The sequence below is a fragment of the Rhineura floridana genome, chromosome 8, assembly GCF_030035675.1.
Source record: "Rhineura floridana isolate rRhiFlo1 chromosome 8, rRhiFlo1.hap2, whole genome shotgun sequence".
NCBI classification, from domain to species: Eukaryota; Metazoa; Chordata; class Lepidosauria; order Squamata; family Rhineuridae; genus Rhineura; species Rhineura floridana.
The window spans coordinates 3796859-3916356 of NC_084487.1; the positions used below are offsets into that span (position 1 = coordinate 3796859).

At 46.1% G+C, this 119498-nt stretch overlaps 2 protein-coding genes and 1 non-coding gene across 5 annotated transcripts; all 3 read right to left on the reverse strand.

Moving 5' to 3' along the window:
* Positions 1-1046: 1046 nt before the first annotated feature.
* CCDC136 (coiled-coil domain containing 136) lies at positions 1047-47278 on the reverse strand. Of its 2 annotated transcripts, XM_061582647.1 has the most exons (9): positions 47226-47278; positions 39229-39462; positions 37825-37899; positions 18357-18731; positions 16743-16860; positions 15367-15622; positions 13686-13817; positions 8528-8671; positions 1047-2525 (listed from the first exon to the last, which is right to left on the reverse strand). In XM_061582647.1, exons 1-9 carry the CDS (start codon positions 47272-47274, stop codon positions 2418-2420), a joined length of 1491 nt encoding a protein of 496 aa, XP_061438631.1. In that variant the 5' UTR covers positions 47275-47278; the 3' UTR covers positions 1047-2417. The 2 variants fall into 2 exon arrangements, with proteins under 2 accessions (XP_061438631.1, XP_061438632.1); XM_061582648.1 differs by lacking the exon at positions 13686-13817.
* A 20496-nt stretch (positions 47279-67774) lies between these two features.
* TRNAP-AGG (transfer RNA proline (anticodon AGG)) lies at positions 67775-67846 on the reverse strand. The gene has a single exon. It is a non-coding gene; the product is annotated as a tRNA-Pro (tRNA).
* A 9975-nt stretch (positions 67847-77821) lies between these two features.
* CALU (calumenin) lies at positions 77822-103018 on the reverse strand. Of its 2 annotated transcripts, none has more exons than XM_061638010.1 (7): positions 102910-103018; positions 90499-90734; positions 86856-87049; positions 84575-84741; positions 83719-83779; positions 81909-82108; positions 77822-80816 (listed from the first exon to the last, which is right to left on the reverse strand). In XM_061638010.1, the coding sequence occupies exons 2-7, from the start codon at positions 90723-90725 to the stop codon at positions 80712-80714; spliced, it is 954 nt and encodes a 317-aa protein (XP_061493994.1). In that variant the 5' UTR covers positions 90726-90734; positions 102910-103018; the 3' UTR covers positions 77822-80711. The 2 variants fall into 2 exon arrangements, with proteins under 2 accessions (XP_061493994.1, XP_061493993.1); XM_061638009.1 differs by lacking the exon at positions 86856-87049 and adding an exon at positions 87120-87313.
* Positions 103019-119498: the final 16480 nt, after the last annotated feature.

A 119498-nucleotide genomic window follows, 5' to 3' on the forward strand; every position in this document is an offset into this window, starting at 1 on the left:
CACACTAAAATGCTGAAGAATTTTCATGAGGATTTCTTAAAAAAATGCAAATTGCTGCAGAAAGGTGGAGAACTGATTTAAGATTGGAAAAATTGGAAACGGAGAGAACTAGACCGATCATTCCATCCCTAATGTGCACAAAGCATTTTGGACACCCTACATAGAAATGATAAGAAACGGTTATTATTTGTTTGTAGCCAGCTAAGTTCTACTCATTTAAACGAATTAAATTTAGTGAAGTCCATTCATACTAATGGGTCTACACTGAGCATGACTCATCTTGGATACAATGTCATTGGTATTATTACTACTTGGTGCTTTCTTTGTGATGGTACTCGCTGGTATGGAGTACTGTCACCTTTTTTTCCTGCCATTGGCAGCCATTTTGTGCCAGCACCTACTTCATTTTTATCGAGGTATGAGTACCGGCACCACATTTTTTAACCCAAAAAGCACTGTTACTACTAGTAGTAGTCATACCCAAAGTGGAAGAAGGACCTTGTTAGGGGAGGCTCTGACAGTTCCTGAGGGAATGGAAATTGGTTTCTTACTTCACCTTTTGGGGGCAAATGTATGAGGCATACTTGTGAGGCCCTTAACAAGGACGGGCACTGTTGATACAAGTCCCACCACAACCCAACAGAGTTATGCACTCTTAAACCCATTGATTTGGATTACAGACAGTGAATGCTGCCAGTCAGAGTACAGCCAATCCTTAGCTAGATGAAGCAATTGACCTGGCTCAGTATACGGCAGCTTCCTGTGTTCAGTGATAGAGCATCTGCTTTGCATGTAGAATGCCCCCAACTGAATGCCAACTTCTCCAGGTACGGCTGGGAATGTCCTTTGTCTGGAACCCTGGAGGGCTGCTGTCAGTCAGTGTAGACAATATTGGGCCAGGTCTGTTTCAATGTAAGGCGGCTTCCTATGTCCCCATGATTGTGCAGCCTTCCACGCTGAGAGAGAATAATGCAACCAGGACAGAACAGAGCCAAGCCCCGTGTATTTATAAAGATCTTTTTTTTTTTTACTGAGTTACAACATAGAACAAACAGAAAGATCTGCAGAGACTCTCCAGTGGCTTTTTCAGGGATCATCCCCTTCTCAGACGGAAGTCGGGAGCAAAGCGCAATGAACGAGATGTGGACGAGGTGGGGGCAGCAGATTGCGAGATGATGGAGGCAGGCACATTCCTCAAGGCAGACGCGCACGCAAAACATGCAGGGCAAGGCTCTTGAGCCCCAAATCCCCGAGGGCTGCGCCACCACACGCAGCGGCTTCCCACCCTTTGCTACTTTGGTGGGCCCTCGGTTGCTGAAAGTGATGTTGGGCAAGGACAGTGACGCCTTTGCAGACCACCTCCCCTCCTTTCCGGCAGTCCACAAACGGCCATCTTGGTGTTGAAGGTGCAAAGACCATACACAAACAAGCCCTGTGAGTGTTGCAGGGCCAGGACAAAAGTGTATGCAGCTGAACAGGATGCGTAGACCACAAAGGAGAGAGACAGGAGAGACAGGGGGAGGGGCAGGGGGAAGAGGGGATGCATAGATGCAAACAGAAGTGCAGAATAGGCAAAGGTGCCATCCTGGGGATGGAGAAGATGGGAAGATATCTTGGGGGGGGGAAGGAAATAAAATTAAGTCACAGGTAGATGTGTTCTGCTGCGGCCCCTCTAGGGCTTGTAGGTTTGTTCCCATTCACAGTGTTGACTTTGAATATTGCCAAAAAAGAAATTGCCCTGTGTCCCCCCGACCCCCCCCTTTGGTTCCTGTGCTTCTTCTGAGCTTGCTGCAAAACATCCTGCTGGGAAAATGTGTTTGACCCCTTTGATTATTGCAAAGATTGGCATTCCAAAGGGCAGCGCCATGCACCATCGCCCTCTTCAGCTGGCCCCAAAAGAGACAGGTATGGCTCTAAAGAGGGACAGGCCAAGGGGTCCTGGGTCCCGTTCTTTCCTGGGGGGCACTGCTTTGCATCCTCTTGGGAGCTGGTCAAAAGCATCCCTCCCACGTCTCATCCCATCCACCACCCTGTTCCCCCAGTCTGTAAAGGATGCAGTTTTGCTGGGACCACTAAAGGGGTGGTAGAGCTCCCGGTACCCAGTTGTTCAGGGGGTTCAGGCTGGAAGCCCAACTGCAAGACTTAAAGGCAACCTCACTGCACCCTCCCCTGCGCCTAGTGCAAGCAGGAAGGGGTGCTGGTGATGGAAATGGCTTTCTACACAGAATAACAGATGACGGGTGACTATTGACTTGGCATGACCGATAACGAGATCAGCCTTCTCTGCGCTGGTTGGATTTATGGGGGTGGTGTGGGTGGGGGGAGGAAGGTGCTCAGTTCTCACAGAGTTGGACCGGGGAGGGGCGCGTGGCATGAGTGGTCCTCTCTGGGAGGTCGGGGGTGGGTAGGAAGGCTCCTCAGGTTGGCATCCAACTGTTGCTGTATCTCTTCAGGCAGGGGTAGAGGAGCAAGCCCCCTGCCAACACAGCGAAGACGGCAAAGGGCTTCATCCCTCCAGCTGGGACCTGCAGGAAAAGAGAAGAGGGGGACAGACCAGGATCTGAAAACTGAGCCCTGAAAACCCTCCCGGCTCCACACCCTCCATGAGTTAAAGTTCATTGAACCACACAGACAGGCATGAGCGTGCATTGCAATCCCCGAGTTCAGCAAGGGAGCAGCTGCACGAGGGAGGTCCAATCGGGAGCTCCTGAGCAGCACCAGTCCCAGCAGGGCTTGTTATTTGGTGCTAAAAGTACAAAGAGGCGTGGTCCCCTTGCCAAGGAACCACCAGAAGCACACTCGGACATCGTATATAATGTCAGGTGTGGGGCAGGTGGCCGTGGTTTGGGGAAAACAGCCTGGCAGGCCAAACGAGGAACCCCACCATCACCAGGCCCAAATGGGCCCCTGGGCCAGAGGTTCCCGACTGTTGTAACAGAGAATAGCCTGTTAATAAGTTTCTTCTGAACTTACAAAACAGCCAGGGTGTGAGTGGAGTTTCCAGCAGGAAGGAAGTAGGTCTTCTGCACCCATATGTAATCACTATTGCATTGATATCACACACACACCCTTTCCTCACAGGAGCTCCAGATGGAGCAGGCTCTCCCTTTCCCCATTTTATCCCTGCAACAACCCTGTGAGGGAGGTTAGGCTGAGAAGCGGTGACTGGCCCAAGGTTCACCCAGTGAGCCTCATGGCTGTGTGGGGATTCGAACCCTGGTCTTCTAGGTCTAACCCTCTCACCACTACACCACCACTGGCTCTTCTTTTCATAACCCCTAATCCTTGTTCTACTTACTTGTTCCACCTCAAACATCCTGCTATGATTCAAGCCACCTTTTCTATTCCCAAAATACCAAATCCAAAACCTGGACATTCCCTCTCTTCATCACCCACATTTTGCAACCTGAATAAAACATGCAAACAAATTCTGTGTGCAAATCCTGCTGCATTTACATAATTCTGGTTGTAATATGAGATTGATTCATTTATTTTAAATCTAGATCTTCCTAATAAGTGCCAGGAACTCCAAGAGTAGTAATTATTTGAGGGAGCCCCTCTACATTACGGAGACGCATAATGGAAAGCCCACTCCTTGCTATGACGCACCAAGGACCTTCAGGACCCATTCATATTTCTTCCAGAGCAATTCACCCATTACTGGGCAACCTCTGTGGCTTCATCCAAAGTGCATCATACTTAACTGAACCACACTAAAGGTCATTTAAGTGCATGGTGTGATTATTTCTGTAACAGTCAGGCAGTGGGACTTAGGAATTTCATTTCAGTGTAACATCCAAAGGTTCAGCTTAAAAAGAATAACATGTCCCACAGGCAGGCGTGGGGGAGGAATACTCCATAAAGGATGAAGATATGGCAGAGACATGCTTGTTAGTTAGCTGCTCAGGTGTGGTGCATGATCAATCAGGCTCTTGAAATGGGCCAAAGAAATGACCTGTCTACGAATACAGTGACCCCATCCAGTGCTAAAAATCCCCCTGATCACCAGATGTAAAAGGCAGTTACATTTGTTACCTTTAAATAAATATTATTTGTTTTGTTGTTTATTAAACAGATTGACTGTTTATTTTATATATTGGGTTGGATCCAGACTACGTTAGTTGAACGTACATTCCACTAAATCAATGGGGCAAGTTAATAATGACTTAAGTAGGTTTCCAGTGATTTCAATGGGAATTAAATGCCACTAACTTGCAGCACCATTCTGTACATCGGAACATTAGAAGAGCCCTCCAGTTGGATCAGGCCAAAGGGGGGCCCATCTAGTCCAGGATCGTGTCCTCACAGTGGCCAACCAGATGCCCCAGTGGGAAACCCAAAATCAGACATGAACGCAATAGCCTGTAACCAATATTCAGAGGTGTACTGTCTCCGTCAGTGGAGGGAGAACAGAGCTATCTTCTCTACAAGTGCCATTGACCTTCACAGAGCTTAACACCCATCTTTTAAGTGTGCATTGGATAACAGGCTTTGCCCGGATCCAGCCTCATCTAACAATGTTAGTTAGATCATCCAGCTAATGCAGCCTAGGGTTGAAAAGGAGAATATAAGTATTTTAAATAAAAGGAGCGGTTATTAGGTCCAAGGGCAGCCCTGGGTAGTGAATGGGGGTCTGTGGTGCACTGGAAAGCATCCAATGAGATGCTGATAAGAGGATGACTCCTGTTCGTTATTTGGCAGGTAGACTGGTAACTCCAGGATCTGGAGAAGGCAGCTACCTGCAAAGGGATGGAAATATCACCTAGCCCAACCTTCGCCGACTATATGTTTTGGACCACAACTCCCCAAAGTCCAAAAGCATATGGAGGGCACTACGTTGGCGAAGGCTGCCCTAAGCCAAATTTGTTTGCTTGTTTTGTAAAAAACATGAAATTGGCTTCTCCTTGCTCCGCCTCAGCCAGGGAGTAAATGCAACCATCTAGAAGTAATAATTGTCGGAAGGGGATAGGTGATGCAGGAAGAGGTGGGGTGGGGAGGTGGGGAAGAGAGGTGTGGGCAGCAGAGGGGTTTGGATGTGACTGCAAGAGGGGAGGGGGAGACAAAGAGCAACCAGTCGGGGAGGGGACCATTGCGGCATGCGGGTGGTCAAGGCAAAGCGCAGGGGCCGAGCGGAAGAAGCGGCAGATACTAATACCTGATCAGGGTTAGGAGGATGTCTCGGCACACCAGCACCAGAGCAGAGCCACTATGACAACCAGTCCTATGAGGGGGAGCGAGATCACGGGGGGGTCGGGGGCATGGGGGGCCTGTGGGGTGGGGTGCGGGGGTGGTGCAGGGAGGGAAAGCGTGGAATGGGGCGTGGAGGTGATGTCACAAACACCACAAAGGGAAGATGAGCCGAGGTGGGGAAGGAGAGAAAGAGGGAAGGAGAGAAAGACAGAGAGAGATTAGGCCAAAGGGTCTCTCGAGGGGGGTGTCTGAAATTTAGGGCACGGCCCCGTGACAAACGGAAGTGCGTTTCAGCGCTGTTTGTATGCTATGAGTCAAAGAATTTGGGAATTGCAGCTCTGGGAAGGAGCTGACAGAGAATGCCTACCACCCCCAGGAAATAAGGATGCTCAGGTTAGTCAGGATTCTTTCAAGCCATTGCCACTGCAGGGCTTGCAGCCAACGGGCAATATTTTTGAAAAAAGGCAACTACACAAGAGCCGCCATTTGAAAGTGGTATGTAACGACTGCAGTGTCTCCCAAATCCCACTGAAAGACGTTCGCGGGCACAGCACCTCAAAAATTGCACAATGTAGTATCTCCATACAGAGATGCCGGCATTATTGCTTTTAAAAGTGTGTATGCCTGGCGTCATCGTTCTGCCCTGGCTCCATTTCCCTTTCCTGCCAGAAGGGGGAGACAGCGGAAGCTGAGCAGATGATGGAGTTGTAGTTGCCTCGACCCTTGTGACTTTCTTGCTTAGGACCCCGTGAAAAAAAGTATTTATTTTTTTAAATTACAGCCAGCAAAAGCAGGCAAACCTCTACGGAGCAGTGACTGTGTCTGTTCCAGAGTTTGCTAAAACACAAGAGACGTGGGAAGAGTACTGAATCACAGTGGTGGCCGGTGCCCATTGGGACTGGCAGGGCCGGAGACACAGAGACCAACAGAAGCTGAAGCCAGAGCCAATGACAGGCAGAGGTTGTAAGTAAGAAGGCAGGTGGAAGGTGGTGGAGCACTGCCCCATTCGCCCCCAGTGCTGATCCCGTAAAGGAGGGTGGGCCAAGGGGCATCCCGGAAGCAAACCTCCCACCATTTTTATCTGGCTCTTCCAGATTTTAATCAAGGTATGGCAATAAAGTGTACTGAATTTTCACATGGAAGGGAGACAAAAACATTAAAAATGCTGTAAGAGAGAGCGATAGTCCACAATTCAGGGTCACCTCTCTCTCTTTTTTGAGTTTAGGAACATAGGAAGAGCCCTGTTGTTCCTATAAAGGTCTGTAAATGGTCCATCCAGCCAATCAACCTTCTTCCCCACAGCGGCCAGCCAGATCCTCCCAAGGAGAGCTTGAAGGGGGTAGACGTCCCCTGCAACTGGGGATTCAGAGGTACACTCTGATGCTGGAGGTCCTGTCTAGCCATCATTACTAATAGCTAGAGGTACACCTCGTCACGAATGTGCCACATCCCATTTTAAAGCCATACAGGAAAGAGGCCCTCAATCACCATATCTTGTGGCAGGTGATTTTTTTTAAAAAGAATTCTGCATTTTGTAAGCAATGTGTACTAAATACGAAGATGTAGAAGTATTTGTGTGCTACACTATGACTCAAGATGTTGGCTCCATAACTGGGAAAGCCGTGCTGTTGCTTCTACACAATGGCAATGTCACGAGCCTGGCCATTCAATGTGGGAGTGGAGGGGTGGAAATCAGTGTGTGTGGCAAAATTCAATTCTGGTCCCCGCCTGGCTACCTGGAGGATAGTGCGGGTCACACAGTCATCTTGGCCGTAATGGAAATATGTAGCTCATTTTCCCCTTTACGTCCTTTTCCCAATGGGTCAATGCAGAGTTCTGCACACAAACATCTTCCACCTATCTTATAGCATCCAACTTTTGGACAAGTGTTTCACACCTCTGCTAACTTACGTTCTGGGTAGCCTAACATGGGCACAGAGACAAAACGAGCTGGAACAATCCTCCCCAACTCTTGCATCCCGATCCTACACAGACTTACTTGGAGGTGGGGTGGGGGAGAAATTCGAATCTATTTGCATTTGAAGCCAAATCTATCAAATCCACACTTTCTGAAGCGATACGAGAACCGAAACCCAGCCACCCTTCAGAATTCACATTTATCCAAATTTTACAATGCAGTTCTCCAACCAAAGGATGCTTACAAAAAGGCATATATTAAAAGAAAGCGTGCATAAAATTTAGATATTAGTGAAAATTAAATACAAATATGCACTATAGCGGAAGAAATCACTTGCAAAAACGTGTACATTAGTCAAAATTAGTGTGCATACAAAAATGTGTTTATTGCACTATACTGCTGAAGAATTTTCATGAGGATTTAAAAAATTTATTTATTTATTTATAGAATTTATTAGTCGCCCATCTGGCTGGCTGTCCAGCCACTCTGGGCGACGTACAACATAGGCATACAATACCTAGACATTAAAAATCTAAAAACAATGAAGAGAAAATCTAGCCCACCCCAATAGCCTGCCTGAAGAGCCAGGTCTTCAAGGCCCGGCAGAAACTCATCATAGAAATTACCACAGAAAGGTGAAGAACCAAATTTAAGAGTAAAAAAATGTAACACTCAGAGCACCGAGATTAACAGATCCTTCCATTCTTACTTGGAGGTCCATCCTGTTTGATTCAACAAGGTTATGAGGAAACCTTATCATACACGTAATTGCAGCTTTGCTGTAGGGATGGACAAATCTGAGTTTCTCTCAATTTCTCGCTCTTCCAGTCTTCTTCCCATTTCTTTATCGGTTCACCAGTTGTTTTCATAAAAAGTCCTCATGAAAATTTGCCAGCATTGTTGTGAAAATTTCTCTAAATATACACATTTTTGTATGTGATTTCACCTGATATACCCACTTTTGCAAGAAATTTCCTGCAACAGAATGCATTTTACATGTTATTTTTAGTAATATATGAATTGTTAATGCACACTTTCCCCTAATATACAAAGTTTTGTATTCAGTGATGGCTGGTGGCTCCATGTCAGTAGGGCAAAGGAATCCACTCCAGGTTTTAGTCCAAAATTTCAAGGAGCTCCTTGAAAGTTCGGACTAAAACCCAGAACAGATTCCACTACCCCACTGACAGGGAGTCACCAGCCACCATTGTTTGTATTCATTGTTTGGTTGGAGAACTGCATGTTCAGAAAGTGTGAATTAGGTAGGTTGGCCTTAAAATTTGAAGTGAACCAAATCTCTCCCCTGCCCCCCCTCTGGTGAAGGGGCTGCTCAAGCCCCCAACTCCATGCTTAACCGAGCCTTCAATGACACACATGCACATACGTGCCCCACATGTCCAACCAACCCTGAGAGATTACCCGTCCGCCACTGGGGATGGTGCCGTTGAGCCTCTCAATCTCCTCCTTGCACAGCCGCAGCTCTTCATGCAGCTGCTCCCGCTCATGCTGGCTGAGCTGGCACTTGCCCTCCATTTCACGCAGATTGTACTGGGCTTGGTCACACTGCCGGGGCAAGGAGGAGAAGAAGAAAAGAGAGGGTAAAGATGCAAGCGGTGCCCATCGTCAATATTTCTTTTACCCTACCTTTCTGACATGCAGGAATTGAATGCCCATTGGGACTGGTAGGGCCAGAGGCCAACAGTAGGTGGAGCCAGAGGCAATGACTGGGTGGAGCCAGAGGCAATGACTGGGTGGAGCCAGCTAATTCTTGTTTTGTCCCCGTCCTCCTTGCTGAGCTTAACGTTGAGGCTACATGCACATTACCTGCTTAGCCCAAAGCACATTTGTTACCAACCCCCGTTCTGCTCAGGATATCTTCATATTTGATCACTAGTGTGTGCATGCAGGTATTTATTTTGAGTACTGCGTCCAGTTCTGGTCTCCGCACTTCAAGAAGGATGCAGACAAACTGGAACGGGTTCAGAGGAGGGCAACAAGGATGATCAGGGGACTGGAAACAAAGCCCTATGAGGAGAGACTGAAAGAACTGGGCATGTTTAGCCCGGAGAAGAGAAGACTGAGGGGAGATATGATAGCACTCTTCAAGTACATGAAAGGTTGTCACACAGAGGAGGGCCGGGATCTCTTCTCAATCGTCCCAGAGTGCAGGACACAGAATAATGGGCTCAAGTTGCAGGAAGCCAGATTTCCACTGGACATCAGGAAAAACTTCCTGTTAGAGCCATACGACAATGGAACCAATTCCCTAGAGAGGTAATGGGCTCTCTGACACTGGAGGCATTCAAGAGGCAGCTGGACAGCCATCTGTCGGGAATGCTTTGATTTGGATTCCTGTATTGCGCAGGGGGTTGGACTCGATGGCCTTGTAGGCCCCTTCCAACTCTACTATTCTATGATTCTATGATTCTACCCATGCAGCCCCAACCATGTCTACTCAGAAGTAAGTACCACTGAGTTCAGTGGAGCTCATTGCCAGGTAAATGGGTTTAGGATTACAACCCAAGTCCTGTGTGTCCAAATTTACCATATTCTGTGGCAAGCATAAACCTTACGTGTGCAATAAACAAATAAGGTATTCAAAAAAGTGCAGCAATTGGAGGGAGTGCCAAAGGTATTCAAGAGGCAGCTGGACAGCCATCTGTCGAGAATGCTTTGATTTGGATTCCTGCATTGAGCAGGGGGTTGGGCTTGATGGCCTTATTAGGCCCCTTCCAACTCTACTTCTATGATTCTACTCTTCTATGATTCTATGATTTACCTGTGCACATATACCTTTTTTTCCTTTTGTGTTTAGCGCACATGCAATATTCCAGAGGCTGCTCTCCCCTCGCCAGGAGAGGGACGTGGAAGCCTTTCAGCTTATCCTCCATCTGAGCTTCGCATTAGCCCCATTCTGGAGGGGCTGGGATGGGATGCAGCCTCTTTTCCCTTGGCTCCCACCAAGCAGTTTGGGGAAAGCCAGTTGTGAACGAACTGCTATTTCAAACATCTGCTATTATAGCATCCTCGAAATAACTGACATTGAAATAGCAGACATTGAAATAAGACTCTCTTTACCCTCCCCTTGCCCGAAATACTTCATGGAGCGTGAGTGGAGGTGGGTAGTAATAGAGTGCCAGAAATAAAATGACCTCCATTGATATCAGAGATTTTAGGACCACCCACAGCAAAGCCTTTCCATCAAACAGGCCTGGGAGTCGCAACTGGATGACTGGCCTGACAGTTTTCAAGGCAGAGTGGGGTTGGAAAAATGCATCAGAACTCCAAATTCCCAGGCACTGGAGGAAAAAGGGGCAGAGCATGGCTGACAATGGTCTCAAAAAACAGAACTGGAGACGCACTGGAGCCAGAAACAAATGCAAGCGTGCACGTAGCGAGGGCAAGGAGGAAGCAGCCTTTGGAACAAATTCACGAATGCAAAGCACACATCTCTGCCATCTAGTTGCCTTCATTTGGTTGTAGCTGTACTCGATTTTTAAAAAGTTTCATCAAGCTCCGTTATGAGTTTGCACGAGCCGCAAGGCTGAAAGGTGCCTGCCTTGTCCAGGAGCACAATCTATGCTCCCCGTTGTGTGCCAGCCAGAGCTGGAAAGGCCGGTTCAAGACCCAGAGTTCATCCTGGGATCTGTTTGCAAACCTGGAATCATTTAAGAAAAGTACGATAGCACATCTGTGGCACAAGCCGTCATGCAGATGTCAACGTGGTGTGCCCTCCAGATGTTGTTGGACTCCAGTGCCCAGCAGCCAGCATAGCCAATGGTCAGGGATGATGGCAGCTGCTGTCCAACAACATCTGGAGGGCACAGCGTTGGCTCCCTCTGCCGTAGTGGGTTTCAAGCAGGGTTAACCATCATGGTTCCACAAAGGATCTTTAGGAACTGGTGTTGGGCGTCCTGTTAAATCAATAACAATAACACTAAATGACAAGTAGCATTTATATCAGCAGTGGGTGACCTTTTATGGCTTGCGGGCCGCATTCCCTTCCGGGCAAACTTCTGAGGGCCAAGTGCCAGTGGTGGGTGGGGCCAGAGGCAAAAGTGGGTGGGGCCAGAAATGTAAATTGTGTACAGTAGGCTGGTTTCTCCACACACTCACAAACCCCTCTCTATTGTCTGTCCAGGCAAGTGAGAGTCCTTGGCCCCATCTGCACTATGCATGCACTCTTATACCACTTTAAACACTCATGGCTGCCCCTAAAGAATCTTGGGAACTGTAGTTTGCTAAGGGTGCTGAGAGTTATTAGGAGACCACTATTCCCCCTCACAGAGCTGCAATTCCCAGTGTTGAGGAATGGATTGTTAAACCACTCTGGAAACTGTAGCTGTGTGAGGGGAAGAGGGAGTCTCCTAGCAACTCTCAGCACCCTTCACACACTCCAGTTCCCAGGATTCTTTGGGAGAAGCCATGACCGTTGAAAGTGGTACAATGCTGCTTCAAACGTATAGTGCAGATGGGGCCATCATCAGAGCGGTCAGGGACAAATTCTAGCTAGGCCAAAACACTCAAAAGAGGATGTGAAGCAAGGCTGGTGAGGGAGTGTGCCCTATGGAAAGAGGGTGTGGCCTAGGGGAGAGGTTCAAGGGCCAGACAGCGAGCACTAACGGGCTGCATTTGACCCCTGCTTGGGAGTATACCTGTTCAGTTATGCTAGTATTTATTTACTCCCAGTATTTATAGACGGCTTTCCACCACAGATGGACACACCTTGTCTTATCAATGCTCGCCAAATGGAGCAGGCACAGGACTCATTAAAAACAAGGCGGGGGGGCAGAATGGAGGGTAGAGCTCAATTCCCTCTTCTAGTATTCTTTCGTAACTGATGGGATACCTGCTTCAGGTGAGCAATTTCAGTGGTAGGATTCCTTGGTAAGAGTGCTGGCATTCCGCCTTAGAAGCTAAGGGTTTAAGAACATAAAAAAGAGCCTGCCTGCCGGATCAGGCCAATGGCCCATCAAGTCTGGCATTTTGTGCTCACAGATGCCTCTGGGAAGCACACAAGCAGGACTAGGGTTGCCAGGTTCAGGGCCTGAGACTGATCCTGTATCTTTAGGAGAAGAGAAAGTCAGCCAAGTGCAGGTGTTCTTGCAACCCTGTAATGGGAAAAACCACAAGGTGGAATTCTCCATTCCCCCTGCACAACTTTTAAAGATACACAAGACCTTACCTTGTGGTTTTTCCCATTACAGGGTTGCAAGAACACCTGCACTTGGCTGACTTTCTCTTCTCCTAAAGACACAGGATCAGTCTCAGGGATTGAACCTGGCAACCCTAAGCAGGACCTTTCAGCCAGCTGAATATCTTTTACTAGAGCTCACTGTTTTGCAAGTTTAACCAACACGCACCACTGATTCCAATGGAGCTCACTCCCAAGAAACTATGCAGAGGGTTGCAATCACACCTGGAAAAAATGTTAGCCTTTATGGTACTACAGGACCCCTTAATGGGGGGAGGGGAAAAACCTGGTCATTCTTCCTTAAACTCTAATAATATTTCTTTGACAAAAAAATTAAATCTTATTAGGCCACAATTCACTTCTCTCCCTCCACCCATTCTGAGGTTTCCACCAGAAATCAAGTGTCAATGTTGTTTAAAGTTCAAGCTTATATTAAACACATAGTAAGGGGGCGGGGGGAGAGAATAGTCCTAAAAATTGGAAAGGGGGGGCTTGTTAAAAGCTGGGGAATTAATGACTGATTCAAAGCAGAGACATTTCATGTGTTCATCAACCTGTTATAAACCCCGACAGCGCAATCCTATACACGTCTACTCAGGAGCAAGCTCCTTGAGGTGATCAGGCCTGCAGTCCTATGCACACCTACCTAGGAGTATGTCCCATTTAACTCAAGGGGAGGGTTACTTATGAGTAGATGCGTAGAGGGGCACTACCAGACTGTTGTTATTTTCAGGTGGGATTCAATCACATACTGGTAAATTAAGATGGCACATTTACAGTTGATTGGGAGCTTTTTCGCAGCAAACCAACTTCCCCCAAAGATCTACTTTTTTAAAAAATAAGGAAAGTGACGGGAAAATGCTCAGGAAAGTGTGGAATGACACTTGCTTTGACACGATGTCATCTAACCTCTCCACAAACCAATCAGAAGGAGTGCTCGTCATCTGATCTCCCTGCAAACAAATCAGGTTGAACACTCAATAAACAGGTCATCTGGAAGTGCCTTGAGTGTCCTCTGTGAGGTATATAACCTTCATCAAACAATGTCTGTATTAATAAATGTACTGTATATAATATTGTTGCGCTATCATGGTTGGACAGGACTTCACAGCTGGCAGGTAAAAACGGGATGCTTGGCTACCAAGCCCAGCCATCCTTTGAAGACTCCTACACTTCACAAATATTTACAACAACATTGAAAGGTAGGACACTAGAATGTTCTCCATACTGCTAATGCAGAGCTGAAGCAGATGGGCAGGAGCTGGCCTGATGCCGCCCTCTGCCCTGCTCAATCCTATTTTATAATTTTTTTCACTCGCTCCCCCCGCTTTCTCTCTAGGCGCTTGTCCAATTCTTTACCAACAGCATTTCCTCCATTCCTACCTCATTTCCATCCTCCCTCCCTCCTCTTGCAGACTCTCCTGCTTTTAGCTCTGGGGCCCTCACTTCCCACTCGTTGGGGCCGAGCTGGTGCCTGTCTTCTGTTCCGCGCCGAGGGCGTTGGACTTGGTCACACTGCCAGGGCAAAAAGAAGGGCACAGAGGGGGAGCGAGCATCAAGCCGTGCCCGTCGTCAAACATTCCTTAGCCTATTCTTCTGACATACAGGAATGGTTGCCAGCTTTCCCCAACCTGGTGCCCTCCGGAGGTTGCTGGGAGGAAAGGCGGGATATAAATCTAATAAAGAAGTAATAAATAAAATAATACAATTCCCATCAGCCCCAGCCAATGCTCTGCTCTGCCTCTTCAAGGTCTGGTCTCCTTTCTGCTTTTGAGTCTGCCCTTCTCTCTCCCAACCCCTCCTAGGGCCCCTTCACCTTTCCAACTATTGCCTTATCCCTTTTCTTCCCCCTCTCTCTCAAAGTTCTTGACTCTGCTGTCCTTTCTCAAGACTTTAGACATTCATCTTTGACAATTCCCTCCTCGATTCGACCAAAACCGTGGTCACCCAGATTTCAAGAGATCTCTGAGCTATGTGTTGAACCTCACGATCTGTCTTCACTCTCTTATATCTTCCTTCTGCTTGTGACCATGTGGATGAGGGGTGGGGCATCTTTTTCAGCCCGAGGGCCGCAATCCCTTCAGGCAACCTTTTGGGACCACATGCCAGTGGTGGGAGGGGCCAGAAGCAAAAGGAGGTGGGGCAATGAAGGCAAATTGTACCTTTGTAGGGTAGGCTGGTTTCGTCACACACTCAAAACTCCCTTCTTAGTCCTGCATCCAAGGAAGGAAGAGTGCAGAGACACACCCCAGCCAGGGAAAATCACTCAAGGAGGGTGTGAAGCTGGGCTGAGGAGGGGTACAGCCTGGGGTGAGGGTGAGGGGCTGGGGAGGGGCGTGACCTGCGAAGAATCCCAAGAGCCAGACAGAGAAGCCACATTTGGCCCCCCTGGGCCTGAGGCCTCCCACCCCTGGGGTGAGCCATGCTCTCCTCTGCTTTTTTACTATGGGGGGGGTCTCTTACCCTTTGGTGCAACAAAAGCAGGACAAAGAAAAAAACAAAACAAAAACCTGGGACATCTGTGGAGTGAAAGGTTACAGGATTTCAGCAGGAAGGTCCAAGACATGTCCCAGCTGGAAACAGAGCGGATGATGGCCCCCCGTCCTTTGCAGGCAGACACAGTATTGAAAGAGGGATTGCACATAAGAGCCCCCATGCTGTCATGAGCAGAAATCACAATGAATGCTCAATAAAAAGGACAGGGGGTATTCAATGCTAGTCCTACTCAGAGATGACCCACTGACGTTAATAGAGGTGACTAACTTAACTTCATTAATTTCAGTGGGCCTACTCTGAGTAGGACTTAGTGGACGACAACCCAAAGTCTGGAGGAAGGGCCCTGAGCAGGCACTCCTTAAAGAACAACCCAGGACATCCCGATTCACAGCTCATGCTTTTAACTGCTATGCTACACGGCCTGTGAGAATCTGCCCCCTCCCTGATCCTTCACCAAATTATTCTTCCAGGGGTCATTGTTGGGGGCGGGGTAGGGTGCCATTTATAAGCAGCAGAGGGCTCTAGTGCACAGGAAGCCTGCTCTGATTCCCACCCCCGCTCTCCGTACTTGCGCGTGGACAAGTTCCGCTTTCTCCTCCTCCATCTTCAGCTGGTAGCGCAGCTCACACTCGCTTTCCTCCTCCGGCTTCGACATCTTCTCGTCCGCGTTGGCGTCACTCGCCATCCCCACAATCTCCATAGACTTGAAGGAGACGCTGCCGCTCGTGTGGATCTTCGTCTGCCGGGATGTGGAGTGGCGGTGGTCCACGCTCCCCTCGGAATCCGAATCGAGGGACGGTGAATCATCTGACTTGCTTCTGGATCTGTTAGAGGAAAATGGGCTGAACGGGAGAAGGACGCAAAACTCTCGGCGAAAAGGGGATGTCATCGGCATACTACCTTATACTGAGTCAGACCGTTCATCCATCCAGCTCAGTACTGGCAGCACTGGCTGGCAGCAGCTCTGCAGGGTTTCAGGCAGGGGTCTCTCACAGCCCTACCTGGAGATGCCATCGGGGGACCGAATCTAGGACTTCCTGCATGCCAGGCAGATGCTCTGCCATTGAGATGTGGCCCTTTGCCAAATGTCTTGGACTACAACTCCCATCAGGAAGGGGGGGCAGAGCTTTGGGGCAGGGCAGTGACCACTGTGCACAGTCTGGTGGGTTTTCCAGAAAATCTCCAGAAAGCTGCCTCCAATAGAGGAGACAGACCATAACCATTGTGGCTGATAGCTATAGAGAGTCCTCCATGAATTTGTCTAACCCTCTTTTAAAGCCACCCATCCTGATGGCCATCACAACATCAAAAACATTTGCTGGGGGTGGGCAGACGCTACTTGGAAGAGAATCAGGCTCGGGGAAGGAATTCCACTTTTTCCTGCTCTGCTCCTGAGGAAAATCCCTCCACTGAAGCGTTGGGAAGAGATCCCCACTGGGGTTGCCGGAGGATTTCCTCCCAAGGGAAAAAACAGCTTCAGAAGAAGGAATTCCCCTCCGGACCAGAGCAGGGAAAGAAACGGTGAAATTTGCTCCCCAGCCCTGAGATCATGACCAGCCCTTCTCTCTCACCAGAAGTTATTTGCCCCCCCCTTTTGAAATGTGCATGGCTTTAAGTCAGTGGTAGCGCATCTGCGTTGCATGCAGAAGGTCTCATGTTCAGTCCCCAACAGCATCTCCAGGTAGGGCTGGGAGAGACTCCCTGCCTCTGAAATCCTGGAGAGCAGCTGCCAGTCAGGGTAGGCAATACTGACCTTAATGGACCGATGCGTCTGACTCAGGATAAGGGCGCTTCATGTGCTTGCACGGCTTTCCCCCTCCTTATTTGGATAAGGCACATTTGTCTTCTGAAAGCATCCCTCACCTCCCTGAACAGCCTCCACCTCTTGCATTCCCGCCACAGGCCAGTCACCGCCAGGTGCACACCTGGAAGGGTGAGGCTCACCTGTACTTCATGGCCTCCAGTCTCTCCAGCTGATTGACCATGATCTTGTTGCTTTCCTGCAAGATGTGGTACTCGTCGCTCAGCTCCTGGTACCGGGCTCTCAGGGTTCTGAGCTCCTCTGCAAAGCAGACCCGTGCAAATGAAACACAGCACCGTTTGCCACAGCCCAGCAGGACCTCTTAAGACTATCCAGCTGATTCAAGCCTTCAAGTGGAAGGTGCTTTGCAGCCTTCCCCCAGCCTGGTGCCGGATGGTTTGGACCAAAGGTGCTTAATTTGCAAACAGGCTCTTGAGCTTTCTCAAACGGGTTGTGGCCAACAGGTTTCTTTGTTTGGTTTACTTATTGGATTTTCCCCAGAAAGGGCAAATCCAGTTTAAAGGGGAGGGGGGGATAAAGGCTAGAATGTTGGTGCCTACAATGTTGTAGAATCATAGAATCATAGAGTTGGAAGGGGCCTTGTAGGCCATCGAGTCCAACCCCCTGCTCACAGCAGGAAATCCACAGCTAGAGCAATCTCCATTGTGTGGATGCTCCAAAAATATGTATGCATGAGGAGCACTAATCCCACGATAAACACTCATCTAGAGTCACCCTTTAATTCCCATGAGCCCCAGCCGGCATAGCAATATGCTTAACGTCAAAGTCCGTTGTTGTACACTCACTTGGAAGTAAGCCCTATTGAAAATCCAGTCTGCCTCTGTGCTGGAATTGCTTTTTAATATGTTTTTAAACCTTTTTTTAAAAAAAACAATATGTTTTTAACCTTTTTTAAAGATGTCTTGAAAGCTTTTTAAAAATGTTTTGTTTTAATGTATTTTAAAGTCTGTTTTTATGATGTTTTCGTGTGTTTTTAGTGCTTTTGTTTGCCGCCCTGGGCTCCTGCTGGGAGGCGGGATATAAATCAAATAATAAACAAACAAACTAATAAAATGGAGGATTTATTTGTTGTTGCAATTGTTGGCTATTATACTATGATATATTTATTTTTGTTTTTAGCAATGTTGTAAGTCGCTTGGAGACCTTTGGGTGACAAGCAACTAACAAATTAGTATTTCGGAGTGCAAATGAAGAGGACAGGGCTGTAAAAGAGACTAGTTACACAACGATGTCATTAAAGCTTTTAAAGATATAAGGTTTTTAACAACAACTCTCATAGCAGTAGTTTGCATTTCCTACAGGCCTGCCAAACTGTAAAAACACATGGCAATACACCAAAGAGTCTCTCTACCCCCAATTAAAATACGCACACAAATATACTTCCCAGAGTTTGGGTCAATTACATGTCATGGTATTTCTCTAGGGAAGCCTTCCCCATTCTTCGGTTCACAGACATTATTGGACTACGACTCCCTTCAACCCTGACCATTGACCATGCTGGCTGGTGATGATGGGGGCTGTAGTCCAAGGTGGGGAAGGTGGCCTGTCCCAACCTGAGACCCTGCGGCTATTTTGGACTACAGCTCCCATCAACCCCAGCCAGTACCATTAATGGTAAAGGATGATAGGAGTTGTAGTTCAACATAATCTGGCCGACCACATGGACAAGCCGTAAATGAAGTGAGTTCAGGGGTGTTACATCAAGACCACTGATGCTGTAAATCAGCCCAAAGTACCTTGGAGCCTGGCCACCTCTTCTGAAGCACTGGAAAGCCGGTCGTCAAAGTGCGTGACAACAAGCATCTCCGGAGCAGGTTGGCTGTCTCCAGTGCCTGGTCCTTTCATGTTGATCTCGGCACGCAAGGCCGTGACCTCCATGTCATACTCGTTGTGGACACGCTGCACCCGGTCCAGCTCAGCTTTCAGCCGGCAAATCTCCTCCTGCAGCCCGGCGACCTCATTCTCATGCACGGCGGCAGCCTCCTCCGCATCCAGACGCAGGCTGTGGATCTCCTCGTTGGTCTCCCGCAGTTCCCTCTCGAGGCGTTCGAGCTCAACATCTTTCACTTCTTGCAGAGAGTCAAACTCGTCCTTCAGGGAACGCATCTGAGCTAGATGGGGGGAGGGAGAGAGAAGGGTGCAAGGGGGAAAAGAGAAGTCAGGGACTCTAGATTACTTACAGAACAGGAGCGGGGAAACGTTTTCAGCCAGAGGGCCACATCCTCTTCTGGCCAGACCTCTGGCAGCCATATGACAGTGGTGGGCAGAGACTAGGGATGGCTGAGAATTTCGATTCAGTTCGCATTTCAAGCAGAATTCGCACTTTCCAAAATGATATGAGAAGCGAAACAGCCATCCTTCAAAATTCGCATTTATTAGAATTTTGAAATGCAGTTCGCCAACTAAACAACATTGACAAAAATGCATATATTAGGGGAAAGTGTGCATAAAAATGAATACATGAGTGAAAATATGCAAAATGGCATGAAATGATTAGAATTCTTTGAGAGTGTCAACAAGCATATAGATAGAGGTGATCCAGTGGACATAGTGTACTTAGACTTTCAAAAAGCGTTTGACAAGGTACCTCACCAAAGGCTTCTGAGGAAGCTTAGCAGTCATGGAATAAGAGGAGAGGTCCTCTTGTGGATAAGAAATTGGTTAAGAAGCAGAAAGCAGAGAGTAGGAATAAACGGACAGTTCTCCCAATGGAGGGCTGTAGAAAGTGGAGTCCCTCGACTTCCGGGAAGGGTGACTTAGCCTGTGCCTGCTTTTGAGACGGGCTCCTGCCTCAAAAGAAGCTTATTCAGATATATCAGTCAGATTTTTTTTTTTTTGACTGATTAAACTTCTCCCGGGTAGGGAGAAACGAAGAGATTAACCTCAAAGCCTATTTTTGTTGGGACGACCAGATCTCATTGATTTATGGGACGAGGTCCAGCCGACGAAGGTGGGACGGATTTTTAACAACAAGCTCTATCTGATAAAGCGAACGTTCATCTTGTCTTCTAAGAGAGAACGCACTAACAGGCAAGCACCCTTCTTTCTATATTTTTCTTTTACTTGACTTAAATTGTTGCTGTTTAAAAGAGATTTGCCAGATTGATCGGTTTTTGACATCTCACTGGGGAGCCATAACTTCTCTCTGCTACTCACTAATTAATAGCTTATCTCTGTTTTTGTTGCAAAAAGCTGTCCTGGATTTGCATTCTAAAGATATACACAGAAGAGGGATTTCTATTCCAGATTTTTATTTTGAAGAATATTATATTGTCTGAGACTACTCTCTTTTTGGTCTATTTTATTTTGACGAATCTGTTTCCTGACGACCGCCATTAATTGTTTCGATCCTGGGAACTGCATTTTGTTTACTTAAGCATGGAGAGATAAGGCTGTCTGCTCTGTTTATACTGTGATGTCACCAAGTTTGGAGTATTAACCCAATTGTTGCTGAAATAAGAAGTGGTTTTCCTATATTTTTCTTTTAAAATGGCAATTAAGAAAGTGGCTGAGAATCTGGAAATAACTATGTTTCAGAAAATAATGGATGAGATTGAGATAACGAAACAAAACCTGCGACAGGATTGTAAGGAGCTGAAAATTGAATTGAGTAAAATGAAGCAGGAGATTAAAGATATAGGGGTCCCTGTGAGAGAGGTGACCCTGGAAGGGGTCCCTGTGAGAGAGGAGACCCCGGAGATTGGAACAAACGTGGAACAGGAAAAAGATTTGGAGTCTATGGACTTTAGAAACAAAATCTATTGTTTGGAGACACAGGAGATTAAAGACATAGGGGTCCTTGTGAGAGAGGAGACCCTGGAGACTGGAACAGGGGTCCCTGTGAGAGAGGAGACCCTGGAGACTGGAACAGGGGTCCCTGTGAGAGAGGAGATCCCGGAGATTGGAACAAACGTGGAACAGGAACAAGATTTGGAGTCTATGGACTTTAGAAATAAAATCTATTGTTTGGAACTCAATGTTATCTCTGAAGAAATTAATGAAGATTCTAGAGATAAAGTTATCAATGGCATGGATAATCTTCTGGACTGGAATGATGTGATGGAGCCCAATATAGAGAAAATCTATGGAATTAACTGCAGCCATGTGACAATGGAAAAACTTTCAAGAGATGACCCAGTGTATTTTGAAAAAAAGAACAGAGATATGATTTTACAGCAGTATTTCAGCAACCTATTTAGAATGGATGGCAAGAAAATATTTGGGATAGAGGTAATTCCCATCAGACTCTTACTATATGACTATGGCTTTGACAGCAAGATTATTATGGAATACTGATAATGGAAGATTGGATACTGAAATTACTGGACTTAACAAGACTACTGAAGATGGAAGATGGAAAATGGAACTAATAGGGATAATAGAACAATGGCTACTGAAATTACTGAACCTAACAGATTCTGATGTGATGGATTAATTGAAATGTTTATTTTGACTATGGTTATGACAATAAGATTATCATAATTAGTAATGAGATGGATTAATCGATATGCTTATCTGGAAAAAAAAATTGATAGATATATTTCTTAAAGAATTGAAACCTCTCTTTGACTTTTTGTGGAAAGAATAAAGTAATGTTTATGAGATTTGATGATTAAGTAAGATAACTACTGGAGGAAAGTGATTTTATAATATGACTTAAGAGACAGGATTGTTATATATTATAGACTTATAACTGATTTGATCTTTGACAAATGGGAAGTCAATATTTTACTCTTTATTTTTTATTTTTGTTTTTTTTTTTTTTTTTTTTTTTTTTTGTTTAACTATTTTTGATTTTGTTTTTTGTCTTTGAATGTTTTATGATTTCGTCTTGTATGTTTTATGAAAATCTGAATAAAAATTATTGAAAAAAAAAAAAGAAAGTGGAGTCCCTCAAGGATCGGTATTGGGACGTGTACTTTTCAACTTGTTCATTAATGACCTAGAATTAGGAGTGAGCAGTGAAGTGGCCAAGTTTGCTGACGACACTAAATTGTTCAGGGTTGTTAAAACAAAAAGGGATTGCGAAGAGCTCCAAAAAGACCTCTCCAAACTGAGTGAATGGGCGGAAAAATGGCAAATGCAATTCAATATAAACAAGTGTAAAATTATGCATATTGGAGCAAAAAATCTGAATTTCACATATACGCTCATGGGGTCTGAACTGGCGGTGACCGACCAGGAGAGAGACCTCGGGGTTGTAGTGGACAGCACGATGAAAATGTCGACCCAGTGTGCGGCAGCTGTGAAAAAGGCAAATTCCATGATAGCGATAATTAGGAAAGGTATTGAAAATAAAACAGCCGATATCATAATGCCGTTGTATAAATCTATGGTGCGGCCGCATTTGGAATACTGTGTACAGTTCTGGTCGCCTCATCTCAAAAAGGATATTATAGAGTTGGAAAAGGTTCAGAAGAGGGCAACCAGAATGATCAAGGGGATGGAGCGACTCCCTTACGAGGAAAGGTTGCAGCATTTGGGGCTTTTTAGTTTAGAGAAAAGGCGGGTCAGAGGAGACATGATAGAAGTGTATAAAATTATGCATGGCATGGAGAAAGTGGATAGAGAAAAGTTCTTCTCCCTCTCTCATAATACTAGAAGTCGTGGACATTCAAAGAAGCTGAATGTTGGAAGATTCAGGACAGACAAAAGGAAGTACTTCTTTACTCAGCGCATAGTTAAACTATGGAATTTGCTCCCACAAGATGCAGTAATGGCCACCAGCTTGGATGGCTTTAAAAGAAGATTAGACAAATTCATGGAGGACAGGGCTATCAATGGCTACTAGCCATGATGGCTGTGCTCTGCCACCCTAGTCAGAGGCAGCATGCTTCTGAAAACCAGTTGCCGGAAGCCTCAGGAGGGGAGAGTGTTCTTGCACTCGGGTCCTGCTTGCGGGCTTCCCCCAGGCACCTGGTTGGCCACTGTGAGAACAGGATGCTGGACTAGATGGGCCACTGGCCTGATCCAGCAGGCTCTTCTTATGTTCTTATGATAAGCAATGGCTTGCAAAAATTTGTACCTTTGTCAAAACTGCCTACAAAAATGTGTTTATTAGGAGAACTTTGCACTAAAATGGGGGGTTTTCATGAGGATTTTTTAAAAAATCGGAGATCGCTATAGAAATGTAGAGAATGGAATTTAACACTGGAAAAATGAGAAACGGAGAGAACCGAAATAGGCAGATCTTTCCATCCCCAGTGGATACAGCAATGAAAGTGGAGCAATGAATGTCGATTTTCCCTTTGTCCTGTAGGCTAGTTCCAACACACCCTTGCACAAACCCCTTGGTATCCTCCCTCCAGGCAAGCAAGAGGCCTGATCAGAGTTCAAGGGCATGTTCTAGCCAGGCAAAAACATGCAAGGAGGGTGTGAAGCAGGGCGAGTGGCCTTGGGAGAGTCTCAAGGGCCAGACAGAGAGGTTTAGGGGCCGCATGCAGGACTGAGGTTCCATAGCCCTGTCACAAATATACCTGTATTATAACCGTGTTCCAGATGAATTGGAAGGCCTAAAAGTTGGCCTACATTCAGTAAGGAGTCACCCAAGGCGATTTACTGACCTTCAGTTTAAGATTGACACAAGAATGCCTATTAACAATAAGAGCCAATTGAAACCTCCACGTCCAGGGAAACTATTCTTAGCGGCTAGGTGGCTAAGGGGAGCCACTTACCAGGAGCACATTGCGCCTCTCTTAAAAGAGCCACGCGGACTGCCAAATTTGCTACCGGGCCAGCTTTACAGTTTTGTTGATGGCATATAAAATCCTGAACAGCACAGGACCAGGCTACCTGAGGGAATGCCTCTTCCCGTATACACTCTACCCTATAGCTCGAAATCTGCAAGGGAGGCCCACCGGATCATAATAGAGCCTGCAGGAATCCACCTTGCAGTGGTTAAGGAGAGGGCATTTTCTGTGGTGGCACCTCCCCTCTGAAATCACCTCCCCTCTGGGATCAAGCAAGTGCCAACAGGGTTGTGCTTCAGGTACTCACTGAAAACTTACTTATTCACCCAACCTTCAAGGCCCATAAGTAATGATTGTTGCATTTTGGTCAGTTGTGACTGCTGCTGTATTTGTTTACTGCATTTGTTTATTGTACTGATTTTGATGAAGTTATATTTTAGATAGTTGTAAACTGCCTGGATATTTTTGAGTTATATCAAAATATTTTGAGCATTTATCAATCCTCACAACCAGTTGGCATCTGTCTTGGATTGGACTTGATTTTATGCAAGTGCTGTTGTTTTACATTGTTTTATCATTATAGTTGTGTGTTTTCAATTGTTTTTATACGTGCAATTGTTTTTAACTATTTTTATATACGTAGCTTTTTATATTATTACATTGTAAATCACTTCAGGATGCTTCATGGGAAACGATTCATAAATGATTCTAGATTACCAGATTCTGGGAGAACATGCAAGAGGAGATAATCATCATCTTCATGTTTTCTTTCTGAGTTTCCCATCAGCATCTGAAGGGAATGCTGGACTAAATGGAATTTGGCCTTATATTCTTATTTTAACTGTGTTGATGGAGCCACTGATAGAAAGGACAGGGCTCAGTCCAAACACAGTTAAAACAAGAAATAAGAATATTCAAATACAGAGTTTGAATGTATACCTTATAATTGTCAAACCTGTTCGGATACTTATTTGGACATACGGATTCCCTACATTAATTTATATGTTTACATCAAGATCGATGGAATATTTTTATTTATGTCAGCTAACCAGCTTTCTTTCTTTTCTGTGATATTTGCCAAAATAATGTTTTTAAGTGTACAAGATGCAAGCTAGTAGTACTAGTAGTAGCTGTAACTACTCAATGATGATGATAACAGTTGGGTTGGGCCAGCCCACGTGACTGAGGCATGGAGAGAAACAGCAGCCTGATGCACAAACAAAAAACAGCTTTTCATAGAGGGGTGGGAGGTGAAGCGGGTGAGAATGCTGCCCTGGGCTCCTGCTGGGAGGAAGGGCAGGATATAAATATATTAATAATAATATTATGTCTGCAGATCAAACAATTATTGAAAGCCCAGGAGCAAGGGGCAGCGAAAAGAGTTGGCAACCCTCACCAGGGCTGGGACTGGGAGACAGTTGGGTAGGGTGGGTCATTGATCTGGAGGGTGATGTTGGGTGCTGGAAGGGTGCTTCCGCTTGGCCCTTCAAGCTGGTGCGATTCAGGTGCCCCTGTGGCCAAGGGTGACACCAGGCAAGCCTGGCTGGATGTTTTGGGGAGGGCGTGGGGAGGAAGCAGGTCTGGCAGACGAGGCTGCAAGGCCGCTTATGGCCGTTGTGCTGTGCTGGGGCTGTTGACCCAGGCCTGGTTGCCATGGCAATGCCCCCATGCCGGCTCTCCCTCCCTCCTTCCCTTTTGGGCCCAGGGGAACTCACTGCCTATAGAGGAGGAGGCTCCCAGCTCCATGGCTGCGGTCAGCCTGGGGCTCCCGGCGGAACCGCCTGGCTCAGCCCCTGTGCCTGGCCCGGGGGGGCCCTGTGGCCCTTAAAGCGGCGGAATCTCAGAACCTCCAAAGGTAGGCCGAGGTCTTGGCGTGACTCCTGAGTGGAGGGCAAAGGCACACATCAGGCAGGGCTGGGCCTGCTATGTTTGTGTGTGTGTATGTTTGTGTGTACAGGCCCAAATTAAGTCTGCACAGGCAGCCTGCAAATGCACAGAGGATATATTTACCGTTCCTGTTGAGCAACTGTCTCCAGCAAGGAGATCTGTGAATCTAGGAAGAGGCTCGGGGAAGACAAAACAGAGGGATGCAGAAAGAGGCAGAGAAGGACTGACAGGGCCTTCAGGATGACTACCACCACCAGCACAAAAAAGAAAAAAAAAGCCTCCTGTGCTTTTAACTGCTCTGTGGTTCTGAAGAAATTCAACAGTTTAAGCTGTTGATGGAAAGCCACACCTGTTGGATTTCTGTCTGTCCCACAGCTCCTTAAGGGCACAGGAGTCCTTCCAGGAAGAAAAGGGCAGCAGCTCTGCAGAGGGCTGAGGGGGCCTTGTGAGGCTTGAGACCTTACTCTGGAGGGCCAGCCTCCCAAGACAGGTTTGTGCATGGTGTGGTCTGTAGGTGATACTTTTTCAATCACACTGGCCACTAGTTTATGTTATTTTAAAAATTATTACTCAGAAAGGTTTAGAAACAACTGTTAAAGAGCTCTCTATCCAGTATACACAATAAAATTGTGCATAAACCACCACTAAAACCCACAAAATGCAAATATACATAAAGTAATTATTATTCAAACGGCAAAATAAAACCAATAAGGCTTTTATAGGTAAAATAAATTATATGTCTGGACAGGCTTGCTGAATTAAAAACAGTTTCAGCAGGCATCTAAAACAGTATAAGGAGGGCACCTGCCTATTGTCAACAGGCAGGGAGTTCCAAAGTGCAGTTCCTGCCACACTAAAAGATAAACTCCTCCCAGACGTGGAATGAACATTATTATCTTTATGAAAATCACCTGTACATCTTTATGATAAGCATATCTGTTCTGGAGAACTCAAAAGTCTGCCGCTCCTTTGTGACATTTTGATCTGTCCCAAATAAAGGCATCGCCCAACTGTGGATTTTGATCTGGTTTAGGTGCTGGAGAAGACTTAATATGCTCTTGGTAAACAGGGGCAGTCCTTGTTTTTTGATACCTGTCTCTGGGAAGTCACTGTCCCAATTTTCTGTCTAGTTTTGCCCCTCAAAATTACTTTATTAACATGTTGTTCCTGTGACTTGCAGAAGTGGTAGTTCACCAGGGGTCACCTTGTTCCCCTCAGCGCCAAAGCAGATGCAATGTGAGAAGTGAGAGATTGATTACTAGATCACCCACCTCCACACTACACATTTAAAGCACATGTCTTTCCCTAAAGAACCCTGGGAACTATAGTTTACCCCTGACAGGGCTACAATTTCTAGCACCCTCAACAAACAATTCTCAGGATTCTTTAGGGGAAGCCATATGCTTTAATTGAGGATTCTTCAGGGAAGCCATGTGCTTTAGTAGCTGAACAGAGGGGAGTGAGGTTGATCGGGGAAACAACTTGAGGGGCAGAGTTAAAACTTCCTCCCTTGCACCAATGCACCAATCCAGTCCCCACCACCAAGGGGCCTACAGTAATACCTTAGTTAAGGAATCCAGGAAAGAAGCTCCTTTTAACTAAGACTTTTTTTAAAGGTGAAACTGACCAGCTTTGCTTTGCTATGGATAGACTTTCAAGCCTGTGCCTTTGCTTCAAGGTGAAACTGACTAGACTTTGTCTTTGCTATCAATAAACTGATAAGCCTGTGCCTTTGCTTTGCTAGGGTGAAACTGACAATCCTATGTATTTGCACTCAAGAGATCTCTTGCTTTCTCCTAGGGTTAGGGAGGGAAGGATCCAATATGATTCGGGGAGTAGGAGGGGAAAGGAGAGAGGGGACGGGGGGAGAGGAGGCTGCAGGGCAGACATACTTTAAAGCCCCTGTTGAAGCTGCCCCCACCATCTATGAGTGGGTGTAGGAACCTATCCCTATTCTTTCCATGTTATTCTTACTCTGGTACCAAAGTTTCTGTTAAAGAAGGAATGTCCAGGAATGCATCTACTTTGTTAACTGAAAAATACTTCAAGTCATCCAATGAGGCAAGGAGGGGAGGGAGATAATAATAATAATAATAATAATAATAATAATAATAATAATAACAACAACAATAACAATAATAATAATTTAATTTATGTGTCACCTATCTGGCCAATGGCCACTCTAGGCAACGTACAAATCAGTTGCAGTAAATGCAGCACAATAAAATACACATAAAATACAATATAACAAGGAAACAGTAAATAGGAATGATAACAGTTCAGAGTAATAGGCAATTAGTCCTGAAAATTAACCCTCCCCGGAAGTCCCAAAGGCCTGTCTGAACAGCCAGGTCTTCAAGGCTTTGCGGAATACATTCAGGGAAGGGGCATGCCGAAGATCGTATGGGAGGGAGTTCCAGAGAGTGGGGGCCGCCACTGAAAATGCCCTCTCCCTAGTCCCCACCAACCTAGCTGTTTTAGTTGGTGGGACTGAGAGAAGGCCCTGAGTGGCTGATCTTGTCAGGCGGCATAATTGGTGGCGCTGGAGGCGCTCCATCAGGTAAACTGGGCCGAAACTGTGCATTCTTGCTTCCAATGTACTTATATGTAAATGCATGTGCTTAAGTCTAAGACACCAATATCGTAGCTTGTCATTGCGTACTGCAACTGGTATGGTAGATTCTGAACAGTTGATAATATTATAGGACAATACACACATTGGATGGATGGATGGATGGATGGATGGATGGATGGATGGATGGATGGATGGATGGATGGATGGATGGATGGATGGATGGCAGAAGCAAATTCTGTAGTGGGTCAGGCACCACTGGTGGGATGATGCCACGGGGTGACTCCAAAGGGGAACTGCTTAGGGGAGTACTGAGAATGCAGGCCGAAGTCAATAAGAACATTAGAACCTGCTGGATTGGGCCAATGGCCCATCTAGTCCAACAACCTGTTCTCACAGTGGCCAAACAGATGCATATCTTCCCCTCAATCATTTATCCCACACTTGTTAGTGCATTTTCCCATCACTTTCCTAAATGCAAAACGTTAGGAAAGTCTATAATAAATAAGAAAAATAATAAATAATAAAAATCTCTCTCTCTTTAAAATGGATTTGTTGCACTAGGGTAACAGAGCACTTTAATCCACTTTTAATTGCACAACCCTAAATTTCTAGTATGCTATCAAATCCCTCTGGCAAAATAGTGACACTCTGGAGGCAACCTAGGAATGTTTACCAAACGTGTCTCCATTTTCTTCTGTGAAATGTAGGAAGGCGTGAATGACACACAACACTGATGTCACGTTTCACTCCATGCAAACTATGCATGCTTATCAACTGCATGAGAGAAAGGTTCAGTTATTTCTGCAGATTAGGGTATACATAATCTGTAACATGATCATTTAAAACTTTTGCACCTGTCTCATGTTTGTTGGAGGTGGCCAAGCCCACACATGTTCCACTTTCACTGGACCTGATGCCCTTCCCTGTGAGGAAATAGTACACTGAACTAGAACTGATGTTTTAATGGCTTCACTAACAACCCAGTCCAATTTAACTGTCGAAAAACCTATGCCACTCATGTTTTGTGCTGGGCAAGGGGCATCCAAATATAATTATGACATCAAGATGCACATAATCCATTGCAAGATTAGCTCCATTATGCTTTGGAACGTGCTGGCTGAATTATAAAATCCAAAAGGCATTTTAATGAATTCAAAGAAACCCTTGTATGCAATAAATGTAGCTTATTTTATGTCTCCTGAGTACATTTGCCAACAACCTCTAGCTAAGTCTAATGTAGAAAACCACAATGAACTTTCACAATAAATCCAGATTATAAAAAATAGACAGGAATCCCTTATCCATTTATGAAGTGGTCTATAGTCTGCAGAAAATCACACCACCAGCATCTTTGTTCAATAAGTACTCCTACACAGCCTAAAGGCTGACAAATTTTCTTAAACTTCGCTCAACTGCTGACTGAGCAGACTCACAAATATCACGCTAACTCTTCTTAGAACCATTTAATGGTGTGATCATGACTGGTTCAGACGCAGCTCTAGGCTCATTTGGTGCAACCCCTATGATTACTTCCCTGACCAAACACATTGGTCCCCCTTCTTTTGCAGTCCCTGGATAACGAATTTTGCTCATGTGCAAAGGGGTCCTTAGCTCCTCAATATTCTCCTCTGCACTTGTTCCAGTTTGTCTGCATCCTTCTTGAAGTGCGGAGACCAGAACACAGTACCCAAGATGAGGCCTAACCAGTGCTAAATAGAAGGGAACTAATACTTCATGTGATTTGGAAACTACACTTCTGTTAATGAAGCCTAATATAGCATTTGCCTTTTTTGCAGTCACATCGCACTGCTGGCTCATATTGAGCTTGTGATCAACGACAATTCCAAGATCCTTCTCACATGTCGTATTGCTGAGCCAAGTATCCCCCTTCTTATAACTGTGCATTTGGTTTCTTTTTCCTAAGTGAAGAACTTTGCATTTATCCCATTTGAATTTCATTCTGTTGTTTTCAGCCCAACGCTCCAGCCTATCAAGGTCCCTTTGAAGTTTGTTTCTGTCTTCCACGGTATTAGCTGTGCCCCCCCAATTTTGTGTCATCTGCAAATTTGATAAGCATGCTCTGTATCTCCTCATCCAAGTCGTTAATAAAAATGTTGAAGAGCACTGGGCCCAGGACCGAGCCCTGTGGTACCCCACTCGTTACTTCCACCCAGTTTGAGAAGGAACCATTAATAAGCACTCTTTGAGTACGATTCTGGAGCCAACTGTGAATCCACCTGATAGTTGTTCCATCCAGCCCACATTTAACTAGCTTGCTAATCAGAATATCATGGGGCATTTTGTCAAAAGCTTTGCTGAATTTGAGATATATTATCTCCACAGCATTCCCACAGTCTACAAGGGAAATTACCCAATCAAAAAATGAGATAAGATTAGTTTGGCAGGATTTGTTCTTCATAAATCCATGTTGGCTCCTAGTAATCACTGCATTGCTTTCACGGTGCTTACAGATTGACTGCTTTATAATCTGCTCCAGAGTTTTTCCAGGGATTGATGTTAGGCTGACTGGTCTGTAGCTCCCCAGTTCCTCCTTTTTGCCCTTTTCAAAGATAGGGACAACATTAGCCCTCCTCCAGTCATCCGGCACTTCACCCCTCCTCCATGATTTCACAAAGATAATACACAGCAGTTCTGAGAGTTCTTCAGTCAGTTCCTTCAATACTCTAGGATGCAGTTTATCGGGCCCTGCCTATTTGAACTCGTTCAAAGTGATTAGGTATTCCTTGACCATTTGTCTATCAATCTCAAGCTCCAATCCTGCCCCTTCTGCTTCATGTTTCCCAGGAGTGTCATAAAATCTCTTTTGGGGAGAAGACTCAGTCAAAGTAGGAGCACTTCTTTTTTTTGGCATCTGTTATCATTTTGCCATTCTCATTGAATAGCTGAACCACCATTTATTTTCTGTCTTTTACTATGGATATACCTGAAGAAAGCTTTTTTGTTGCTTTTAGCATCCCTCGCTAGCCTCAGCTCATTCTCAGCTTTAGCCTTCCTGACGCCATCCCTGCAATTCCGTGATACCTACCTGTACTCTCCCTTTGTCATCTAAATGTCATCCAAAACATCACATTCTTTCTCAAGGCATTTGACAGAGCCTACAGAGGTGCCTATTTTCTTGCTCTCTGCCGTACCACGAAGATAGGAACATAAGAGCATCAGAAGTTGCTTTCTGCCAAGTTAGACCCTTTGTCTGGCTAGCTCAGGATTGTCTACAGTTCGCTAGGATTTCACGCAGAGGTCATTCCCAGTCCTATTTAAGAGTTGTCAGGAGTTTGTTCACTTAGCATAAAACAGTTGAGCATAAAACTTTCACCAGAGATTGGAGGGCAGGCAAAAACTCATAGCCACACAGAACATAAGGGACAATCTGCGGCTTTACTGTTGCTTGGAAACAGTTTGAAAGCTTTTGCTATTTTTATTTGCATTTTTAAACTGTCGTAAAACCACCTCACAAACGCCCTTCTGTGGAAAGTCGGTCTATAAATATCACTAAAAAAAAACTAATACATTTCAAACATCTACAGCTCCAAAAGTATTAGTTTTGACTTGCCAACTCTTAATTTGTAGAAAGATGATAAAACTGGCTTAGGAGTCTTTTTATACACGGCATCTTGCCAAGAAGAAAGTTGATCAGGGCTGATTTCAAGAGGTCTGACATCACCTTTCCTCATTTATTCAGATGGATACACTCCTGGGGAGTCATTCCGCGCTTTTCTAAAGCAACTGACTGCCAGAGAGCCATAGTACTTGTTTTGCAGACTGAGGTGAGAATCTGCACTATTCCCAGAGCTGGTTTCAGAGGGTGGAGAGGTTGGGCATTTGCCAGGGTCACAAGACCAGCAGAGGGCCAAATGCTCTAAAAGTGTGATCATTTCCACTTTGCACAGATGGGTTTTGTTCACATATAATACTAAACCATGGTTTATTAAATTACGGTTTATTAAACCATGGCTTAGCATTATGTGTGAACCCAGCCAGCAGCTTAACTATGGTTTATCAACTATGGTAAGAGGTTGCTCATTAACCAAAGCTTGTAGCTGGTTTATAAACATTAATTAAGGTTAATCATAGCTTAGCATTACGTGTGAATCTGGACCTCCTTCTTTACTATAGTTATGGAGCCATCACCACTCAATAGCTACGGAGCTGCCCGTGAAGAGTGGCAAAAATTCAATTCGCTCTCAAGGCTTGGCTGCTCTGGCTGTCACTGTCAACTATTCTGTGATGTAATACACCAAAGTTTAAGTCAGGGAAGGGGAATCTGTGGCCACCCCAGATGTTGCTCGGCTACAACTCCCCCACCTTCCCTGACCACTGACCATGCTGGCTGAGACTGATGGGAGTTGAAGTCTTAACAACATCAGGAGGGCCACAGGTTCCCCATCCCTGGTTTAAGTGCCAGACACCTCGGCTTTATTTATGGTTTGTTAACTATGGTTAACATTAAACATGGTCAACATTAACCACGGTTTAGCATTATATTGCATTTTTAAATTGTTTTTATTTTTTTAAATTGTGTTTTTAAATAGTTTTTTGTGTTTTAAAATTTGCATATTTGTTTTTATTGTTTTAAACCGCCCAGAGAGCTTTGGCTATGGGGCGGTATATAAATGTAATAAATAAATAAATATGCAAACCAGGCCAATATCCGGAAAGAACAGATGTAGCCTCAGAGAATTCTCAGTTTATGTGTATTGTCTCTTCCAGGTTAGGGCCACCCCACTGACAGTGCCTTGCCTGAGGGCCCCTAAACTCCTGAAGCCAGCACTGACTATACCACTTCAGCCTGGACCTATGGATGTTCCCTGACTTAAACACATGCAAGAGTGAGGGGGACTCCCTGCTTGTGGTAAAGCAATCCATCATCAGGGAAACAGGGTTAGAGTAGTCTTGATGTAGAAATTTACTAAATGGGTAGAGGAGCTGAAAAGAAAAGAAAAGAAAAGAAAAGAAAAAGGCAACAAAAAGGCAGGTAGGGGATCATTTAAAAAATAGGAATCTGCAACTCTATTGCTTCATTTGGTGTAATGCTCTTAGGTCTGGTCTACACATATGGAAAAATGAGGCAGAAGGATGGTCTGTACAAACTCCATATGTGGTGGGGATGCCATTTTTAACCCCTATACCCCAAATACACTTGAAGTAAATAAAATAAATAAGGCATATCACAGAGAAAAGTTCCAAGGTGGCCTGCTTCCTGTTGAACTAGATTTCTGAGTGCAGGAAAGCATGGAAAATGACACCTCCTCTCATTTGCAGTCTGAAGTGCTAGTGTTAATTCTACATGAAGAAGAACGACTCTGGCAGAATAGCTGCTGTTCAGTCCAGTCTGGTTAGGAACATTTGAAAACATCAAGAATCCAGCTGGGAGAGAGCTGGGTATGAATTGAGAGAGGGGAGAGAGAGAGACAGAGACAGAGTCCCTTCCTATTGTAAGGATTCAGATTTGTACATTTATTTCTCTGCTGCCTTTGTGCATGACACAAGCGCCATCTGGTGCAGAGCTGCTCTGCTTGCATCAGTTTAAGGCTGTGCAGTGTTCTGCCTCCGGCTCAATTTCTAAAGGTTTGCTCACAGTCAGAGATTTCACAGGTCACAGTTTCTCTCTCCCTGCAAGTGACAACAGCAACCCTCTTCTTCTGCATTTAAAATTCAATTACAAATGCCCTGGAAGGAACCAATAAATAAATAAACCAATTAATCTCCTCTAAACTCCAAACTGTCCTATGCTTGAAATCACCCCAGCCTGTTCCTGATCTGTTCTAGCCCTGTGAGGTCGACTCCCCAACTCCTGGTCTCCTTGAACTGTTCAGGCCAACATTGCCACATATAGACTCGCCACCTGCTGCTCCCCAGACACATGGCTGTGTGTCATACAGTGCCCAGGCTATTTATAGCTGCATTATGCGCAGATTAACACTCACTTGATAAGTAACAAGTGAGTTACAGCCCTATAAATACATCAAAAGGCAACAGGGAAGGCTGGTCAGCTAATTGGGGGAAACTGACACTGAGAGGCCTGTAAGTGAGCAAGCCTTCCAGAAGGGGGTTGCATGAGGAACAAGGGGAGATCCTTCAGTTTTCTCTCTTTTTGTTTTGCTTTTGGAAACATACCAAAAATTAAACCAGCGGAGCTTTTTAAAATTGTACGAGGGCTTTTACATTCTGGCCCTCGGGACATTATAGATTCATCTGTAGCCCGCTGTGATGAATTTGCCAGGCATTTTCAAGATAAGATCACTTGCATTCGTCGGGACTTAGACTCCAATATTATAGCAGTTGGTCCTAATGAAGCATCCAGAGCACGGTCTTGTCCCCATTTATTGGATGAGTTCCAGTCGGTGCAGCTCGAGGATGTTGACAAGATCATTGGACTGGTGCGGGTGACCACGTCTGTTCTGGACCCTTGCCCCTCTTGGCTGGTGAAAGCTAGCAGGTCCGGAACCGCCGACTGGGCCAAGGAGGTAATAAATGCCTCTTTAAGGCCTCCCTGACTGCCTAAAAGAGGCGGTGGTGAGACCGCTCCTGAAGAAACCCTCCTTGGACCCAGATAACCTGAACAAATATAGACCTGTGGCGAATGTTCCGTTCCTGGGCAAGGTCCTGGAACGGGTGGTTGCCGGCCAGCTCCAGGGGCTCTTGGATGACACTGATTATCTTGATCCATTTCAATCCAGTTTTAGGCCCGGTTTTGGCACCAAAACAGCCTTGGTCGCCCTGTATGATGACCTCTGTCGGGAGAGGGACAGGGGGAGTGTGACTCTGTTGATTCTCCTTGATCTCTCAGCTGCTTTTGATACCATCGACCATGGTATCCTTCTGGGGAGACTCACGGAGTTGGGAGTCGGGGGTACTGCTTGGCAGTGGCTCTGCTCCTACTTGGTGGGTCGTCACCAGAAGGTAGTGCTTGGGGAACACTGCTCAACACCCTGGACTCTCCGTTGTGGAGTCCCACAGGGATCGGTACTGTCCCCCATGCTTTTCAACATCTACATGCAGCCGCTGGGTACGGTCATCAGGAGTTTTGGGGTGCGTTGTCATCAGTATGCTGATGACACGCAGCTCTATTTCTCCTTTTCATCCTCTTCAGGTGAGGCTGTTAACGTACTAAACCGTTGCCTGACCGCGATAATGGACTGGATGGGGGCTAATAAACTGAAGGTCAATCCAGACAAGACCGAGACGCTGTTGGTGAGTGCCTTCACTGCCCAGATGGAGGATGTTCATCCTGTTCTTGATGGGGTTACACTCCCCTTGAAGGAACAGGTTCGTAGCTTGGGAGTTCTTTTCGATCCTTCCTTGTCTCTCGAGGCCCAGGTGGCCTCGGTGGCACGGAACGCTTTCTACCATCTTTGATTGGTAGCCCAGCTACGTCCCTATCTGGACAGTGATGACCTCACCTCAGTTGTTCACGCTCTGGTAACTTCTAGGTTGGACTACTGCAATGCGTTCTACGTTGGGCTGCCCTTGAAGATAGTTCGGAAACTACAGTTAGTCCAGAATGCAGCGGCCAGACTATTGACGCGGACCAGACGGTCCGCTCATATAACACCTGTTCTGGCCTGTCTGCACTGGCTCCCTATTTGTTTCCAGGCTAAATTCAAAGTGCTGGTTTTGACCTATAAAGCCCTACACGGCATGGGACCGCAATACCTGGTGGAACGCCTCTCCCAATACGAAACTACCCGTACACTGCGCTCGACATCTAAGGCCCTCCTCCGAGTGTCATCCCATCGAGAAGCTCGGAGGGCGGTGACTAGATCCAGGGCCTTTTCGGTGGTGGCCCCCGAATTGTGGAATAGTCTCCCCGATGAGGTACGCCTGGCGCCGACGCTGCTATCTTTTCGGCGCCAGGTGAAAACCTTTTTATACTCCCAGGCATTTTAAAAATGTTAAAAATTTTAAATATTCTTTTTAAAGAAATTGTTTTGTAGTGTATTTTAAAACAGTGTTTCATTGCTGGTATGTTCTGATGTTGTTTGGTTTCTGTTCTTTGTTTGTTTTGCTTTTTGATTTTCTTATATTTGTTCTATTCATATATTTTCTTGCTTATCTTCTATGTACACCGCCCAGAGAGCCTTTTTGGCTTAGGGCGGTATATAAATTAAATTAAATAAATAAATAAATAAATAAATAATAAATAAACCGCAATCAGAGCCAAAGCAATCTATGGAAGAAAATCTGTGTATCAGTTCCTTGTAGAGGAAGGAGTTGGGGGGGTGTTTCTCCCCTCCAGTGGTCCCACTACTGGAGTCCCTGCTAGTCAGCCTGAGCTCCTACTGAAGGAGGAAATGGCTTCCTAGACACAAGTACCAAAGCAGGCCATTGGCCCGAATAAATCACTGAGTGGCACAGATGTCGCTTCTATGCTGGAGTTCTTTAGCAATTCTAAGGAGCTGCTGTGCTTTTCCACAATTAGCTGGAAGCGGAATTGAAATGGAGGCGATGCACAAGTGCTTAACATAGTACTACATTATCCAGTAATGCCCCTCCTACCTGCAAGATCCCCCTACAATATTTATTCACAAGTCAGTCCCATTCAGGAAAGGTTCCCCACAATGTTAATTAAAAACTTCCTCTTGTAAGTTTAACCGGTTTTATTACTTCCTACTGAGGTGAAAGCTTGAATTAGTTATTTCCTCCCATTTATTTTCTGTTTCTTTGATTACGAGGAGAGAAAGCTAAAACTTAAAAGCTTCTCCCCCTCCCCATACCACCCAAACGACCAAAAAAGAATAGGAACTGACATTGAGGTGATCAAGATACTCTTTTCAAGGAGTATTTAACAAGCTATTCATCACTGATCTTCCAGCCAAGTTCACCAGGAAATAATAAAACCAGCTGACCCAGCCAATGGGAAGTGTTTAATTAAAGGCACAGGAGTTCTCAGTAGCTTTCTGTTGCCCACACTAGATAAGGTGGAAAGGATGGAAGCAACCTAGTACTCAAGTTGGGACCTTTTTAAACTGGAATACCATAGTTAAACTATGGAATACACTCCCAGAAGGTGTAGTGATGGCCACAACTTGGATGGCTTTAAAACAGAAGTAGACAAATTCATGGAGAAGGCTGTCAATGGCTGCTAGCCCTGATACCAACATGAGCACAATTATCATTATTCAGCTTTTGCCATATGATAACAAAGCACTTCCTGAAACAATATGCAAACGGAAACACCCCTATCCTTTGAAATTCACCCCTCTCCAAATTCTGTGATGCAGTTCTCTAGCCAATTAACATATACAAAAACGTATATATTGTGGGAAAGTGTACATTAAAAAAGCATACATTAGTGAAAATAACATAAACATGCATTATAACAGGAAAATGGCTTGCAAAAGTGTGTCTATCAGGCAAAATTGCATAAGAAAATATGTTTGTTGTTAGGTGCCTTCAAGTCGATTACGACTTATGGCGACCCTATGAATCAGCGACCTCCAAGAGCATCTGTCATGGACCACCCTGTTCAGATCTTGTAAGTTCAGCTCTGTCGCTTCCTTTGTGGAATCAATCCATCTCTTGTTTGGCCTTCCTCTTTTTCTACTCCCTGCTGTTTTTCCCAGCATTATTGTCTTTTCTAGTGAATCATGTCTTCTCATGATGTGTCCAAAGTATGATAACCTCAGTTTCATCATTTTAGCTTCTAGTACTTTAGGAGAAATTTGCACTAAAATGCTGATAAATTTTCATGGGGGCTTTTTATTTTAAAAAAATCACACACTGATGCAGAAATGTGGAGAACTCAACTAACACTAGAAAAATGAGAAAACAAAGCTGACAGATTCATCCATCTCTGAAAACTGTAAATTAACCTGATAATTGTTGTGTATGGTTGGCTAGTTTTATTTTGCTTTAAAGGGTATTGTTTTTGTTGTTGTAACCTGCTCTGAAGCCTTGTGCTGAAGGGTGGGTAAGAAATAATAATAATAATAATAATAATAATAATAATAATAATAATAATAATAATAATAATAATAATAATAATAATAATAATACACCCGCACTCACATACACACACACGCCGTGACTGACCTTGGAGCCTCTGGATTTGCTTTGTGAAGATCTCCGCCTGCTGTGCACTTGCGAGTCGCTCGTCCTCCAGCAAACCTACGGCAGAGAGAACAGAATCAACGGCTGGTACTCTGAGGAGGCAGCAGAGAATCCCAGAGCGCAGCCTTCCCTCTCTGCCTTCTCAAAAGCGGCCTGCAGATTACCTTCTCTGCTATATCACTTCTCCAAGGGTACAACGTCCGTCTGGTGTCCCTGAAGTAGAGCGAAATCTCCCTGGGCAACTGGTCAGGCCAAGTGTGGGCCTTAGTGAGGAATGAATCATAGCATCGTAGAGTTGGAAGGGTCCTATAAGGTCATCAAGTCCAGCCCCCTGCTCAATGCAGGAATCCAGATGAAAGCATATGGAGGGCGGGACTGGCATTCCCTGCATGACGTTGCTGTTCAGGTACTGGCACCCATCACACGCCTGCCAGGGTGGCCCTACTAAGTCAAAATGAGATCTGCCTAGTCTAACATTATGTCTCCAACAGCACTCCACCAGACGTTTGTCTTCTGGAGAACTTGCACACAGGGCGCCGCGGGGCTTACTGGTGGAGGCTGTTCCATTAAGGCATATGGGGCACTGGCCTACCAACCACAGATGGGCCGCAGCTCAGGGGCAGAGCATATGCAGAAGGTCCCAGGTTCAGCCCCCGGCATCTGTAGACAGGGCTGGGAAAGACTCTGCCTGAAACCCTGGAGAGCTGCTGCCTGTCAGAATAGACAGTACCAAGCTAGGTAGCCCAGTGGTCTGACTCAATATAATCTATGAACCCTCAGCCAGCCCCCACCACTTACGCCTTATCCAGCGGGTGGCCCTGCTTATCCGCTCCCTCCACCTTAGTTGCACTGTTGCCCTTGCAGAACTCAGCAGCCAGGAGGATGGAGGCAAAGCCAGAACGAGCTGGGACTGCCTGCCTGGCACCACCTACTCTTTGGGCTCCCTGCCTCCCACCCCACCAGCCACCCCGGCACTTCCAGACAGATATAAAAAACTGCCCTGCATCAAGTCAAACGATTGGTACATCTGACTCTACTCTGTGACGACGATGGCTCTCTGGAATCTCAAGCCAAGATTTCTGTCAGCCCATTGCCGGAGACCTTGTTGGGCAGAGATGACAGGGATTGAACCTGGGTCCTTGTGCACGCAAAGTATGCGCAGTTTTGTCTCCAGCATCTGGTACACTGCCTCTGAACATGGAGGATCCTTTCCAAGCAATCATTCATGGTTTCGTCCTCATAAGATCCTAAGAAGAGCCCAGCTGGATCAGACCAAAGGCCTTTATCTAGTCCAGCACAAGTTCTTACAGCGGCCAACCTAGCACGCCTGGATATATTTGGGGGACAACAAAAAACATACCGCTTGCAGGAGAAGCACAGTCTCACCTTGCAACTCGAGGGAGTCCCCTTCGTGCTTGAGGGCCGCCTCTCGGGCCTCTTCCACCTCGTCCAGCAACTGCATCACTTGGGCTCGCAAATCTCGTTCCACCTCTTGGTCCAACAAGTCTGACCCTTTCTCATCATCTGAAGAGCCCAGGTCCCTGACCTCCTCCTCCTCTTCCTCATCTTCTTCCTCTTCTTCTTCCTCGTTCACTTCCACATTGGGAGCGTCCACCTCACCTAGCAGGAAACACATCTCTGTCAGTAAAAGACTGCTTGGGAGAGGAGAGAGACCCTTCGGCAGTTGCCACTGGGCCTGCCTGCAGGCCTGCGCCTCCTGGGTTCAGCTACCTACGGGGAAGCGCTCGCTTTGGATAGCGCACCAGTCGCACGTGTGGGAGCTGAGGGTTCAAGTCCCACCTCTGCTGTGAATTCACCGCCATGAACTCATTCTCTCTCCGCCTCATGTAGGCAGAAAGGGAACAACAGAGGTTGGGAAGGCAGATTGCTTCTTTGATCTAAATCAAAGACGTTTGCATTCTGGAGGGCTTTTGACTCTTTAAATATAATTTTAATCTGATTTATAACACATCCCCTGCATTTATTTATGTTTATTTTATTATCTGCTGTCTCCTGCTTTTTGTTTGCTTTTTTTTTTTAAGTTCTTTTTATTGGGTTGTAACAGTTTCAAGAAGGAGAGCCATTAGCAACATAGGAACTGAGTCAGACCTTTGGCCTTATGCAGCTCAGTATTGTCTACACTGACTGGCAGCAGCTCTCTAGTGTTTTAGACAGGGGAGAGTCCCAGCCCAGCCTGAAGCTGCCGGGGATTGAACCTGGGACCTTCTACAAGCCGAGCAACTGCTCTACAACTGAGCTATTAAAAAATGCAACAAAGGCTCACAACACCTTTAAAGACGAACCAATTTATTTTGGCATAAGCGTTTGTGGCGTTTTACAAACGTTTGTGCCACAATAAATTTATGAGTCGTTAAGGTGCCACAAGATTCTTCGATGTAATTTCTTATTTTTTCTTTTCTTTTTGTGGAAGCTGTCCTGAGTGCCTCTAAGTTGAAGCAGAAAAGCAGGGTGCAAATGTTTTGAATAAAGAAATCAATGAGGCACAGATGCAAAACCAATAACAAAGAGCAATAGGAATTTTAACAGCCTGCTGTGGAGATAACACAGATTGCAAACGAGGGTACGACATGTCTAGAGCGTGCTTCAGTGGCGACTGAGTGAAACCCCCCCCCGTTGCACCCAAGGAACAGGGCGGACTGGAGCCCTGGAAATGCCCTCGTACATTGTTCCCGTTAAGAAAGGCGTTCTGCACAAACATGCAGTCCAGCTACACCTTTCCCAATGTGAACCTCAAATACAGCACACGGTGGCCGCTTAGGGCGTTAAGTGGCATTCAGTTAGCTGCTCTGGGTTTAGAAAGGGAGTCCACAATATCCTAATGTGCAGGAAGTATTCAGCGAAAGGCAGCTTATCTCCTACCCTCACAACACTCTTGCAGTGAGCGTACGGTTGCCAACTCTTTTTCCTACAGGGCTCCTGTGCTTTTTAACATGCAAATTGATTAAATCTCTTGAAACAAGGCTATCTGAATAGGGTCCTGCTCAGGATGAAGACGGAAGGTTTTAATAATCATAATCATAATATTGCTGGATAATCTTTATGTGAGCACTTGGCACCATCTTCTGGCAGACAGGCATAACTTCTTCAAGAGGGAGATGAAACTAGGAACAGGGCTAGGATTAACCTCAGCCCTTATCACCGTACAGCAGAAAGCCACACTTGGATTGCAGGCCCTTGTATGGTCAGCTAAGAGATCCAGAAGGCGAAACGTGTGCCTTTCTTATTTCCTAGACTAGGCTCTGTTTTCCTTTTTCAAAATCCCAACTTCTACATAAAGAGAAAACAGGATGAGAGGAATCCTGCTCTCCCTCCGTCAGCAGGTGAAGACTTTTCTGTTCTGACAGGTTTTTGAGAACTGACTGCAAGGGCTATTAAACAGGGTGCTGTTCATACTGATTTGCATTGTGTGTGCATGTGTTTTAATCATTATGTTTTAAATGGTTTTATTTTTATAGTTAAACTACATTTTATTTATATGTTTTTAACTGTATTTGTTTTAATTTTTGTAAGCCACCTTGAGTCTCAGTTCTGGGGAAAAGGCAGGATCATCATCATCATCATCAATAACACAACAACCCAGCTCAATGACAAGAACTGCAATCACATCACAGTGCCACAGCTTGTGTATGAGCTTGGAAAAGTTACTTTTTTAAACTACAACTCTCATCAGCCCCAGCCAGCATGGCCACTGGATTGGGCTGATGGGAGTTGTAGTTCAAAAAAGTAACTTTTCCAAGCTCGCTGCAGCAAAGCTACACAACCCTAATCCAGTCATTACTTGTGGGTTCAACATCCTTCCACCTTCCCTGAAATGGAGGTGAAACCTTCCTTCATACCTGCAAAGGGGTCCCACCTTCACAAGACTCTGCTACAATTGGGTTTTAAGAAGCAACGTCTTTGCAGTCCTTTATGAGCGCTTCCAGACTATCGCTGTTTTCAGGTGGGATTCAGTCACATACCGGCAAATTCAGGTTGCACAATTCAAGTTGATTTGGAGCTCTTACACAACAAACTTGCTTACCCACCACCACCAAAAAAACCAGACTTTTTTCAATAGGGAAAGTACAGAAAAGTGTGGGATAACACTTGCTTGACACAACATCAGCCGCTTCTAGACCTGTTTATTATCATGACCATCTTCCATCTGGAAACCTATGTCCACACTGTGGGAGGCTGTGTGGATCCAGAATTGGCCTCCACAGTCAGTTACAGACCCACCGTTAAAGACTTTATCTTGGAAGACAATCTTACTCGGCTACGAGTGATCACCAATGAATGAATGAATGAATGAATGAATGAATGAATGAATGATTGAGCATTCATCTTGATTTTTTTGCGGAGAGGTTAGATAATGTTACATAAAAGCAAGCGTTATCCCAGACTTTCCAGCATATTTTGTCATAATTTTCCTTTTTGAAAAAAATACTATCTTTGGTGGAGCAGGTTTGTTGAGAAGACCTCTCAGTCCTTTTAAATGAAAGTGTCAAGGACTAAACCAGGAACCTTCCACACGGAGCAAAGCACATAGTCTGCCAATGAGCTACTGTCTCTTATGATTGGACTGCTCACTGGGGCATTGCTAGGCCCTTAAAAGACAGGAGGCACAGTCAGGGTTTTTTGCATAGAATTTGCATGTGCTAATTCATACAGATAGAAGCAAATTTCAACCAGCTTTCAGAGGGGAAGCCGCTCTGGCTGTAATGCAAACCAAACATTATTATTATTTAAGCTTTTTAAAAAGGGGAGAAGAGCACAAGATTTGGGGCCCAATGCAAAGGACCCAGGACTTGGGGGGTCCTGGGGCACCCCCCGACAATGCCCCTGCATTAATATATGTAACCCAATATTCTCTGCTCTGGCAGCCAATGTCTCTGGAAAGTTCCATGCAAAAGGAAGTCGTTCCCCACTCTGATTCTTGGGGTCCTTTTAACTGGAGATGTCAAGGGTTGATTCTGTGACCTTGCTTTCATACGCAGAGTCTTTTACCATCACGTTATGGCACCTTTCCTCTCTGACAGCACCCTACTTAAACCTGAGCTTTCTCTAGCATCGAAAACTCTGAGACATCCAACCAGTTTCCTGCTTAAACTGCTTGAGAGCTGCAGCTGCTCTAAGGCTACATTTTTGAACAGGGGGATAGCTTGATGCACACAAGTCAATCGGGGGGGGGGTGAGATCCTGAAGTGCACCCACAATAGCAAAAGGTCAGGTCTTTTTCTTGGGAACTTTCCATATGAGTTCCCATCTCCTAGCAAGAGCTCCTTCTGTTCTTTCTCTCTTTTTCTGTGTAGGTCTGTTTCTGGCCCTGAAAAACTTCTTTGCCAAAGATCTGTCACTATTTTTGGGTGCAATTAAGTCACACACCGGCAAATTCAGGTTGTGCAGTTATCGTTCACTAGGAGGTATTACAGGATAAATCTGCTTCCTCAAAAGATCAGACTTCTGACGATAAGAAAAGTGATGGGGAAATGTACTGTTAAGTGTGGGGATAACACTTGTTTTGGCCCAACACCTAACTTCCCCACAAACAAGATTTTTCATATATGTTGTATGTTGGCAGCTGATGAAGGCGGAAGCTGAAACGTTTTGTTAATATAATAAAAACCTCTGTTTGGTTAATCACAATTACATTCATATATATATAGATATAGATGATATAGATATAGATATAATAGATAAAGATATATTAAAAGCTTGTATACTGCCTGAAGGATCTCTGGTCCAGGCTTTGCTGAACCTCCATGGGGAGAGAGTTCCATAAGCATAGGAAGCCTCCAAGATCAACTCTCTCTTGCTTGGACCATTTAAACCCGGCACACAGATGACAGTCAAACAGACTATACTCCCTGCTGAAATACAGGAGGCCCCACAGCAACCTGGGGAGCTGCTTTATGCTGTGTCATATATTATAGGTCACAGAATCGTAGAGTTGGAAGGGTCCTGTAAGGCCATCCAGTCTGACCCCCTGCTTAATGCATGAATCCAACTTAAAGCATCCCCGACAGGTGGCTGTCCAGCTGCCTCTTGTTGGAGCGTCCACCACCTCCCTAGGTCATTCATCCCTCTAGCTCAGTCTTGTCTACACTCTATACTGACTGGCAGCGGCTCTCTGGGATATCAGGCAGGGTTTCTCCCAGCCCTACCTGGAGATGCCAGGGATTGAACCTGGGCAGATGCTCTGCCAGTGAGCTACAGCTCTTCCCAAATAGGATCATCAGAAGTCAGACCTTTGGTTCACCTAGCTCAGTATCGCCTACACAGTCTGGCAGAGGCTCCCCAAGGTTTCATAGAATCATGGAATAGTAGGGTTGGAAGGGGCCTATAAGGCCACCCAGTCCAACCCCCTGCTCAATGCAGGAATCCAAATCAAAGCATTCCCGACAGATGGCTGTCCAGCTGCCTCTTGAAGGCCTCCAGTGTCGGAGAGCCCACTACCTCTCTAGGTCATTGGTTCCATTGTCGTTAGGAAGTTTTTCCTGGTGTCCAGTCGAAATCCGGCTTCCTGCAGCTTGAGCCCTTTATTCCGTGTCCTGCACTCTGGGACCATCGAGAAGAGATCCCGGCCCTCCTCTGAGTGACAACCTTTCATGTACTTGAAGAGGGCTATCACAGCATTTCAAGCATGGGGCATTCCTAGTCCTACCTTGAGATGCCGGGGACTGAGCCTGGGACCTTCTGCATGCAAGGCAGATGCTCTACCAGACAGCGATGCCCCTTCCCAAATCGGGCATCTGCCTGGTTTCGAACCTGCCCAGGTTCACGCAGGGAGGTGCAATGCAGGGTGGAGCCAGCTGGCTCCTCTCTTCCCCCTCTGTCCGCAGCAAGGAGGGCAGCACAACGGATCCTCTCTGAGCCAAAGGGGCCGGCGTGGGGCAGGCGCATCTCAGGCCAAGGCCCTCCTTCCCTTAGCCTGTCACACCTGCAGAGCTGCTGCCGGGCGGAGGAGAGGAGGGGAGAGCAGCAGCCTGCAGGAGCGAGCATCCGCGCACGTAGCTGGCCTTGCTGGGGAGAGCCCCAGAGGACAGCCAGGAGCGCCAGCTCTGGTCCAGCTGCGGCCAGCCCCGCCTGCCCCCCCCCAGAACTCGCCGGTGCAGAAGGAGTGGGAGAGAACCACGCAGTCCCTGAGCTCCGGGAGAGCCGGGATCTCGGAGCGTAGCCTCAGAAGCGGCGTTTGGAAGGCAAACACTGGGAGCTGCCTTATCCCGAGTAAGGCCCCTGGCCCACCTAGCTCCATACTGTCCACACTGACTGGCAGCAGCTCTCTCGGATTTCAGGCTAGGAGCTCCTCCAGCCCTACCTGGTGATTCCGGGGACTGGAAAGGGCACCTTCCGCAAGCAGTGCAGATGCTGTACCAGCAAGCTACAGCCTTTCCAAAACAGGGACACGAGAAGTTGCTTTGTACCGAATCAGGCCCTCGATCGTTCTAGCTCAGCATTGCCTGCACTAACTGGCAGCAGCACTGCAGGTCTCTCCCAGCCCTACCTGGAGATGCCTTTGGGGACTGACCCTGCGACACTCTGTGGGCACAGCAGACGCTCTGCCACTCTCTGGTCCTTCCCAAATAGGAACCTGCCTGAAACGAGTCAGGCCATCAGGCCATCTCACGGTGTATTGCCTGCACTGACTGGCAGCGGCATTCATTGAGGAAAGGAAACACGCTTATTATGGAAAGGACCTGGGAAGGCATTGCCTGAGCGCAGATGCCACACAGCCAGGCCTGACAGAGAGGCGCCATCACAAAATCCCCCACAATTCAGTTTGCCCCCTGCTGTCTCCACAACGGACACCCACCACCACCCCAAGGTCTTTCTTGTTCTGTACAGCAACGAAAGGGGTGCAGCTCTCCCTCCTACCTTTTCTTCTCTATAAAGCTTGCAAGTGCAGAGAAAGACTCAGAACACAAGAACGCAAGAACGCCCTTGTTGGATCAGGCCAAAGGTCAGTGCGCCCCCAGTGGAGCATAAGGCTTTAGCCGTCCCCAGTGGGTTGCTTCCAAAAATATGGGATTCAGAGGTATACTGCTACTGTATGTGGAGGCTCTCTTTGGTGATTGCAACCCTTGTGACTCTACACTGATCCCAGCTCTGAACCTTCCGCCCCAGAGGAGGAAGGAGTCGAGGAAAGGCAGGGGGAACAGACATCCGGCTTCCTGAATTTGCTCTGGTGTGGGGGAGCACAGCAGGGACCCAGGGAGCCAGGACGACTGGGTTCCCATGGGGAACAGAAGAACCCAGCAGGGTGTTTTTCTGCTGGGGGTGTGGGTGGAGCTGGGACTTGGGACTCCTCTCTACTACCGAGTTTGCACAGTGGGCCGGGCTGGAGAGCCCCAGAACTTATCCCCGCCAAAGACACACTGAAGGTCTGCAATAGGATGCAGGCATCGGCCTTCCCCATTTATTCCTAGTAGGACCCCTTCTTCCTAAGTGTTCCCTCCCAAATCTCACAAGCCTCTGAAGATTTCATCCTGACTCTGTCCTGGAGCCCGGCAAACAAGGGTTATGTAACTGGGTCATTTGTCCCTTGGGGGCAGGGAGGGGGGGCGGCCCAGGAAGGTCGTGGTTCCCCTTGGTCCAAAAGGAGAAGCCTCTTCCCTGCTGCAGCTTTTATGGGCGCAGTTGCAAGGGGAGCGGGGTCCCTCTCCAACACTGGGGGGGGGGGAGGATGTGGGGAGGGGCATCCCAGTTCTTCTGCCCCCTGGATCACTCGGGATGGAGCATTCCGTGAGCAGTGTGTCTACTCTGGCCACAACCAGCAGGACGGGGGGGGGGGTGAGAGAGAGGGAGACACAAGTTGGCTGGATTTCCTGAATGACCCCCTTGCCCCCACTCACCCCCTCAAAAGAAAGCCTCAGGGAGTCTTTGTTCCCCATGAGCTAGCCAGTTCGGTTTCCCAAACAGCCCCAAACTACTGAGAGGTATTTGGAGTGGGGAGAGGAGGGGGGCACACACGCGCGCGCACACACACACACCCTTCTCACCATATACACGCCATACCTGCCCGATGATATCACCACTGGCTATGAGGTCATCCGTGCAAGGCGTGACTTTTTTTTTTTTTTTAACAAAGAGCTGGTTGGGGGAGATTGCCCCATCCCCTTGATGAGACAAGAAGAGAGATGCAGTTTGGATATTGGGGCAGCCACAGGTGGAAGTTGGGGGGGGGGAGAGGGGAAGAAAAAAATATGGCCAAGGGTGAAAGGGGAGAGATCCTCGGAGGTGAAGGAGAGTGGATGGGAGGATGCACGGAAAGGCCGTGATGGGGGATGTGAGGGAGGCCGGGCGGGACTTGGGGGCCCTTGCAGGAGCCATTGATGCTATGGCTGCATCCCCCTCCCCTCCTCCTTCCCCCCCTCCCCACTGACCTGCTCTCTCTTTTCTCCTCCCCAGCAGTTGCAGCCCAGTTGTCTCCATGGCTGCTCCTGAAGCAGACAGAGAGGAGGAGGAGGAGGAGGCTGGGGGGAGGGGGGAGAGGGGAGGGGAGGGGGAGGCGGAGGAGGAGCAGGCAGGGCCCACCTCCAGCTAGCAGAACACGCAGACACACGCGCACACATACAGAGGGCGGGCGAATCCGGAGCCGAGTCCATCATCCTGACAACCTCAACTAGTGCAAGCTGTGCATATTATGCTGTGCTCCTCTTGGCGCATCCATGCACAGCCTGGCCTGCACAGATGCTTTGCCTGCCCGGCATGCAGGAGCACACGCACACATCCCCGAGCCCGATGGCATTCGGATACCCGCAGCAGAGCAGGGGGTCCATCTCCAGCCTGGCGCTCAAGCAGCCAGCATCACAGCACGCAAACACACACCCTAAGCATGTACAGGGCTGCTAGCGCTTGATCCAGAGCTTACAATGTACGCGTTCAGATCCCCCACATACGCGCACATTTCAAGGGCACACTGCTGTGCCGGCACATCTCCTGCTCATGCCCACAGGAACTCAGGGAGTCCAGCACCCCACAGATGTCCCAAGGCAAGGAATGTGGATGCCCGGGAATCTCCCAGCCTGATATTCAGACACTCCTCCCGACATGCACGCAATGTGTGAAATGCACATTCAGTGCTCCATATGGCGGAGCACTTCTGTTCCAACACACACACAAGCCTTCATACACAAACGAACAGAGGGGCTCTCCCAGTACTTTAGTGGCAGATTCAGAAGTGCAGGGTCCCTTCATAACGGTCACACCATGCTCTCTCACAGCCACGCCCCATTTCCCACTTTGCCCCATCACTCTCCCTGTCATCTCTGAGTCCACACTCCACTACAACAGGCATCCCCAGGAGCCAATCAGCATGAAAGGGGAGGCTGTGTGTTAGCTACTGAGAAGAGTCTTCTAAAGGGCTGACTCACCTCCGTTCACTCTGATTGACTTCAATCAGCACGAAAGGTGGAGGACTCTTCTTGGTGGCTGACAAGCTCCCCTTTCATGCTAACTGGCTCATACATAGGGACCTGGCTGGGACCCTGCTCCAAAAAAAGTAAAGGGCCTATGACACACACACCCCGACCCTGGACAACTACACCCCTGGACTCTCTGCTTGGCACACACTTATATGCGCATGCTGTGCGCACACACACTCCCAGTAGCAGAAGAGCATACTCTGGACACACACCAGGCCCACCACAGTCTGGCAGTCTGTTTGTCTTCAGCTTGGCACACACGCACGCACACAGCTTGTTGAAGCACAGTGCCCCCCAGTCCCTCCCTTCTTGACCCGCTCCAGACGGCTACCGTGGACGTGGTCCTTGGTGGTATCAAAACCTGCCGAGAGGTCAAAGAGCACGACACAGGCTCCCCCCATCTCTCTCCTGACAAATATCATCCACCAGGGCAACCAAGACCAGCGCTGAAGGCCACCCCAAATGCCTCCAACCAACAGCCGGCATGCTGGCAGAATGAATGCACAGGTGTCAGACTGTTCAGCAGCACCTGGATTGTGAGAGTGGACCCAGAGAAGTTGCAGCGCATAGACTGCAGCAGAAGGATCTGACACATTTTCAGGGTAAGTTCCCTTTAGAGGTGAGAATCGACAGGACTTATGGGGTTCTTGGAAGAATCTCATTAATGGCAAACATCTTTTTCAATGGGCATTACAGGAGTTCTAGAAGAAAGCACACGGAAGGTCATGCCATTGTCAGCGCAGTATGAGTCCAGCAACTCTCCACTTTCAGAGGCAGTATGCTGGGGAGAGTTGCTGCTGTTGCGCTCAGGTCTGTGGGGGGGCTTCCCATAATGGGCATCTGCTTAGCCACTGGAAAACAGGGTGCTGGACTAGATGGACTCCCTTTGACCTGATCCAGCATAATGTCTACTTATGTTCTTACAGGCCACATCCGCACTTTACCTTTAAAGCACTATTATACCATTTTCACAACCATGGCTTCCCACAAAGATCCTGGGAACTGTAGTTTGTGAAGGGTGCTAAGAGTTGTTAGGAAACCCCTACCCCATTCACAATTCCTACAGCAGTTTAACAATCAAACCCTCCTCTCAAGAAACTCTGGGAACTGAAGCCCTGTGGGGGGAATGAGGGTCTCCTCACGATCTTCAGCACCCTTCACAAACCACAGCTCCCAGGATTCTTTGGAGGAAGAAGCCACAACTGTTTAAAATAGCATCATAGTGCTTTAAATGTATAGTACATATGTAGTGACAAATTTTGTGGAGGATAAGGTTATCAGTGGCTACTAGCCACAATGGCTACATTCTACCTCCACTGTTGGAGCTGTCTGGTTGGCCACAGTGAGAACAGGACGCTGGACTAGATGAGCCTTTGGACTAAAACCCAGAGCGGATTCCAGTGCCCCACTGACATGGAGCCAGTTGCCGCCACTGCCTTTGGCCTGATTCAGCAGGGTTCATCTTAGTTTGTTTATTTATTTATTCGGCTTTTATACCGCCCGACTAGCAATAGCTCTCTGGGCGGTGAACACAAAGAATGCAATAAAATCACACAATATGATACAGCAAAACATATAAAAACAGTCAAAAATCAATTACAACAAAATTTTACAAATTAAATTAACTTAAATTAAAATGCTTCAGAGAAGAGGAAGGTTTTAACTTGGCGCCGAAAAGAAAACAACGTCGGCGCCAAGCGCACCTCCTCAAGGAGACTGTTCCACAGTTCGGGGGCCACCACTGAGAAGGCCCTAGATCTTGTCACCACCCTCCGGGCCTCTCTATGAGTCGGAACCCGGAGTTCTTAGCCCCAAAGGCTAAACTGGGGGTGGGAGAGGGCAGGACTTCACATAATATGACATCATTACTTGTAACCCTGTTTCCAAAACCTCTCTCCTTTTCCAGCCTTTTCAAAAGAATGTAGCAAATCTTCAGTCAAAGGAAGTTCCATAACTTTCAAGTGCCAATTCCTCCTCCTCCTCCTCCTCCTCCTCCTCCCCTCTGTGTCCATACATGAAAAATGAAACGGGACTGCCTTCAAGACGATCTCGACTTATGGTGCCCCTATGAATAGGGTTTTCTTGGTAAGTGGCATCCAGAGGTGGTTTACCATTGCCTTTCTCTGAGGCTGAGAGGCAGTGACTGGCCCAAGGTCACCCAGTGAGGTTCATGGCTGTGTGGGGATTCGAACCCTGGTCTCCCAGGTCATAGTCCAGCACCTTAACCACTACACCACACTGGCTCTTGTGTCCATACATAGATGGCCTAATTAATAATAAATTTTCAGATATGTGTAGACGGCAAGCTCTAAGGGTCCATCAATGCAGGGTTTCAAGATATTTGACGGGACAGCCTGCCTGTGTCCTTGCCATTAAGGCCCTGATAATTGCTGCTGGCAGCATCAAGGTACGGATGGTTCAACATGTTTGTCTTCTCCAAGTCCAGCAGGACCAATGGTCTGACTTGGTATAGGAACAGAAGAAGACCCTGCTGGATCAGGCCAGTGGCCCATCTTGTCCAGCATCCTGATCTCACAGTGGCCAACCAGATGCCCATGGGAAGCCCGCAAGCAGGACCTGCGCGCAAGAGCTCTCTTCCGCAAGCTATTGGGGTTCAGAAGTGTGCTGCTGATGTATACCACTTCCAACTGTGGGAGAAGAGCATAGCCGTCCTGGCTAGTAGCTCTGGATATTGTTATCCTCCATTAAGTTGTCTAATCCTCTCCTAAAGCATCCAAGTTGGTGGCCACTGCTGCTTCTTGTGGGAGCAAATTCCATCCTTCAGCTATGCGCTGTGTGAAGAAGCATCTTCTTTCGTCTGTCCTGAATCTTCTGACGTTCAGCTTCAACGGATGTCCACGAGTTCTGGTGTTATGAGAGAGGGAGAAAAACGTTCCTCTATCCACTTTCTCAATGCCATGCATAATTTTATACACTTCTATCGTATCATCTCTTTCTCACCTTTTCTCTAAATCAAAAAGCTTCAGATGTTGCAACCTTTCTTCATAGGGGAGTCGTTCCATCCTCTTGATCATTCTGGTTGCCCTTTTCTGAACTTTTCCAGCTCCACAATATCCTTTTTGAGGTGAGGCGACCAGAAGTGTACACAATATTCCAAATGCAGCTGCACCATAGATTTATATAACGGCATTATGATATCAGGAGTTTTATTTTCAGTACCTTTCCTAATGATCCCTAGCATGGAATTTGCCTTTTTCACAGCTGTCACATACTGGGTTACATCGTCATCAAGCTCTCCACTACGACACCAAGGTCTCGTTCCTGGTCAGTCACTGCCAGTTCAGACTCCATAAGCGTATATGTGAAATTAAGATTTTTGGCCCTGACATGCATCACCTCATGCTTGCTCACATTAAATTTCATTTGCCATTTCACTACCCATTCACTCTGTTTGGAGAGGTCCTTCTGGAGCTCTTCACAATCTCTTTTTAACTACTGAACAATTTAGAATCGTGGGCGAACTTGGGCCACCTCCCTGCTCACCCCCTAACTTGAGATCGCCTACAGATCTGCGTCTGTGTTAGAATTGCTTTTAATATGTTTTCTTTAATACTATGTTTCCAACCCTTTTTTAAAATATGTTTTTAAAGCTTTTTTTAAAATGTTTTTAATGTTTTGTTTTAATGTATTTTAAGGTCTTTTTAGGATGTTTTAAAGTGTTTTTAGCGTTTCTGTTTGCCGCCCTGGGCTCCTGCTGGGAGGAAGGGTGGGATATAAATCAAAGAATAAATAAGAAATAAAAAGTTCAGAAGCACAGGTCCTAATACTGATCCTTGGGGGCACTTTTTGTGTTCCCGTTTGCAGAGGGACGTTGCTCAGTGGAAGATCATCTGCAGGTGGTGCCAGCAACTCCACGTAGAGCTGGGAATGTCCCTTGTCCTAAAACCCTGGGAAGCAGCTGCCAATCAGTGTAGACTGTACTGAGGTAGACAAACCAGCGGTTTGACCCCAGACAAGGCTGCTTCCTCTGTTCGTACGTGTCACCCAAGTCATAAGAACATAAGAACATAAGAAGAGCCTGCTGGATCAGGCCAGTGGCCCATCTAGTCCAGCATCCTGTTCTCACAGTGGCCTACCAGGTGCCTGGGGGAAGCCCGCAAGTAGGACCCGAGTGCAAGAACACTCTCCCCTCCTGAGGCTTCCGGCAACTGGTTTTCAGAAGCATGCTGCCTCTGACTAGGGTGGCACAGCACAGCCATCATGGCTAGTAGCCATTGATAGCCCTGTCCTCCATGAATTTGTCTAATTTTCTTTTAAAGCCATCCAAGTCATGATCCTTTGCAGTGTCCAGGGGGAGCACCCTCAATCTAGGGACATCTACGACACTGCAAGGTACATGGAGAATCGGAGGGGGGGGGAGTGTGCCTCTTGCATCACATCCAGCGTCCTAGACAGCTGGTGAACTATTGCATTTGGTCTGCCTCTGCATTTGACACTGTGATCAGCAGGGGGCAGTGGAGATCACACTATAGCTAATGAGACCCACAGCAGAGCACACAGCTATTCAAAGTACAGAAGTCTTGTCTTCCCTCACTTTGGATTGGGACATAGCTCTGTGCTACAGCACTTGCATTGCGTTCAGAAGATTCCTGTTTCAAGCCTTGGCATCTCCATTTGAAAGAATCTCGGGTTGCAGAGTGGGAAGAGTCCCTCGCTGCCTAAGACCCTGGAAAGCCACACTCAGGCTGTGCAAACACCCTCTGTTTACTCTGCATCCAATACTCTCCCACCACTGGTTTGGGAAGCAGAGTACACACACGACGCTAGCCACCATCCATATCCATCCTGCATCCATCCTGTTGTTCTTGTGCAATACTGCATTTTGTGTTTTTTCTCCAAATCAGATTCAACAAACTGAAAAAAAGAATAAACCTCACTGCTTTTTAAGCTAGTCAGAATAGAACAGGGTTGAGCAGGATCGATCTCTGGGTGATCTGCAGTACATTGGCAAGGAATCCTGGCTCCCAACTGTTTAAAAATGGCAAGAACAAAAGGAACCTCTTCCAACCTGATGCCCTCCTGATGTTTTGGACAACAACGCCCATCTGTGCCAGCTGGGGCTGATGGGAGTTGTAGTCCAACAAATCTGGAGGGCACCAAGTTGCTGAAATGAAGGAATCTTGGGATAACCAGGTGTGGATTTTTTGTGTGGAAGCTCCATTCAGTTCTGGTACTCATAACAAATTCCTGGGCTCTGAATTCTTTCAGACTGTTGCACCAGGGTCTGTTTGGTGGATCTTGGGGTTCTCGTGCAAAGCAGATCTTGGGAGATCTTGCAAACCTGAAGTCTGTCCTTTCCTGGATTATTATTATTATTATTATTATTATTATCATCATCCCACCCTTCCTCCCAAAGCAGCACAGGATGACCAACAGACAAACAGCAAAACATCTGGAAACATCCAAAACCAATTCCAATACAGATGCAGACTGGGAAAGATCTCTATTTAAAAGACTTGCTGGAGTAAACAATCTTTCCGGGCTGTGACATTCCACATAAAGCAGTTTTGGTCACACTCAACCACCCTTGTCCACACATGCATCAATGTGCATCGCACCTCTTTTCAAACACAGTCCCCTCTCTCCCCTCTCCCCTGCCTTCTAAGTACACTCTCTTCCTTACTGTCAGGCAGCAGCTCCATCGGCTGATTTACAGATCCTGGGCCAAACCTTCGAGGCAATCCAGAAGCGCTGGCATCCCAGCCCTGCCGTGGTCACATGCTAAACAATTGCCCCTTCCAACCCCAGCATAGCCAGCCTCACAGGCAAGTTTAAAACACACTTGCAGAGGACATCCTCTTCACCTGAGAGAGTTCTAGATTCCATGTCTCCCTGGCAACGGACCACACAGCATCTGACGGGCAAAGGGTTTTGCATGCTTCACTGCCTCTCCTCACTGGCTACAGAGGCCAGCAACACCATGCTACCATTCATTCATTCATTGGAGATCACTTGTGGCCGAGTAAGATCGTCTTCCAAGATTCTACTGCCCAGTTAACGTAAGAAGAGCCTGGCTGCTGGTTCAGGCCAAAAGGCCCTTGTCATTCCCAGCAAATGGTATTCAGAGGCATACTGCGAGGGGCGTCGTCTTAGACCCCTTATTTTTGGGGGAGCAGGTTCCCTACATTTCCAGCATCCTATGAGCCAATCATCATGAAAGGGGAGTATGTTTGTTAGCCACTGAGAAGACTCTTCTGAACAGCTAACACTTCCAATTCATGCTGATTGACTCCTAGGGACGTTTGTTGTTGTGGGAAAAGAATGATCAAGGATCTAATTCTCAACCCAGCAGCAAAAAGGGGGGGATGGGAGGTGGCATGGCTGTAATTATTATGAAGGGGCCCTGCACTTCTGAATTTGCCACTACACTACTGCATACTGCCTCTGACAGTGGAGGTAGTACATAGCCAGCTATGGTTTTGGTGACCTCCCCCCCCCCGCTAAAATCCAAATGAGAAGCAGGGTCTGTGGAAGTATATTAATGCTGTGAGTCTTTCCATCTTATGCTCAGCCTGTGTATGTGTATAAATAAACCTTATATCACAGAAAACACCACTGGTCTCCAGTGACCGTCATCCCAAGGGAACCAAACCCAGGGTTAGGAACGGGTGAGAAATTCAATTCAGTTTTCATACAAAGTGGAAATTATCAAATCCGCACTTTCTGAAACAACATGAGAACTGAAACAGGGACATCCTTCAAAATCCGTACTTACCAGAATTTTGTCATGTAGTTCTCCAACTATGTTAGTGAAAAATACAAAAATGCATTACAGTAGTTCAAACTGCATATAAGATTGTGTTTAATAGGAGCAATTATTTATCACTAAAATCCTGGAGAATTTTCATGGGGATTTAAAAAAAATTGCTTATTCCCGTGGAAATGTCGAGAACTGAATTTCAGATTGGGAAAATGAGAAAGAGACAAAACTGACAGATCCTTCCATCGCCACCCAGGGTATGGGCTGGGACCCCTGAAACCTCTCACCACTCAGCGACTAGGATGCACGTGACAATATATTGCTTATCTGGCAGCAGCAGCAGTGTGTGGGGGGGTGGCCACTGAGGTTTCCTACAACACCCTGATATGGCACATATATGACACACAATGTGGGGAAGGCAGACCCAGACACTGAGAGTAGCTGTCAGTGCTGGGGGGTCCTCTTATTCAAAAGAGAACTAAGCCTTTTGCACAGAAGTGCTTCATCCATTTATTTATTTATAAAAATATATGTATAGTGCTATTTGTTAAAAACATCAAAGTAGTTTACAACATGTTAAAAACAACAACCACAGAATCAAAAAACATCAAAAATACAATAAAAACAAAGGTCAACTGTTAAGAAAAGAAAAAAGCATCTTCTTAATAGCCTGCATAAGCCTGGTTTTCAGCAGGCACTTAAAAATTAAAATAGAAGGTCCCTGCTGGATCTCTGTTGGCAGAACATTCCAGAGGAATGCTCTTGGGAAAACATAATCTGAAATTCAAAGCACTTTATATTGTCATAGGAGTGGAGAGCTAGTCTAGATGTCCCCTCAGATCCCCTCCAATCCTGCGATCTTGTAGAAGTGAGACTGAATTCCGCAGAATAGGACACTGCTTAAAGAGGTCAACCCAGTTAAGTGAATTGCCCTCACCTTAAGTATCTCTTTGCAGAGCTAAAGAGTTGGCCCAGTACAAGTGACCGGTTGCCACAGAAACAACTAGCTGAAGATCAGAAGAAAGGGGCATGCCTTCCCCCACTCTCCTGGCTGGAGATGGTTTCATCAAAATCTATGTGTGAAGGAGAACAAGGATCTGGCAGTCTTGAACTGGGCCAGGAAGAATCACGGAGGCGTGTCTCACTCTCTGTGTTTGATCTGGATCTATGAGAACCCCTAGAAATCTAATTGGGGAGCAAGATCTATTGGAGTGTTAATGCTATGCTCAGCCTCTGTATATGTGCAAATAAAACCACGTATTACAAAGACAGCACAGACTCCAATGACTTTTCTTCCAAGGAAGCCCGACCCAAAATTTGCACTGAGGGCACTTCCAGCCAGTTACTATTTTCAAACACATACTGGTAAATTCATGTTGTGCAGTTCTAGTCACCTAGCTCAGGAATTCTAAGAAACCAAAAAAAATCAGTACCGTTTGGAAAAATTCAGTCAGCCATCTTGATTCAAAATGGCATCCAAGTGCATCCTGCTGCTAGCTGTCAGGAACCATCACGCAAAATATGGTTCCAATATCTCAAATGAATGGCAAACAGTCAACTTTCCCAAATATGCAGTGGATTGGGAGGTCTTGCACTACAAACCCACTTCCCCTAAAGATCGGACTTTTTGCAGTAAGGAAAGCGACGGGGAAATGGAACGGCAAGTGTGGGATGCTTCTTGCTTTGATGCAAGGCCATCTAACCTTCCCACACAAAAATCAGAACAAGCGCTCACTAAATAGCCACGGTTGTGTCATCCCCCTGCAAACGAATCAAGATGAATACTCAATAAACAGGTCATCCGGAAGTGCCCTGGGATCTCTTACCGCTCAGAGGTACGGGTGCACGTAACAATATATTCAATCAGCTGAGAAAGAAGTCAGAGAAGAACATCTCCTACAATCACAACTAGACCAGGCCCTGGTAGGGATGGGTCCATCCTCCCCCCGTTTCACTCTCTCCTGCATCCTTATTATCCAACCAGAAAGGGGTGGTGGAAGGGAATTTGGGATAATCACTTTGTCCTGAATCCCTTCTCTACCCCCCACCCCAGGTCAGGGGGTGGACCAATCTCCTCTCCTTAAGCTGATTTTCACCTGCTCATCCTTCCCGGGGTGGAGGCTGTCCTCCCTCCCACTTCACCAGAGAGGAGGATCTTGTGCTGGGCCCACGGTCGCCCTCAGGAACAGCCGGGGAGCTGTAAATTAATTATTATTTATTTATTAACAATATTTATTAGTCGCTTTCCCCCCCCAAAATGGAACTCAAAGCAACTTACAAAAAAATAATGTGCTGAACATGGCTTACAACAGAAGCAAACAACAATTACAAAAACAATTTCATAATAAAATAACACAACTGCAGTAATAAAACAATAAGAAATGTCACAGCAAACACAAAACCCTTTTCAATACAATAAGTACAACATTACATTCTTTAGCAGACCACATAACACCTCTTGGCGATACGGCAGAAATAAAAGGAAATTAAGACAGTTTCAGCTTTGCTCCTAGAAACAGGCTATTTGTCAGACCGTATCTCCCTGTATGAACCTGCCCGGGCCCTGAGATCTTCAGGAGAGACCCTTCTCACGATCCCAACACCTTCACAAGTGCGACTGATGGGGACACGAGATAGGGCCTTTTCGGTGGCTGCCCCTAGGCTCTGGAACTCCCTCCCTAGGGAGCAAGAATGGCCTCCTCTGTGCAGTCCTTCCACCGACAGCTAAAGACATTTTTCTTCCGGCAGGCCTTTGGAATTGAAGGTTTTAAGGGTAGTGACTGAAGAGGATGCTGTATGTTATTGTTTTACTTGTATGCTCCTAAACTGGGTTGCAGTATTTTAAGAGTAATTGGTTTTAACATCTTAATAGTTCAATCCTGTTTTAATGCTGATTTTATATGTTTATATGTTTTATATTTTATAGGTTCTTAATGATATGCACTTGTTTTTATCTGGAAGCCGCCTTGAGTTCCAGTTTGGAAAAAGGGCGGGTATAAATAAAGATAATAACAACAACAACAACAACAACAACAATAATAATAATAATAATAATAGAAACACCCTGCCCGTGATGGTACTGTAAATGCCAGCAATGCTGAAGGGGGTGAGAAATGGGCACCAGGCTGGCACACAGATCAGTCAGCCAGGGAGGGCAGCTTGTGTTTGGCTCCAGACACTTTAACAAAGGCCTCCCAGGTCTCTCCCTGCCTCTCTTGCTCTCCCAAGGGGGCCATAATGCACACCACAAACACCTATAAGCGCATAAATCCATGGGGGATTTTCTCTGGCGCGCCGGTGAGTTTCTGCCGGTGGCATCCCCTGTTGGATTGCGCCTGTAGTCAGACAGGAATTAAAAGGAGGTCAGCAGCAAGAAAGGTGGGGATGTAGGCAAAAATAATGGGTAGGTGGGAGGATAGGGTTGCCAACTTTTCAACTGGCCTCTGTAGCTGTGCTTTTAATAATGGCTGGATGTGTAAGCATCAGCTGGCAATAGGAATGCAGGAGACTGCCTTCTGCTGAGTCAGACCATTGATGCACCTAGCTCAGTATTGCTGACACTGGCTGGCAGCAGCTGTCCTGGTTTTGGGCAGGGGATATTCCCAGCCCTCGCTGGAGATGGAAGGGATGGAAGCTGGGAGTTTCCGCGTGCAAAGCAGATGCTCTGCTAGAGAGCTACAAACCTTCCCCAAATGGTGTTTTTCCAACTTGCAGCTCTGCAAAGTTTCACCTGCTGCGGTCTGACTCTGCACATCGTCCTACTCTTAATGGCACAAGAGCAGGCCAAGCCAGTTGTGTGGTTTTTTTCCCCTAGTCTGAGGATGGAATGATGCCTTCAGGGCGAAGGAAGCCGACTGGCTGGCTGGAGCAGGAACTGAGGTAATATAGACAGAAAGTCAACCAGGACTCAAGGATGAGCTTCTACAGAACGTTTACATAAAGGGCTGCCTGCTCAGTCAAAGAATCATAGAACAGTAGAGTTGGAAGGGATCTATAAGGCCATCTAGTCCAACCCCCTGCTCAATGCAGGAATCCAAGTTAAAGCATACCCAATGGGTGGCTGTCCAGTTGCCTAATGAAGGCCTCCAGTGTTGCAGAGCCCGTCACTTCCCTAGGTCATTGGTTCCATTGTTGTATTGCTCTAACAGTTAGGAAGTTTTTTCCTGATGTTCAGTCAGAATCTGGCTTCCTGTAACTTGAGCCCAGTATGCCTTGTCCTGCAGGGACATGGAACTGGCATGCATGGGAGGCTAATCAGAGCCCAAGGAAGGCCATGTCCCACGTCAATAGGCAAAGAGACCTGTGAAGTAAACCAACCATCTGTGTGGATCTGCTTTTGACTTTGATGGACTCAAGTCTATCATCAATCATCATCATCATCACTTTAGAGCAGCCTTTGCTAACCTCATTTTTGTCTACCACTCCCATCAGCTGTAGCCAGCATGGCCATGGTGTAAGGTGAGATTGATCCTGTATCTTTAGGAGAAGAGATAGTCAGCCAAGTGCAGGTGTTCTTGCAACGCTGTGATGGGAAAAACCACAAGGTGGAATTCTCCCTCTCCCCTGCACAACTTTTAAAGATACAGAAGACCTCTTCGTTGCCAGGCCCAGCCTCCAAGAGGTCTTCTGTATCTTTAAAAGTTGTGCAGGGGGAAGGGAGAATTCCACCTTGTGGTTTTTCCCACTACAGTGTTGCAAGAACACCTACACTTGGATGACTTTCTCTTCTCCTAAAGATACAGGATCAGTCTCAGGCCAGGAACCTGGCAACCCTACCATGTTGATGAGAGCTGTTGTCCAAAACTTCTGGAGGGCACCAGGTTAGCAAACCGTGCCTGGAGTATCCAAGGCAATTCATCTTAGTGAGCCAGTTTAGTGTAATGCTTGTTGGATTTGGGAATGTCAGAAGACCCGGGTTCAAATCCCCAGTCAGCCATGAAGCTCACTGGGTGACCTTGGGCCAGTCACTGCCTCTCAGCCTAACCTACCTCTCAGGGTTGTTGTGAGGATAAAGTGGGGAGAGGAAGAACTGTGTATGACAGCTTGAGCCCCATGGAGGAAAAGGTGGTATATAAATGTAAGGAATAAATCAATGAAAAATAAAATGGATTTTAGGAATAATCTACCAGGAGTAGATAGGGGGAAGTTTAAGGTGGATAAAGATAAGGTTTTCTCACTCTCTCGTGTAACGCTGGAACTCGTGGACATCCAACGATGCTGAATGTTGGAAGATTCAGGACGGCCAAAAGAAAGGGCTCCTTCACACAGCGCAGAGTTCAACTGTAGAATTCTCTCCCACAGGAGGCATTGAGGGCCACCAGCTGGGATGACTTTAAGAAAAAATTAGACAAATTCCTGGAGGATATCAGTGGCTACTAGTCACAATAGCTATGCTTTTCCTCCACTGTCAGAGGCAACCACATGTGAGGAGAGTGCTGTTGGGCTCAGGTCCTGCTTGTGGGCTTCCAACATGCATGTGGGGGGCCACTGTGAGAACAGGATGCTGGGCTAGATGGGCCCCCTTTGGCTGGATCCAGGAGCCAGGCTCTCCTGAGGTTGTTAGAAAGTGCCATCTGGAGGCATCCTAGGAAATGAAATGGTGGGCCTGGCCAATGGCTTCCCTGTCAGGTTAGTGTCTCCTAAAAAATGACACCCTGGCTAATACCTCCCCACCCCAGGACTCTTCTTGGGCAGCCGCAGAAGGCCAGAGAGGACATGCCATTCCCCACATCATATGTGCGTATGCACAGGGCCGGCGCCAGAGGGTGGCCATGTCAGGCCCTGGCTGAGGGCCCCTGAGTCCCCTGAAGGGTCCCTCCTTAGGGTGGGTGGGTAGCGGTCTCTTCCGCGATCCGCATCAGCGTCGGCTCCCGATCCTGGCGTGGATTGCAAGAGGGAGCTGAGCACACACAAGATGGTGCTTGTGACAGACCAATCTGGCACCTCTTCCCATGCTTCTGACCTCCTAACACACTTGTGCAAAGATGCCCAAGCACAGGAAATGGGATTGACCCAATTGGATTATGGGCCTGTGGTTTCCTCTTTGAGCATCCTGCTCCAGCAGCATGCAGGAATAGGGGCACCTTCACTGGCTGGTGATGAGGCTCTCTCGACCCACCGTTGACCCCCAAGGTCACTCAAAGAGGGTGCCTCTAGAACATTGGTATTTTTCAAGATGGATTCAAGCGCATACTAGAGATTTAGGGTAGAAACACACACGCCGTTCTGCTGGTTCCAGTGCGTCTCCACCTCTCTCTTCTGAAAACTGGGCCGTACAACATTATTCAAAACCTGCCCTTTTTACTCTGGTGAGAGCAGCTTGAGTGCATTTTTTAAAAAAAAATTCAGCTTCAAAGAGGTTTCGCAACTGATCAGCATGTCAATCCATTCCCCCTCCAGGTGCAGCTAATGGAAACGCTTTGATCTGGCCACTAGTGTGTTTACAGCACAACAAAAAACAACAATGGACTTTTTGTGGTTTAGAAAGTGATGGGGAAATGCAGTGCGGGACAAACAAAGGATTAACTGCATACACTACACACCATACGTGTAAGACACATTTTGCGCACACACCGCAAGAATCCTGGGAGCTATAGTTTGCCTCTCACAAAGTTCTAATTGCAGGATGAATGCTGATGATTGTCACATAACCTCCCAGTAATGAATGCTCAATAAAAACCGGGCAGAGCCTAACCTTTGCATAAGCTTCGTGCAAGCAAATCAGGGTGAATACTCAATACAGTAGGGCCCTGCCTTACGGCGTTCCGCTTTAAGGCATTCCGCTGATGCGGCGGCTTTCATTTTTAATTTAAAAGCTATTTCTTTTCTCTTTTGCGCCGTTTTGCGCCGTTTTCGTGTCATTTTCGCACGACACGGCCCATTAAAGTCAATGGGGTTCCGCTTTACGGCATTTTCCACTTTACGGCAGGGGTCCGGAACAGAACCCGCCATATAAGTGGGGCCCTACTATACAAGTCACCCTTTGTCAAGGTCAATCTGTCAGAAAAAAATAAATATACAACATTAAAAACAGTTTTCAATCATACCAAACATAATAACCTATTTAAAACATTAATCATTTAAATATAAACAGTTCCACAATTTACTGGACACTGGCTACAGAATTCTATTAAATAGGAAAAAGCAGGGAGAGGGACAACTGTGGTAGAACATATTGCAAAATGAAACAAAAACTGTACATAGAGATGCATACCACAAAAATGAAATAATAAACTGCAGAATGCAAACAGGCGTACATAGCGATAATATATACAGCTGCTATACATCATGTAACAACACAATGGGAGCTGCCTGCTTCTCACTTTATAGCCAGCTGTGTGTAAGAACTTATCCATCTGGCTTTGCTGACAAGATAGCGACGTTATATTTTCTAGAAGTATTTATATATTCTTAATTTTCTGTTTCAGATTTCTTATATGAGTAGTTTTAGAATTTTTACATTCTGGTTGTTTGTAAGGCTTGTGTTCTGTTAACACCGCCGGCGGGATCACATCACCCCAGTGCTTGAAGATCTGCACTGGTTACCAGTTGTTTACCGGGCCCAATTCAAGATGTTGGTGTTAACCTTTAAAGCCCTACACGGTTTCGGTCCAGTGTATCTAAAGGAGCGCCTCCAGCATCACCAAATATGCCGCCTGACGAGATCAGCCTCTCAAGACCTTCTCTCGGTCCCACCAGTTAAAATAGTTAGACTGGTGCGGACCAGAGGGAGGGCATTCTCGGTTGTGGCCCCCACCCTCTGGAACTCTCTGCCATATGACCTACGCCATGTCCTCTCCTTGGTAGGCTTCTGCCAAGGACTAAAAACATGGCTGTTTCAGCGGGCATACAGAATCCCTGGTTAATCTTAATTTTATAGTGTACAGATGTGGGTAAATTGAATATGTTATAATTGTATTTATATGTGTATTTTAAATTTTAATTATGTACGCCGCCTAGAGTGGCTGTTCATTCAGCCAGATAGGCAGCCTAAAAATAAAATTTTATTATTATTATTATAACGTTACAGCTTAACCTGATCGTAAGCTGGCAGTTTTTAATCGACTATACTGGCCGGGGTCTAGTGTGGTTGCAGTGGTAGTTCTGCTCCTGCAGAATCTGATATTTTCCTTTGAACTGAATTCAGTCGGCCTTTCTCAACAATTCACCATGCAAAGATTTGTTATTAGACAGCGGCCAGCCCCTGCTGAGGGTGATGCTTCCACTGGTGAAAGCACACCTACGATATCCTGCAGTGGAGACCTGGATGCAAGGCCAGGAGGAATCGACACTACTTCTTCCTTGGCAGGAAAGTTGGCTAAGGGGGAGGAAGAGCCTTCCAAGATTAGGGCTTTTAATCGACTTGAAGGCATATAACGACAACAAGGCAGGAGGACAGTACCAAATCATTTTTGTGACAAATGATATGTTAAAGCCAAATGTGTTTTACAAGTTGAACCTATACTGAGTCTGATAGTGCTTATTCCCAAGTAACTATGCATAGGGTTGCAGTCATGCCCCATAAACATAATTATGAGATTTTATCAGGAGTTTGTTTGGAATGTCTGTGTTTTTTTAAGGTGAGTTTTAAAGCAGTGTGCTAGAAAAGCAAGGTATATAATATCCCTGAGGCATGACTCTGGATTTTATTTGGGGAAACTCTGTACATGGCTCAGAAACTGAATTAGTGCACAGCAACCGTGTTGCACTCTGCACTGGCTCAGAGACTACAACCATGCCTTTACCAAATAAAGGCACCCATGATGCTATAATTTAGTCAATGTCATATGGCTAAGTCACCCTTCTGAATGAAGGATAAACAAGACTCCTGCAATTGAACAGCCAGGAAGATTAAAACGTTCCCCTACAGCCTCAAGCTTTTCTGTGTTTCCTTTCTCAAATGTCAAATTTGTGTCTATTTATTCTCTTGCATAGAGACTTGTCGCATTCGTCCTATGTACATGCATGTACATTTGCAGATCTTACACTGACCATCCTAAAAGCAAATTTCAAAGACAGGACACAGCGAGAGACAGCTGAGGTACCACTATAACCCCTGGCCTGCATCCACCTTTTCCTAGGTTTGGCCCAGCCCTGCTCCCCGCCCTGGGAAATTAGAAAGTCTATATCCCACACTTTCCAGTCCATCTCTCCATCACTTTCCTTATCACAAACAGTCCGATCTTGGGTAGAAAGTGGGTTTATTGCACTTCAACTATAACTGCACAGCCTGAATTTGCCAGTATGTGATTGAATCCCACTGGAAAAGAGAGAGAGGTCAATGAGAGTGGATGCTTCTAGATGGGTGCTTACTGTGAGATTAGCATGCCTCATGCTTTTTCTTATATATACTTTTGACAGTGTCTATGCGACATTGGCGGCATCGAAATGCCAGCCCATTCCCCTCACATATCTGCAGATTTCCCCTTTCCATGGAAAATCCAACGAGTAAAAAAAAAAAAATGCTGTTGCCATCTTCCTGTCTGCAACATTGCAAGGACCCATGTGCCAATTAAGTATCCACTGACATGCCACCAAACTCTGCCCCAGTTGGGGACAGGCCATGGCTCAGTGGCAGAGCATCTGCCTGGCATGCAGAAGGTCCCAAGTTCAACCCCAGTGGCATCTCCAGGCAGGGTTGAGAAAGACTCCCTGCTTGAAGACCTGGAGAGCTGCTGCCTGTCAGTGTAGACAATACTGAGCTAGATGGACCAATGGTCTGACTCAGTAGAAGGCGCCTTCCTATGACCATTTGGATGGCCTGCTGGATTCTAGGGGGCAGACTGAGGCTCCAAACTCATAATTTCAGTTATGGTTATTTTAATGAGCAAAAAATAATAATCCCCCCCCCTCAAATGAATCTGTGTGCCATTGGCATTAGCCAGGCTGGGGTGGGTGCACAGGGAGAGGAATGTGCATGAGAGGAAGTGTGCTTTGAGCTGAAGAGATGGAATTAAGAAAAATAATAACTCATCTATTGCTCTTGGACTTTTCTCTCTGCCCTCTGTAAAGTAAAGGCTCATGAATAATAGGTATATATTAGTGTAAGAATTGGACCAGAACTCCATCTAGACTAGAGTTGGCTACTCCAGCCTCAGCCAACCTGGTGCCCTCCCGATGTTGCTGAAGGCCCATCAGGCCCCCTACCCAACATGGCTAATGGTCAGGAATGATGGGAGCGATCCATCCACACCATGCATTTAAAGCACATTTATTTAATGCACATTTGAAACGCCCTGTTGCAGCAAGAACAGTTTCAGACAGCTTTCTTTCACGTCACCTGAGACCTCAGATCCTTTACCTCAGGAACTGTGAATGTATTTCAGCCCGAGGGCCACCTTCCCTTCTGCACAACCTTCTGGGGGCCACATTGCTAGTGGTGGGCGGAGCCAGAGGCAAAAGTGGGCAGAGCAACTGATGTCAATTTTACCTTTGTACAGAAGCCTTGTTTCTGCACATACTCGCACGCTCTGCATCTATTTTCTGCAAAGGCAAACTGGTCAGAGCCTCTCCCTCCCCGCCCCAGCATCCCAACAGAGGAATGTGGGAACTGGATCCTTAGAAGAACTGGGAATTATCTCCAGATGTCTTGCAGAGGTCTGATTTCCAGGGTTTCCTGGTGAGCAACCATGACAGCTAAGTTAGTGTCTGCTTACAGCAGGCATGGGGAACCTTTGGCCCTCCTGAGGTTGCTGAATGACAACTCCCATCCTTCCTGATCATTAGTCATGTTTGTTGGGGCTGAAGGGAGTTATAGTTCAGCAACAACTGGAGGGCCATTGGTTCCCCACACCCAGCTTGTAGCATAGATGTGGCGGCCTGCTCTTTCACCTCCTTCCCCTCTATTCCCTGTTTATTGTCCTCCAAGAACAATCTCCTGAGAGTGAACCCCAAGCTCAAATAGTGGTGGAGGCATAGGATCCTAAGAATCACCTTGTCCAATCAGATCATGGTACCTCTAGCTCAGAGCTTGGAAAAGTTATTTTTTTGAACTACAACTCCCATCAGCCCAATCCAGTGGCCATGCTGGCTGGGGCTGATGGGACCTGTAGTTTTAAAAAAGTAACTTTTCCAAGCTCTGTTCTAGCCCAGCATTCTGTTTCCAGCAGTGGACAAGCTGGATGGCTCAAAGAAGCCCATAAGCAGGACACTGAAAGCAATGGCCTCCCCTTGCTGCTTGCCTCGTGTGCATGGTCTTGTTCCATTGCTTACAACAACCCTGTAGGGTAGGTCAACATTATTAGCATCCTCAAATTGTAAATTGGGAGGATGAAGTTCATGGGTTGCTAGGCTAGAGGAGCAAACGGAAAATTGCAGAGGTGGGATGGAGCAGGGAGTTAGGGCAGAAATGCTGGAGAAAGGAAACAGTTATTGGTGCTTTAAGGAATGTTGGTAGAAGGAGAACAGTCGAGAATAAACGGGAAATGGAAACCAAAAAATGACAAAAAGCGGACCCTCTGATTAAAGGAGAGTCCAGCCTATGGAGACTTATCTTCTGATGCTGCTCACTTGGCCAAAAAGTTGTAAAAAGAAAATTGTGCATGTAGAGAGAAGAGCCCTTAGTTGTTGCTGTTGTTGTTATTGTTGACATATTTATAGCACCTCCAAGTACCCAAAGTGCTTCTCTTACCACTTTGCTTCTCTTAGCTCTCTTAGCTAACTGGAATCCTTACCACAACCTGCAAAGGTAAGTCAGGCTGGGAGAGAGAGGCTTGCCTAAGGGCACTGAGCGAGTTCATGGCAGAGGCAAAATTCAGATCAGGGACTTCTTGATTTGTAGCTCACTCTAAAGAATGAAGCCAAAGCCTCATCCTTATTTAGGAGCAAAGCACCCTCTGGTATAAGCCCCATTGAACTAAATGGGAAAGATTGCCAAAGAAACATTCACATGATAGCAAGACTGCAGCCAACAGCAACCTTTCACTGATGCCAGTCAGCCCATGAAAAGGTGACATTTAATTAGTCTGAGAAAACCTGAAATTTCTATCTCAGGTTTGAAATCTTGTGTTATTATTAGGGCTGCCAGGTTCAGGGCCTGAGACTGATCCTGTATCTTTAGGAGAAGAGAAAGTCAGCCCAGTGCAGGTGTTCTTGCAGCATTGTAATGGGGAAAACCACAAGGTGGAATCCTTCCTTCCCCCTGCACAACTTTTAAAGATACAGAAGACCTCTTGGAGGCTGGGCCTGGCAACGAAGAGGTCTTCTGTATCTTTAAAAGTTGTGCAGGGGGAAGGGAGAATTCCACCTGGTGGTTTTTCCCATTACAGAGTTGCCAGAACACCTGCCCTTGTCTGACTTTCGCTTCTCCTAAAGATACAGGATCAGTCTCAGGCCCTGAACCTGGCAACCCTAGTTATTCTCTGGGGTTGCTTCCAAACAACCTTTTTGTAGAGGATCCATCCTAATTTGTTTGCAGGGAGATTAGATAACATTGGTTATTATTGAGCATTCATTCTGTTTTGTTTGTGGGGAGGTTAGACAATGCTGCATCAAGGAAATGTTATCCCACCCTGTCCAGTCTATTTTCCTGGCATTTCCTTAGTGCAAAAAGTCTGATCTTTTGGGGAAGCGGATTTGTTGCGCAAGACCTCCCAATCAACTTTAATTGTGCAACCTGAATTTGCCGGTATGTGATTGAATCACATCCGAAAACAGCAACAGCTTGGAAGTGCCCTGGGTGATCAGCAGTGATAAAACTGGATTTTCAGAAATGAGAAATGCATGTTGAATTTTAATTTGTCCTCATTTGTCTCTTTCGCTTCTATTTCCGTTGGAGTAGGAAAAAGTAGGGCTCGTCCGGGATTTGAACCCGGGACCTCTCGCACCCTAAGCGAGAATCATACCCCTAGACCAACGAGCCAGTTGCTACAGATACCTTCCAGATGTTTCCTTCAGGCAGACTGGTAATTGCAGGCTCATATTACGTTCTGTGCATGTGGCAGGCAAGGAACTGGGTTATGTGCCAGATCCCACATGGCCTTCACATATTGTTTGACAGGAAAGCTATTAACCCTTTTATCGCTGGGATTATTATGAGCACCATTGGGGGGGGGGGAATTAGGCACACTTGCCTCTCTCTGAGCCCCATAGAAATAAATAGGAATTAAACATACAATTGAGCACCTTTGGCTGTGCTTACTCTTGAGCAGGCAAGGAGAAAGTCCCATTTATTTGGGGGGGGGGTACTACAATCCATAGCATACTTAGCAGCATTAGGGTTGCCAACATTCCCCCTGTCTTTTGTGGCTTGATGTGCCAAAATTAGCAGCGGGTTGTGTTTACTTATTTCAGTGCAATGAAAGGTTCTGCTGAGCTGGGAGGATGCTATTAAGGGTAAAAGGGTGTGCCTGGCTGGTTTATTTCCCAGTGAGTTGACAAGCCTAACTAGCAGGTAAGTCAAACTGAACTCAGTAGGGACTTATTTTTCAGGTGAACTGGTTGCAAATCTCTCTGATTTCAGTTTGGGTACATCTAAGAAGAGCCTACTGGATCAGGCCAGTGGCCCATCTAGTCCAGTATCCTGTTCTCACAGTGGCCAACCAGGTGCCTGGGGGAAGCCCGCAAGCAGGACCAGAGTGCAAGAACACTCTCCCCTCCTGAGGCTTCCAGCAACTGGTTTTCAGAAGCATGCTACCTCTGACTAGGGTGGCAGAGCACAGCCATCACGGCTAGTAGCCATTGATAGCCCTGTCCTCCATGAATTTGTCTAATCTTCTTTTAAAGCCGTCCAAGCTGGTGGCCATTACTGCATCTTGTGGGAGCAAATTCCATAGTTTAACTATGCGCTGAGTAAAGAAGTACTTCCTTTTGTCTGTCCTGAATCTTCCAACATTCAGCTTCTTTGAATGTCCACGAGTTCTAGTATTATGAGAGAGGGAGAAGAACTTTTCTCTATCCACTTTCTCAATGCCATGCATAATTTTATACACTTCTATCATGTCTCCTCTGACCCGCCTTTTCTCTAAACTAAAAAGCCCCAAATGCTGCAACCTTTCCTCGTAAGGGAGTCGCTCCATCCCCTTGATCATTCTGGTTGCCCTCTTCTGAACCTTTTCAAACTCTATAATATCCTTTTTGAGATGAGGTGACCAGAACTGTACACAGTATTCCAAATGCGGCCGCACCATAGATTTATACAACGGCATTATGATATCGGCTGTTTTATTTTCAATACCTTTCCTAATTATCGCTAGCATGGAATTTGCCTTTTTCACAGCTGCCACACACTGGGTTGACATTTTCATCGTGCTGTCCACTACAACCCCGAGGTCTCTCTCCTGGTCGGTCACCGCCAGTTCAGACCCCATGAGCGTATATGTGAAATTAAGATTTTTTGCTCCAATATGCATAATTTTACACTTGTTTATATTGAATTGCATTTGCCATTTTTCCGCCCATTCACTCAGTTTGGAGAGGTCATCTAACTTACTCTGGATCGCACCACCCTTTTGCATTGGTCAAACAACCCCAGAGGAAATCAGTTTCCAGAGGGGTAGCTCTGTTAGTCGGCTGCAGCAAAATCAAGAAAAAGTCTTCAAGAGTAACAAATTTATTGTGGCATTAACAGCTTTTGTGGACTGCAGTCCACTTTATCTGATGCGTGAATTCTTATCCTGAGTTACAGGTGTATATATACACATGGGTTTTTTGGGGGGTATTGTTGTAAAGCGACCCTCTGTGGCGCAGAGTGGTAAGCGGTGGAAACGCAGCCGAAGCTCTACTCACGGCCAAGGTTCGATTCCAACAAAAGGAGGAAGTCGAATCTCCGAGGTCCACTCAGCCTTCCATCCATCCGTGGTCGGTAAAATGAGTACCCGGCATCCGCTGGGGGGTAAAGAAAGGCTGGGGAAGGAACTGGCAATCCCACCCCATATATACGTTCTGCCTTGTAAAACATCGCAAGACGTCACCCTGAGAGTCGGAAACAACTCGCACTATAAATGCGGGGACACCTTTACCTTTTTATTGTTGTAAAGCAGGTTTGGGCTGATAAAGTGAATTCTAGTCCAGGAAAGCTTATGGAGGAATGGGATTCTTCCTGCCCTACAGATCGTGTTGGACTACAACTCCCATCAGCCCCAGCCAGCATGGCCAATGGTCAGGGATGATGGGAGCTGTAGTCCAGCAACACCTGGAAGGTCACAGGCTCGCCTCCCTGCCTGGCCTATACCAAAACAGGTGTATTAGGCTGGCTCCTCGCAGACTGGTGCTTTTTCAGCAGGTGTACTCTGCAACATGTCAATGACACAATAATAATGGCGCATGAGTGGTGGACTTGTATGGGGCCGTCCGCACATCATCCCACTTTATTTGTTGCTCTGTGATGCTTCCTCAGTGTTACTGCACTCTTGTTGTCTGAAGAAACGCTCTTGCACAACAGAAAATGGAAATGGCCTGCCTTCAAGTCGATCCCGACTTATGGCGACCCTACGAATGGGGTTTTCATGGTAAGCCATATTCAGAGGTGGTTTACCATTGTCTTCCTCTGAGCCTGAGAGGCAGTGACTGGCCCAAGGTCACCCAGTGCACTTCATGGCTGTGTGGGGATTCGAACCCTGGTCTCCCAGGTCCTAGTCCAGCACTCTAACCACTACGAAGCAGGACCAAGAAACCTACCACGGAACAGTGCACCATAAAGGATTTCAGCGGGAAAGTGTGGGAACAGGCCCTGACTGGAAACAAAGCAATACTTTCCCCCGGCCTCCCCCGCAAAAGTTTTGCACTATTGAAAGTGGGATCGCGTGATGAGCGCAACTCATCATGAATGCACAATTAAAAGGACGCCTGGAGGGGCGCTGAGTCTTTAAGGTGCCACTTTAAGGCTCTTTGTTGATTTTGAGGAAATCAAGTTTCCTGTAATGGGGTGGAGAGAATATGGCTGAGGTATCCCTGCTTCCCTCCTCTGCTCCACTAAAGCTCTCCTTGCCTCTGCCACGCTTTGCCCTCAGCAATCCCAAAGAGTCCCCACAATCAGCTCCAACCCGGACAGCAAACGAGATTACCCTCTCAGAGAGGTTTATGGGACAGAAGGTAACGATTTTAGGAGCCTTTAATCCCCAAGTTTGCCTCCCAGATGATCAGGATTAGTGCCTGATCCCAGATTGAGCCATTAAGTGGATTGTCCTCTCCGGCATTCTATAACAGGAGGGCCAGGGGCCCACGGGAAGGATTTGCGTGGTGGTTGGTTGTCCCAGCACCAGGAAGGATGTCTGGTGAAGAAGATTTCTACCTCTTCGAAAACATCTCCTCGGTGGGGCCTTGGGATGGACCCCAGTACCACATCGCCCCAATGTGGGCCTTCTACTTCCAGACGGCCTTCATGGGATTAGTGTTCTTTGCTGGCAGGAGTGGGTGGAATCAGGTCACCCTGTGGAGCCGGCCCTGCCTCTGGGCTGTGCAATTTGGGGGTCCCATTGAAGGGGCAGCACATTGTCAATCATTTATTGGGATATTTGTGTCCAGTCTGTGGGAGAACGTTCGAATTACTTGCTTCAGGCCCCCATATTTATTTGGGCCATCTATTCCTGTTCCAGGATCAGAAGGAAAATGAGACCAGGCTTTTTTGAGGGGGAGGCAAAAGCATGGCAAGGAGGGTGCAACAAAAGCGAAGGAGACCCTGTGGACTGGGAACTTGAAACTGATGCCTGAAGAGCATGTGGGGGAAGAGACCATAGACCAGGAACAGAGAGGCCTTATTGAGGGTCGCTGTCCTGTCCAATTAAAAAGATCGCCAATGGGAGGATTGGGAAAGACCCCTCATTACCTGACACTCACACCCCGTCAGAGCAGATAATACCAGACTAGCTGGACCAAAGGTCTAACTAAGGTTCGCCTCAAGGGTCATTCAGGGTTGACCTCTTACTGAAATGCAGAGGTTGTCATCCTTTTGGGGCCCATGGGCACATCTGGAATGTTGAGAGTGCCATAGGCACACACACACCCATGGCTACTTTTGATCCTCCTTCTCTGGGCCACCCCCCTAACACAGAGAGAGAAAGCATGTGTACACACACCCACATGCAACAGACCCTCCTGGATTTGCATTGCTTTTATGCCTCCCCTCAAAAACCCACTACCATATTAAAGCTCGCAGCGCAGTAAAAAGAAAATTCACAGATCTGCTGCCTGCCAGCACCACAAAAAGATTGATCCAAGGCATGGATTGTCAAGGAACTTCCTGGCTTTTTACTTATAACAACAGCAAAATCACCAATAAATCTCAGAACGTAGGTGTGGACATAAAGTGAGCCAGGATTTGATGGTGGTTTTGAGGACCTCCTTGGTGTTTTAAAAAAAATGAGGATCCATAAGGATGCTGAGGGAGGAGCACAGAGGCTTTGTGATGGGTGCCAGAAGTCATCAAGAACGTTATTGCACCCATGGGCCCCACGCTGGCAATCCCAGCTACATGGCCCAAGTCTCTTCCATTAAGCGCATGGCTCCTTCCAAAATGTTCCTCAGTGCTTGTGATGGTTTCCCAAGTCCCCATTTCAATACTAGCAGAGCCCTCCTAAAATACTTATTGCACACAATGTCCTGTAGAAAGTTTGCTGTTTTGCTAGCACACCACGCAGGCCTGTGATTTTGGCTGCACACACCATACATTTATTCCTGGGAACGGGGACTAGAAACAAAGCCCTATGAAGAGAGAGTGAAAGAACTGGGCATGTTGAGCCCAGAGAAGACTGAGGGAAGATACGATAGCTCTTCAAGTACATGAAAGGTTGCCACACAGAGGAGGGCCGGGATCTCTTCTTGATAGTCCCAGAGTGCACGACATGGAGTAAGGGACTCAAGTTGCAGGAAGCCAGATTTCGACTGAACATCAGGAAAAACTTCTTGTTAGAGCCATACGACAATGGAACCAATGACCTAGGGAGGTAGTGGGCTCTCCGACACTGGAGGCCTTCAAGAGGCAGCTGGACAGACACCTCTTGAGGATGCTTTGGTTTAGATTCCTGCATTGAGCAGGGGGTTGGACTTGATGGCCTTCCAGCTCTACTATTCTCTGATTGTCTGATTCTACCACTGATCTAGGGCCCTTCCACAAAGACTTCTGGCTTGGAAACCTGCTTCTAAATTTCAGAGTGGCAGAAATAGTTGCGATTGCTCAGGGCTGAGGGAACTGCATTTCACACATGCTCAGAGACACACCACGTTTCAGGCCGAGTCCAAGCTTAAATTAAGCCTTCGTTAGGCTGGCTTCTTGTTGTTGCTCTCTGTTTGTTGGCTGAGGGGAGATATGACAGCACTCTTCAAGTGCTTGAAAGGTTGTCACACAGATGAGGGCCGGAATCTCTTCTCGATAGTCCCAAAGTGCAGGACACACATAATGGGCTCGCGTTGCAGGAAGCCAGATTTCAGCTGAACATGAGGAAAAACTTCCTAACTGTTAGAGCGGCACGAGAATGGGACCAATGACCTAGGGAGGTGGTGGGCTCTCCAACACTGGAGGCTTTCAAGAGGCAGCTGGACAGCCACCTGTCAGGGATGCTTTAAAAACTTGGATTCCTGCACTGAGCAGGGGGTTGGACTCAATGGCCTCACAGGCCCCTTCCAACTCTGCTATTCTATGACTATGTAGTTTATCCTTCACAGAGCTACCATTCCCAGCACCCTTAACAAACTACAGCTCCCAGGATTCTTGGGGGATGTTATTTAAATGTACAATGTGTATGCAGCCTTCATTTTCTCCAGATACTGTTGTGACTTTCAGAGCAGGGAATGGCTGCCATTTTGTGGCCACTCAACACGCTTAAAATGAACTTCACAAACATAGGAAGCTGCCTGACGCTGACTGGCAGCAGCTGTCCAGGAGTTCATCCAGCCCTAGCCGGAGATGCTAGGGGGTTGAACCTGGGACTGTCTGCATGCAAAGTGGGTGAGTTACGGCCCTCCCCTCAAGTGTTTCTGGCAACACTATCTCCACATGGCTGGGCCAGGAATGTGCTGCACAGAGAGAGAGCTTGGAAGAGCAGAAAATGGTCCGGGGCAGAGAACATACTGGATGCAGACCTGGAACACTAAGGTTCAAAACCCAGCTCCAACATTGCCTTGGACATGTCTGTTTCCTCTTTCTAAGAGGGTATCATCATGGCCTACCACAAAGGGGTGTTTTGAGGACCAGCAGTTTTGTCTTAAATCAGCTGAATTCCCAGCACCAGCTGCTCCTGACACCATCAATACAGTTTCCAGAAATTTACCTTATACTTCCAACCTTTTTAATTACTCAGCAGTTGGGGAGGGGGTGGAAGTCTAAAGCGGGACATAAGATTTGCCAAAAAAACCAAAAACTTTTACTGATGTTGCTGAGAACAGCTGTCAGAAACCCATTTACTTGTGCCCAGGACACAACATGACAAATAGTTTATGAAAGTCTGATTCTGTTAATTGATGGAATCTGTTTTCTCATCCCAAATACTGAAAGTATTTTTAAAATAAGCATGTATAATTTCATACAGAACCTCCCATGGCTTGTATATCTGCCTTTTCTTTGAATTAGGACCAAAGAAGCTGCTACAATAAACCAAATGCAAATGTTTCAACATAGTGTTAACTTTGGAAACAAGTTGTGTGTCAACAACGTGGCTGAAGACTAGCCTCCTGCCTGCAAGGAGCAGGAAAAGGGCAGGTTTACCCTCTCCAATAATTCTCTGTGAGACTATTAAACCATTGCAGAGCAATGCAACCATATCCAGCTTCCCCTGCTTCCACATTGTCCCCTGACCAACCTCACCCCACAACTCCTCTTGAACCTGGGAGGTGTATATGTGTGGCTCTCTGCAAGAGCATCACCAAGCATCCTGCATCCCTTGGGAGACTCACTTTTTAAATCCTGTGTGGAGATTCCCTTTTTTAAAAAAATATTGTTGAAGGTAACATTCCTGCCGGATGCAAGAAGACATCTTGCATCCCTTGGGAGACTTTCATGGCCCGTCCACTGAACATCTCATTAGAGAAGATGATCTCTCCTCCTTGCCACCCAACTCTGCACCCTCAAAATAGCTTTGACCTGTGTTCAGGTTGTGCCAGTAGCTTCTGCAGGAATGAACCACTGGTTTTCACCCAAAAGGTGATTTTACTGGATGCCAGTCCATCACATGGGGGTTAACCTGCCGTCGGTGTCCAAGGAGAGGAAATGCACTGTAGTTTTGAAGAAGTAGTCAGCCATCGCTGGCTTGTAGAGGCCAGTTCATTTTCAGACAAGTCCTCTAAGTGATCTCGCAGGAGAACCTACATGCAGACATGCAAGAGAAGAGGAAGGCAAACCCAGATAACAAAACCCAGGACAAAAGCAACAAGCAAGCGACGGCGTGCCTCTTGGCCACCTCTGAAGATTACATCCTTACATGGATGCTTGGTTAACCTAAGCACCTGAAGCGCCTGAAGAGGAGGATATATGATCTTGTGGCACAGTTCTGGATTGCTGGATTTATTTTTTGTTAAATAAAGGAAAACCCATAATTTACCATAGTAAGTGGAAGCTATATGCAAACACTTGTGCTCTACAAAAAAGGGAAGATTGTACCTGAATAAGGGGAAACTACATACAATATATGAAGTTAGCAGCTGCGTCCCAATGGAACCAGGAGGGCCGTGATGGACTGGCATCCAGTAGAATCACCTTTCCGGTGAGAACCGATGGTTCATTTAACCTGGATGCCAGTCCATCATATGGGACGTAACCAAAGCTGTCCCAGCTGGGTTGGTGGGGGCTAAATTAATGGTACTGCCTGCTACAGTATCCTTTCAACGGCGGTCTCTGCAGAGGCGTGATGATCTCTCTTGTAGCGTCTGACGAAAGTTGATGGAGAGGACCAGTTGGCTGCTCAACAAATGTCCATCAAGGGTGCATTAGTTGCGAAGGTGGCCATGGTCGAGGCCAACCTCGTTGAGTGCGCCTTGACTCGTTCAGGAGGCAAGAGAGTAAGGGCTTCATATAATAACTGGATACATGTTCTTAGGCACCGGGCCAGAGACGCTGCTGGTGCCTTCTTGCCTAGTGACCTGGTGTGGACTGAGATGAAGGCTTCAGTGGTCCCTCAGGGACATGGTCCAGCTATATAGGCCTTGAAGGCCCAGCTGATTTCCAGGCAGTGCAGGTCCTTCTCCAGCAAGTGTGCTGGGTTTGGGCAGGGGGGTGACAAGAGTAACTCCTGCTCCCTTGGAAGCTCATATTTACCTTGAGGACAAAGAGAGGGTCTGTTCTGAGGGCCACCTGGTACCCGTGGCAGACGCAGGGGTGGCCCCCAGCTGTGAGATGTGCCCAGCCATGGTGACGGCAATAAGAGGGCCTCGTATAACAGGACCTGGAAAGATATGGTGCCTAGAGGCTCAAATGGGGGTCATTGCAATGTCTGCCGGACCTTCTGTAGATCCCATGACAGGAGCAGTGGACAACTGGGGGAAGTGAAGCAGCCGCACCCTTTGGCCTGTGTTCAAGTTGTGCCAATAGCTCCTGCAGGAATGTTACCTTCAGCAATATTAAAAAAGGGAATCTCTCACACAAAAATTTCCTTCAAGAGAAACTCTTTTCTAGCATTAAAATTAAGTAGGGTTACCAGGGGCAAAATATAGTTACTTTCAGAGCCCTGTTGTGCTCATTACCTGCCCATGTGCCACTGCAGTGTATACTCTGGAGTGCCTTGCTGAAAGTAACCCCTTTTCTTCATGGCTATGCATGGATTTGAATTTGGGTCTCTGGCACACAGATGTTAACATTTCATCTACTACCAGATCACCTCCCCACCCTCACCCCACCAAAAGAAATAGTATGCAGGGGCACAGAAGAAACAAAAAAGGTTTATAAAATTAAGCACAATATGCAGGAAATGGATCCCCCCTCCTTCCTCTCATAATGATAGAATTTTGGGTTACTCAAAGTAGAATTCAGGAGAGACAAAAGACTTTTCTTCATGTGTTGATGGAATTTACTGGTTCGAGATGCAGAGGTGGCCAGGGTGGCACCAGAAGGCAGCCAGGTTGGGCCCTGGCCAAGGGCCCCTGCAGCCCAGAGGGGCACCTGAAGGGTCCCTCCTTAGCGTTGTGAGGGTGGTGCTCCCATTCTGTGATATGAAGCAGCTTCAGGTCCTGCAACCGGACACTGCGACAGATTGTGGAGACAGCATAGGCTTCAATAAGCCTGCACGTATGCCCCACCTGCCTCTCCCATCTGTGTGAATTTCATGCACTGCGTGTGCATACCTGCCACCACCCAAAATGGTGGCGGGGGCTTCCCTAAGGGGCCGACACCCCTGCTGCCGTCTCGGGTGATGGCAGGCATGTTTGTCATGTGCGCATGTCATGCAAGATACGAGGGTGGAGTATACAAGTGGGCTTATTAGCCCTGCACCAACTGCATGGGGGGGTGTTGGGCTTCGGCGTTGCGGGCCCAGGGCAGGCTAGAGCCCAAGGGCTCAGCCATGCCTGGTGCCAGCTTTTAAATTTAATTACATTATTTTACTTTATTTGCCACCCTGGGCTCATCTGGGAGGAAGGGGTGAGAGAAATTTTAATAAGTAAAATAAATAAAAAGGGGACTAGTTAAGTTCAGAGAGGAGATGGTCTCTCAACAGCCAGGACAGGAGCTGCAATAGTTAAATAGAACCTCCCATTGCTGGGAGATGAACAACATAGGTGTCTGCTTGAAGCCCCATTTGCAGACTTCCCAGAGGCATCTGGTTGCCACTGTGGGAGGAGAGGCCAGCGTAGATGGAGCCCTGGGGCTGATCCAACCACCAGGCTCTTCTTAGGCACAGGCCAATCTTTAAGCAAGGTTGGGGAAGATTCAGAAAAAGGATACATTCAAGCCCAAGTGAATGTACAGAGCCACAAGGGATGTAAACAGTTTTTATTAAGACACCGTTTTTATCTGTATGTTGTACATTATATAAAATTCCATTTACACTCTACAAAAAAACACCTCCTAAAAGGTGCACAATGAAGAGCTTTGGGGCATGTGAGTCAGTTTCTTTCACCACCAGACTGATATCTGCTTCAATACTAAGATTGTGCAAGGAGGTAACACAGCAGAGTATAAAAATCAAGATACACACGCCGGAAGGTCCCAGCCCAGGCAGAATTCTCCCATCCGTTAGCTTTGACTATTTTCTGCAGTGGGATGGTTTTCACACAGCAGTGCCCTGCAACACTGACTCGGTAGTGATAAAAAGCAGGATCACAGGCATACAAGGAACCTGCTCTGGTGTTGGTCATGTGAACAGGACACACGCGCGCGCACACACACACACCCTAACCCCACCCAAAATCTGCAGTTCAAAATAGCTGGAGACCAGCACAGGCTTGATGTGGGCACTGCGTGGACGGGAGTGGCTGAGCCTCTCACTGAAGAGTGTAAAAATGCCATTGCAGGAAGAAACTGGCAGCGCAGATGCATCTTTAGTGTTCATGAAGGAGTTGGGCACCCCACTCAACTCTTCCCATTGAATAGGGAAAAAGTCTTTTATGAATTGTCTCCTCAATTCTGTTGTGAATCAAGGGAGACTGAGATCATCTAATGATTTTTCATTCTCCTACGGCTGGCTCCTTGATCTACCAGAATGCATTTCCATTCCTGAAGGAAAGTGTACAGGAAATAGGAATGCTCTGCTGTTCCATAGTGAACGTTAAGCCCAGACTCAGGACGGCTGACAGCCACAGATCTTATGAAATCCTGGCCAGTGTGCAGGATACTTTTGTTTATTTTACTAAAATGACTTTCTTGTTCATGGTACCGGGTTATTAAAAAAAGTTGGATGAAATTAACAGGTATAGACAGTATTTCAAAATTTAATCACTGAATGGTTCAAAGGAAACAGGGAAAATGTGCATCCCTTGCGCTTGTGATTATTACAGTTAGTGGGGCCAGAGGGAGCAGCTGGTGTTTAGTGTTCAAAAGGTTCATGTGGAGAGTCTTGTTAAGGGCATAAGGCAGCCTCCCCCAGCCTGGCACCCTCCAGAGGTTTTGGACTACAACTCCCATCAGTCCCAGGGCTGGGGACGGCAGGAGTTGGTAGTCCAAAACATCTGGGGAAGGCTGGCATAAAACTCTGGGAAACGGTCCACCAGAGATGTCTTGCTGGGATAAAAACCAGGAGCACTGATCACATTTCATTTTATGGGCTTACAGGGGGAGCAACTGCTGGTGGGCTGGACCCAAAAACCTGCAGAAAGAGGAGCTGGCCTAAGTCAATTCCACATCCACACACAACCTGCCCAGCAAAAAGGATTAAGCAACCCAGGAAACAGACTAAAATGGGAACTGTTCTCAGCATGAGATAGGAAGAGACAGAGAAAGCAGCTGCAACAACCCTCCTGTAAATGTAGTTTAAAAAGCGAGATCAGAGCATGCCACTTCACATCTTAGGACACAAGAGTGAGAGGGGGAATAGTTTGCCTTTTGAGGTAAGGGAAAGGCCCTCCCCGACAGACTAGACAGCTTGGGGCTTAAAACCCACAAAGAGATCAGAACACTGATGGGGAAAGGCATTTAATACTGAAGAGCTGCTTAATTAACCAGAAGACTGCTCTTTCTCTCTCTGTTATTTCTAGATGCACATTTTGCACTGGGATTCTCTTCAACCGAGAAACCTTTTTTCCCCTTAAGATAAAGGCACTTCAAAAGTGAATACTTTCCAGATGTGTTCAGCTGCCTCACTCTTCTTCTTGACACCCAGATTTCACCCACTGCACCCTATCTTAAGGCACTGTTTCTGGGTCAGGCGCTTGCTGCCCTAAAGCAGAGATAGCCGCAGAGCCCCCCCCCCAACCATGTTGTTAAACTGCATGCCATGAGCAACAAATTGAACCTGAAGGGTAAAAGGCAGGGAGGATTGGCTTTCATAACAAAGTCCCGGGGGAAGTGCCCTGAGCGGGAGAACGATAGCAGCATTGGCCAAATTGCTCCAGCTCCTGCACAAAAAGACAACTCTGGAAAGGAAGCCATTTGCAAGAGGCTGAATGCTGCTGACTACCCAGGGCAGCAGAAGAACCAGGAATACTTGGGGGTGAAACACATGTCGCATCTCCTCCTACTGAAGGGTGCCAAACACACAGCCTTTGTTAAGCCACGCTGGCTACACAGACATGGGACGTGCATTGTGGGAAAAGTTCTTGCACTGAACAGGGTAACAGTAGTAGGCTGAACCAGAAGCACACGCTGACAAAATTCTTTGCTAGGCCCCTCGAGACAAGTTGAATGCAAATACTCCAGTTCAAATAATAACAATGAAATGAAATACTGCAGCTGTTTTGTTTTCCTTGGCCCTCCTGGTCCGCTGGCGATTTTGTAACTCTACACAGAGGTACATGCACATGTGTACACGCACACACACACACACGCAGGATTTTAAAAAGGGAAGGGGAAGGGGAGATGGGAGAGCTAGTGCTGCTCTAGGGCTAATGCCGCAGGATATGCAGTCTTCATCTCACGCAAGACAAAACATTACAAAAATAAAACAGAACTTGTTAGGCAAAAAAACCAAAACGTAAATCTAAAAAAAACAAAACGCTGCCATTTAAAGTTGCTTTTCAGAACACGGGGTTCCCATCCCTGGGGGAACAAGTAGTAAAAGGGAAGACGGGAGAGAACTCTTCCCCCCTCCCCAACATTGTTGTCTGAAACTGCCAGCCTCAATAGCGAGTAAGAGTTTCTTGCATTATTCCACAACAGTAAAAAATAAATTACTTTCTTCTTCTTTCCCCTCGGGATAAGAGGGTTCTCTGGCTTAGAACTCATCGTGTCGTACTAAGGCTTCCCCAAAGTCTGTAGCCTGGCTGCCCACAAACAAGTCGTACTTGTCCACAATCTCTTCTTTGGTGAGTTTGCCATCCTAATGAACGGAGAAAGACCAAAAGGGAGAACTCAGAAGCTTTGACAACAATTCATTCTTGCCTACAACTGCAAGTCCTAACAAGGAACTTGCAGGTCACCAAGGTTTAGACTGTGCTGCTGCTCCCAGATGTTTAAGGACAGGATCCTCTGAGATGTTCCCCCAAGCAAGTCTTGCAGAAATAAACTAGAGCCGTGGTCTTGCAGGGCTCCCGTTCATCTCAACAGAAGTCAATCTGGAGAACTTCCCAGGGGGCTGTGCTCTTATTTAGAACCAGGAGTATGCTAACTGATATAACAGAGCACAGAAGTGAGAGGTCTGTGCCCCAGCAGGATCACGGTACAAAATGACCAAAGAGAACAGGGATTCTCCATGAGGAAGAGGAGGCGTAAGTAAGGCAACAGCAAAGGACAGGCAGGCAACATGAGGCTAGGGCAGTGAATGGGTTTGAGGGAGGACTTGAAGGAGAATTTTCATGAATGCTGGGCACAGGAGCTTCTCCTGTCCTGGGTAAGTTGAGCTGTAACGAAGTTGCATCAGTCCCCTGGACTCCAATGATAGGCACAGAGCCAGCACCAGAGGGCGGCCAGGTTGGGCCCTGGATGAGGGCCCTGCGGCCTAGAGGGGCCCCTGAAGGGTCCCTCCTTAGGGTGGGAGAATAGCTCACCCATTCTGTGATCCACGGCAGCGTCAGGTCCTCCTTCCCGACCCTGCTGCAGATCATGGAGAGGGAGCTCACAGGCACCCCTCCCAATATAGATAGTGTGGACTTCAATAAGCCCCCACACACGCCCCACGTACCTTTCCTGTCCGTGTATGCTGTGAGGGCTGTGTGTGCATCGCTGCTGCCATCTTGGTTGATTGCAGGTGTGCATGCGATGCGCACACGTCATTCACACAACATGAAAGGTAGGTGGGGCATGCATGTTTATTAGGCCCACGCCACTTGGGGGCTATGGTGCCACAGGCCCAGGCAGGCTGGTGCCCAAGGGTGGTCATGCCTGGTGCTGGCCCTGGCTAGGCATCCAGGCCTCAATGACACCCAGCAATGTGAACTTCCAAAGCCAAACACTCTGCACAAGTGTGCCTCACCTTGTTCTGATCTGACTCATAAACAAGGTGCCGTGCTTCTGCCTCAGCATGATCATAATCTGAGGGAAGGATCCAATCCTTGGTCTCCTCCTTGTCCATCTTCCCATCACGGTTCTTGTCCCTGAACTCTACAAACTGCTCTCGCTCCGTCTTCACCCACTCGGGTTCTTCAGCATCGCCATCATGGCTATACATGTCACCTGGGGGGGGGGGGGAGAGAGACTGGCTCAGGCATGAAACCCAGATCTCAGTAACTTAGTGTGAATTTTAACCCACCAATTATCAAACAGAACATGAACAGACAATGACTAAAATCTGGAGAGGAAGGCACTAGCAGGAATGTGTGATAGTGATGATAATAAAGCTCCTGGCAGCAACTGGCTCAGCTGACTTCCTGGGAAAGAGAATGGGACAGGGGTTAGAGGGAAGGAATGATAGTAATATTTACACAGGTGAGTAAAAATGGGGAACGTGGACAATTCAGTTTATTTTTTTCAAATGGTCTGGTGAGAAATCTTATCCTATTTGTCAAGATGTTATCCTACAACATCTTGATAGATGCTATACTTATCCTATTTGTCAATCTGTGTTAGAATTGCTTCTTAATATGTTCTTAAACCTTTTAAAAATGTTTTTAATCTTAGACGATGTTTTGAAAGCTTTTTTAAAGAAATGTTTTTAAAGATCTTTTGTTTTAATGTGTTTTAAAGTTTGTTTTTATGGTGTTTAAAAGTTTTTAGTGCTTTTCCGAGTGAGGTGCGATTAGCTCCCTCCTTGCCGTCCTTCCGGCGACAAGTAAAGACTGTTTTATTTCAATGGGCATTTGGGATAGAGAACGACCAGGATTAAGTGTCCTAGGATTGGTGACTATGTTATATGATTTTATTATTTTAAATATTTTAATATTTTAAATTGTCCGCTATTTTTAACGTATGTTTTATGGTTTTAATTTTTCTCATAGTTTAATTCTTTTTTAATTGTATACTTCTGTATGTTTTAATGGTGTTGTTTTTAGTTGTAAGCCGCTCTGAGTCCTATTGGAAAAAGGGCGGGGTAGAAATAAAGTGTATTATTATTATTATTATTATTATTTATTATTTGTTTGCTGCCCTGGCCTTCTGCTGGGAGGAAGGGCAGGATATCTATCAATCAATCAATCAATCAATCAAAGATGTCAAGGAACACAGAAACAGCTTGAAATATACAGCAGTGTTAACCAATTAAACTAGACAGGCAGGGCAACGAGCGCCAGACCTGCAGCTCTGGGATGCTGGTCCATCCCATGCAGCCGCTGCTATCGCCCCAGCTCTAGCGGCCATGCTTAGAAGCCTCCATATACACCAAAAGCTTGTTGGGGTTCACAAGGCTTCCTGCAGTGGAGCAGGGATTTATTTCTGCACAGTGCTGCTCAGTTCCCCTAATGCTATCCTTATATCAGGTACCACACTTCCCACTCCAAAACATGCAGCTTCTCCGTTTCTGCATTCAGGAGACCAGACGGGGCGCCCTCCGACTGGCAAGGGCTGAACTGGGTAAGCAGAGCAGGGCGCTCCCTACAAGCCCAGCATCCTACCACTCTGCCCCTCAGGCAAATTCAAAGGTTGCCAGGGGTGGGCTGTGTACTTACTGTGCAACTAAAAAGGGACAACGTAATTCCAGCTTTGTTCTCAAATCACGAAGAGGGAGGGAGGGACCTTTTCTGGTAGATATGGTAGTCTTCCTGATTCTTGTGACTAGTAAGCATGAAGAGTGACAACAGGAAGGTGAACCAAGGGAAGAAGAGAGGAAAGGGAACTCGTGGGAGGCTCACCTATGTATTCTTCCAAGTCAATCAAGCCGTCCCCATTCTTGTCAATGTCTTCCATTGTTTCCTATTGTGAAAAATCCAGATAAGTATCACAGCAAAACCCACCATGTCCATTCTTCATTAGACAGGGAAGATAAGCGAGCAGAAGAATTGCTTCCAGAAGGAAGAAAAAGGGACTTAAGCTCAAATCAACACACAAACACACACAGGCTGGAGCACAAGGGCCATCCAGAAGCCCCTCTCCCAAGCAAGTTCAGAAACCCCCAAGACCAACTCGAGTGATTAAGAAAGGCTGGAATTCAGAGTCACCGGAACCTGCCTGGTAAGACCAATGGCCCCCCTCCAGTAATGGGGCTTCCCGAACCATATGTAGAGATATTGGGGTACTGAACTGGTGAATTTCAGCATTGTAAGCAGATGGTGTGGAGTTGTGGCCCCAACAGCTGGCCAGAACACATTTCAGAAGTAGTGCAGGAATAATGGGCTCAAGTTGCAGGAAGCCAGATTTCGACTGGACATCAGGAAAAACTTCCTAACTGTTAAAGCCATACAACAATGGAACCAATTACCTAGAGAAGTAGTGGGCTCTCCGACACTGGAGGCATTCAAGAGGCAGCTGGACAGCCATCTGTCGAGAATGCTTTGATTTGGATTCCTGCATTGAGCAGGGGGTTGGACTTGATGGCCTTACAGGCCCCTTCCAACTCTGCTATTCTATGATTCTAGTGTAAAACACTTCTTGTTTCATAAGCCTTTTGCCGGCAGGATATTGGTGGAAGGGTATATAACTGTATTTTACTTCTTCCCTATTTTAAGTTGCTGTATTGCTCCTCTGTGGCTCAGGTGCCGTGGTGCCCACCTGCACGACAATGTCCTTCATGTAGTCATATTCCTCAGGATGCAGGAAAGCTGTGAACTCTTCCTTGGTAGCAATCAGGTCCCCGTCCTTATCGGCCATTTTGAACCTCCGCTCATCTCTCACCATCATCTGTTTGTAATTGAAGCCATCGTCGGGGTCAGGGTCGTCTGGATGGCAAGAGAAAGGTTGTGTCTATTTAAGAACCAGGAGATCACCCGAAGGGTTACTAACAGCACCATTCAACATTGTCATTGATACTGCTGCTGGAAGTGCTCAACCCACAAGTGTACTGAAAATGTCACAGGGCCTACATTCAGGAAAAACAACTGACCCAGCAAACTCCACTGAGCCCCACCCTTTCCTAGAGGGAAGTGTCATATGGGGACTCCTTGGCCACTCTAAGGACAAGATCCCTGGAGTACCTCAGCCGCAGAATGGCCACACCAGGTCCCAGGTGACCGGAATTTTTGGCTCAGCTAGCAGGAACACCCAGAAGCGGGCAGCTCTTCAGTGACTATGACTGAATAAGTGTTGGACTACGACCTGGGAGACCAGGGTTCAAATCCCCACATAGCCATGAAGCTCACTAGGTGACCTTGGGCCAGTCACTGCCTCTCAGCCTCATGAAAACCCTATTCATAGGGTCGCCTATAAGTCGGAATCGACTTGAAGGCAGTTAAAAATTTACATTTTTAACCACAGCCAATGCTCCATTCTGAATTATTAGTTTACTCAGGTAATAAACTTCCCTTCATATATTAAAATTAAAGTTAAAGCAAAGAACAAAATACTAAATATTGCAATAGGGCTGGCTCCTCTCTCAACAAAACCTTCCAGTCAGGGAGTGAATGACAAGGAAGATGATGTGTTGGGAACAGGGTCAAAGCTTTACACTAGCCTTCCTCCATCCTGGTGCCCTCCAGGTACTTTGGACTACAACTGCCATCAGCTCTGGCCAGGTTGGAGGAAAGCTGGTTTACACAATGGTACGGTCAATACCAGTAAACAGGCTCCCGCTTTTTGGAAACATTCCCTTCCCATAACACGATGACCTTTGCCATTTCGTACACGCTTCTTTGGCCACCAAGCCTCTCCTAACTGCACATTGTTTTGGCTCTCTGCTCCTGCCACCACAAAGGAGCCAAGGAGCGCAGAGTGGGGCCAAGATACTACCGTATAGCCCATGATACTCAAATAGGACGCAGACTGAAATGCAAACCAGCTGTTGGGAGCAGCTGAATGTGCTAGTGGTGAAAGGTGGCTAACTGGTGGATGGCAGTTCCAAAAGGAACTGGGCTCAGCAGCCCCACCAAATTTTAAATCAAGAGGTGTGTGGTTTTCTGTTTAAGAAAATTGCTCACAACTGCATGTTAAGAAAAGCAGCAGTGACTTTCTTGCAAGTTGTTCACATAAATGCTATTTTATTAGTATCCCTTGCACATTCTGGAAAGGTAGTCACTACCTCCCAGCCTGCCCCCCACCCCAACCCCCGTGATCTTTGCAGAATCTTGTTCGTTTCTCATTCCCCCTCTCCCAATGATCTCATTTCATGTGCACATTTCATACCCATGAACCCTTTGCTGTTGGGTGAAGCCACTCGTAGAACAGAGCCCCAACAACATCTATCCATGGTGTGGCGGGAGGAAGAGGTCGTCCCCAGGAACTATAGCTGAACCAAGAAATGAGCCTCCCCTGCCCTCGGTGCAGAAGTGAACAGAGTGCTCCTGGCCAAGGGCGGGGAACTTGTGGCCCTCAAGATGTCCCTGGACTACAACTCCCATCAGCCCTGGCCACGCCGGCTGAGGGGAAGTTGAGGCCACCATCAACTCCAGAAGGCCACAGGTTCTCCACCCCTTTCTTAGGCAAACGTCTTGAAGAGTTCAAATGCAACAGGACATTTAAAGTTAGCATACCGTCTGTGGTACCATTCTGAGAAATTGCCATTCATACCAATTCACTATGTTTGATTAAAAGCACCAATAAAGCAGAGGTGTGTGATTGCATCTCTGTTCGAAGTCCAAGTTTCCTAGGATTTCTTCTGCATTGTCAACGTGAGGTTTACAAGAGACAATCTTCGGGGAGAACACGCTACCCCCTGCATGGGAGGTTCCAGAGAGGACGGCATTCCACCCACAGAGATGCATCAGGGCCCAGCCCTAAACCATTATGCGTATCAGACCTCTTGTGGCCTGCCAGGACACACTCACACCCCCCCCACTGCCGCTTCTACTTTACTGACAGGCAGTCAGGCTTACTGCAGCTCTGACAACTTGCCCCTTACCCAGGTAAGTGCCATACGTCACGTTTCTGTACTCCTCCCAAGAGATTACGCCATCTTGGTTCATGTCATACTCCTGCCACTGCTGCTCTACATTGTCATACACGTACTTCTTCTGCGCCTTCTTAATCCAGGCCTTCAGCTCCCCCTCGGTCACAAGCCCATCCTTATCCGTGTCTATCTTATTTACAATCATTCTACAAGACAAAACAGCAAGTTTCAAGGCGCCGGCTCCACAAGGCTGTCACCCCAAGAGCAGAGACCTACCTAAGACGTAGCCGTAGGTGGCATTTTTATACTCTTCCCAGGAAACGAGCCCGTCCTCATTGAGGTCGTGCCCCTTCCACTGGCGCTCTACATCCTCGTAAATCCAGCGCTTTTGGGCAAACTTAATCCAGTCTTTTAGCTCTTCAGGAGTTACAAACCCGTCCTTGTCTTCATCTATCTTACTTACAATCTTTCTGTAGGAAATGCAGAAAAAGCCAGCAAGAGTTAAAAGAAACAAACAAAAAAGAGACCTGGGCCTACATTTTCCATCAGGGGTATGTGGAACATCTACTGGGCTGAGCACTCAGTGGCAGCCCACCTATGTGAGGAATAACAGGTCTCACACCAGGGATGAGGAACCTGTGACCCTCCAGATGTCGTTCAACTCCCATCAGCCCTAGCCAGTATGGTCAACAGCCAGGGATGATGGCAGCTGTAGTCCAGCAGCAAGTGGACAGCAATAGGCCCTTCATTCCTGCCTTACACCCTCTTCTGTATTAGTAACCTCTAGTGTTTGACAGTCCCATTCAACAGCCTCCTAGACACAGTGGCCTCTAAACTCCACAATAGTTCATATGGAACACATCCTATGAGAAGGCCAATCTACCTGTTGTTGTTGTTGTTATGTGCCTTCAAGTCGACTACGACTTATGGCGACCCTATGAATCAGTGACCTCCAACAGCATCTGTCATGAACCACCCTGTTCAGATCTTGTAAGTTCAGGTCTGTGGCTTCCTTTATGGAATCAATCCATCTCTTGTTTGGCCTTCCCCTTTTTCTACTCCCTTCTGTTTTTCCCAGCATTATTGTCTTTTCTAGTGAATCCTGTCTTCTCATTATGTGTCCAAAGTATGATTTCCTCATTTTAGCTTCTACTGACAGTTCTGGTTTAATTTGTTCTAACACCCAATTATTTGTCTTTTTCTCAGTCCATGGTATGCACAAAGCTCCCCTCCAGCACCACATTTCTAAAGAGTTTATTTTTCTCTTATCTGCTTTTTTCACTGTCCAACTTTCACATCCATACATAGAGATCGGGAATACCATGATCTGAATGATCCTGACTTTGGTGTTCAGTGATACATTTTGCATCTGAGGACCTTTTCTAGTTCTCTCATAGCTGCCCTCCCCAGTCCTAGCCTTCTTCTGATTTCTTGACTATTGTCTCCATTTTGGTTAATGACTGTGCCGAGGTACTGAAAATTTTGGTTGATAACCTGTGCCTCATCACATTCTCCAGTATTAACTGAGTGCAAGCTTGCAATGCCATGTAAGCACTGAATCAGATCCTACCAGAAGTAAGCCATTATTTGGCACAGATAAGTTGACTTAAAACATTAACTTGCATTTAATAGTCATGGTCTCAGGCACGAAAAGCCAGAGAGACACACATACTTCCTCCTTGCTGTGACATTGGAAGCATCACTCTGGGCAGCTGCCTCAGAGATCTCCAGTCACAGAGCAAGGAAGCCACCGCAGCAGAGTATCAATAGAGAAGGCCAGGCCAAGAAGACACTCAGGAGAGATGACAACCAGGGAAAAGGAGGGGAAGGGCTATAGCTGTCACTGCTGAGAAACTCGTAAAATCAGCCAAGGTGATTGGGGAGGGGGAATGGGTTGTTTGGAGTTCAGCTGTTTTGGGCTCAACCTCTTTCCTCACCACCTATTAGCAAGCAGACTGTGTACTGCATTAAAAGACATTTCCTTTGTAGAGTGCCAGATTCGTTTCCTTGCAAGCTCTCAAGTGCCAGGCATTATGCTCAGGCTGCTTTCCACCCCCTCACTGTCCTCCGCTTACATCAAAGCATGTTGGAGAGAGCTTAACTGAAACCCAACCCACAAGGAAAGGTCAACTGAGGTGGCAATTCTGGATAAGAGGAGGCTCGAGACCCAGAAAGTAACTTATAACCTGCCTAACCTAACTAGACAACCTCTCCACTGAACAGCAGGATACACACACACACCCTGCTACTTTGCCCAATGTGACTGGGGTAGAGACTAGGAGCAACGCAGGCCCTGTCTAGGGCAGCCTTCCCTAGCCTGGTGCTTTCCAGATGCTTTGGACTGCAATTCCCATCAGCAGCAGCCAGCATGGAAAGCTGCTCCAGAGCATGTGCCTGTGATGCAAGCTGAGCTACAGTGCGGCCCACATTTCTGCTAGAAGGACTGGCTTAACCAAGTTCTTGCATCAGTTCTCCAACTAAAGCATGAAGGGACCTAAGCCTGTGTTACCACACTGCTGGGCAAACAGCCAAACATTAACTGTGAATGCTGAAGACAATCAGGTTCTTGACTCCTAGTCTCCTCGTGGTTACCATGGCCAAGGTCCCCATGACACGTTCAGAAAAGCTCAACACAGAGGGACTTCAAGCAGCAAGCTTGCGTGATTTATTTTCCAAAAAAAGCTTCTGCAAGTCTGGAGCAGCAGAACCATTGGAATGCTTGGCCAAATATAACCACAGCTGTCACCCCTCTTACTTGACACTTGGGCCATGGGGCGGGAGGAGGTTGGAGAGAGGCATTTCCCAAGGCACTGCAGAGGGTGAGCCACCAAGCCCCATCAAGGTCACAGCCTTCTTGTGGAGCTAATTTAAACAAAGGCAATAAAATAGGGTTAATATATTAGCACCGCTGTTTGCCTTAGCGTGGATGCCAGGACTCTAGTCAAGTCTCCTCAAATAACTGTTAAGATGAGCAAACTGCCAGACTCGTCATGTGCTCCAATTTTATTACTGTTAATCAGCAACTTAATGCAAACCTAATAAGATGCACCTCCACCAGTTTCAATGAAACTAAGGCTGTAACCTTACAGATACTTTCTTGGAAGTAAGCCCCCTTTAAGTCCTATGGGTTTACTTCTGAGGGAAAAGTCACTAGCGTTGGGCTGCCAGTCTGTCTAAAGCAGGCCTTCCAGAAGCTGTTGGTGCCCAATTCCCATCAGGAAGGCCAACAGCCACGATGATGGGAGCTGTAGTCCAACTACATCTGCAGGGCCACAGGCTTCCCACCCCTGGATTAAAGGCAAGTGCACTAGCTTAGATGAACTGTGCAAAGCAAGCAGCTTCAGGAGTCACGCATGGCTGTCTGCCCCTCCTCTTGAGTGCCAGGTAATCCTCCACGCACAATTCCTTGGCAGATGTAGAGCATTCTCCAACACTGAAGAAAACTCAGCAGCCCCTGCTCACACAGAGCACCGCATGTTCATCAGAGCCCATTAGGAGCTGGATTGTGGGCAGAACATCTGACAGGATGCAGCAGACTCCAGCCACCCCCAGGCCCTCCAATGTGAAGAAACATCAAGCCACTCAAGTTGCAGAGCTACACTTCGAAAGGGGACAAGCACTCAAAGTTCTGCCACTCACACCCGGCTCCTCTTACCCCAGCCTTTCCTTGCTCTCTTCTGGTGTCAACTGGTCAAAAGTCTTGGCCTCATCAGCACCCAAGAAAGCGTCATGGTCATAGTCAAAGTTCTGTGCATCGTCATGGGCTTTGTCGCTGAGCTGAGGGTCGTGGTGGATGCGGTCTTTCTTCTCGGTGGGTTTGCTCAGAGCACAAGCAGCCCACAGGGACAGGTACAAAATGACTTGCCGAATAGCCACCGCCATGGTGATGCCCTTGGGAAATGAAAAGTAAGAGCAACAATTAGCTTGTTTGAAGCTGCAGGCCTTTCAAGCTTCCTCACATACCCCAGCCCCCCTGCCACAAAACACTTCCAAGTGGAAAGAAAGGACATTAGCACCACAATTAGCTGGCTGGCTTTACAAGACACTGCTAGTCTTAATTAAAAAGAAGTGCAAGTGTTTGAAAAGAGCATGTTGAATGCGCCCAGATGATCCCTGGGGCTATTATTTTCTGATGCCCCTGGAAACTCCTACGTAGGCATCAGTAACTAGTGGGGCACACATTTGCCCAACAACACTAATATGTTGGGTTAAACTACACATAACTGACTAAGCCACCCTCCTGAAAAAAAACCCATTGTGAAACTACAAAGATGCATTAGGAACTGAAGTCATAACTTGTCAGCCATAAATATTTAGAACTAGAGAACTGCAGCCAAAGACTTGGCTGGTTCCTTCTGATCAACGTGAAATCCACTCCCCACATATCCCACTTCTCTTGACAGGGCTGCCCCCAGAGCTCATTGGCTATAGTCACAGGGCCTCCAAAATCTCCCTGACTCATCAATCTCCCTACTGCCATCTGCATACTGCTCCTCTGTCCTGAGGTCCCAAATGAAGTTCCTTTAGACAAGGAAACGAGAAGTCGGGAGATGCACGTTAGTTAAAGCAGCCTTTCCTAATCTGGCACCCTCCAGATGTTTTGGACTACAACCCCCATCAGCCCCAGCCAGGAGGGTGCCAGGTTAGCAAAGGCTGAGCTGAAGGAAGAATACAGTGCTGGCTGAATTTAGGAAACTAAGGGAGACAGAGAACTGAAGGAAGGAGGGACACATACTTAAGAAAAGGAGTTGGCTTTCTTATTGGCCCTTCCTTTCAGCAACTGTGTACCTTTTTCTTTCTGCCCTCTGCCTCTTCCACCACCCATCTATCCATTCCCCCAGTTTCCTTTACAGCCAGCTGTCTGTTCTGGTTTCTTTCCTTTAGCTAAACCCGAATCTTGATTTCCTGTTTCCTTGACCAGAGCCTAGTAAGAATGTTTTCACCATCAAGGCTAGCCTTGGGACTTCTCCACAGCACCGTCATCCCGACGGAAAAATGTGAATTTCTTGAACATACCATGACATCATAGAGGCTCAGCCAATCAGTGGTTGTTTGCAGATTCATTAAGCCTTGGGAAAACATTCAGCGCAACTAAGTAAGTCCTTTTGGAATCCAACCTTGGTGCTGCATTATGCCATTTTTAGGCTCAAGCACAACTCCTTCAGTGATGTTATGAAATTCCAGTTTGAAGGAAAATTCCACAATGAAGACCAACGCTAATAACAATATTTAATTTTCATAACGTACCTACTACAGCTAGGTACTGCACATACAGCATATAAAAACAAGTTAACTAGGTAAGAGTCCTCTGAGAACTGAAGGGAGGGGAGCAATGTTCCATTTGTTTTCCTGAGAACTACAATCTATCCAAAATACTGTGGCAGCATATCTAATTTGCTCACCGTTACGGAATTTTAACAATGCCAAGTGTAAAAAGGCACATAATTTATCTTCAGAATGTTCACAGCCCAGCCCACAGAAAAAAGGGCAGGGACATGAGCAAACCAGAGTCACAAAGCAGCTTCAGTGAATGTTTAAGGTCCTGGGGGAGAGATCCAAGCCCCCCCCAAGCAATATCCCCCCCAGGCATCATGTATATTTTATGTATGTACTGTGCTTGAGGGGGCTTGTGCAACTTGCATTCAAGCAGCAAGACTTTTAACTATTTATAGCACATCCTCCACGACCCCTTTGACGGCTGCAGAATGGGTTCTGCATATGTCACAAGGCTTCTTAGCTCAAGAAGGAGCCCCCACAATACCCAAACAGGCAAAGCGAGCGACTGACGCAGGGGAAAATAATGCGAGAAACCTTTCTGCATACCTAACCATGTCCTCTGGACTGCAGCCCAAGTGTCTTTGCCACTCTTGTAACCTAAAAGAAACAGGCCTGGAAGATCTCAGGGACCTGGTTCCCTTGAAATAAAAACTTTTCAGAGTGAAAGTCTAAGGCTACTGCCTACCAATTCCAGTTTTATCTGGTCCTGTGAAGTAAGCATTCCAGCAACACAACACAATACAATCAATCACTCGCTGGATCGTCACCTCGTAGTGGTGAGCGGGCTTGAGTGTTCCAGTAAACCCTGTGAGCGATGCTGTCGGGAGTTATGTACTCCCAGCAGGGTCGCCCATGGTGGTAAGGTCAAGGGAGAGGAACCAGACAAAGAATGATCCAAGAAAGTCCTCAACGGCAGAACAGGCGGAGGATAACAATGTGTATGTTACAACGGCTGTGAAGGGAGATGAAGGCTGCAACAGATAAAGGACTTCCAATTGTCATGGTATCCATGCCATTGGATCAAAGCCTTTTTCTGTCAAGATAGTGTGTTGATTGCAGTGCGCCGATCTCCCCACATAAAACAAATTCAAGCACAGGCGTCTTCCAACCAAATTATCTTGGAAGATAATCTTACTCGGCCACGAGTGATCACCAGTGGGTGAGTGACAATACAGAAGACCCCTCTTCTGCCTTACACACAGAATCAGATTGTTGCTCCATCTTGCTCAGTACTTCCTACTCTGACTGGCAGTGGCCCTCCAAAGCCTCAGACAAAGGTGCCTTTTCCTGCTACTTGAGATTCTTTAACTAGAAATACCAGGTACTGAAAGTAGAACCTTACACATGCCAAGCATGCACCCCACATTACTGAGTATGGTGTGAGGTGGGGGGCACAAATTCACTTGCCACAATCACCTGAGAAAGCATGAAGTTTAGGAGCTGGAGCAGAGATTTGTCCCTGTTGCTGTACCAGCCTTCTGAGGAAGCACTTTGAAAGCTCAACTGACTTCCAGAGACAAGGCTCCCCTCCCCTGAGGGAGAGCACACATTCTGCCTGGGCACCAAGCCCAAAATGTATGGGGACATACCTACAGCTCCTCATTCTTGACTTTCACTGACTTGGAGCTCTGTATTGCTCAAAACTCAGCCCCAAACAACATGTTATTCCACTTGTTTTGTGTTTCTTGTCTCTGTGGAACCATCACTAATTGGGTTGGGCTGAAGACAGAAAAGAAACCTGCAGAAGTGTCATCAACGTAAGGAGCAATTCTGCACTTTATTTATTTATTTATTGCATTTGTATACAGCCCCATAGCCAAAGCTCTCTGGGCGGTTTACAACAATTAAAAACATTAAAAACAAATATCCAAATGTAAAAACAAATTTTTAAAAAGCAATTTAAAAACACATGCTAAAATGCCTGGGAGAACAGGAAAGTCTTGACCTGGCACCAAAAAGATAACAGTGTTGGTGCCAGGCGCACCTCGTCATGAACATCATTCCGTAATTTGGGGGCCACCACTGAGAAAGCCCTCTCCCTTGTTGCCAGACCCCCAGCTTCCCTTGCAGCAGGCACCCAGAGGAGGGCCTTTGATGTTGAGCATAGTGTATGGTGGCTTTGTGTCAGGAGAGGCGTTCCATCAGGTATTGTGGTCCTAAGCCATGTAAGGCTTTATAGGTTAAAACCAGCACCTTGAATCGAGCTCGGAAACATACAGGCAGCCAATACAATGCAGTCACTTGGAGAATGTTTGCTATAGAAGGAATGAAATCTATCTTAGGAGTATGTGCAAGCATGCTTAGGGCTGATGGTCCACCACAGGTTTGTGACATTTGTGCACCAGACCCACTCATCCTCATGGAACACAGTAATGATATAATCAACTGTTGAAAATCCATGTCATGTCATCAAGACAGGCAAAGCCGCCAAGAGTGTGAGTTCTTCTCAGCTGAGTACTGCAGGAGCAACGCATCAAACCAAACCAGAGCATGCTGGCAGTTAACACTTCTCTTTGTGGTTTCTGCTGCAGCAGACTGACCTGGCTACCTCTCTGGAAACATCTCAAATTCCTCAAGTGCTCATATAGCACCTGTGTTAGGAACACTGACATTTGGCATCCCATGTTAGTACTACCAGAAGGCCAGGGGTGTGCAGGGAGGGAGAATGGAGAGCCAAACCACCCCCAGGACACCTGCAGCAAAGCCCGTTTCATCTTCCCAATACTACCTAAAATGGTGCGTAAGAAACAAATCCCTCATGAGAGTGGTCCAGTCTCAGCCCCTACCCCAGCACTAGGTTCAATAGCCAAGCAGCCGGAGAGGGATAGAAGCTACTATACCACCCCTAAGTTGCCAACCCCTATGCTACTTATAGCAATTGCAGCAATTTACCCTTACTAAGCTGCATATTCAAAATATAACTCCTCCCCCTAGAAAGCCAGGGCTGCTAATCTTGGACTTGTACTTGGTGCCCCATTACCCTCCTGGGTTTTGCAGGCTGCCACATGATGAGGGACTGCAATATGACAGGCTTGCTTCAACACAAGTAGGTATCACAATGTCTCTGGAAGACAATGTATATCCTCACTCACATATTATAGACCTGAGTTCTAAAATAAAGCATTGTTCTGCTGCCTTTCTTAGGACTGTGCACTACATTCCACTCAGTCCTACTCCACAAGCACACTTCATTTTTAATGAAACCAAGTTTTCAGGAGCCCTCAGGGCTCAAGCATATTCTGGTTTAGTTAATTAGAATTTAGTCTGCCTATACTAAAATTCTCAGCTTATACTGATACTATCAACATTGGTAAATAAAACTCCACTGAAAAGTTTATCTAAAGGAGCGCCTACAACGCCACCAATCATGCCGCCTGACAAGATCGGCCACACAAGCCTTCTCTCAGTCCTGCCAACCAAAGCAGCTAGGTTGGCGGGCACTAGAGAGAAGGCCTTTTCAGTGGCGGCCCCCACCCTCTGGAACTCCCTCCCACAAGATCTTCGGCACATCTCTTCCCTGAATATGTTCCGCAAGGCCTTAAAGACCTGGCTTTTTCAGCAGGCTTTCGGGACTTCTGGGGAGGCTTAATATTCTTCTGTTTTAAATGCCTCCTATTATGTATTGTTTGCTCTTATAATTTATATATTTCACTGTATTTTTATATTGTATTCTGCCATATTTATTGTATGTACATCGCCTAGAGTAGCCATTGGCCAGATAGGCGACACATAAATTAAATTTATTATTATTATTATTATTATTACTAAGTTAAGGTCTAGAGAGAAAATTAAAAAAAAAAGTTTTGTTGACAACCCCAGCTAGAGTTTAAGCGTGCCTTCTGTGCCTGTCCCCATAGCTAGGACAAGCAAAATAAATTCAACAAATTATGTAAATAGTTAATTCATTTCAAAACATTATACTGGTTGTAGAATTAGTCTTCTCCAAATAAAAGATTTGGGTCACCTTGGCACAGAGTTTTAACTTTCTTAACAGCACTGCAGATAAATCGATGCCACCAATTCTAAAATGTCCTAGAGGCAATAAATGTCAGGGGTCCCCCCCCCCATTTATATCTTTACCACATATTCTTATCCAACACTTCTGCTTATCAAACCTACCGGATATTATGCTTTTGCTTGCTCCCTAAATAAAGCAGAGTTGAGCTCTGAATTGTCTCCTTGTATGACACAGGTTGTGTTCAACCAAATTCTGCTCAGAATAGAGCCACTGAAATGAATGGACTCAAGTAAGTCCATTCATTCAATGGGTCTACTGTGAGGAGAACCAATGTTAAATAGAACTCAGTGTTCCCATGTCCCCATAAGGGTTTTTTGTAGATCATTTTTGCCCCTGATCAAATCACATCCCCATTCAGAATCGTGATCAGAGCTCAGTTTGACAAACTTTCTACCTTAGTTCATAAAAGTCTCCTGAAAGTTACATAGGTCAAGAGGACTATCTAGCTTTGCAACTTTGTCAGGCTGCTAAGAATCCAAGCATTGAATATGAAAGTTGGACAGTGAAAAAAGCAGATAAGAGAAAAATCAACTCATTTGAAATGTGGCATTGGAGGAGAGCTTTGTGCATGCCATGGACTGCAAAAAAGACAAATAATTGGGTGTTAGAACAAATTAAACCAGAACTGTCACTAGAAGCTAAAACGATGAAACTGAGGTTATCATACTGTGGACACATCATGAGAAGACAGAATTCATTAGAAAAGACAATAATGCTGGGAAAAACAGAAATGGAAAATGGACTGCCTTCAAGTTGATTTTGACTTATGGTGACCCTATGAATAGGGTTTTCTGGGTATGCAGGGGTGGTTTACCATTGCCTTCCTCTGAGGCTGAGAGGCAGTGACTGGCCCAAGGTCACTGAGCTTCATGGCTGTGTGTGGAAAAACAGCAGGGAGTAGAAAAAGAGGAAGGCCAAACAAGAGATGGACTGATTCCACAAAGGAAGCGACAGAGCTGAACTTACAAGATGTGAACAGGGTGGTTCATGACAGATGCTCTTGGAGGTCATTGATTCATAGGGTTGCCATAAGTCGTAGTCGACTTGGAGGCACATAACAACAACAACAACAATCTATATACGACACATTTTTCAAAGGTGGGGAGTCAGGCAGGAGGAATAAGGCAGGTTAGGGAGTGCAGGAGTGTGACAATGCTCTTGGAGGTCACTGATTCATAGGGAAGCCATAAGTCGTAATCGACTTGAAGGCACATAACAACAAAGAGTCCAAGCCACCTTCCATCATACACACTCATTTTTTCAATGCTCTTTTTCTTTCAGAGCCCAAGTGTGTTATGGCACTGCCTGGGGAGAGAGAGCAAGTGCATAATCAACTTAGAACTTTTCAGGCAAAGTAGCTGGCCTACTCCTACATATATTGAAGTGCCAAACATCAGTGATATTTTGCCAACAATAAAAGGCTCTTGTTAAACTAGCCTTCCAGTCGTATGCCACTGGTGCTGGCCTGTGTTGGCCTTGTACGTGCCAAAAACATCTCCAGACACAGTTTCCCCTGAAAATTAGCTACTTGAATCCTAGTTAGCTTTGCTTTCTCATTAATGACAACTTACAGTCAAGGTGTTTCACAAAGATCAATTTATAATTAGCTCATTTAACTGCAAGAAGTACCGCATTTCTACCAAGCACATGAATCACTGCCCCACAATCTAGCAATGTTGTTGTTATGTGCCTCCAAGTCGACTACGACTTATGGAGACCCTATGAATCAGTGACCTCCAAGAGCATCTGTCATGAACCACCCTGTTCAGATCTTGTAAGTTCAGGTCTGTGGCTTCCTTGATGGAATCAATCTAGCAATAAAACTGGATGAAACAGGAAGGCAGACTGATGAAAATAAAAAAAATATTATTTAGATACTCTCTAAATTAGAACTGCATAATAATTGGTTGTGATGACTGTGAAGACATATTGATTTAAAAACAGAGTACAGCAGAACCTTCACAGTACAATCGTGTAGTTTCATAAATATTTGAAATGTTTTTGGAAAAGATATTGCTTATTTTCAGATAACTTAACTCTCATGGTCACTGGCTACACTAGAATTACGTTCACCTGTATCACACATATAGCACCAAAAAAATCTATTTTTATAAAACCAATAATGTCATGAGAGGATCAGAAGTTGCATTTTAAAAGTTTACAAACTGTATGCAACTGACTTCCATGCACACAATGGAGCTTCCTTTTCCTCTCGTGTTCCCTCTCCCCTTCCCCGGCACACCCTTAAAATCAGCTATAGAGGGTTGGGGGACCCTCTGGAGCAGATCTTTTGGAGGGGTGGCGGGGAAGAGAAGAAATGCTAGTCCCATTGGGCAAGCAGAAGTACACATATGGAGCACTGAATACAATCCATTATGTTCATGTTAAGTTCAGATTTCATTTTCAAAACAAGTTATTTTTAAAAGCTGAATCAATTTTAAAATTGTTTTGGATTCCAGAAAAATCTCTCTTTTTTTAACCTATGCTGCATAAAACTGGCTGACGATTTCATCTGGTTTACTCCCAAATCTCCCTCTCTTATTTTTCAAGGTACTGGGGCTATTTTGGCAACTAAACCATAACATTTTTGACAGGCACACAAACTCATTCATACACATGCAGGAGTCTGGAAGCCAATTCCCTGTTTCCCAAATGTCACACAATAAGCTGTTTATGCCTATTAGCTCTGAAGCACAGTGAAGAACAGGAGTCAGAAACCCCAATGCCACTCCCCACTTTGATTTTGCTCTGGCCCCCAAATCCATCACTGAACTATGTCAACAAAAGGCAGAGATTCTAAGGGACATGGACACAATTGGTTGGGGAGGGGAATCACTACACAAAGCAAAAAGCTGTTTGCTCTTCTCTCAGAGGTGGCCAGACACTCTGTGGCAAGTCTCGTATTACATGATTTCAGTCTTCAATGACATAGGAGACTGGACATGTATTTAAAGAAACAGTTCAGGCAGTACGCAGATGCCTGGTTTTCAGGAGAGCTGCAGGATGGCAGGCCTCACAATCAGCACGTAAACTCAGAGCTAACAGCACAGAAAATTGGTGCAATTTAAGAGTTGACAATGGGCCCACGTGACTAAAATCACTAAAATGCCATCACCAAGCTTTCAGAGTTCAGCTAAGGATGTCTTAATTAGCTTAGATATTACTCTCTTGTGGGCTTCCCAGAGGCATCTGACTGGTACTGAGAGAACAGAATGCAAGTCTAGGTGGGACTTTGGTCTGTCTGATCCAGGAAGGCTCTTCTGGTGTTCTTAAACAGGCATCAGCCCACAAATATACGTTACAGGTGCAACATCATTTGCTATGGCATGTTTCATTAGCCAAAAAGGCATTTGATTCAGTTATATGCAAGAACATGCTTTTCTGGGACACTCATGGTTCAAACCAGGGCTGTGGAGTCGGTACGCCAAACCTTCAACTCCTCTATTTTTCTACTGTCCGACCTCTATTTTTCTACTGACCAACTCCGACTCCACCCAAAATTGCTTGTCAATCAAAATTTATTTGGAAGTCGGAGTCGGTACATTTCTAGCAACTCTGACTCCTACCAAAATTGCTTCCGACTCCAACTCCGACTCCACAGCCCTGGTTCAAACCCTGCCTTAAAAGCATTTACAGAACATGAGGTGCTTATTCAGAATGAGGTTATTCCAATGAATGCCTGTGTCAACATGAAGGCATCAACTGGGAAGTGCCAAATTCAACTGCTGCAGTATTGAAGCATGACATGACCCTCTAGCTACTTAAAAAGGGCTGCGCCTCACAGAAGATGGCCTTTGCCCTGGGCTGGAAAAATAACTCAGATGCTTAGGCACCAAGGATCTTTTTTTTAAAAAAAGAATCTGCATCAAATATTTCAGCTTTAGCCAGACACAGAATTCCTATGTAATGTTGTTATAAGATTTATGGATCTGAATTATGGGATAATAAACCAAAGATGCAAAAAAAATCGTAAAACCATTTCTAAAATTTGTTCAATTAATATTGAACAACACTGAATAATATTGAAATGGGTCACATTTCAGGGAAAGTCTTCTTAAATAAAATGTCTTTGATAGCATCATTCAAATAACTGGGATTCTCTTTCCCATGTCTACTTCTTGTCCAATAGCACCTTACGCCAAAGTTTCTAGCTCATGGAAAGTCCTCATCAGCATTCAGAATATTACCATCAGGTAACCTGAGATAACCCATTAAGTTGAAGCATTCTCTGATTTTACACAATTAAAGTACTAAGAACCCAAACAAAACGAACAGGGACTGTCTGGAGTCCCCCACTGTTTCATCTTGAATCTAAGCAAGAGTCTGGAAGTCCAAAGTACATCCACATGCAATCATTCACCACTACCTACTCTGTGTACAAGGTACAATGACCCAAGAGGGACCTTAAAACAGCAAGCAATGTGGTGTGGCTATCACATTCTGCAAATCCCGACAACTGATAAATGGGGGAATAATTCAGGACAATCACTTCTGAAATAGCTTAGAACACAGTCATTTAACTCAAGCAAGCTACATTTGTGATAGGTAGGTGTGAACAATGAGTGAATATTTACACCCACGGAATGCACATTTATATGGGCAAAAATAGCCTTATAACTTGTCAGTGACTAAGAATAAAACTAGATAATTAGTTACTTCAAACTAATACCAAGTATGTGCTCTTACATACCGTTGCATTAAAGCAGCTTCCCCAATCTAATGCCATCAAGATGTCTTGGACTAGTTTCTATCAGTCTCAGAAAGTGCTGGCTGAGGCTGATGGAAGTGGTAGTCGAAAACATCTGGAGGGCACAAGTTGGGGAAGACTGTGTTACAATGTCCTTGATTATGTCGCAAACACTACTGTGCTGTTGTTTTTCAGTATTAAACCTATTATGAATTTGTCCGCGATTACAAAAAATGGAACCTCCACATTCAGAGGAAGTAAATCTCCAAGTACCAGCTGCTGGTGGAGATTATCATGCCCAGATAGTTGGCACTGTCATATCAGAATATTATTATTATTATTATATATTGCATTAATATACCGCCCCATAGCCGAAGCTCTCTGGGTGGTTTACAACAATTAAAAACATTAAAAACAAATATACAAATTTTAAAAACATATTTTAAAAAGCAATTTAAAAACACATGCTAACATGCCTGGGAAAAGAGGAAAGTTTAGACCTGGTGCCGAAAAGATAACAGCGTTGGCGCCAGGCCACCTCGTCAAAAAGGCCATTCCATAATTTGGGGGCCACCACTGAGAAAGCCCTCTCCCTTGTTGCCAGTCTCCCAGCTTCTCTCGGAGTAGGCACCCAGAGGAGGGCCTTTGATGTTGACCATAGCGTATGGGTGGGTTTGTGTCGGGAGAGGCGTTCCATCAGGTATCGGGAACAGCACATTTCATGGACCCTTATACCACATAGTCCCCTACCCAAATTCCCCTGCAAACCCTTCATATGGGGAACAAGTCTTGCCAGCCAGTCATTCCAGGTGAGAAGTGCATGCAGTACATTAACATAAGCACCAGTGTAGTGCCACAATGCAAATGCTTTGGAAACAATGTTGAAAATGACCACGTGTTAATGTTAATGAACCAACACCTGTAATCATATAAAGAAGGCTAAACATAAGAAGAGCTGGGCTGCTGGTACAGGCCAAAGCCCCTGTCTGAAACACTAAAGAGCTGCTACGAGTCAGTGTAGACAATACTGAGCGAGATAGACCACTGAGTCTGACTCAGTATAAGGCAACGTCCTATGTTCCTATGAATAAGAAGCCCGCAAGCAGGACCTGAGTGCAACACCACTCTGCCCACTTTCGATTCCTAGCAACTGGTATTCAGAGGCACACTGTCTGAGGCAGAACACAGCCATCATGGCTAGCAAATATTGACAGAACCTCATGGAGAAAAAGGCCCTCAGATGGTTTATTTTATTAAGTTGATATCCTTTCATTCCATTCTCATTCCCTCTCTCTGTGTGTGCGTGTGTGTTTTTTCCCACCCCATGTGTGTGCGTTTGTGTGTATAAAAACACCCAATGAAACTGATCAACAGGAAATTCAGAAGGGAGAAGGGGGGAAACCACTTCAAAAATCATAAACAATAAATTTACTGCATTTTTCAAAAAGGGCTTTTTAAAAGGGTAACAGCAATAACAAAATTGGGTGATGATGAAAATCAGTCATCTATTGCTGTTTTATACAAACAGAATTCAAAGCTGTTTCTGAGCATTAAAAAGTAAGGGTTAAACAAGACAGATCAGTGGGGCCCTCCAAGTCCAGAGGCAGGATACCTCACTTGTACGCCAAGAGGAAGGGGTGTTGAAAGAGCAAGGGAGGCTCTGGAGGTGCGCTTCCCAGAAGCCCCCAGCCGATCATTGCAGAACAACAGGGTGCTGGATGGGGGAAGCTGGGTCTCCCACCCAGCAGGGCTCCTCAACGCCCCTGCGCGCAACAACGCAAAGCCAACAGGCCGTCAGAACACGGCCAGACGGCCGGCCCTCCGGTGTGCACGCTCCCGTCTCCTCAGGCGCCACCCAGCCTCCCCCAACACCCGGGCCCTGTTGCTTCCCCGGAAGAAAGAGCGCGCACCCTCGAGCACCTGCTCCTCCTAGCCACCCCCGTCGCGTTCACACGTGAACGAGGACCCGGGTCGGAGGCTCCAGGTCAGAGCCGCGGCCGAAGGAGGGACTAACCCTCGTGTGAATGAGCGGGGGGGGGAATTACGCCTCCTCACGTCTACGACTCCCCCACCAGCCCAGTTACCTTCCCCTCCTGCCGCTACTGCCACCACCACCGCCGCCTCGGCACCCTTCGCGTTCCCCTCACAACCGGAAACGGCCGCGCCACAGGCCCCCTCCGTCGCTCCTGCCTCCGCCCCGCCCGCTCACCGGCCCGGCACCCAATCAGATGCCGTCATGCCTCTCTGGCGGCTTTGCGATTGGCTCGGCCTTTTACACCCTCTTCCTCCCCCCTTCCTCCTCTTCAGTCCTTTTGCGCCTGACGTGGGGAGGAGCCAAAGGAGGCCGGGAGAAGCTTGTGGGAGCGCAGCGGAGCGGATTGGCTGGAAAGCGCCACGTCCTCACGCCGCGCGCTCCGTCTCTGCTTGGCCCCGCCCACTCTTTCACTCTCTTGGAATCCCAGTGGGAGGGCGGGTGTGCGTGCGTGAGAAAGACTGCTTCTGGCGCATGCGCAAGAAGAGCCGGCGTTAGAAAAGGCGGGAAAAGGGAATGCTGACGCGAGGCGGCGGGTTGACTTTTTAGTCACGATGGAGGGCGTGGCTACAGGCGGGGGCGTTTCCTCCACAACACTAAACACAGCAGCGTTAGGCAAGCTGGTGCCCACCAGGTGTTTTTGGACTCCCAATTCCCATGAGCCCTAGCCAGCACAGCTGGCTCTCAGAGTCCAAAAACACCTGGAGGGCACCAGCTTGCCCAAGGCTGAAAGGCAGGATGAATAACCTGTTACCCTCCAGATATTGCCAGAATAAAACTCCCATTGTTCCCGAGTCCTGACCGTTGGCCATACTGGCCGGGGCTGATGGGGAGTTGGAGCTCAACCTGCCTGAACACAAGGGCAAGGCCCGCCTCAGAGGGTGGGGCACCTGTCAGGCCCTGGCTATGTCAGAAGCAAACCCCGGAAGGACTCGTGCGCTGCTTTTCACTTGCAGGTGGAGCGCAGGTGAAGACTGACTGACCGTGCCCGGAAGTAACTCAGAAGCAGAGGACCTCTTCATGATAGTCGCACCATCCCCCTTCACAGCCGCAATTACAGAATTATAGAACTAGAATAAAACTGCTGTGTCCATGGGCTCCTCACCCCAAATCTCTCACTCTGGGAGCTAAATGTTGCCAGAAACCTTTTGATTTTAATAATTCTGAAATGACGCAAAGTGCCATGAAGCTCACTTCTCACTTACCCTAGGAGCCAATCAGTATGAAAGGGGAGGCGTGTGTTAGGTACTTCTGAGTCTACTCAGCGACTGATTCACCTTCTTTCATTCTGATTGGCTCCAATGAGCATGAAAGGACATGCAGGCATGCTGTTAGTCAAGTGAGAAGACTCTACTCAGTAGCTAATGCTCTCCTTTCATGTTGATTGACTTGTACATAGAGACCCTGCTCCCAAAAAGTAAGGAGTCTACAACCACCACCCCCAGCAACCCTGGATGACTACACCCCGATGGGTAGCTGAATCCTTCTTGGCCTCCACTCAACAAGAGTAAGCAGTTATTTAGCAATGGGGACACCATGAACTGCCCAGTATGAGTGCACTAACTGCCTGGCACTGTCCAAGCGAAGCGGCAGAGATGGAGGAGGCTGAGAACCAGCTGCCACCCTCTGCTTAGGCAAGGAAGCTGCTGAACACTGCATGGCAGCCACTCAGCGAACCAACCATCCTCACCAGAAACAGAGACTGTGCACCAGTTGCACTGCCCACTAGTCTCCACCTCCACATGAGCAAAGGCACTGGCCATTGCAAGCCAGGCTAATGCGCACTTGTGGCAGGAAGCACAATGCGCTTGCCAGAGCTGCCATTCCTCATACCTCACTATATCCCACTGAAGCAGCAGAGGCAGCATGCCAAGTTAGCTGCTCCTTACGCTGTGCGCCACCCAAGTGAGGCGGCAGTGGCTGCATCCCAGACCAGCAGCTCATTGAGGCAAACCAGATGACAAGGTGTGCGGCCACAAGAGGAAGAAAGGAGGAGGAAGAGTCAACAGCAGCAGCTGGAGATCACCAAGAGCTGCTGGCAGATGGAGTAAGTGAACCAAAACACACACACTTTGTCCAAGTTCTCTGACTCCCATCCAGTAATTTAATAATAATAATTTAAAAAATATCTGAATTGTGAAGAGGAAATGTTTTAGTGCCAAAACCCACAACCTCCTTGGCTCTGTATAAATATTTCAAAATATGATGGTTGTTGATTTCTACCAATCAGAAAGCTTGCAGGACCACAGCAACCTGCACGCAGACGCCCTTCAAGATATCAATAAAAGGATACCTGAGGTTCCAGATAGTGCAGAGAGCATTCAGCAGGAATGTGTGGGGTGCCACAAGGCTCTGTCCTCTCCCTGATGCTATTCAATGTCTACATAAGGCCGCTGGGAGATATTATCAGGAGAGCTGGTCTGCAATTCCATCAATATGCAGACGACACTCACATTTTTCTCTCATTTAAATCCTCTCCACCGGCAGCGATAGAAATGTTATCTAAGTTCCTAGAGTCAGTGAGCGATTGGATGAGCAGAAGTAAGCTTAGGCTGAATTCCGACAAAACGGAGGTTTTGCTGATGGGTGACAAAGATAAACTGGGGATCACTGATCTGGTGCTCAACGGGGTAGAATTGCCCCTGAGAGACCCGGTCCGGAGTTTGGGGGTCATTCTTTTTTTTTTTAATTGTTTTTATTGATTTCATAGTAATTTAACATGAATAATATAATGATACAAAAAGACATCAATTTAACTTTAATACTCTCCCCCCTCCCCCCACTTTAGAGCCAATTCCTGTTTTGATTCGGTTTATGTGCTATGTTATGGAAAGTATATTGGTAAGTATTGGTATACAGATGATTATTGTAGTGAATGAAAATTAAATACAATATTAACATGAGATGGTTTAAAATTGTAGGAGTATTATTATTCGTTTAGGAAAACCAGATAGTTTTTGCAGATGAAGAAAGCTGGGTATGTAGGTCTCGTTGTGAGGTGTATTCCATGTAGTTCCACCATGCTGACGTGAGCAATTCCGGTTTTGCAGCACCTCTTAGAAATTGAAGATGCAGCGTGATTTTGTCCAGTATAGCTATCGTCCATATTTTGTCGAACCAAATCTGCAAGTTAAGTCCATCTTGATTTTTCCAGTATTGTAATATTGTTAGTCTCGCTGCTATGAGTAGTTTACACAGCAGATGTTTTGATTTTAATGTTTTGTTTTCATCTTTGAACAAAGATAATAAAAACAGTTCCGGTGTTAAGTGTATTTTTTCTTTCGTAATGTTGTGAAGTTCGGTACGTACTGAAGTCCAAAATTTTTTGATCTGTGGGCAACTCCACCATAGGTGGAAGTATGTTCCTTTCTGATTGCATCCTCTCCAACATAAGGGGGATGTTGATGAAGATATATGAGAGAGTTGTCCTGGTGTATAATACCATCTGTGAATTGTTTTCAGCATAGTTTCTTTATGTGTTGCAGAAATTGTTTTGCTGTGTTTAGAATGAAAGACTGAAGACCATTCCGATGTTTCTAGCTGATATCCCAGATCTTTTTCCCATTGGTTTTTCAGACCTGTCAGTTTTCCCATATCAATTTCTAGTCATATTTTATATAGGTTAGAGACTATGCCTTTACCAGAGCGACCACTATCTAGTAATATTTTTTCAAATTGTGTGATATTTTTAGTAGCGTATGTTTTGATTTGAGGGTCCTTTAGGGTAGTTTGTAATTGGTATGTATGTAACCAATCTAAGTTCCAAGATGGAATATCAATTTTTAGTTGTTGAATAGTGATTGGGTTACCTTGTGGGAAAAAATCTCTCAATCTAAAATAATATTTCTCCTCTCCTATTTCTATATATTTTTTCAAGAAGTCATCTCTTGCTTTCGGGTAAGCAGGTAAGGGAGTTAAAGGGGAGTATATTGAAGATAATTTTAATTGCCATTGTTTCCAGATGGAGAATGTGGATTTTGTATATGGATTATTAATAGTTTTAATCCATGTGTGGGTGATTGGTAAGAAGGGTAGATTCCAAATCTTGCCTTTCGATAACATATTTTCTTCTAATCTAATCCAAGATTTTTTTTATTTCATTATGATGAAGCTAAGTTGGCGAAGTTGAAATGCTATGTAATATAAATGTAAATTCGGAAGACCCCAACCTCCAGAACTTGTGTGTGTGTAAAAGGATGTCATTGCTAGTCTTGGTCTTTTATTTTGAAAGATGAAGTTATTTATCATGGTTTGCCATTTGCGAATAGTGGTATGTGTAATAAGAAGAGGGAGTACTTGAAATAAAGAAATCTGGGGATTATTTTCATGCGAACGGTCGCTATCCGGCCTAATATGGTTATATTGAGTTTTTTCCATTTATTGAGATCTAGTTTCATTTTTCGTATTAAAGGGTAATAATTAATATAAAACAGTTTTGATGGATTTTTGGGAATTAAAACTCCCAGGTATCTAAAAGCAGAGTTACATATATTAATTCCCAGTATTTTGCGGGTGGTCAATTGGTCTTGAGGGCCAACATGAAAAAACATTATAGAGGATTTGTTGAAATTTATTTTAAGACCAGATATTTCTGTAAATGTTTCAAGCATCAGTTTAAGTGCTGAAGCTGATTGTGATGGGTTTCCTAACATTAATGTCATGTCATCTGCATATAAATTTAATAGATGTTCTTCGTCAGTCGTATTAATTTTATATCCCTGTATTTGAGCATGTGAGCGTAATTTCATGGCTAGAGGTTCCAGAGCCAGAGCAAATAGTAATGGAGAGAGAGGACATCCTTGTTTCGTGCCTCTTTGTATTATTATGGGGTCAGAATCCAGATTATTAGTGCGAATTACTGCAGTGGTGATGTCATATAATCGATTAATCATGTTTAGTATCCTATTTCCTAATTTATATTTATCTAGTACTTTAATTAGGTAGTTCCAGTTTAAACAATCAAAGGCCTTGTATATATCTAAGGATAAGATACCTAATGGTTTTTTGTTTGTTTTGGCGTGATATATGATGTTAAGTAGTCTTCTGATGGGATCAGATATATGTCTTCCTTTAATGAATCCTGTTTGATCTACATGAACAAGATCAGTTATCATTGAATTGATTCTATTTGCTAATATAGAAGTAAATAATTTTTGATCTTGGTTAAGAAGATTTATTGGGCGGTAGGATTCCACTTTTGATTTATCTTTATTTGGTTTGGGTATAACTATTATACGGGATGTTTTCCAGGTGTCTGGGATAATTCCACCTGACCAAATATAATTAAATAATTGTGTGAGGTGTGGAGTTAATATATCTTTGAAGATTTTATAAAATGTGCTATTAAAGCCATCTGGTCCAGGTGCCTTATTGTGTTTGAGGTTTATGATTGCTGTAGAAACCTCTTCTGTTGTTATATCTTGGTTTAGAAGTGTTTTTTGAGCATCTGAAGGAGTGGGTGGGGAAGAGTCAAGGAGAAAATTTTGGAGTTCCTCTGTTTTAATAGGTGTGGTATTATATAGTTTCTTATAAAAATCCATGAAGCATTTATTAATTTCTTTAATATCAGAGGTTATGTTCTCTTGATGTGAAATTGTTGTAATTGTAGTAGCTGTATATTGTGATTTTAGAGCATGAGCTAGTAATCTGGAATGTTTATTTCCCCATTCATAGTATTTTTGTTTAGTATACCAGAGAGATTTGGCTATTTTCATAGAATCTATAGCTTCTAATTCTTTTTTTTTCTGTTGTAGTTCTCCTAATGTGGTGTCTGAATTATTTTGTTTATGCTGAGATTCTAATTTGTCCACTTCTTTTAATAATTGGATTTTAATTGGGTCGGTGTGACGTTTCTTTTTGGCCATTTCATTTATACAGTGACCTCTCATTGTTGCTTTCATTGCGTCCCATAAAATGTTCATTGTAATGTCAGGGGTAGTGTTGAATTCAAAATATACTTTTAATTTTTCTTGTAGTATGTTAGTGACTGATCGATCAGTAGTAAGGGAAGAATCAAATCTCCATATTGAGTTGTATGGAGTATATTTTAGGGTGTTTAAATTTACTCCTACTGCAGCATGATCTGATACCAATCTGGGGTATATTTCTGCTTTGGTGATATTAGTGAGGAGTGTTGAAGATACTAGGATGTAATCTAGTCTCGAGAAAGTTTTAAATCTGGGTGATTGATATGTGTAATCTTTGATATTAGTATTCATGTGGCGCCATGCATCTATTAACCCGTGTTTTTGTAGTAGAGACTGTATGGGAGATGATGTTTTTGCAAGCGATTTTGGTAGTCGTATGCTTTTGTCTAGTATAGGGTCACTGCATATGTTTAAATCCTTTGGGAGTCATTCTTGACTCCCAGTTATCGATGGAGGCGCAGGTAGCGGCCGTTAGTCGGGTGGCGCTTTACCAAGTTCACCTCATCTGAAGGATACGCCCTTACCTCCTGAGCCACCTGCTCCCTTCAGCAGTACACGCGCTGGTTCTGTCTTGGTTGGATTACTGTAATGCTTTATATGTGGGTCTTCCTTGGAAAGTGGTCCGTAAGCTTCAGTTAGTGCAGAATGCGCAAGCTCGCCTGATTAAAGGCAGCCGCTGGCGGGATCATATCACCCCAGTCCTCAAGGAACTGCACTGGTTACCGGTGGTTGCCCGGGCCAAATTCAAGGTCCTGGACTTAACCTTTAAGGCCCTTTTTGAAGCCGTCCCACTCTACCTAAAGGATTGCCTCCATTTTCATCAGGGGCGCCGGCTAACAAGATCCTCCTTGAACAGTTCACTTCTTATTCCCCCATTAAGAGCAGAGAGACTGGTGAGGACCAGGTCCAGAGCCTTTTCAGTAGTGGCTCCCTCACTATGGAACTCGCTGCCAACCGACCTTCGCCAGGCCCCCTCCTTGCTCTGTTTCCGTCGGGCCTTGAAGACCTGGCTCTTTAACGAGGCGTGGGAGGGGAGTTAGGTTAGGCTGGCAGTGTGCAGCTTTGGGGGTGTTTTAACCTTTAATTTTTAATGCTCTCTGTTTAGGTTTTTATATGAACTGTATTTGTGTTTTGCTGTATGTCGCCCAGAGTGGCAGACTAACCTCTGCCAGATGGGCGTCTAATCAAATCTAATAAATAATAATAATTTCAGCAGGGGCTGGAAGATGTTGTTGAACAAAGCAACCAGGAAGGGATCCAGCATTTGGTTTCCTGCTGCAGTCAACAGGCCAACTGCTAACATCTGGATGAAGAGACAGGCGCTGTCACTAGCAGCTGGTTCTTGCAAAAGAGATTAACAATGCATGACAACTACCTATGGCTATATTGGAATGACAGGAGAGACATAAAGGACACTCCATGTAACCAACTACCTCAGAACTGGATCCTTGAGACATAACTGTCCTACCTCTTCTATCAGACAGTTGTGCATCACATCAAAGATGCCCCCAAAACAAGGAGTGTCAACAGATGGTTCAAGTATCAGTCAAACAAACAAAAACCCCAAACCCACCACACACCCCACTAACAGCACTGGCATAAGCATAAGAAGTGGGTAAAAAAATAATAAAATTCTTACAAATATTATTTATTTACTTATTTATTGCATTTATGTATCGCCCCATAGCCGAAGCTACAACAATTAAAAACATTAAAAACAAATATACAAATTTAAACCATACCAAATTAAAACCTATAAAAACTGATAGGCAAGTTAAAAAACATATGCTGTTCAAATGCTGTTCAAATGCCTGGGAGAAGAGGAAAGTCTTGACCTGGCGCCGAAAAGATAACGGTTGGTGCCAGGCACACCTCGTCAGGGAGATCATTCCATAATTTGGGGGCCACCACTGAGAAGGCCTTCTCCCTTGTTGCCATCCTCCCAGCTTCCCTCGGAGGAGGCACCCAGAGGAGGGCCTTTGATGTTGAGCGTAATGTATGGGTGGGTTCGTGTCGGGAGAGGCTTTTTGTCAGGTATTGTGGTCCCAAAGCCGTGTAAGGCTTTATAGGTTAAAACCAGCACCTTGAATCGAGCTCAGAAACATACAGGCAGCCAATGCAAGCGGGCCAGAATCGGTTTTATATGTTCGAACTGTCTGGTCCCTGTTACCAATCTGGCCACTGCATTTTGCACAAGCTGCAGTTTCCGAACCATCTTGAAAGGCAGCCGCACGTAGAGCGCATTGCAGTAATTTTAGAACAAAACCTTCTACTCTGACCACCATAAACCAAATAAAAACTTGGAAGTCACTTTCTGCCTGGGAGAGACTTAGACTTAGAGGAAAGTTATTTTGCAGAAGAAGCCACCACTGAGGCAACCTTTTCATGTGCCCGTCCTCCTTGCAGTCCAAACCTGGTGCATAGATGGTGAGCCTGAAGACATTTGAGGTCATGATGGAATACGGGGTGAATTTGGTGTTTCAGGTATTTGGGAGTCCTACTATGGCTCTGACCTCACCCACCGCCAGTATGAGGCCCCCAAGAGATTACCCCTGAGGAAACGCAGCCTTCAAAACCGGGGGGGGGGACTTCCCACCTCTAAGCAGTCAAAAACATAAACCTGACTTTATTTTGCTAGCAATTGCCCATTTCTGAATTGTTAAGAGCCACTGCAGAGTTGAAATAGAACCTTCTCACCAGGAAGATGGATTTGCGGAGAAAACAGATGGACTCTACCATGAAAATGATGGGTACATTAATTACGATTGTCAGGAAACCAATCAACTCTCTGAAGCCTTGTTGAATCATCTCAGGAGGTGAAAAATAAGTTTCAGGCTGACAATAAAGAACAAGATGTTGCTGGTTTGTATTTCGTATACAACGATTGCATACGACAACGGAATCAAGCTCTCCGACACTGGAGGCCTTCAAGAGGCAGCTGGACAGCCATCTGTCGGGAATGCTTTGATTTGGATTCCTGCATTGCACAGGGGGTTGGACTTGATGGCCTTATAGGCCCCTTCCAACTCTACTATTCTATGATTCTATGGTTTTCCTGCCTTGGCCATTATACGTCATCCCAGAGGTAACCTGATATGACTGGGGTCAGGGTCATTATTTAAGGGGCATAGCTCAGTGGTGGAGCACGTGCTTTGCATGAAACCCCCCCACCTAGGTTCAGTCCCTGAGGTCTCCAGGTAGGGCTGGGAAGGATTCTTGCCTGAAGAGCCGCTGCCAGTCAGTGCAGGCAATACTGAGATAGATGGACCAACGGACATAAGAAGAGATGTGCTGGATCAGACCTAAGGCCCATCTAGTCCAGCACCCTGTTCCTACACTGAGGAATCATCCTTCCCTAGCATTATGGATGCTGGTTATCCTTCAGCCACCCTCAGTGTGTAGACTGTATCCTGATCTCTTCTAAAAAAACGAACCAACTATGGACTGCCTTCCAGTCGATCCCGACTTATGGCGACCCTATGAATTTCATGGTAGGCATTTCATGGTGAGCGGTATTCAGAGGGGGTTTCCCATTGCCTCCTTCTGAGGCTAGTCCTCCCCAGCTGACCAGGGCCTGCTCAGCTTGCCACAGCGGCACAAGCCAGCCCCTTCCTTGTCCGCAACTGCCAGCTGGGGGGCAACTGAGCTCCTTGGGGCTATGCCACTTGCCCACGGTTGCAGAGGTGGCAGGGCACATCACCCCTAAGCCACTCCCTGTGGGGGTGATCTTTAACTGTCCCTTGACACCCAAGAGACACGAGTGGGGATTGGAACTCACAGACTCTGGACTCCCAGCCAGGCTCTCCTCCCCACTGTGAATAATGTCAATCTTCAGAGTCAGCACATGCGGCTGAAACAGCAGAAAATAAAACAAATGTCCTTGTGCAGTACAAACTGATTCCATCTGAAAGTGAGACACCGAGATGGGTCCCAAATTGAACAGGATAACATCATCATAACTTGCGGCTGTCCACCTTCAGTACCAAAATTTGCTACCAACAAAACAGAGAGTGCCCTCTTGTGGCAAAACAAGCCTATTACAAGGATCCACATATCAAAAGATCTGAACAGCTGATGCAGTATCCACATATTGTTGGAGACATTGTAGTGAAAAGGGATCTTTTTACCATATGTGGTGGGTGTATAAAGAAACTTCTGTATTTTGGTTAACAATATGCAATGAAATCTACAAGATTATTCGCCAGTTATTACAACCTAACCCACAAATACCATTGCTATTTGATCTTGGATGATGCAGTGTATGCTCCCTTTAAATAATTATTATGTTAATCACAGCAAATTGCTTGGTACTGGCTAAAATGCTGGAAAAAATCTCATCTCAATCTGTTTGAAATCTGGTACCAAGCAGTTTGGAAGACAGCCTTGATGGAGCTATTAACTTACAGAATTAAAGCTTTGAGAAAGGATACAGAGGTGGTATAAATTTGTCTTCCATGGACAACACATGCAGCCCACTATCTTCACATGGTAATTTATGGAAAACAGTACTTGACGAAAGGGGGAGGGGGCAGAGCTTGGAAAAGTTACTTTTTTGAACTACAACTCCCATCAGCCCCAGCCAGCATGGCCACTGGATTGGGCTGATGGGAGTTGTAGTTCCAAAAAGTAACTTTTCCAAGCTCTGCGAGGGGGGGCAGAAAGGGAAAATAACCTGCCTGTTTTTGTATTTATTTTAACATTTTCAAAATTAAGCTAATCATTCATGATTACATTTGCTCATGTCTCCCTTGGTTATGATAATGTTCTAATGTTCTGTTGGTTATTGTTTATTGCTTGTTGAAAACTCTCTCCCTGTCTAAGCTAAAGTTGCACAGTGGAATTGCCACCGGTGCAAAGAATGTATTGTGGCACTCCTTAGCTCCCACCCTGTGTCCTAAAATGTGTCATTTTAAAAAGGAAATACCCCCCCATAATTTAGATTGCCCCATGTGTCTCCCACTGTGGTGCCAAAAGGTTTTTGTGGGCTGAAGCCCATCCCAAATTTGTCCTTTTAAAAAAACAAAAAACAAAAATTAACATTATTTTTTCTGATACCATGAGCCAAAACATTTTTGTTGCCCCAACGCCAAACATCTGTCATTTAAAAATATGTTGTATTAAAACTAATGGGTTGTATTTAACTAATATTTACTCAGAGCAGACCCACTGAAAATAATGACCATGAACTAATTTAGGTTCATTGGTGTCAATGGGTCTACTCTGAGTAAAAGTTGAATGCAATCCCCTATCTATATTTTACTGACCTCTCCTTCTGGTCCCCTGCTGTGATTCTTTAATGCCCAAAGGTTTTTGTGTCCTTCCCAGACCCCCAAAATATGTCCATAAAAAAAAAAGTCAACACCTGCTTTTACACTTCAGCCACACCCACTTACAGACATGTGACCTCCAGAAGGGTTTGTTTTTTGAAAATTATTTATTGAGAACATAGAAGAAACCAAATTGAAGATAGAATCATAATATAAACATTCCAAGAATACAAAACAACAAAAGAGCCACGATATGACGTTCCAAAATATAATCACGGTTTAACGTAAAGGCGATACCACCCCAAGATTTACAGCCAGTAAACATAATACATCGGGATGAATTCTAGAGAGATCAAAATAAAGTCCATCAAGAAAACCAAGTAGACTTGGCAACCAATGAAAGCTGGTCAGTTCATGTTCAGAAGTGTAAGTCCATAAAAGGCCGCCAAAGGGCAATATAAACTTCTGCTCTGGTTCTGCTTTGTAAAAAGTGAATGTTGTAGGTAATCTTATCTAATACAGCCAAATTCCAAATATTGTTATACCATTCAGTTAAATTCAAATGTTCCAGAGTTTTCCAGTGCTGCAAGATAGTTGTCTGGCCGCCAGTAACTATTTAGAAATAAAATGTTTGGATTTTAAATATATATTATTGTTCATAAATAAAGATAAGACAAACAGTTTGGGAGTGGCCCCCGGAAGGCTGACTATGAGTCAATGTGGCCCTTGGCCTGAAAAAGGTTAGCTAGTCATGCTTAGAGGCTGGGTGTGCCTTGCCTGGCTTCTGAATCTCTCCGGTTTTTAATGTAAGTGCTGCTTGCTTAATTGTGCTGGTCTGCTGGCTTTCTGTCTGCTGCTTGTTTTCACCCTACCTCACCCCAGTATGATTGTTTTAATTGTCTTTTTATTATCTATATTATCCTTTATATTAAAACGCTTTTGAGTTTTAATTTGGAAATTTTTTTTAAAATAAACAAATGTTTGGCCTCAGGAAGCAACCTGCTTAAGATCCTTGTAGAGTCATAAAAAATGCCCTTGGGGTCCTCATGAACAGTGAGGTGCCTTTGGGTGAAAAGTTGAAGAGGAGGTACAAACTGTTCCCACAGAGTTTCAGAATGGAGCATTTTCTGTTACCCAATGCCAAGGTAACATTTCCCTCTCTGGCTTTTGGCATGTCCAATACTGTGCATATGTAACATTTTCTGCATGAAGTTATCAACAGGAATCATTTCAAAGTGTTCCCATTACATCAGAAGAAGCCTTGAGGGGACCTACTCTGGTTGCAATGCCAAATAACACCTTCCTTTCCTCTTCTTAAAATCCGCTCTTGCACTCAGGGATGTCCCTGTGCAAGACAGGGCAGAACCTAGCAGTGAATGGGGCTATCTGAAAAGCTGCGTACTTCAGCCCTGGATGGTTGAACAGACAACAAGGAAAGGGTATTATGAGCAGGGCCGGCCCTACCATGAGACAAAGTGAAGGGGCTGATTCAGACAGCAGATGCCGAGTGGTGCTAGGCATCCTTAGCCATGTGCTACATGATCTGCCCTGGGCCTCTAAGGGGCCCTTCCAGAAGCCCTTTTTGTTCCGCATTCATGAGGATCGGTGCTCATTATGGCGTCAGGGTGGTTATTCAGGATTCTGCTTTCATTTCCAACTGATCCATGCCCTGTATCTTCCCAATTAAATTCTGTAACTTTTCAGATCATTCTGGTTGGTTGGTTTTTTCTTGCTTTTGTTGCGCCTTTGTTGTTTTGAGTGCCCCTCCAGACAGTAACCATGCAGTAACACTGGGGAAGAATAGCAGAGCATCTAATAAAGCAGAAAGATATGTAAACAGAGCATAAATCCACCACAAACACACTATATGTTGTTTGCTGCCCTGGGCTCCTTTAGAAGGAAGGGCAGGATATATATTTGATAAATAATAATAAAATATAATAAAATAATAAATATTGTGTCAACGGCATGTTGCAGGACACACCTGCAAATAAACACACCGACACACACGCTAGTCTGGAGGGGGCTCTAAACTAGCCTGCTGCCCTCCGTTTAGGTGCTGCATAAAATAATACCCTGTTGCCCGTGCTGAAGTAAGATTCAACATACCAACCTGGCCGGGTTTTGTATTTGTTTATTTATTAAATTTATATCCTACCCTTCCTCCCAGAAGGAGCCCAGGGCAGCAAACAGAAACACTAAAAGCACTCTCAAACATCTTAAAAACAAAAGACTTTAAAACATACTAAAACAGAACTTGCTGAAAAACGTCTTTTTTTAAAAGATGGAATGGGAGAGGCAGCCTCTTGCCCTTTGCCTTTGGCAGCAAAATGTATTGGCCAGCCAAATCAGCAAAGAGAGTCCAGGCAGAGCTCTTAGCAAGCAGAGAGCCAGGTATACCGTCAAATAGCGGTGGAAGTCAAGGAAGTACCGCTGCCTCTCTCCTCCCACAACCTTCAGGCCTTGCTTACATCTTCCTTCTCCCAGCCAATGGGGGCGGGGGGGGGGAACAAGTATCACAACCAGAAAAATGCACAAATGCAGTGAGCACCTGCACAAGTGACGGCAGACCATGGATCTCCCAGGTCCTGAACTAAGGGTATTGCAGGATCTAAAAAACCATTCCCTGCTTTCAGATGGGACAAGTGTCCACTTGCTCCTGGCAGAGAAATGGGATCGCTAGCAGCAAGACCCTCAGAAACCCAAGGCACTGGGTGTTTTATTTTTTAAGAGGCACAAAAGGTCCCCTGACTCTTTCAGTTCCTCCTCGTGTTCCACTTCAGAGGCCTGGAGACCACTTCCTCCCACTCTCACTCACTGCCAGAGCGAGTTCCGCTTCTTGGAGACTGAATCATTTCCCTTTGTCACTCGGGGAGGGAGCTGTCACATTCTTCTGATTCACAGAGGTGGGCAAGCCTCAGGCTTGCAGGAGTCACTTATTATTTTCCTAGAACCTCCAAGGTTCATCATCTGGAGCTAGGTGCAAAATGGCGGCTCTGGGGGGCAGGGCCAACTGCCTCGTGCACCTCCATGACCCCTACACTGGGGATAATCGATATATGCAAGTAGAAATCTACACTTGAGTTACTATAGCAGCCTTCGACAACCTGGTGCCCCCCGGATGTTTTGATCAGTCCCAGCCAGCTGATGGGAGCTGTACTCCAAAACATCTGGAGGGCACCAGATTGACAAAGGCTGTACTACAGATTAGGGATTCTAATGCAAAACTCTCGAGGCAGCCAACAGAGCTGCAGACGGTCAGTCAAAGGCAACCAATTAATACTCATATTTGACAGGTGGAGAACACTGAAGCTAGCAGAGAAGAAATAAGCACAAGGCCTCCCGTGGCAGAGAATTGGCATTGCCTGCCTTTTTCCTTGCTATTGTCAAACTACAGGGAGTCAGAAACCAACGCCAGGCTCCTACAAATTGGTCAGAAATCTATGAGGAAATCTATGAGGAAATCCCATTCAACCTTCTTCTGCCCACCCTCACAGATAGACTCTAGCATTTTTTTCTCTTCCTTTAATCTTCGCGAAATTGCTCACTGCAATTGAGGTGGGGGATGGGAAAACGTTGTCTCTTCATCTTCAGGGATCAATCATTGAAGATCAAGGGCACTTCTGGAGGACCTGTTTACCCAGCATTCCTCCTGGTTTGTTTGCAGGGAGGCTAGCCAACATTGCATCAAGCAAGTGTCATACCACACTTTCCAGACAATTTTCCCATAGCTTTCCTTATTGTGAAAAGTCCAATCTTTTGGAGAAGTGGGTTTCTTGTACAAGAACTCCCCATCAGCTGTAACTGCACAATCTGAATTCACTGGTATGGGATGGGAAAATAGTCTGGCACCAGCACGTCCCAAGAGAAGACAGGAAATGCTGTCTCTTGACCTTCACTCAGGGAACAATTCCTGAAGGCCAAAAACCATCATGTCTTTTCCTCCCCATTGCATTGCTGGGTATTATGCTTTCAAACAGTGGTCAGCAAGATGCCTCTAAGCACGGCATTAAGGTGGTGGCCTCAATTATCTCCTCACAAAGATTAGAGGCCAGCAGGTCCTCACTGCCTGGCACCAGTTCCACTTGATGCATTCTAGGCAGAGGTAACATTGTACCTATCAGACCATCTAAACTTTCTTGGCATCTTAATCTCATCACCATATTGTAGATTGCGCTCCTTTCCCATGAATCATGGCCCACATATCTCTACATCTTTGTGGGACAGACAGGATCCTCAAGGAAGCTAAATGACTTGATGTCAAGTGCATGATAGCATCAGTTCCTTACCTTCTGCATTTCCCTATTCTGTCTCATATCCCTCTGAGGCTGATTCATTCCTTCACTGCTTCACCCATTCTCCCAATCCAACCAGAAAAATCCCCAAGCCTCGTACACAAGGAGTGCTGCTTCTCCATTTCAGCCTGAACGTCCGCTCTCCAAAGCAGCCGCCTTAACGGTGCACGCTGCCTCAGGGCCAGGAAAAAGACAGAGGCATTTGGAAAACGAGACACAGCTGCAAGACTCTGCAGGCAACTTCTTCCATTGGGTGCATTCACACCAGCAACGTCTCATGGGACTTGCTGGCTTTTGTGTGAGGAAACAGCAGGGCTCAGATACCACATCCCAGGACTCGTCACTATTTGTGACCTAAGGTGTGTATCTACATTATTGACTTAGGTTCAGGGCCGGTGCCAGACATGACTGGACCCTTGGGCACCAGCCTGCCCCAGGCCCATAGTGCCTGCCCACACGCCCCACCTATTTCTCCATCACTTCATGAGAATGTCTTGCTTGCTGTGCAGGCATGGCCGCCATCAATGAAGATGGAGTTGGGGGCATTAGCCCCTTAGAGAAGCCTCTACCACCATATTGGCTGATGGCAAATATGCCCATGCAGCACGCACAACATTCACGGCAACTGAAGAGGTAGGTGGGGCATGCAAACAGGCATCACAGGCTTTATGTGGGGGGCTGGGAGCTCCCTCTCTGCAATCTGCAGAACGGTCAGGAGTTGACACTGCTGTGGATCACAGAACAGGAGCCTACTCTTCTACCCTAAGGAGTGGCCCTTCAGGGGCCCCTCTGAGCTGCAGGGGCCCTTGGCCAGAGCCCAACCTGGCCACCCTCTGGCGTGGGCCCTGCTTAGGTACTTCCAGATGACCTTTTTATTGAGCATTCATCCTGAATTATCTGCACAAAGTTTGCAGAGGGGTTATACAGCATCTGCTGTTCATTGAGCATTCATTCTGATTTGTTTGTAGGGAGGTTATACGAAGTTATGTCAAGCAATTGCTATCCCACAGTTTTCAGTGCATTTCCCCATCAGTTTCCTTACCACAAAAAGTCCAAGGTTTACTTTTTTGGGATGCAGGTTTCTTGTGCAAGAGCATCAAAGCCCCTTTAATTTGCCAATATATGCAATTGCATTCCACCTGCAAAATAGTG

Coding starts and splice junctions, on each gene's coding strand:
- CCDC136 (XM_061582647.1), bottom strand. CDS start 47,274: ATGGAGACAACTGGGCTGCAACTGCTGGGGAGGAGAAAAGAGAGAGCA. Junction 16,861..18,356: donor AGAGGTGGCCAGGCTCCAAG/GTACTTTGGGCT, acceptor TCTGCTTTGCAG/AGGAGCTCAGAACCCTGAGA. Junction 13,818..15,366: donor CGGAACTTGTCCACGCGCAA/GTACGGAGAGCG, acceptor TTGCCCTGGCAG/TGTGACCAAGTCCAACGCCC.
- CALU (XM_061638010.1), bottom strand. CDS start 90,725: ATGGCGGTGGCTATTCGGCAAGTCATTTTGTACCTGTCCCTGTGGGCT. Junction 87,050..90,498: donor GAGAGCAAGGAAAGGCTGGG/GTAAGAGGAGCC, acceptor TTTGTCTTGTAG/AATGATTGTAAATAAGATAG. Junction 83,780..84,574: donor TGAAGGACATTGTCGTGCAG/GTGGGCACCACG, acceptor TTTTCACAATAG/GAAACAATGGAAGACATTGA.